The sequence below is a fragment of the Neovison vison genome, chromosome 5, assembly GCF_020171115.1.
Source record: "Neovison vison isolate M4711 chromosome 5, ASM_NN_V1, whole genome shotgun sequence".
In the NCBI taxonomy this organism is placed as follows: domain Eukaryota; kingdom Metazoa; phylum Chordata; class Mammalia; order Carnivora; family Mustelidae; genus Neogale; species Neogale vison.
The window spans coordinates 3610870-3729012 of record NC_058095.1 but is presented as its reverse complement, the minus strand read 5'-3'; the positions used below and the strand labels follow the sequence as shown (position 1 = coordinate 3729012).

General features: G+C 59.4%; 9 protein-coding genes and 1 long non-coding RNA gene across 15 annotated transcripts; 6 read left to right on the top strand and 4 right to left on the bottom strand.

The window, feature by feature from the left end:
- Positions 1-5723: 5723 nt before the first annotated feature.
- On the bottom strand, positions 5724-19506 carry TMC6 (transmembrane channel like 6). Of its 3 annotated transcripts, none has more exons than XM_044247335.1 (21): positions 19358-19506; positions 17698-17836; positions 17399-17538; positions 17158-17253; positions 16689-16847; positions 15491-15596; positions 15253-15349; positions 14792-15052; positions 14273-14460; positions 13247-13391; positions 12258-12413; positions 11685-11836; positions 11504-11585; positions 11214-11311; positions 10392-10487; positions 10051-10126; positions 9235-9368; positions 8954-9130; positions 8766-8844; positions 6558-6625; positions 5724-5993 (listed from the first exon to the last, which is right to left on the bottom strand). In XM_044247335.1, exons 2-21 carry the CDS (start codon positions 17751-17753, stop codon positions 5939-5941), a joined length of 2421 nt encoding a protein of 806 aa, XP_044103270.1. In that variant the 5' UTR covers positions 17754-17836; positions 19358-19506; the 3' UTR covers positions 5724-5938. The 3 variants fall into 3 exon arrangements, with proteins under 3 accessions (XP_044103270.1, XP_044103271.1, XP_044103272.1); XM_044247336.1 differs by lacking the exon at positions 19358-19506 and adding an exon at positions 18722-18892; XM_044247337.1 differs by lacking the exon at positions 9235-9368 and having other exon boundaries at positions 5927-5993.
- Positions 19507-19991: 485 nt separating this feature from the next.
- TMC8 (transmembrane channel like 8) lies at positions 19992-30049 on the top strand. Its single transcript, XM_044250331.1, has 16 exons — positions 19992-20194; positions 22070-22319; positions 22529-22677; positions 23042-23191; positions 23470-23552; positions 24053-24189; positions 24448-24595; positions 24957-25127; positions 25433-25572; positions 26905-27028; positions 27296-27393; positions 27562-27745; positions 27907-28037; positions 28129-28287; positions 28694-28772; positions 29246-30049. Exons 2-16 carry the CDS (start codon positions 22159-22161, stop codon positions 29501-29503), a joined length of 2172 nt encoding a protein of 723 aa, XP_044106266.1. The 5' UTR covers positions 19992-20194; positions 22070-22158; the 3' UTR covers positions 29504-30049.
- On the top strand, positions 30040-42708 carry C5H17orf99 (chromosome 5 C17orf99 homolog). The gene is made up of 7 exons (XM_044250201.1): positions 30040-30174; positions 32260-32305; positions 33394-33426; positions 38862-39161; positions 40642-40911; positions 41055-41151; positions 42123-42708. Exons 1-7 carry the CDS (start codon positions 30040-30042, stop codon positions 42127-42129), a joined length of 888 nt encoding a protein of 295 aa, XP_044106136.1. The 3' UTR covers positions 42130-42708.
- Positions 42709-43305: 597 nt separating this feature from the next.
- On the top strand, positions 43306-47228 carry SYNGR2 (synaptogyrin 2). Its single transcript, XM_044247334.1, has 4 exons — positions 43306-43432; positions 45252-45489; positions 45907-46046; positions 46136-47228. The coding sequence occupies exons 1-4, from the start codon at positions 43334-43336 to the stop codon at positions 46331-46333; spliced, it is 675 nt and encodes a 224-aa protein (XP_044103269.1). The 5' UTR covers positions 43306-43333; the 3' UTR covers positions 46334-47228.
- Positions 47229-49150: 1922 nt separating this feature from the next.
- On the bottom strand, positions 49151-59358 carry TK1 (thymidine kinase 1). 2 transcript variants are annotated; one of them, XM_044247333.1, is made up of 7 exons: positions 59217-59358; positions 59058-59089; positions 57896-58006; positions 55337-55430; positions 49872-49961; positions 49508-49627; positions 49151-49411 (listed from the first exon to the last, which is right to left on the bottom strand). In XM_044247333.1, the coding sequence occupies exons 1-7, from the start codon at positions 59280-59282 to the stop codon at positions 49205-49207; spliced, it is 720 nt and encodes a 239-aa protein (XP_044103268.1). In that variant the 5' UTR covers positions 59283-59358; the 3' UTR covers positions 49151-49204. The 2 variants fall into 2 exon arrangements, with proteins under 2 accessions (XP_044103268.1, XP_044103267.1); XM_044247332.1 differs by having other exon boundaries at positions 49151-49627.
- A 217-nt stretch (positions 59359-59575) lies between these two features.
- On the top strand, positions 59576-74678 carry AFMID (arylformamidase). 3 transcript variants are annotated; one of them, XM_044247328.1, is made up of 11 exons: positions 59576-59637; positions 61661-61751; positions 68606-68713; positions 68802-68850; positions 69913-69998; positions 70097-70169; positions 70357-70454; positions 70745-70823; positions 70932-71073; positions 71281-71385; positions 74317-74678. In XM_044247328.1, the coding sequence occupies exons 1-11, from the start codon at positions 59578-59580 to the stop codon at positions 74347-74349; spliced, it is 924 nt and encodes a 307-aa protein (XP_044103263.1). In that variant the 5' UTR covers positions 59576-59577; the 3' UTR covers positions 74350-74678. The 3 variants fall into 3 exon arrangements, with proteins under 3 accessions (XP_044103263.1, XP_044103262.1, XP_044103264.1); XM_044247327.1 differs by having other exon boundaries at positions 70097-70217; XM_044247329.1 differs by lacking the exon at positions 70932-71073 and having other exon boundaries at positions 70097-70217; positions 70745-70755.
- Positions 74679-78979: 4301 nt separating this feature from the next.
- On the bottom strand, positions 78980-79679 carry LOC122907520. The gene is made up of 2 exons (XR_006384719.1): positions 79606-79679; positions 78980-79299 (listed from the first exon to the last, which is right to left on the bottom strand). It is a non-coding gene; the product is annotated as an uncharacterized LOC122907520 (long non-coding RNA).
- Positions 79680-79842: 163 nt separating this feature from the next.
- BIRC5 (baculoviral IAP repeat containing 5) lies at positions 79843-87956 on the top strand. The gene is made up of 4 exons (XM_044247326.1): positions 79843-80023; positions 80551-80660; positions 82080-82197; positions 87442-87956. Exons 1-4 carry the CDS (start codon positions 79913-79915, stop codon positions 87529-87531), a joined length of 429 nt encoding a protein of 142 aa, XP_044103261.1. The 5' UTR covers positions 79843-79912; the 3' UTR covers positions 87532-87956.
- Positions 87957-93848: 5892 nt separating this feature from the next.
- Positions 93849-99963, top strand: TMEM235 (transmembrane protein 235). The gene is given in 7 exon segments (XM_044250199.1): positions 93849-94029; positions 95504-95584; positions 95777-95914; positions 97620-97837; positions 97840-97876; positions 98218-98298; positions 99908-99963. Coding segments are annotated over 7 exon segments (792 nt in total).
- On the bottom strand, positions 99681-105377 carry LOC122905935 (probable low-specificity L-threonine aldolase 1). Its single transcript, XM_044247325.1, has 7 exons — positions 105104-105377; positions 103523-103606; positions 102719-102807; positions 102106-102291; positions 101331-101468; positions 100914-101106; positions 99681-100392 (listed from the first exon to the last, which is right to left on the bottom strand). Exons 1-7 carry the CDS (start codon positions 105303-105305, stop codon positions 100109-100111), a joined length of 1176 nt encoding a protein of 391 aa, XP_044103260.1. The 5' UTR covers positions 105306-105377; the 3' UTR covers positions 99681-100108.
- Between the last annotated feature and the right edge of the window lie 12766 nt (positions 105378-118143).

The window sequence follows — 118143 nt, the reverse complement described above, 5'->3', positions numbered from 1 at the left end:
TCATGCCATTTTTTTTATCCCAAAAAATATTTTTTAAAAGTTAAAAAAAAAAAAAGACATATCAAACATGCAAATACTTGAATCCAGCAGGCCAATAAGGAAATGTGAACACTTGCCGCGTCGAATTCTACACTTCCAGGCTGACGTCAGTGCGCAGAAACAGGCTCTAGGAAACATTTCTGAGTTCACAGCCTATGTGCGTGTGCGTGTGTGTGGAAATAGAAGCGTGTGTGTGTGTGTGTGTGTGTGTGTGCGCGCGCGTGGGCGCACTTTGTGTTTGTGTGTTCCGTGTGTGAGGGATTTAACTGTGGGTTTTCCCTTTGATTCAGTATATGCTTTTTTTTTTGGCGCATTGGTCAAACGTTTGTTACTATTATTAGCTTCTAACTTTGCACTGAGTGTCCCTGCCCTTCCTTTTGCTAATCCTATACATGAAAGAGAATTCATAGGACAGGGCCGGTGACAATTCACGTGTAAATGTTTACTCAAGGACTCTGTTATTGCGTTTAAAAATTACAGTGTATATCTCTGGAGAAATAATCTGTATACCTACCTTTAGCAGCTTTTTATTGTGGACTAATGCAAGAGAATTACCAGAGTATTGCACCGTGTTTCCATGTGGACTAGAAAGTGAGAGAGAAGACAGCTGTTGCAGAACTGTGGCCATAGACCCTCGCGGAGACCCGACGGCTCCGCGGGAGGAGCGGAGACAAGCACTTGGACGTGGGTGGTGACCGCTTTCGGAGGAGCCGTGCTCAGGGCTCCCACCTGTTTACAGACCTTTTTTTCTCCTTCAGACTTTAAAATAAAAAAATTTTAAAAAGGAATTTAAAAAAAAAAAGAAAAAAAAAAAGAAAAAAAAGAGACTTCCGTGGTAAAGAAACCTATTTTCAGAATGCAGATACGCTACTTCAGAGCTCTGGGATTGAACAGTGTCGTCGCTTCCCTCCGGCCATCGTTGTGGACTGTCGATTGTCCCCCTTCGTCGAGGTGACGAGACGTTGTGGTCACTGTCTTGCACATGCGGACGCGCTCTCAGGAAGGCCAGGGTTCCCGAGGGGCAGCTCCACACCATTTCATGTATTTTGTAACCCAACTCCTAGCACTGAAGATGTTATTAAAAAACAAACAAAAAAAAAATAAAGAAAAAAAAAGAAAAAAGGAAAAAAAAAAACACAAAGAAGAAAAATACCTAATCTCTAATGTGTAGCAGTTACATATTTACCAAATAACGGACTCAAAAGAAATAGATGTTTGAAGAGTGCTTTATATATTAAAAATTGCTTTATGTTTTAAAAATGATCAATGTTTTGATTGTTTTGCAAGAAAGACAGACAATGGAGTAACATACCCTCAAGTATGTTTAAAAATATATGAACATTGTGCTCCCTGCCTGCTTGATCAGGAAACTTGTGCATTACATTTTTTTTAATTAGCTTTTTAATGGTTTTATCAAAACAAAACAAAACAAAAAAAAGAACAAAAAACAAAAAAAAAAAACAAAAAACCCACAAAAAACAAAAAAAGAAGGTCCTGCAAAATTGCAGATCAACAAAAGCTGGTTTTATAGAGGATCATGAACTATGCACAAACTGGGTTCAAGACTTGTTTTCTCAAGCTGAGTCGTGTGTTAGCGAAACAAACCTTCCTCAGAGTACTAGCATCTCATTGCCATTACATGCGCTCTATATATTCGATGTACATACCCTCACGTGTGTATATCAAATATATGTGCGTGCGTGCGTGTGTGCGTGTGTGCGTGTGTGCACCAGACGGCGCTCCTGCCGCCGCTTCGCATCGAGCTGTAGAAGAACTGAGAACTTTAAATTGGGGATGGAAGTAAAGACTCTGTTTGTTTGTTTTTGGGTTTTGTTGGCTTTTTTTTTTTTTTTGACCTTTTTCTTTTGAGTTAAAAGATGTCTGTAACTCTGAGATTAAAAAACAAGTTTGTGGCTTTTAATGTTTTTTCCTCATAGAATGTGATCGTTGAAGAACACGCACCGAAAGTTGCTTTCCGAAGTACAACGCTTTGTTGAATCTTAATAAATTGCAATTTTTTTCTTGGCTGTTCAAAGAAATGTGTTTTTTTATTTTTCACAGACAGACAGCATCGATTTGCACTTTGTACATGCTGGGGAGAGCGCTGTTGTGCCGTCCGTAACACATTCCCTGCCTCTGTTCATGATATCCTTAGAGAGTTTCCCTTAGGTAATCAGATGAGCTCTGAATTTCTGTTGTTTGGTTTATAATTTTACCATGTGTTTTGCGGCTTTGCAGTTCGCACTGAACCCTCACTGCTGATCACCCAGAGGCCGCAGCAGAGAGGCTGAGCTCGCCGCCACCGCCGCCACCTGAACCAGCCGCGTCGGAGATGTAGCCGGGGCCCGTGGGCCGAGTGTCCCGGCTGAGGACCGTGCCTTCGTCACCGGTGACCCAGTTTAGGCCTCGGAAATATGTGGACCAAAGAGAGTAATGAAGGTCTTTTGTGTTTCCTGGACATTTTATTTATGTATCCTTGTAAAGTAGCCTCAGCCTGTGAGAGGTGACATTCACAAAGCATTTTGCACAGGCAGAGCGGACGGACCTCAGGCCGCCGCAGGAGGCTGTGGCTTTGTCCCTGTGGCATCCCCAGGGGCAGCTGGAGAGCCAGCCCACTCCAGACACCAGGACCTTCAGTCATTTGGGCAAGCGTCGGTGCTTCTGATCACTGGGGTTGTAAAGACGGTCCCTGGGAGGCGAGCCGTGTCCTCTGACCCCTGCTCAGAGACCAGCAGAATGAGTGCCTGGGACAAGGGGTGAGCGCTCGGCTCTGCCCGACCTCTTCGGAAAGTCACGAAGGACAGCACTGAAGGGGCGCCGGTCGGGAGACGTGAAGAGGAGGGACGGGAGTCAGAGCCGGCAAAGCACAGCGAGCATTCCTCCGAGCAGGGCCCGGGGCGTCGGAGTTCCTGGGGGAGCGCCTGCTCTCCCAGGTCACGGCCCCAGGAACATCCAACGGCTGCGCTGGGCTTCCTGCAGGCGGTGGCGCGGCCCCGGGCCCAGGAGGCCGGATTGGATTTTGACAGCCTGGGGGAAGCAGGGGACGGTGGCTGATGCAAGGTAAACTGAGATCCGGAGTGACTGCTCGTGAGACCGGGCTGGGGAGCAGGGGTCCCGGTACCCCTGGTAGCAGAGAAGGCTCCGTGTCTAGAATCAAGGAAACAAGTGTGGAGCCGCACTTCTTACGAAATTGTTCTGACCACACCGTGGGGGAGTGGCAGAGACCAAAAGGGTGCAGTGGGTCATAGCAGGAATTCAGAAGAGAGCAAGGTCTGAATGGCAAGGAGGCCAAACACCGGTTCTAGTGACAAAGATGAGAGCTGAGTGCTGAGCACCTGCTTGCTGACCGGAACGAAAACAGAGACGGGCATTTCAAGAAGATTCTTCCCAGGGACAGCACATCAAGGATGGACCAGGGAAAACCTACACCCAAGTCCCGATGGAGTCGCCCTTAATCTGCCAGCCCCGTGCACCGCACCTCAGTGTGAGACTGTGCCTCGGCTGTGAAAGACAGAAGCACGTTTCCAGAAGCCCCTAAGTGGGCTTAGTAGACCCTGATCAGATGCTGCCTACAGCACAGAGCGGTGGTCCTCAACCCAGCCGTGTGTTAGAATGATCTGGACTTTTTCTTTTTTAAGATCTATTTGTTTGACAGAGACAGCAAAAGCAGGAACACAAGCCAGGGGAGTGGGAAAGGGAAAGCAGGCCTCCCGTCGAGCAGGGAGCCCGAAATGGGGCTCCATCCCAGGACCTTGATACCATGCCCTGAGCCAAAGGCAGCCCCTCAAGGACTGAGCCACCCAGGAGCCCCTGGACATTTTTTTAAAATCCCAGTGCCAGGAACACCTTCCAAACCAGGGCAAGCTGCAGCCGAGGGGGTGCGCCCCGGGCTGGTTCCAGTGAGCAGCCGGGCCAAGAAGCAGCGGCGTGGATGGATCTCGTCATCGGCCCGAAACAGCTACGGGGCTCGCGCCCACTGGGATAGCAATTCCTAAAAGTTGAGTTGGCAATTACGGCTCATTTTTTTTTCCCAGATTTATTTCAGAGTGTGTGCAACGGGGAGGTGAAGAGGGAGGGAGGGGAGCGGACACTCGCCAAGCGTGGAGCCTAACGAGGGGCTCGATCTCATGACCCTGAGATGTAAGTAACCTGAGTTGAAATCGAGTCGGGCACTCAACCGACTGAGCCACCCAGGTGCCCCTCTTTTTATTTGAAAGCAAAACGGGGCCAAGGATGGTGCTAATTAAGCTCTCTAGAGGACCTATGTCTTGCACTCCTGGAGCCACAGGAGGTGACAAGCTGGGCTGGGCAAGGTCACAGCTGGGCAAGGTCAGGAAATACGCCCAAGACCCACGGCTAACGGGTCAGATGCAGGCCCGCTCCCCCAGGGGCTCCACCGCAGGAGGAAACCGGCAAGACGCGCTAACCAGAGGACCCCGGCCACACGGGTATCAGAAACAGCGGGCCGGGGGACAGACGGACACAAGGAGACCCGGCACACGCGGTGGCGGGTGGGCCAGGCAGCCTCGGGCAGAACTTCTTCAGAAAACCTAGGTTTTGCTCTTAAGGCCTCGCAACTGCTTGGATGCAGCCCACCCCCATCACTGGGGATAATCTTCAAGTCAACAGCTGTCCGTGTTCAGCGCACACCCCGAGTCCCTCGGCAGCAGCACGTGCGACTGCCCGAGTGAGGGACGGAGGTGCAGAGCGCTAGTCCTGTAGGAACCTGGGCAACCCTTCCACTTGTCCCAGGCAGGCGACACGGACGGCAGTGCCAGCTCAACCCAGAAGTGGCCAGGTTGCGCCCGCCACCCCCCCCGCCCCATGGGACAGTGTATCTGTGACCAGAGGGAGGCGCCAGGAAGGGTGGCATAGCCCAGAGAGCCCTCGGCCAGCCCCACGCCTTCTGAGACCTCCGCCCAGCTGCACCCCGCGGCGCTCATGCCCGAGGCACAGGGAAGACGGTCCGGGACTAGCATGAGCTCTTCGCAGAGATCTCAAAGCTCCAGGTCGGGGCGCGGCCATGACCAGCCCAGGAAGCCTGAGCTGCCGGGGGCACCAAGGGCGCCATCGCCCACCTACAGAAGTCTAGGTGATGCCCGGTGAGCCTCTAGGCCACATCAGCAGATGGCACCTGTCCCTGCCCGTCTGCCAAACAGAAACACCCCCACGAGACCATCTCAGAGGTGGTTTGGGGGAGCGTGGGCCCAGCTGGGGACACTGCCAGTGCCGGGGGCATCTCCACTGTGGGTTTGACCTTGGCCCTCCCCACTGCCTCACCCAGGCCTGACCTTTCCTCTTCTGGACCCCCCCCCAAGCCTCTCCTTAAATGTGCCCTGCACGTGCCCTTGCCTGGTGACCACCGAGCATCAGCACTGACGGCTTCATTGCCCTGGACACCGCCCTCCCGGCTCGCTGGCACAGGTGCAAGCCCCCAGGGCACAGGCTGGTCAGGGGCAACCTTCAAGCCGTGCAGGTCCACCCTGCCATCCGGGGCTTAGCCAGAAGAGGGCACCCTGTGCTCCACGCCAGGCGGCCCCCAACCCACACCTGCGGAGAAGCATTCAGTCAGAAAGAGGAACTGGGGGGGGGGGGTTTCCCACGCCCTCCACCCAAGACTGTGCACCATATGAAGGCACATGGCACAGCAGGCCCGCCTATGAGCACAGAATCCCAGGGGCAGCTCATTTTGCAAAACATGTTTTATCAGAATAAATAGTCCCCGCAGGACACCGTCCACGGGTGCCCCCCCACCACTTGCCCACCCTCCAGTGCCGGCCTCAGTGCGCTGCAGAGTCCCCGGTCGGCGTCCGCACCTACAGGGCCAGGGGAATGGAGGGCGGCCCAGGCCCAGGCCGCACCTGTGAGCAGACGCGGAGCCTCCAGGCCTGTCGCCGTCCTACCAGGCGTCGGGACCGTCCACCAGCCTCTCTGCCTCCTGGCTTCTACCAACCCTGCCAGAAGGGGGAGTCAGCGAGGAGGCCCAGGGACCTGGTGGGAGGCTGAGGGGTCCCTCCGGCCGGGCCGAAGCCAGACACCCGGCAGCCCCCCTCGGGAGCTGCCTTCAGGTGTCCCGAGCGTAGACGCATCTGGACAGCCTCAATGGGCCAAACAGACCTCCCCTGTGTCTGCAGGTGAGGCGGGGTGGGGCGGGGGAGTCAAACGGCTCAGTCTGTGGGTCCCTGCTGCCCAGGGATGAGCCCCAGCACCTCGGACGGCCCCCCTGGCCCGGCACATGCACCCCCTGGGGACGAAGAGGGCCAGCTCCTGGGCACTCCGACTTAGGAAGTAAAGGGCCCCGGCGCCCAGCTCTGCCTGCCCCATGCACATTTCTTTCTTCTCTAATTTCCTTTTCTCGCCAGACTTCACCAGGCTGGAGCAGGAGAGCCAGGAAGGAGGGTGGCCAGGGAGCCCCCGTGCCCCTTCTCACCTCACCCCCAGCTCTGCACGATGCCTGGCCATGGGCCCCTCCCCCCAACACTCACGCACCGAGTGCCCGACCCCTCCAAGGCCCTCACCTGCTCCTCTCCTTCCTCTCGTAGACGGAGTGAAGCCTGTTGATCAAGAAGACTTTGTCTTCCCCCTCCTAGAAAGGCCAGAACACAAAGGGTGAGTGGACAGTCGTCCCTCTGTTTGTCTGTCCAGAACAGACTATTCCACATGACAAGCACAAAATGTCTAAAGGGGGAAAGGGCACCAAACGACAGAAAAACCAAGAGCCAGGCAATGGGCATACGTATAGATAGATCTAAGCTTCCTAGTGGCCAAGGCGAAAAAAGACATGTGATAAGGGACACAGGGAAGGCCACAGAGTCCGCCTGACTTCATTTAAAACTGGCATCGCCACTTACTGACTCTGTGTTGGACAAATTACCTCCTGTCTGACCTCAGAGTCACCATCTGTAAACGGGAGATAAGGGTGACTGCGGCGTGGGGCTCTGTGAGCTTCTACTGTTCTAATGACCACCAAACTGGTGGCTTAGGAAAACACAAATATGTCTTTCGGTTCTGGAGGTCAGCAGTCCAAAACGGCTCTCACTGCACCAAGGATCAAGGTGTCAGCCAAACTGGGGACTCTCGGGAAGCAACCTTCCTTACTTTTCCAGCTTCTGGAATCTGCCCGTAGCCCTTGGCTCTCTGCCCCTTCCATCCGAGTCAGTGGGTACGGAGGGCCATGTCCGCCCTACCCAGGCCCGGCAAGAGCCACTCCAGGGGCCTAGCCGAGCCCAGACCTGCAGCTCCCACGCCCTGCCCTGGTCTGCAGCAGGGGCCTGCCCGGGGAATGGTCTTCCTGCTCCCAGGTTGCTAGCAGGGAGAGCTGGGACCCTCCTCCCCGCGCAGCTGTGCACCCACCGGCCCCACCGCCACCCCAGACCCCGCAGGCACCCTGACGCGCCGCATGGTAGGGCAGCAGCCGGCTGGCAAAAACCCAGACCTCAGCCAGAATGCCTGGCCTCAAGCCCTGCTCCCTGGGGGTAAAAGGGAAGCAGACCGGGGCTCCTAGTGTGTTCCATGAGTCCCCCGAGAAGTGGGAGCTGTCCTTAAGGGACCTTCCTACTTGGGATCCGGGCCCTGCACTGATGAGCTAGCAGCCGGGGCCCCTGCCTACTGCCCCCAAGCCTTGTCCTGCCCTGGCTGAGCCCCCAGCACATGCCGGAGGAGGTGCAGCCCCGGCCCCAGGTGAACGCCAGGCCACAGGCACTGCCGGCCCCACAGTGGCCCAAGCATCCAGCAGGCAGTGAAAATCTCCCGAAGGAGGGGTGCCTGGGTGGCTCAGTGGGTTAAAGCCTCTGCCTTTGGCTCAGGTCATGATCTCAGGGTCCTGGGATCGAGCCCCACGGCGAGCTCTCTGCTCAGCGGGGAGCCTGCTTCCTCCTGTCTCTCTGCCTGTCTCTCTGCCTACTTGTGATCTCTGTCTGTCAAATAAATAAATAAAATCTTAAAAAAAAAACAAAGTCTCCCGAAGGGGAACCCCATGGCAAGGCCCGGGGTGAGGTCAGAACACCCCCTGCATCTCCGTGGAGACCCAGGGTCACTGGCAGGTCCAGCTGAGCGGACCCCAGCAGGACCCAGTCCCTCGGGCTGGGCTGGAGCAGCTCAGGGCTGGCAGGTTCCCCGGGGCAGACCGAGCGGTGGGGGTCCCAGCACCCTGGGCTCCGAGCCCCACCCTGCCTCTCACGCTTTGGTGATAAACTACAATGGGCTTAAGAAAACTGATTTAGGGGGCGCATGGGTGGCTCAGCCGGTAAAGCGTCTGCCTCCAGCTCCGGTCGTGATCCCAGGGTCCCAGGATGGAGTCCCTGCTCAGCGGGGAGCCTGCTTCTCCCTCTGCCTCCGGCCTGCGCTCTGGCTCCCACTCTCCATCTCCAGTAAATTTTAAAAAATTTAAAAAGATCTAAATCCAGGCCCACTTTCATCCTTACTCCAATTGTTTGGAAAATGTGGGTCCCCCAAAAAGTCCAAAAGCAATTTCCAATACCTCAAAGACCCCCCCCCCAGAGACCCCGCGGGGCCACGGGCCCTAAAATGCCGTCTTTCCCCACCGGAGCCGCAATCCCACCGGGCTGGAGCCCTGCCCCGGGGGTGTCGGGGCGGCCGCCGCCACGCTCCCCAGCTCTGCTCAGTACCAGCCTCACGCGGGAACGTGTCATGTGGCCCACAAAGCCCCTGGGTGGCCGGGTGGGGGTGGCGGCCCCCAGAGCATGGCAGGGGCAGGGGACACTCACGTTGCTGATCTGCTCCTTGAGGAGGCAGATGACCCTCCGCTGTCCCTTCACCACCTGGATGTTGAGGTAGATCACGGCCCTGCGGGATCAGAGCCAAGCGGTCCGGGCTGAGGGGGTGGGGGGAGAGGGACGGGTGGGGGGAGGGTCGGGCTGCGGCCCCCACCCGGCAGGTCCCCGCCCGCACTCACAGCAGCAGGGCTGACACCAGGTAGACGGGGAAGGTGTTCTCCACCAGGTACCGGTGCACCCAGGGCAGCCAGGAGACCCGGGGGCCTGCCGCCTCCAGGCGGCGCACCCACACCTTGCCCGCCTCGTACATGGTGTCCAGGGTCCGGAAGGGGCCGCAGGTGCTGGAAGGCTTCACCCTGCGGGGAGAGGGCGAAGGCGACCGCCCCGTCACCCCACCCCGCAGGCCCGGGTCCCGGGTCGGGACGCCGCCGCCCGCTGCCCGAGGCCGAGCACCACTCACTGCCACACGGCGTAGCAGAGGAAGACGGCGGCTCCCAGGAAGGAGGGGAAGCAGAGCAGCGAGACGAAGACGGTGCTCATGTGGGAGGCCAGCCAGGGTCTGCGGGGCGCCTGGCAGTTGGCCAGCAGGCTGGTCTGGGGACAAAGGCTGAGATTCGCCACTGCCGGCTGGGGTCTGGGGTGGGGGGCGCTTACCAGGGGGAGGGGGAAGGGCGGTGCTTCTGGGAGGGGCCCTCCCGCCCCAGGGGGCAGACAGTCCCAGGACTGTCTCCCCAGCCCATAAACCGCCAGGCTGGTTTACGGAGGGGAGACTGAGGCACATGAGGGCTGGTCTGTCCACCATCCCTCATATACGGAAGCCCCGATAGGGACGGCCTCCTCCGGTGGCTGGCGGTCTCCGCTGGGCCAGGCCCCGTACCCAGTACCTTATGAATGCCATCCCCAGGAGGCCCCGCGGACATGGTCCCGCTGCAGAAACCAGGAGACCGGGCCGGAGGGAGAAGCTGGCTCTCCACGGAGGACACCCCAGCCCGAGGACGGAGGAGCGGGCTCCCTCCCATCGGCCCGGCTGCCTGGCCCCGCCCCAGCTGGCCCCCTCGAGCACTCGGCAATGACCACGGACCCCGGCAGGATGCTGCCCAGTCCGGGAAAGGCAGCGATGGCGGGGAGGGCAGTTGGCCATTCCCTGGGGCCGGGGGAGGAGGGGAGGGGTCCAGAGCCCCAGGGCTCTGTGTCCCCCAGCCCCGTGGCCCAGCCTGGTGACGGCACAGTCTCCCGAGGTGCCACCGGCCTCCCGGGTCCCAGGGGACACCCTTACCTTCTTGACATAGAAGATGAGCAGCAGTTTGATGATCTGGATGGCGGGGAGGAGAGGACAGAAGAGAACCCCCAGCCTGGGGAGGCAGAGGGGGACGGGCTGCAGTCCAGAGGCCAGGGTCAGGACCCCCATGCTGCACCCCAGAGCGACAATGGCCGGGCTCAGGGTCACAACGAGACTGCCCCAAGGCCAGGCTGGGCACAGCCCTGCACCCTGAGATGCGAGGGGTCCGGGCCCAGGTCACCGCAGAACCCCCAAGCCAGGGCCTTGCTGCAGGCCTAGAAGGGAAGGGGCTCAGCCGTCCCGGGGGCCGGGCGATGCCGCAAGCCGGAGACACTCACCAGGTCAGGGTCTGCCCGTAAATCAGCTCCAGGACATTCCCCGCAATGTCGAACTCTGGCTTCTCCCTCCTCTTCAGCTTCTTCTCAGAGATGAGCCTGGGGCAGAGGAGTCCCCGAGGGTCAGGTGGGAGGGCCAATCCCAGAGGCCGATCCCCAGCGGGCAGGCACCGGGGCTGGGGACCCGCCCCTCAGGCGCCTGGCGGATGTCAGGGGACACGGCCGGCTGAGGGCCTCCACCTGAGGGGCTCCAGGCTCCGGCTGATTTCCTCTCCATCTTTTTTCTTTTTTTTAAACCAATCTCTACACCCAATGTGGGGCTCGAACTCAGGACCCTGAGATCAGAGTTGCATGCGCCACGCTCGGAGCCGCCACACACGGAGCCAGGCGCCCCCGTCTTGGTCTTTTTCCTGCTCTCAGGTATGAACACGCACAAGAGGCCTCAGTTTTACCGACGGTTCAACTTCCCATTTTAAAATTATCAAACTCCTCTATTCCCAGAAAAAAACACAAACAAGAAAATAAAAGCAGCAGCTGCCCCGCACCCGGCAGCGTTCTGAAAACGCCCTCCACGTCCCTCCCTCCATCCCTTCTGGGTGTGAGACGGAGACCAGACACCGCACAGAAAACCCTCCTCCCTCCCCCCGAAAACACGTCCCGCCCCGTCTGCGGCTTTGCCCGGCTTGAGGACCGCACACAGGACAGGCTTGGCGGGAGCGGACAGACGCGCCCAGCGGGGACCTCCAGGCGCTCCCTGCCTGCCTCGCAGCCCTCCCGGGGGTGTGGGGAGCCCAGGGGCCTCGGCGGCACGTGCAGGGGCCTCACCTCCACACCAGCTCCCCGAACAGCGTGTCCAGCAGCACGAAGATGAAGTCCAGCACCGTGAGCCGGTAGAGCTCCTGGCCCACGAAGTTCTCCCAGCACTGGAACAGACCGGCCTCAGCCCCTGGGGACGCCGCAGCCCCAGCCCCCGCCCACCCCGGCGGCCCACCCAGGGGCCCTGCCCCGCGCCCAGACCGGGCCAGACACACGACCCAGCCTGCCGGGGAGGGCCCTGCACCCCCATCCCTAGCAGCAGAGCAGCCCCTGCGTCGAGCCCCCGGGGCCTCCCTCACCTGGTCCTGCAGGGTGCCCACCCTGCGGCCCAGCCAGTGGTAGCAAAGAATGCCCAGGATGGCCATCTTAAAGATGAGGTTCCTGCAGAGGACAAGGAGGCGGGGAGCGCTGAGAGAGGGGGACCCGGGGAACAGAGGCCCTGCCCCGGGCCACCTCCCCCCGCCCCAGCCAGCCACATACCTGCAGATGGCCAGGTACACCTCCAGGACCGGGGAGTCCTGCCGCTCCAGGGCCGCCAGGCAGCGGAACAGGTAGGGGGCCCCCAGGTTCAGAAGGCAGACCACCACGGGCAGGGCCAGCAGTGCCCCCTCCTGATCAGCGGACACTGGGCTCTGCAGCAGGAGGGGCGGCAGTGGTCACGGCAGGTGCCGCGGTTGGCAGGTGCAGCAGCCAGGAGGGCCCCGCCCCCCCAGGTGGAAGGAGGGGGTCAAACTGCCTCACAGCACCCCACCCCCACTCCCCTGCCAGCAAGAGACTCCCCACCCCCAGGCTTCAGGTTCAAACCACACAGGAAGGGGGTGGGGACACAGGTGTCAGAAGAGAACCCGAAACAGCAGGGGGAGGGAGAGATGGGTGAAGGCGGAGAGCGAGCTACCCCGGGGGAAAAGCTGCCCCCCCCGGGGGGGGGGGGGCAGGTGTGAGTGGGGGTGGGGGCAGGGGGCGGTTTGCAGTCACCAAGAACCATCCGAATTCAGCAGGGGTCTGACCCTGCGGTCAGGGCCCCGGGGCCGTCCGTTCTCTCTCTGCCCGCACCTTGATCATGAGCTCCGAGAAGGCGTAGACGGCCATGGTGCAGCCCACCGTGGTCCCCAGGCAGAGCAGCCACACCAGCCCCAGCACGGCCACCTGCCGCAGCCGCCCGCACGCGCTCCGGGGGCCCTGCCGCCGCTGCCGCTCCGCCAGCAGCTCCTGCGGGCGGCCGAGCCCGTCACGGACCCCGCGCACACACGCAGACGCACACGGGGCCCTGCGGGGCGGACACCGGGGGTCCCGCCTCTCCCACCCCCAGTGCTGCCGCCCGTCCCTCCTGGCTGCGTGGGGCCCCATGTCCAGGCACGAAGAGAACACAGGGCAGGGTCTCCAGGCCATGTCCTGCCCCCCAGCCCCGCCAGGCCCCAGCTGCTCCCACCCTGGGCTCCAGCTGTATCCTGAGGCCCCGCCCCAACCTCCACCTGCCCCCCTCCTCCCTCCCTCCCTGCCTTTGGGGGTAGGCAGCAGCCCCCCACCCACCCCCACCCCACACCCACCCCCAGCTGAGCAGGAACCCAAGGCGCGAAGCCAGGGTGTGTGCTGGTGGGAGCCCCGGGGATCCTGGCCGAGGGCCCCAAGAGCACCCGAAGCCCCTTGCCCTGGAGCCTCGGTCCCGCAGGTTCTCCAGCCCGGGGCTAAGGGCGACCTGAGGACTGAGGCCCCAGGATGGAGGACAGGCCAACAGCAAACACGCACCCTGGGCCTGCACGCACACCGACCCGCGCTGCGAGCTCAGTCCTACTCACGGCCTCCCGCACGCTCGAGGGCCCTCACACGGACCCCAGCCAGCGGGCGAGAGGCAGCCCCACATGAGACAGTCACACGGGAGAAGACTCCGGGGCGATTCCCAGGGCTACTTGGTGTCCCTGGCACCGGGGTGACTGGCCAAGACCCCACCCTCGTGCCCCACCCACAGCTCTCGCCACGTGGGCCAAGTCCACGGGAGCCGAGCGGGTGGGGACAGCAGCCTCGGGCCCCCCCGAGCGCCTCACCTTCAGATGGGTTCGGATGTTGTCGCACTGGAGGCGGGAGGCCCGTCTCTGAGTCACCTTGTGGTCCCAGGAGCAGAAAACGGTGACAGCATGAACCCCTGAGGCGCTGCCCACCCGGTAGCTCTCCCCGAAAGAGCGGGACATGCTGGGAGGGACAGAGCCAGGAGAGAGGTGACGAGGGGCACGGAGGCCGCAGAGGGGCAGTCAGGATGCTCCCCGCAGCCAGAACCCACCACGCACGCTAAGGAGCCCTCCGGGCGCGAGAGGGGCCCTCCACCGGCCCCCACCCCTCCTCCAGCCCCGCGCTCCGGGCCTCCTGCTGCGGGATGCCGGTCACCCCCCATCGACCGGTCTAACTCGCTGCCACCAGCCACACGTGGCTGCACTGGGACCCGCCAACGGGGCTGGCCGCCTCCTACACAGACATGGCGGCAGAATACGCCCACTTACCCCAGGCCTTTTGCACGGCCTATCCCAACAGTCAAAACACCCTCCTGCACTTCTCCCCCCGCCCGACCGTATTCAACCCCCCTGTCTGACACGAGCACCTCCTCCCAAGCCAGCCTGGCTCCTCCAACGCCCCAGAACAGGCCGGCAAGCGCCTAGAGGGCACTGCGTCTTCCCAGCCTCCTCTCTGGTCTGTCTTCTCCCCTAGACACCACGTTTCTCAAGGACAGGCCCACACTCACTCACCCTCCTGCCCTGAGCGGAGCACAGCCGAGGTCCGGAGGCGGGAAGGGGAGGAGCGGGTGGAAAGAAGGAAGGGGAGACGGAAGGATGGACAGAACTAATGAAGGAGGGATGGACGGATGGAAGGCAGGATGGACGGACGGATGGACGGATGGATAGATGGACGGATGGAAGGAAGGGTAGATGGAGGAAGGACGGAAGGAGGGATGGAAGGATGACAGGGCAGACGGACGGACAGACGGGTGAGGGGATGGACAGAAGGAGGGATCCATAATGAATGAACGAGGAGACAAGCAGTCGTCCTCAGAGCCCAGGTCACACGGGGGACGCTGTTACCTGTACACCAGCGTGATGCAGGTGATGAAGAAGGCCACCCCCACGGTGAAGAGGTAGGCCAAGGGCATGTTGTAGGGCAGGCTTTCGGCCTCGTGGCCACACGGACCCCCCGGCGGGAACGCGCACGGCCGGTTGAGCGAGCTGTTACTGTAGTAGCCGTAGTACAGGACAGTGTGGTTGAAGCTGCCCTGCGGGGAGGAGGCCCCATGGAGTCACAGACCCTCCCCCTGCCCACCCCTGACCCAGCCTCAGGCAGAAGAAGGGCGCCCACAGGGGCAGGGCGAGGAGAGGGCAGGGCAGGGGCAGGGAGGAGAGCCCAGGGGTCGACAAAGGGCCACAGCCATCCTGGGGCTCCCCGGCCCCGGGGGAAGTCAGGGCAGGACGGAGGAGGCCACGGCCCCCTCCCCCGGGAGTCCCGGCACTGGCAGGGATGCGGGTTCCCTGGAGGAAGCTGTGCCAAAGGGGGTTCGAAGGCGGGGCCCCTGCCCACAGACGCCCCCCACCCGAGCGAGCCCTCACCCCGCCCGTGAGCAGCTCCAGGCCCGTGAAGCTGGGGGCAGAGCCCGGGGAGGCGGGCGGCGGGAAGGCGGCCTGCACGCCCACCAGGAAGGCGAGCAGCGGCGGCAGCAGGAGCGCGTTGAAGGCCAGCAGGGTCTTGAGGAAGAGGAAGTAGGAGATCACGCTGGAGCCGAACCGGCCTCCGATCCGCTTCAGGGCGTAGCGCCAGGGCGTCAGGGCCTGCAGGCCGGAGAGCAGCGCCAGCCCCAAGCCGTGCAGGGCCTGCGGGCACAGAGGCGGGAAGGGAAGAGGGGCCGCCCTGAGCCCCCGGGCGAGGGGAGGCCAGACTCAGAGGTGCAGGGGCCGCGGAGGGGAGGGCGGGTCTGAAGGCTGGGATACCCCACACACGGGACGGCCACAGAAGGGGGGCCCCCTACCCCTACCCGGCCGCCCAGGGCCCGCCGCGGACTGCAGACTCTTACCAGGACGCAGGCATCTCGGAGCGGGCCGCAGCAGGGGAGAAGCCCGCGCCGGCCAGGCCGGCCCCGCCGCTTCCCCCTCGGGGTCCGGCTCTCCTCTCTGGGGGCACATGCGGCATCAGGGCGGGGCCAGGGATGGACCTGACGCCCCCCAGGGGGTACCCGCCGCCCAGCCCTCCCCCCCCCCCCCCCCCGCCATGGCAGTGGGTCTGGAGACGGCCCGAGGCCGACAGGCACTGACCGCAGGCAGCGTTTCTCGGCCAGGCCCAAGGGCATCCCCCGGAGCATGTGGTCCCGCTGGGCCACCGTCAGGCCCTGCAGCTCCTTCACCAGCAGGAGCCGCTTCTCTGCAGGAGGATGGGGCTGTCAGGGCCCACCGCATCCCTCCTTCCCTCCCTCCCGTGCCCGTGCCCCTGGATAAGGCTATCTGCCCCTGCTGGCCCGCCCCAACGCAGACCTCTGCCTGGCCCCCAGCCCCAGACGACTGCTCTCGGCTGCATCACTCAAGCCAGACCCTGCCGTGCCCGCCTGTCTTCCCCACCTATGAGCCCGGTGCCCCTCCTCCTGGACCCTAACTCTCCTCCTGGGTCCCCACAAGCCTCCTGCTCTGACTCCCCCCACCTGAGCCTCACCCCCACCCTCCTGCTCAGCAGGGATGAGGTCCCAACCCCATCCTCTAGCACCTCCCCCGTCACCAGCTCCTGTGAGGTGATGGGGGTCGGGGTCCGTAGACCCACCGCCCCCCTCTCTTTCCCACCTTTGCCACCACCCTGGGAGGGGACACCACCTCACCTCAAAGTGACAGACAAGCAGACACCTGGCCAGGCCTGCAAAGCGCAAGTTGCCCAGAGCCCGTTCCTCCCCGCCCAGTCCATCACCTACCACAGGGCCTTGAGTAAACTGGGGAGGACACAGACAGGACCCCAGAACAGTGCCTGAGCTCCGGGCCCCTGAACGCCACAGGCTACCTGGTTGAGGCCTGACCTGTGACACTGGCCCTGTTATGACCACGGTCCCTTGCCCTCTAGCACCGCCACACCTGCCTCCCACCTCAGGGCCTTTGCACATGCCCCTCTGCTCTAGCATCACTTCCTCCAGGAAGCCTCCCTGGATCCCTGTCCGGCCACGTCCCTCCTCAGTCCCCTCATCTGGGCTTGGATCTGCTCTTCCCTTTTGCTGGCTCCCGTCTGTTCTACTGGGCGGAAACAGGGCACCAGAGAGCGGGACCTGGTCTGCTCACCACCATCCCAGCCCAAAGCCGAGAGCAGCGTGTGCAAACAAGTGCTCAGCATGGGCATGTGGGGTCTGGACACTTAAGGGCACCACGTGACATGAGTCAAATCCTTCACAGTCCAGGCGGCCCCCACGGCTCGGCTTCTCTGCCCGGGCCCCCCCGCCCCCCGCCCCTCCCCGTCCCCCAGCCTAGCCCACTCTCTCACCCTCCTCCTCGAGGGCCGCAGGGTCGAGCTCCAGGTCGTAGAGGCGGAGGCTGGGCCGGGCCGAGCGCCCCACACCCCTGAGCTCAGGCCGGCTGACCCGGCGTCGCAGCTGGACCGTGCGGTTGTAGTACTGGGAGATGATAGCACCGCGGCTGCGGCCTGTGGGCAGGTGGAGGGGAGGGTCGGGGGGGCAGCGCCGGCCTCGCCCCCCTGCCCCTGACCCCTGCTAGGGCCCGTGAAGTCTGTTTACTAGAGACCTCGGGCACCACTGTGTTCCCAAGAGCCTATTTTTATCCCTGGGACTCTGGAGTCGCTTCTGGAACCCAGCGAGGCCGCACGGGGCTGTGCTGGGGCTGCGCTGGGCCTCCGGGCAGTGGACGGCAGCTGCGGGGCGGAGGACTCAGCTCCACGCAACACAGATCCCGCTGAAAGCCCGGCCGCCCGGGCCCGGGGAGAGGGGCCCACTCACCAATGGTGCGGCTGGGCATGCTGGCCAAGATGCGGAGCGTGGCTGTGCTGGGAGCCCCGGCATCCTCCGGCCCCGGTGGGATCCGGCGGCCGCTGCCTGCAAACCACAAAGACTGGTCGGGAGGTCCTGGAGACGCGGCGGCCGGCGGTCTCCCCAGCCCAGGCCCGCGGCTGGGAGAGGCTGGGAAGGCTCAGAGCCCCGCCCGCAGGGCCTGTGCACCGGCCAGGCGGGGTGGGCTCACCTGTGGTCTGGGGGGCTCCGGCCCCCAGCTCCCGCTCCTGCAGCTCCAGCCCCTCCTCAGCCACCCAGCGGCTCTGCTCCTGGATGAGCTGGTGGAAGGAGTCGTGCACGTCGCTCTCATCATAGGGGCTGGGCTCCTGGCTGCCGAGGTGGGAGGCGGGCCGGGCGTCAGGCCTCGGCTGACCCAGCCCTGCCCCAGCAGCCACCCCCTCCACAGGCCCCGCTCCTGGTGGCCTCTCCCGGGGTGCGGGGGGTACCTCTGCCCTCCAGCCCGCCACCCCCCAGCCCCAGCGCATTTACCCGTGGTCCTCTGGGGTCTCGGGAACATGGAGGACAAAGTCCAGTGGCTGGGCCATGTCTAGGACCCACGCCCAGCCTGTCTGCCGCCCTAGGGCAGCTCAGAGCCTGGGCACAGCCTGCAAGGCCTCCCGCTGCCCATCTGAGGAGACAGGGAGTGGTGCACCGAGGTTGGCTTCCAGTGCCTGGTGCCGAACCACCCACTCCCTGGGGACCGTGGGGGGTGCCCACAGCCTAGGCTGCCGGAGCCGCTGCCTGACCATCCCCCACAGCCAAACACGTGGTCAGGTTAGTGACCCCCAATAAACCACATGCCAGATGGACCCAGGGGGAGTCCCTTCCACTGCCTGAGGGACAACGGAAGGAAGGGGGGGTTCTGAGCAGTCCCCATCGGTTTCCTCTATGGCGCCAGTCCCTGAGAAGGGGGAAGGGAGTGGGTGCCTGTGGACACAGCCCTCCTTTCCTCAGGCTCCACCCCAGGTGTCCACCGCCCTCTTTGGGGGGAATAAGGTCATGGCAGCTCCCAGGCCTTCCCAGGCCCGCCCTGAAACCCCAGAGCACTTCCTCTCACAGGAAGCCCCTCCCACGGCCAGCCCTCCCCACCTCCCACCAGCTCCAGGGGCCTCCTCCAGCCGGATTCCCACCCATCGCTACCCACCCTCACCCCCCCAAAACAGGGACCACTGCCCTCCACACTGGGCTGGGCCGGGCCACTGCAAGGTCACCAGTTCTCAGGAGACCGACTCCCCGACATTCCATCACCCTGGGGCCAGCGGGGCAGCTGGCTGCGGGGGAAGGGAGGCTGGGCATTAAACAGGACGCCTTTGTCCAGCCTTTGTCCTGGCAGAGGGCTCTGTCATCGCCGGGGACAACTGGAACCAGGGTGTCCTTGTCTGGGCGCTTCACCCTGTGGGAGCAAGCAGCCCGGGGCCCAGCCCTGCGCTGCCCAGCCCTAGGCCCTCCTCCCCCACCTCCCCTTCCTCCGCGGGAAACTCACAAAAGTTGGGCTTGGCTCAAGGGGGCTCACCTGGGCTCACCCAGGCACTGCCTAGGACTTCTGCCCCGCTGACGCCCAGCGGCCGGCACCGTACCCCAGGCCCCCAGGCCGGGCAGGTCGGGCCGCGTTTCCGGGGTACAGCATTCCTGAGCCCTGAGCCAGGTGGGGAGGGGCAGGGTGGGGCGCGTCTCCGGGAACCCCGACCCGGCCGGCTGCGAGTCCGCAGGGAGCAGCAGCCGCCGGGGAGAGCCGCAGCCCAGCCGCGGGACGCAGGGGCGACCCCAAGTCCGGGCGCCCCTCGACCCCTCTCCCCGCCAGCCTCCCGCTCCCCCGCCCCCGGCCGCGCGACCCGGCCCGGCTCCGGGGCATCGCCGCTGCCCTCCCGGCTGGGGGGCCGGCTGGGGCGGGTCCGGGGGCTACCTGGGCGGCGCGCCCGTCCCGAGAGCGGGAGGCGTCAGGCCACCCGCGCGGGAACTCTCCGGGGGCCCCAAGGAGTGGGGAACGGGTGCGGCGGCCGCCGCAGGGGAAGTGGCTGGGCCGGGAGGACCCGGGCGCCGCCCCCAAGCCCGGGGCCCCGCGGCCTCGCCCGGACCGGCACCCCGATCCCCGCCGCTCACCCGGGGGGCGCGGGGAAGGACGGGCCCTGCGCGCTCGCGAGCCGCTCACCTGTCCCCGGAACCGCGGTCCCGGCTGCACCACCTGGGGGCGGGGCCGCGGGGTCAGGGCGGAGGGAGTGACCGGGAAGGGGGGCCCGGGTGCGACCTGGGACCCTCTCGGGACCCGCGGGGCCGAGGGAGCTGCGCCGCCCAGCCCCGGCCCACGTGGTTGCTGGCCTTCGGCGTCACGTGACCCGGCGCGCCCCCGCGCCCTCGCGCGACCTTGCCCTCCCCCCCGCCCCCCCCCCGCCCCCCCCCTTGCCCCCGGCCGACTGCCGACCCGGCTCCGCCTCACACCGAGGTCTGAGCAGGGTGCGGGCGGCCGAGCGTCCGGGTCTGAGTCCACAGTGTCAGCGGGACTCAGTTTCCCCAGGTTTCAAGTGGGGACAACACTTCTCCAGCCGCCCTTTTCCCAGGGCAGTGATCAAAGCAGCCCGCCGCTGGGGAGCCCCGGTGATCGGCGCCTTGCGACACCGGATTGGGTAACCCTTTCCTCCACACCACCCCCTGCTGACCAACGACTGTCCCCAGCCGGCTGCCGCACCAGGCCTTTCACCCCCCTCTGGTCGGGGCGTGGTTTCTGCCGCTACTTGGACCAGAGTTGGGGCGCACTTCCTGGGTGCTAGGTCGGGAGGAGGGGGCAAGCCCCAGGGAAGCCTGACACTGTGACTGCCCCCTCTGCTGTTTTCTTCGTGATTCCCATAAGCCGGGGGCTGGACACCCACTCCCTGCCTCACAGATGAGCCAACAGGCAGCGACCACGTTCATCAGCCCCCAGGGGTGTCCAGTGCCAGGGAGCTCCACGTCCACCTGCACGGAGAACCCTGACTTTGAGAAAGCCCGGCAGGTCAGAGGGGAGGCTCCCAGGGACTGGAGAGAGAATGGGCGGGATTTAGGCAGTGGGTGGGGTCGGGGGAACTTTTGGGGGGGGAGCCTTGAGAGGCAGGCAGGGTGGAAGGTAAAAGGAAGGAGGGGGCCCTCCTGTGGGGGAGAACAGGTGGGCAAAGCAGGATTCCCAAAGGACAGGATATAATGCAAGTGGTAAAGGGGTCCCCAGACCTGAAGTTGGACAAAGTTGGAGGGGCCGGCGTTGGGGCTCAGACGGTTACTTTGGGCTGGATCTTGGTACAAGGCACTGCCGTATGAAGACGGGGTGGGCTGAACCCTTGCCTCTCCTCCCACTGCCCCTCTCTGTGCACACCCATGCTCCAGCCACATGGTACTTGCGTGACCCCGGCCCAACTTGCAGGTCACCTCCCATGGGAAGCCTTCCTGGATTGAACCCTGTTGGAGCACTTGCCATTTCCTGTTGACATGTTCTTTTTGCTTGTCTGTTCACCCTGCCCCCACTCTCTGAACCCACTGTGCACCGGGCACCAGCACCCAGCTTGGAGCCTGTCATAGAGGAGGGGCTTAAAACAAGGGGATCCAGGCAGGGATGCAGAGAAGCCATCAGAGCTGAGCTGGATGAGCCAGGCCCTGAAGGAGGTGGAGAGGGAGCAAGGAGGAAAGGCAAGACCGCAGGGTCCCAGGGGACCTCCAGGAGAGAGAAATGGCCAAGATGGCTTGCCTAGCTGGAACGAGTGGCACCAATTCCTGAGCCCTTACAAGAGGCCAGGCTCTAAGTGATAAGTGGCAGTGCCCAAGGCGAGATGTTGAGGATTAACGCCAAGGGCTTCTGAAGCAGCCCCAAGTGATGGGGTCCACCCATTCTGTCACTATCAGCTCGCTCTCACGAGGACAACCTGCCACCGGTAGATAAGTGCCCCTCCCCCCACCTCTGGCTTTGGCTCCCCAGGCACAAAGGGACCGGTAGGTGGGGGGAGCACGCTGGAGTGGCAGGGAGGGACAGTGTGACACCACCCCACCCCCTTGTCAACCCTGACCCAACAGGCCTGGAGGCTGCCCCTCCATGCCCCGCCCTTCTACCCACCCCTCCTGCCTGCCCCCGCATGACACAGGAAGTGTCGGCCCCAGAGAAAGCAAAGGAAACTGTGGGGGGGGTGCGAGAAGTGGAGGGGGGAGGAGATGGCGGGAGAGCTGGGGTTCCTGTCATGTGACCCCTCCCCCGGTTCCCTCTCAGTCCTACCTAGCGTGGAGGGAGCCAGTGCAACGAGGGGGCTCCTCCGGGGCCTTGGTCCCTTGTCCCCAGGTGAGCTGGTGCAGAGTGGCGGGAGGAGACAGAGCTTGAGGGGCTGAAGTCCAGAGAGAATCAGGTGCTGGGACTGCTGAGGGGTGGGATCCCCTTCCGGAGTCTGGGGCTGTAGCCACGACTCCTCATCTGAGGCCCCTGTGGGGCGGGCAGACCCAATCCTGGGGGCTGGACCCCAGGCAGCAGACGTAAGGGAGAGGGTCCCAGTACATCCAAACCCCGCAGGATACTGGATTCTAGGAACTTTCAGAGTTTAGGACAGGGGCCTGTTCCCACTGGGAGAATTACTATGGCGAGAAGAGCCAGAATTATCTTGACCCCAAAGGCCTGTGGCCACAGGTGGCAGGTGTGACCTGGCTGCAGTAGGCCTCGGGCCCCATCACATTTCTCTGTGGCCACAGCTGGCTTTGTGTTTGTCTGGGACAATCCCATCGCCCCATTACCTTTGGATCTTTCTCCCCACTGACAAACAGGAAAACTGAGGCCTCCGGCAGGGGGTTGCTTTGAGATGTGCCTGGGGACCCAGCCCAGAGCTGCTCCAACTGAGTTCCTTTCTTCATCTCTGCCAAGAGCTTGAAGCTCACTCAGCAGGCGGCCCACGTCCCTTCTAAGAGGGGGGATTGCAGCCCGGCGCCTCCAACCTCAACCCCACTGCAGAGATGCTGAGGCAGTGGTCAGTGCAGTCCGGCCAGGCCCTCATGGAGCCCGAACCTGAGCCAGGGGTGGAGGAGCTGTGGGAGCAGGAGATGGAGCGGCTGTGGTCCTCCCAGGCTCAGGTGCGGGAGCTGCCCTACGCCATGGTGGACAAGCGCTTCATTCGGTGGGTGCCTCCCCACCCACCCCGCTTGGGCAGGACCCGCTGGAGGCCAGATGGTGGGGGTGGGCGGGGCACCACCCAGAGGATGCACCGGTGGGATGGGGTGGAAGTCACCAGCCGTGAGAAGACGCCTCTGGCCCCCGGCATTGCTCTGCCTGGCCCGGTGGGCACAGCGGGTGACTCAAGGACGCCCCACCACCACCCCAACCCAGGCAGCTGCGGGAGCCCAAGGGGGTGAAGACCTCTTGCTGGCGGCGATGTCAGCGCAGGTGGCGGACTGTCCGGCGGCGCCTAGGGGAGGCAGCGCAGCGGCTGGCCCGGGGCTTTGGGCTCTGGGAAGGGGCTCTCTACGAGATCGGGGGTAGGACCCGCACCCCCACCCCCACTTCCCCCCTCCCACCTCCCTTCTCTGGAGGCTCAGGGTCGGGTTTAGAAACCCAAGGCCACCGTCCCGCTTGCCATTGTCCCTTCCGCCCTCACTGAACAACCCCCCCACGGCGGAACAGGGCCCCCCATCCTTTCACACCCCTCCCGCCCCCCCACCGAGGCGCAGAACTAGGCGGGTGACAGCACCCCCAGGTGGCTGTCGGAGGTACTGCTGGCCACTGATCCGCGGTCCGGCAGGGCCTCTGGTCACCCGCACCCTGCCGGCTTGGTCAGCCCTCGGGTTCCCAGCGGGCGCCTGGCCTGGTGCGGTTCCGAAGGCCCCGCTGCCCTCCTCACAGGCCTCTTTGGCACCGGAATCCAGTCCTACTTCACCTTCCTGCGCTTCCTGCTGCTGCTCAACCTTCTGATCCTGCTGCTCACTGCCAGCTTCGTCCTGCTGCCCCTGGTCTGGCTCCGCCCCCTTGACGCGGGCCCCTCCTTTAACTTCAGTGAGTGCCCAGCCGCCCCCCCCCCCGACAATGAGGTCCTGGAGGCCCTCCTGCATCCTGGGGACCCTGAGGGGCTGGTCCAGGGCTCAGAGGGCTGGGACAGCATCGTCCTGCTAGAGGCCAGCTCCGGGACTCTCCCCGACCGTACCTTGTGCAGCACCCTCCTCGGGTCCTGCTCAGGCCTCCCCAGGATGGGGGTTGCAATGGAGGAGATGGGGGCAGAGCCTCACCTTTGCCTTGGGGACACTTCCCTACTGCTCCCCTCTCCCTCACGACAGCCCTGGAGTGCCCTGGTGGCCTCCAGCCCCAGACTGGTGTTCCCAGATTCCACAATCGACTTTGGAACGTTTTAACTGGCAGGGTAAGTGAGCTCCATCTCGGCGATGCATCAGGAGGGCTGGGGGACCCGGAGAACCGGCCCCAGGGGACCGCCGTCTAAGAGGACCCCCATCCCTTCAAAGACATTGGTTTCAAGGGGGACAGCTTTACATACACAGGCCGGCGGGGACAGTGATGGGGTCAGAGAGAGGCTGAGGCCAGTATGCACAGCCCAGGGCCATGGTCCTCGGTACCCAGCTGGGGTGGGCCGTGTGAAGGACGGAAGGGAAGAGCGTCCGGGCCTGTGGAATAAGCATCACCCCACCCTCGTCCCTGGGTGCCCCGGAGAGGTCACCGAGCAGACCCCGTGTTCCAGTCCTCTCTCTTCCTCGAAGCTGTGTGACCTCGCTCTGGGGCTGTGACGTGGCGGGGATGCTCTCCCTCCCTCCCTGCGGAGGAGTCTGTGACAGTTAGAGAGCCCAGACCCGGGAAGCACTTAGCACACAGCCCGCATGACCTGGTTGTCACCGTCCGCACCCCCAGGCCTTTGCGGACAGCTATCTCTTCTACGGCACCTACCGGGCGGGGCCGGAGAGCAGCTCGGCCTACAGCATCCGCCTCGCCTACCTCCTGAGCCCGCTGGCCTGCCTGCTGCTCTGCTTCTGTGGGATTCTGCAGCGGTGAGAGCAGAACCCCTGCCTGCTTCTGGCTCTTTCCCTGATCACCCCTCCCTTGGCTTGGCAGGAGGGCACCGGCCTCGTTCGGGCAGGCTCATCGGTGGTTTCACGGCCCCGATTGTGTCCCCAGGGGCAGAGCTCAGGGACACCGGCCCCATATCCCCGCCCCTGACCCCAGGCTGCACCCGGGGCTGTCCAGGACTTCCCACCCCAGATACCTGGGTCCCTCCCCCATGGGCCCTCGCCTCCTGCTCCCTCCAGGATGGTGAAGGGGCTGCCCCAGAGGCTGTTCCTCGGCCAAGACTACAAGTCGCCTGTCAGTGTCAAAGTGTTCTCCTCCTGGGACTTCTGTACCCGGGGACAGGAAGCGGCCACCATCAAGAAGCATGAGATCAGCAACGAGTTCAAGGTGTGTGCAAGGGTCTGGTGTGGGGACGTGGGTGTGTGCACGAGGGCATGAGCGTGTGTGACTTTGCGCGTGAGTGGGTGTGTTTTGGGAGTGTGCACACACGTGCGTGTTCCAGCCGGAGGCGGGGCTGTGCCAGTGTTTGGGCGTGAGCCCACCCACCCCGTGCAAGGGGCTGTGGTCTACAAAACACCGGCCTCCGCCCCTCACCTGCACCTGCCCCAGGGTCACACCAGCCTCGCCTGGATCCTGGCAGCCCGTCTCCCCACGAACACCGACCTGGACCTGACCGCCTCCCCACTCCACGCAGTGCCCTGCTGTCCCGGGAGAGACCCGACCATCTGTGTCCCCACCCCCGTGACAGGTGGAGCTGGAGGAAAGGCGTCGGTTCCTGCTGGTGCAACAGGAGACCCGGGCCCAGAAGGCCTGCCACCTGCTCACCCACCTGCGGGTCAATGTCCTCATCGGGCTCCTGGTGGTTGGGGCCATCAGTGCCATCTTCTGGGCCACCAAGTACTCACAGGACAACAAAGAGGTGCCAGGCCATGGACGTGCGTTCGTTTAACCCTGGCCAGAACTTTGGGGGGGGACAGGGTGGACCCACCTGGCAGATGAGCAAGCTGAGACTCAGAGAGGTAGTCACAGGGCACCTAAGGTCCAGATGGGCCAGACTGCCTGCACCCGTGGTACCCCCAGCCGCCATGCTGTCGCTGGGAACAGTCCATGGGCTTCCTGGTGCCAGGCCTGCACCAGGGGACATTTGAGGGGGCTGTAGGGCATGGGGGTGCTGCTGGGGACCCTCCGGTCCCTGGGCACCCCCTTACCTGCTTTCCCCTGCAGGAGTCCCTGTTTGTGGTGCTTCAGTACCTGCCCCCTGGGGTCATCGCCCTGGTCAACTTTCTGGGACCCCTGCTCTTCGTCTCCCTCATCCAGCTGGAGAACTACCCGCCCAACACAGAGGTCAACCTCGCCCTCGTCTGGTGAGTGCCACCCTTGGGGGTGATGGGTGGGGCGGCGGTGTGGAGGGTCAGGTATGGAGTACGCTGTGTCCTGCTGTCCACCTGGGTTATCGCCTGAAGCTGGGGTACCCGAGCAAGCGAGGGCTTGCAGGAACTTCCAGAAAACACCATCTCGGGAGCCTCCATCTAAGGTTTTCCGGTGCCTTCCATCCAGAGCCAGCCAGCAGCCTGCACCACACACCAGCCATTCAGAGAGGCCAGTGACAGAACAGCTAGAGGGGGTCGGGAGCCAGCTCCGCACACAGGGAAATCGGGAACGTGGGATGTCACCCCGTGACAGCCTTCACATGACCTGTGATGTGGGGACCATCCTCCGCCCCATTTGACAGATGAGGAAACTGAGGCTCATGGGGTCAAGTGCCTCAGTCGAAGGCAAGCCCACCATGCCTGCTGGGTGCATGTTTGGTACAAGCCCTCCTCCAGCCCCGTGCTCTGCCCTGTCTCCCCGCTCAGGACCAGGATCCTGCCTTGGACTGGAAGCCCCTCTCGGAGCCTCCCCTCCCTCCGCGAACCCCAGTTCTGCTTTTCTGTCTGCCACGCACCCCCCTCCACTTGGCTCTGTCTGCTTTGCCTTCTGCTTCCCGGGAGCAGAAGCTGTCCAAGCCCATTCAGCTTTCCTGCAAGGTGGACTGTGGTTTGAAGCTTTATCTTTGGAGTAGATGGTAGCACATGCGCGTGGTTAAAATGTTCAAAATGCTCCAAAGGATGAAAGAGGAAAAAACCAGCCCCCACCTTCCCTGCTTCCCAGGCTCCCTCAACAGAAGACCCACTGTTCCCGGGCAGACTGCGGTCGCCTGTCGGCTCTGAAAGTCCAGCCCTAGATATAAAGGGCATGTGATGGTTGGGGGGCTAGCCATCCCCCCGGGGTGGCCCGGTGTGGCAGTGTCCGGGGGCGTGAGGCTCCAGTGCGAAGCGTGAGACAGGACGAGTGGGCTAGCGCGTTAACAGGCACGGAGGAAACCTCGCCTCTGCTCGAAGGATGCAAAAGGCTCATACAGCAAAACTCCTGACTGAGTGTGGATGGGGGAGGGTAGCAGGACTCCGCAGTGTTTCCCAAAGTGATTTCAAAACAGAGCCCTTCTCTCGTGAATCATCTGGAGACCAGGATTCTGGCGAACACCCTCTGGGAAAGATGGCCACGGACGGAGCAGGTGGAAAGGCGGCTGGGCTCTGGATGTAGAGGGAGCTGGACCCGCTGGACCCTGATCCCAAATAGAGACGGGCCACACGCGGACCCTGGGTGGAATGCGTCCGAGCACCTGAGCCCCGACCCCAACCCCGTCCCGCCCCCAGGTGCGTGGTGCTGAAGCTGGCCAGCCTGGGAATGTTCTCCTTCTCTCTGGGCCAGACTGTGCTGTGCCTCGGCAGAAACAAGACCAGCTGTGCGTCCTACGGCTACAACGCCTGTGATTACCAGGTGGCTGGCGGCTCCATCCAAGCCTGTCCCTCCCGTCCCTCTCCAGGGTCCCCTTTGTGCGTGGGCAGCACACCTCCAAGGGGGCACCGTTCACAGCACACCGCGCGCTCGCTGTGGGGTTTCCCTGCTCGGATCTCACCCCGGAGGCCCGGGTTCTAACTCAGTAACCATGTCAGACTCTGGCCCGGCTCCGCCACCACAGGGGCCCCCCTGGGGTGGGGGAGGGGCGGCTGGGGACCAGGGGTGACAGGTCCCTCTCTGCTCCAGTGCTGGGAGAACGCGGTCGGGGAAGAGTTGTACAAGCTGAGTATCTTCAACTTCCTCCTCATGGTGGCCTTTGCCTTCTTCGTCAGCCTGCCGAGGAGGTGAGGCCTGGGGACACCCACGGTGGGGGGGACGGGGCTTGTCTGGGGGTGGCCGCTGGCCGTAGCCATGGGTGAGCGATTCTTCCCATGGGTCTTCACGTAAGCCAGTGGGGCGTGGCCGGTCCCTGGTCGTGACTGATGTGGTGCCGGGACGCTCCCCGCCCCCAGGATGCTGGTGGAGCGGTTCTCGGGCCGGTTCTGGACCTGGCTGGACCGGGAAGAATTCCTGGTGCCCAAGAATGTCCTGGACATCGTGGCTGGGCAGACGATCACCTGGATGGGCCTCTTTTACTGCCCCCTGCTGCCCCTGCTCAACAGCGTCTTCATCTTCCTCACCTTCTACATCAAGAAGGTGAGCGACACCGGCTGGGGAGGGGGCGTGGAGCCCCTGTCAGCAGGGCGGGGCTCGGGTCCCGCTTCGGCCCGCCCCCTCGGGGTCCCTTCCCCGGGGCCTCGGGCTCCTTGGCATCTGCGACTGACTAAGGACCCCCATTTGCCGTTGCTTGCCCTCAGTACACCCTCATGAGGAACTCCAGGGCCTCTCCAAGGCGGTTCCGCGCCTCCAGCTCCACCTTCTTCTTCCAGCTGGTGCTCCTCCTGGGCCTGCTCCTGGCCGTCGTGCCCCTGGGCTATGTGGTCAGCAGGTGAGAGCGGCAGAGGCGCCTGCGGCTGCTGGGCGGGGAGCTCCTGCCCGGGGGCCCTGCAGCCAGCCCTGCCCTGGCTCTCTCTCCCCAGCATCCACTCCTCCTGGGACTGTGGCCTCTTCGCCAACTACTCGGCCCCCTGGCAGGTGGTCCCACAGCTGGTGGCCCTCCGGCTGCCGCCCCCCGCCCAGCGCGCCCTCCACTACCTCGGCTCCCACGCCTTCAGCTTCCCCTGCCTCATCCTACTCAGGTGCCTCTCAGGGCAGCAGGGGCCGAGGGAGGGCACACCTGGGAGGAGGCCCTTCCTTCGATGGGCACCCCCGGGCAGTCTCACGGGACCTCACGGGAGCCAGGCAAGGACGGGCAGGGAGGCAGGGTCCCAGGGGCGGAGCGTGGGCCCAGAGGCAGGTAGGCCTGGACAGCACCTTGGGATGTCACCTGTAAAGCAAGTGCCCATGTGATGGGGGAAACACAGTGCCCCCTGCAGGCGCGCTGAAAACCTGCCCGGAGCCTAGAGGGGCTGCCTGCGGGAGGAAGGAGGGGACAGACACAGGGGTCTGCGGGGAGAAGAGCGGGGAGGTGTTTTTGAGAGACTGAGGTGGGGAGAGAGAAAGGTGGGGAGGGGCCACTGACCTTGGATCTCCGTCTGTCCAAAGCCTTGTCCTGACCGTCTGCGTCTCCCAGTCCCAGGCCAACGCCAGGGCCATCCAGGGGCTCCGCAAGCAGCTGGTGTGGGTGAGTGTCCGCTGGGCTGGGGAGGGGCCAGACTTGGCCCGGGAGTGTGGCCTCGGGCTGGCAGCCCCCTGGCAGGAACACGGTTGATAGTCGACAGCATGCTACAGCAGTAGCATCACCCGGCGTCAGCTAACTGCACAGCTGACCTTTAACTCGGGCTCTAGGTGGCGGGCTGGGACAGAACCCTGGTGGGGGCGTGGTCTCGGACCGGACGGGGGCGGGACCCTGGCGGGGCGGGGCCTCCTTGGGGAGGGGCGTGGTCTCTGGCTTGGCTGGGGCGGGACCTGAGGGCAGCCTGGAGGCGGAACCGTGGCGGGGCGTGGTCTCGGTGTGGAGGCGGGGCCCGTGGGGCGGGGTTTGCAGGCGGCCTGGCCGGGGACCCGGGGCCGCGGCCCGGCGGGCTGCTTGTTCCCGGATGGCTCCTCGGAGGAGGCGCCGCTCGTAACCGGCCCCTCGCTCCCCTCTCCGCACAGCAAGTCCAGGAGAAGTGGCACCTGGTGGAGGACCTGTCGCGACTGCTGCCCGAGACGGGCTCTGGCGGCTCTGTGGGGCCCGAATCCCCTCCCTCCCGAGCTTCCCGCCCGCGGTCTTTCTGCCCTGGATTCCCGTGTCCCGGCTCTCCGGGCCCCAGGGCCCCTAGGCCAGGACCTTGCCTCGAGGATCCAGCCAGGCCAGGCGGTGGCCCTGTCACCGCCCCTAGATTCCGCTTCCCCAGCGCCTCGGAGCTGTAGCACCCACCCTTTCCTCCTCCCCGAGACTCCCCAGGGCCTGACCTACCTCCCTGCAGCCAGACTGTCCCTGGCCCCAGGCTCCTGCCCCCTGGTGACTGATGCTTTCAGCGGGCCCTCCAGCAGGACTCGGGAGAGTCCAGGAGCAGCAGAAAGAGAATATGGGAAATTGTATTTATATTTTTACCTCAGTCCTGTAAAGTTTCAATTTTTATTGAATGTTTTATAATGTACTTAATATATTACATAGTCATACAGCAGAGTAACCCCTGAATGCAACTTACAGATACACATTTATGGGGGTGCTCACAAGTGCCCCCACTGTGGGGAGCACCACCGCAACTTGTCCGGGAAGGGTAAGGCCAGGCCACGGTCGAGCAGACCTGCACTGTGGATCTGCTGTGTTCTGAGTGCACATGGGCCCCCACAGCCTCCTGGGGCTCCTTCTCCACCTGTGAGACCCCTGAGCCCCACAAGCAGTGCTTGCATCAACCAGCAGCAGAGCGGACTCCGGAACTCAGCTCCAGCATGTCCACGGCATGCCAGGAACGCCCCTGACCCTGACCCTGACCCCGGGGGCTTCCCTGAGTCTGCAGAACGGAGGCTCCTGGGCCAGCCTCTCCCTGGCAGGATTCCTCACCATCTATTCTAACCCAGGACCCCACATCAACAAAGTGGGCCTCCTCAGACACCCAGAAGCCCCTGCCTCTGCCGTGGTTCGCAGCCTTAGAGCACTGGCCCTGTGCCGAGGCTGCCGAGCCAGGCATCAGGACTCCCGGAAGCTGCCAGGTGACTCACCGCGGCGGCCGGGGCCGAGAACGCTGGCCTGAAGAGCTGTTGGGAGGGAGGCGCAAGAGAAGCCCCATGACATGCTCTCCAAGCCTCTGTTTCCACAAGGGGCCTGGCGCCTGGCGGGATTCCCAGCCTGGGCACTCTGGCCTCATACCCTCAGGCCCGGGCCTTCACATGGGCCTTGGCCGGCCGGGCCTCTCCCACGGCTGTTCTCTCTCCCTCACCCGGTGTCACATGACCCTGTCTGCCTGTCAGCAACTGCCGCGCCTCGTTCCAGGGAAGCACACAGTGCGGTGGGCTCAGCTGGCCAAGGGCCACCGGCCTGTCCCGGGTGAAGGTGTCCCTAAGCCCTTCAGCACGTGGCTTAGGGCCAGTGCGTGGCCCCCGCCTGCCGCAGTAGCAGGAGCTGGGAGCTTGGCAGAAATGCAGATTCTCAGGGCACCGTCTCCCCGCCCCCGCCTCGACCTCCTGACACAGAAACTGTAGGGGTGAGGCCCAGCGCAACAGAGCTTCACGGAGAACCAGCCAGGGGACAACACCAGGAGAGGACAAGCTTGAGGAAACCAAACTCCGGGCCTGTTTGCTCTGCTGAAACATGAGGTGGACACCACCCTCTTCTGAGCGGCTGCGGGGATTAAATGAGCAATTACATGTTCAGTGTCCGGACATGTGCCTTGAGTCATGAGGCTTTATTATGGCCTGACTCCGTACAATCCAGGTGACCAGGACCCTCGTGAGTCCTCTCCTACGTGCCGCCTGTGGAGGGAAGGAGCAGAATAGCCCAGAGGACCAGCCCCCTCTGCAAACATTCCAGGCTGACGCACAGGTGGTCACTGGGGCAGGGCGACACCCGGTCCCATCCAAACCTGCGAGAGGTGTCTCGAGCCCGCCCACCGCGCTCTCCTCTGCCCTGCTCCCCAAATACACCGATGGAAGGAGGAGGCTCCTCAGCGGCCACCGGAGCTCAAACCCCATCCATCCCCTGGGCACAACATGGAGGGAAAAACACAAGTTTTGGGAGACGAACCGGGAGCAGCCTAGACGATCCCTCTGTCTTACAGCCCCAGTTCTTCCGGTTCCTGTCCGACCACTGCAGCAGAGCAAGGACAGACTTGGCGGAAGGGAAAGAACGGAGAGAATTTGGAGAGAATGCTCTCGCTCCCCACATGCATGGAGGTGGCCCTAGGGCGCACCCCCAAGCTGTGAACCCGGACTCTGGATGGCAAGTGACAGATGCTGATTCTTGCTTCCTGGGCAGACAGGGGACCAGCACGGCGACTGATAAATCTAATCCCCAGCGGAACTCCGGGACGTCAGCCCCCAGGCTCCGGCTACCCCCCCACCCTGCTCCCCATCATCCCTGCCGCTGCCCCCATGTGAGTAGGTCAAGTGCTCCCAGAACTCTCGGGCCTCCTTGCCTTTCCCCAAGGAGGGCCAAGGGTACCCGAGGGCAAGGCTGTTCCTGCCTTCCTTGGGTCACTGTTCCTGCCTTCCTTGGGTCACTGCTGGGCCGTGCAGGGGGCGGGCATGTGGTCCACCCAGGGAGTTCCGCAGGAGAGAACAGCCCCTACTGGAAGCAAACAGATCCCCAGGGGTGGGATCTTACCCAAGGAAGGCAGCCCAGATGGGCGTTTCCCAAACAAACTAAATCAACTGGTCTAGCAGCCCCAGGCTTGGCTTGGGAGGAGCCCAGCTTGCCTGGGGCAGGCAGGAGCCAGGGGTCAGCTGCGGGGCTGGCTGGGTCCTGGCCCACACCTCACATGCTCCCTCCATTCTCTCTGAGCTCCAAGCTGCCCTGAGCCCCCAGCCCCGAGGGGGCGCGCCCTGGTCCAGCCTTAGTGTTCCCAGAGGTTCCCTGGCTCACCCCACCCTTCCTTCTACCTGGATCCAGTGAGCTCTGTTGCAGACTGCCGAAAAGGCCACGCCACCACACGTGATGTGGTCTGGCCTCCTTCCGGTCTCGCTAGCACTGGGTCCAGATCCTGCGGAATGACCGCCGTCCATGGGCAGGAGGTAAAACCCCTCCCCGCTCTGATCTGGCCCACTGCAACACACTCCTGCCGGGGGGACCAGGGGCCCATCCGGTCTGAGCTTTAATTTGGGGGCTGAGCCCAGTGTCAGCCGCCCAGCAGGTGCCCACCAGGAACCAGCGTGAGATGGGCGGAGGCGGCCTCTCCTGCCTGTCTCTCTAACGGACCCAGCCCCCCAGGTCTCCTGTGTGTGTCAGACTCTCCCGGGGGAGTTTGGGAAGGACCTTCGTGATAACGGCCCATCCTGATAATCCAGAATAAAGACCTCATCTCAGATCAGATTAGCAACCTTACTACCCCCTCTCCACGTAACCTACATATTCCAAGGCTTAGGGGTACACATCTTCCCCCCAAACAAGCCAGGCTTCTACAGTTCAGCCAGGATGGCCGAGTGTTAGCCCCCGGTTTGGCTTTGAGGCCCAGGGGCCTCCCAATCCCCCCAGAGAGTGTGGGGGCCTAGCTGTTCTGGGCCCAGCCCTGGCTGCTGAGGCGTTGGGGGGCTGTGGCCTCTGGGTTATCTGCCTGCTGCAGGCACCCACCCCAGGAGCGTCCGGGGGCCCCAGAGTGGAGGTGGCCCTGCTGACGGAGCTCTTGCCAGCCTGAGCAGGGCCCTTACCCCGGCATGCGGCTCCTTCTGCTGCTGTGCTGGGCCGTGCTGGGTGAGCTCATGGGGACACCGTCGGGGGCAGGAGGGACCACTGCCAGGGCCTTGGGGAGGCAGGCTGAGGGTGCAGGGGTGCCAGGGAGCACAGGAGAGGGACCCGGAGGCACGGATGCTTCCAGGAGCCTGAGGACAGCAAGGGAAAGCTGTGGCCTTGAGTCTCAGACCAGCCCCTCACTGCACAGTGTGGCCCGGTAGCCGGGTCCCTGAGCTGGACGGACTGTTTACTCAGCCAGCAAACAGCTGATGATTCTGAGTGTTGCGCCCTCGAAAGAGCTTCTGGGAGCGAAGGCACTTGTGGAGTCCTGGGCCTCCCTTCCAGCCTTGGCAGGAGGCTTTCTGGGTGGTGTCGGGTCTCCCCTCCACCCCGGGCTCCCTGCTTACTACCTTCGCACCCTCCCTTTTTCCAGTCACCAGCAGCTTCTCCGTGGAGCCAGAGGTAGGTGAGTAGCCCAGCACGCTTGAGGGACACGCTGGGTGCCGTGGTGGGTGCCGTGGTGGGTGTCGTGGCTAGCGGAGATTGCGAACGGTGAGCGGGTGTCTGGTGGTGATCAGATGGAGAGTTCTAGAACTTGGCCTCAACCCCTGCAGGGCCCTGGAGAGCATGGAGAGGAGCAGGGTGAACAGGCCAGTGGGGGACCTCCACGGCACTTGCGGCAAGGAAAGAGCTGGCTTCCGGTTGGGCTACGGAGCAGGGAGGGAAGGGGAGCAGAGGGCGTGTCCCTGGGCAGGTGCACCCCAGTCCTTCTACTACAGGTCCGCTCTGGAACGGATCGGGTAGGTGGGTGTGATCCCAGTGAGGGCTGGGGCGTCCAGGGCGCGGCCCTCAGGCTGAGGAAGTCCAGGCGCCCTCCCCAACCCCCCAGTCTGGCAAAGGAAGTCTGACTGACTCTCCCAGGCAGCCGGAGGGCAAGGGACCCCTTCTCCACCAGGGGGTGATACAGAGCCAAGGGGAGGGGACTCTCCTGGTCCCGCCCCGGTGCCGGCCTCCCCCACCTTCCTTTTCCAGCTCTGCCCCCACCCACCCTATTTCTAGTCCTGTGACCCTTAAGGTCAGGGTGGTGGGTCACCTCCTCCTCTCACCAGGCTGGGGGTGGTGTTCCTGCCCAACTTGTCTCCACCATCACCTCGCTCGGGTCACGGGGTCGCAGAGCTGGCATCTGTCTCTCTTCCCCTGAAGGGTGGGTCTCACTTGAATGCGGCACAAGCAGAATTATCATTTCCTCATTTGCTTTAAAAACAAACACGTCAGTTCTGGTGTTTCTGCTAAAAAGAGAGCGGTTGAGGCGGCAGACGTTTGCGTCCCCGTTTTGGGAAGTACCTGGCCAGGGCGGGTGGGCCCCCCTCGGCCCCTGACTTCTGCTCAGACTCTTGCCCAACAAGCCTTGCTAACTCCACGCCGGAGAGGCCCGCTGGGATATCATTCATTCATTCGGCAGAGACCGTAGGAGCCCCTGCTTGGTGCCAGGCACTGTTCTAGACCCCAAGGTGGGTCCACAAGGTGCACAAAAAAACAAAGATCCCCCCCCACCCCTTCCTGCAGCTTACATTCCAGCGGGAGCAGGGCGGGGTGCAGAGGACAGAAGGTAGTGACTAGAAGCACCTTCTACTGTGTGCTGGAACCCAGTAAATCCTGGAGAGAAGCAAGCAGGGGCGATGGGGAGGGAGCACGGGGCTGGGGACGGGGGTGGAATCCCAGGGAGCCATCAGGCGGTTCCCGGGATCCAGAGGAGAGATTTGGGGAAGGCCAGAGCCCCCGGATAAGTGATCAAGATGTACTCTGGAGGTCAGGCCAGCAGCGCGTGGGGAGAGGACGGGATGGGATGCGAAAGACGGAACCGGAGAAGGTGATCCCAAAGATTTTTGCCCGAGCAGCTCGAAGGACTGACCAAATAAAGTGCAGCCAGACCTTAAAACATTACTCAGCTAAACACCCGCGGGAGCAAGCCGTGGGGCAAAGAGATGGGAAGTTAAGGAACGGAAGAGCCAGGATGGTCTCCGGAAGGTGATCTCTGTCGGGTGTGAAATCCCCGCGGACTGCGGCTGGTGTGGTATTGGGAGTGGTGGGGGTTTCTAGGCAACTAACCCAGGGGAGCAGGGCAGAAAACGTGCGAAGACATGGGGTTCCAGGCCGGTGTTTGGGAAGGAGAGCAGGAGAATAGTCCAGACATGCCAGGAGAATGTCCGCCCCTGTCCTCCGGGTCAGTGCTGGGGAGGCTGTGGGGACCCCACCCCCCAGAACAACCACGGGGTAGGCCCTGCCCTGGGAGGGGAGGGGAGGCTGGTTCCCGTGGGCGTCGGTGAGGTGTCGGGGTCCCAGCGGGGTCTACATTCCAGAGGGCTCCGTGGGAGGCCAGGATCGGGAAGGTAGGGGTGAAGGGGGACGGACAGAGCCTCCTAAGTTGGGGGGGAACAGGCAGGGAGGGTGGCCTGGGGGCCTGGGGCTGCCGTGAACGCAGGACAGTGTCCTCAGTCAGAGGGGGGATCTCTGGATGAAGCAGGGATTCAAGCTCGATCGGACTCCCGAGAGCGGGCCGAGGGACCTTGACGGACGGGCCTCCGGGCCTCCGTGCATCCTAAAACCTGGGCGGAGTTCCTCAGCGACGTCCTAGAACCCCTCGGAGGGGAGGCTGTTGTCACTTCCTGGGCTGCCCTAAAGAATTACCGCACACCGGGTGCTTGAAAGCAACAGCTAGTCGCTCTCCCCTAGCTCTGGAGGCTCAAGGACCGAGGCAGTGGTGCGGCAGGGAGGGGCTGACCCAGGCCTCCTCTCTCCTGTCTTCTGGTGGCTCCTGGCAGTCCTAGGTGCTCGTGGCTGGGGACAGACAGCGTCCCTCCAGCCTCTGCCTGCCTCTTCCCATGGCCTCTCCCTGTGCGCGGGTCTCTGTCTCTGTCTCTCCTCTCTCTAGCGCCACTTTCATCCACTGTGGGTCCCTGGACAGCATCTGGAAAGACCTTGTTTCCCAATAAGGCCCATTCATGGGACCTGGGGGATGCGGCTTGACCACATCTTTCTTGGAAGACCCAATTCAACCCTCAGCACGTGGGCTGCTTGTTCAAAATCAAATCCCTAGACACCCACACCCGCCCACCTTAGGTCTAATACATCGGATCTCTAGGGTTGGGACTCAAATCTCCAACCTCTGGTTATCACAGACGCAAGTCTGGAGAGAGGCGGGGGCGACCCTGAAGGGCCTCTGGGCCGGGGAGGTGGCAGCCCTGTGGTCCCCCCATTCACCCAAGGGGCTTCCTTCTCCCCTTAGCAGCAGAAGGTGGCTCTGCGTGGCCACCCACCCACCCAGCCCGGCTCGGCTCGGTTTCAGGTGTGAGTGTGGGCCTGTCTCTTCATCGCACGGAGTGTCCTGTCCCACTCTCCATTCCCATGATGAATTTTTAATTGAATGCCGGACCTCTCCCTCTTGCTGCGTTAAATGCATAAACGAAACGGTCAATAGACAAAGGCCACACGAGTCTTGTTAGAGCAGAAAGTGAATGCCCCGTTGCCTAGCACAGCCAAAAGTGACTCTGGTCTGTGAGTTTATGTAAATCAAGTTTCTATTACTGGCCCTCGAAATGGAAACCAAGGTGGCCCAGCCTTTTCTTTCAACTTGTATTAGTTGTTTCCCTCCACGAAGAGAGCGAAGAAAGTGTCTTCGCAATGAACCCCCGAGCCCCCGTTTCCCCCTGTAGAGGGAGATTCGGGCCCCAAGAGCATCTGGGCAGCCAGGAGCTGGCCCTTTGGCCCCGGGGTGTGCCCACAACTGTTGGTGTCTGTGCAGCATGGGCAGGCCTAGCAATCTGTTCTGGAAGGTTCCTGAGGGTTGTCAGGCCCGTGGTTTCTCAACCTCGACTCTCCTGACACTGAAACTGGACAATTCCATTACGGGGGCCGTCGTGGGCCTTGTTGGAGGTTTTAGTGACCTTCCTGGCCTCCCCCTACTAGATGCCAGGAGCGCCCCCGCCCCCCACCATTCATGGCAACCAAAAATGTCTCCAGGCACAAAGGTCCCCTAGAAGGCAAACCAAAACTGACCCGAGCCGAGAACCACTGGTCTAGAAAGAAATAACGCTTCGTGGTCAGAAACTTTAGGATTCCAGGAAAGGTCTCTGAAGCAAGCACATTCTAGCGGGTTCCGGTTCTCTGCTCAGTGAGTAGTTATCTGATGGCAGCGTGGTTCCCAGAGCCGGGGTGCCTGCCCAGCAGGGCAAGGGTGATGCACGAGGCTCGTGATATTTCGGTTTTGTCAACCCTTTCCTACACACACACACACACACACACACACACACACACACCCGCCCCCAAGGCTGCCCTACACACTCTCCTCCAGCAGGCGCAGAATGCTGCAGGCAACGTGGCCTCCCTCCTGCGCCCGCACTGACAGGCAGCTTTGTTCCCTCCTGACCTCTGCCTGGAAGAATTCAGTATGGGCAGCAAGAGGGCCAGTGGGAAGCGCTTAGAAATGTTTTCTGTATCAGATCAGCTCCAGCATCTGCCTGCAAAACAGGGCACTTACTCCCAAGCAGAGAGGCGGTCGTGATGGGGGAACGCAGGTTGCCGCTGGAAAGCAGGTCTGGCCCCCATGTCCCCATGTCCCCAGGAGCTCCGGCATCCGGTCCTACGCCGCCCCCCCTCCCCCCAGTGCTGCCAGCATCGTCTCCTTCAGGGGCCTCCCTGCTCTCTGGAAATCCTGCTTTCCCAAGTGGCCTTTCTCTCTGGCTCAGCTCGCACCTAGGATCTGAGTCTACTCTCTACCCCCTCCTTCTGACTGTCCCTTTAAACCACATTTTGACACCTCTGGGCACAGGGGCCTGGCCAGCTCCCCTGGATCCCAGGTTCCCTGCTGGGTCTGAAAGGAGCAGGAGGCCTCTGACACCGGAGGGCATTCAGCGCACCCCAACCCGAGAGTAACCGCCTTCTCCTGGGAGGGGGCCGTTCAGTCCACAAGCAATAGATTCCTGGTCTCCTGCTTGGGCAGGAAGGACTCTGGTGCCCGTGCTCTGCCACTTACAGTCGACCAGCCTGTAGCATCTAGAAGTTCAATTCAGTGTCGGCTATCCAGACCCGTGTCCCAGACTTCTCCATGCTTCATACTCCTACTTCCTAATTTCATTTTTGTAGGAAATTCATTTTTGTAGGGCAAAAAGTCTAAACCCCAGAGGTAGACCTTTATCCAGGAGGGCTTTCTTTCCTTCGCTCCTTCTTTCCGTCCTTCCTTCCCTCCTTCATTCCTTCTTTCCTTCCTTTTTAAAATTGGGGTGAAATTCACATCACACAAAATTAACCATTTTAAAGTGCCGATTCATTAACGTTTAGTGCACTCACCATGTTGTGCAAACGTCGCCCCATCTAGTTCGAAAACATTTCCATCACCCCGAAAGGAAAGCCCCGACCCAGGAGCAGTCACGCCCCATCTGCCCCTCCCACAACCCCTGCCAACAGGGCACTCGGCTTCTGTCTCGGGATTTTCCTATTCTGGACATTTCCAATGAACGGAATCAAAGATAGGTTACCTATTGGGTAGGTGATGTTTCTAAGGCTCGTCCGGGCCGCAGTATGGGTGAGAACCTCGCTCCTTTTCGCGGGTGAGGACTGGACTATGGTATGGCCAGACCCCGTCTCCCTTACCCATTCATCCGTGGACAGACGCTGGCTTCGTCCGCCTTCTGGCTGTCGTAAATAGTGCTGCCGTGAGCCCGTGTGGACACGTAGCCATTCAAGTCCCCGTTTTCAATCCTTCGGATAGTTATCTAGAAGTGGGATTTGCTAGGTCACATGATAACTTTTTAACTTTTTGAGGAACTGCAAAACCAGCATTTTCTTAAGGTGTTTGATCAATGTTGGTTTCCTTCTTCCACCTGGGACCCTTTCACCTGCCAGAAGTCACCCATGAGACCTTCATTGCCTACAAAGTCCTGGAGGTTTTCCCCAGAGGCCGCAGGGTGGTCATAACGTGCCACTCACCCCAGGCACCCCCGCCCGTCACCTACTCCCTCTGGGCGGGCCAGGGCACTGAGGTCGCCAAGAAGGTGGTGAAGACCGGAGACCCGGCCTCCTTCAGTATCAACATCACGCTCAAGTCCAGGCCAGACCTGCTGTCGTACTCCTGCCAGGCGGCCTCCCCCGAGGGCACGCACTCGGCCAGCACCAAGCTGCAGATGTACTGGGAGCTGTGGACCAGTGAGTGCACCTGGGGGGCTGGCGGTGGGGCAGGGTCTGGGCTAGAAGGCAGGAGGTGGGGACAGGACAGGTTGCTCACCTCCAAGGCCACTCTGGGTCCCTTAGACCTGCGTCCAGAACAGTGCAGCTCCTGGCTGGGCCCCAGGGCACCATCTCCCAGCAGGGGCCCTTGGGGAGGGCTGAAGTGACCAGGGCCGGGGCCCCATCGGTTGAGCTCTGGCCTCATGCTGATAAAGTAGGCACCTTCGTGTTTTATCTAGTTCAATCCTCACAGCAACTGGCGAGTGGGGTTTGTGGTTCCTGGCCTATGTAAAGCCCTTGGTGATTAGGAATGTCACCCCAGGCCAGTGGCAAAGGCTGGTTTCAAACCCCCACTCTGTTCAGCTCTAAAATCTGTATTCGTCCCATTTCTTCCCCTGATCTTTTTTTTTTTTTTTTTTAAAGATTTTATTTATTTATTTGAGAGACAGAAATCACAAGTAGACGGAGAGGCAGGCAGAGAGAGAGAGAGGGAAGCAGGCTCCCTGCTGAGCAGAGAGCCCAATGCGGGACTCGATCCCAGGACCCTGAGATCATGACCTGAGCCGAAGGCAGCGGCTTAACCCACTGAGCCACCCAGGCGCCCCACTGAGCCACCCAGGCGCCCCTCTTCCCCTGATCTTAATCCAGGTGTCCCTCCTGGTGGGAGGCACAGGCTGTAGTTGGTGGGGAGGAGGGGACTGGAGGGGACTGGAGGCCAGTGGTGTCCCCCGGGGGCTCCCTGACCCCACTCCTGAAAGGAGCCAGCATGGTGTAAGAGGGCCCAGGGCCTGGAGGCTTATGGTCAGGATTCAAGTCTCCACACTTAGCAGGCGGTGGGTCTTGGGCAAGTCAGTCAACTTCTGTCGGGCCTGGTTGCTTCATCTGGAAAACAAAAATAGTAATAGTTCCTAGCCCAGGAGGGCAGGAGGGATTCAGCAGAAGCTTCTAGTAGGTGGTCAGTATGCCACAAGGGGTGGTGGTTGTTACTCATCTGTAAGTCTGTTTATAGCATTAGGCTGAAGGCCCCGGGGGTTTCTAGAATCTAGACTCTTAGAAGTGACAGTTCTTGCTCCGAAGGAACTATTCTAGTAAAAGAGCCAAAACTGAAAGAATATAAATAGGGCTGCCAGATAAATTTTGCACAGGACAGAGTTAGTCATACTAAAAAATTTTTCATTATTCACCTGAAATTCAAATTTAACTAGGCATCCTGTATGTATTTTTAGTCGGTAAGCCCAACAACCCAGAATATGCCAAACGAAATTGTGTAGTACACACTGCAAGTAGGGTAGAAGCTCAGACACAGGACGGAGGGAGTAATCCGGAAGGCTGCCTGGAGGAGGGAGCAATAACAGTTAGGCCTCCAAGCTCAGGAAGCATTCCATAACAAGGGAATTTGCTGGGGAGAGGGTGTGAAAGTCACCCAGCCACGCCTATGCTAACGTCTTCTGCCTTCCAGAGCCTGTGTCCCAGCTGCAAGCTAACTTCACCTTGCTGGACAGAGGGTCGGGCCCCAGGGTAGAGATTTCCTGCCACGTGTCCTCGGGCAGCCCACCCATCACCTACAGCCTGGTCGGGAAGGATGGGACCATCCACATGCAGCAGAGGCCGAACTACGGTCAGCCGGCCAAGTTCACCTTCACCCTTACCAACAAGTCCACCAGGCTCCAGTGCCAGGCTGAAAATGACATCAGTGTCCAGTTCAGCCCCTTCAAGCTGGTGCCCCCAGGTGAGAGAGCCCCTTTGTTCCCAGACGGGCCGCTGGCACTTCCTGGTAGGGCCACAGGGTGGAAGAGCTCCGCCTTGTCATGGCCAAGAGCAAGAAAGGGCCCTGGGAAGGGATGCTAGCTCCGCTGTCTGCCTCCCTCACAGGACAGCTGCCCCAGGAAGCCATCGTGGTGCTAGGGAGCAGCCTCATCTCCATTGCAGCTGTCACCTGTTGGTTGCTGGCCCAGGCCTGGTGGACCAGGTAGGAACTGGATGCAGGATGTGAGGGTCTGTGAGGACAGCTGGTGGCCTGTATGGGCTACCACCCGGAGTCCTGCTGAAGGCAGTGGGTGGGTGGGTTTGTAGGGCAGGGCCGCCGCCAGAGCAAACAAAGAGCCATGTGGCTCCTGTGTGTCTTGGAAAAGTTCATGGTGCCAAGTGCCTGCTGAGGTCTTGCACATCCCTGGTTTTGTGTGACCCTGACCAACACCCCCAGCAGCCCTCGAATGGAGCCAGCTGGCCTCTGGGTGGGGCGTTCACCTGTGTTCCTGATGGGTCTGAGGAGGGACAACAGGAGTGTGTCGATGATGCCCTCCGGGGACCAGGGCGGATCACGGGCTGCTGCTCTCCTTGGCAACTACATAGGCGGGTGACAGAGGCTTCCGGGCTGGTGACAAGAGGCAGGTCCAGACCTCCTGGGGTCCCCTCTCCAAGGCTCTCACTTCACTGACTTGTAAAGTGACCAGGGTCTTTGTGTCATCTGTCCCCCCTCCAGCTGTCACCTGTGCCCCATGAACTTCTCACCTCCTGGGCCTCTAAGACACTGCCATCTCCTGGTTGCCTTCCTCCCTCCCTCGCCAGGCTTCTCAGAGGCCATTGTCTGTCCTTGGTACTCCCCTTGCTCACCTCTGGGTCCTTCTTTCCCGACTCTGTCCCTTCCAGAGGCCAGATTCGTGGGAGAGCCTTGCCACCTCTCTGAGCCTCTGCGTTCCCTTCTATAAAATGGGATATAGAGACTGGGCTCTCACCGGCCATGTGACCAGGGGCCAGTGCTTGTCCTCTTGGTGATTCAGTTCCCTGCCCCTTCATTTAATGGGGTGACTAACCCTTACACCCCTTCTGCTGCCCAGGGCGCTGATGCACTTGACACCATAAAACTCACAGAGGCCTTGCGAGGGGGTGGCTGAGAGGTGTGTTTGCCTAACCTGGAATCTTAACTCCTCTGCCATCAAGGTTGTGACCAGAAGAGGCAAGCTTGACAGAGTCCCCTCCGGAGGGCCCTGGTCTTCGTCCACGATGGAAGGACCCACCACTTGAATGAAGAAAAAGCCCGCCCGCCCTGGTTCTGATGACACCCACACGGTGTTAGGCTGAGGATTTTCGGATGGAGTGGGCTGTGATGCAAGGGGAGGGTCCATAGGAAGTGGGGGAGCTCTGTGTAGTCCCCGTCCTCACCCCTAAGCTGCTTGTCACCAGCATAGTCACTTGGCGTACATTGGGAAAAGTCCCGGCTGCACCAGCCGACCTCCCCCATAGTTGTTCCCCTCCTCCCTGGAGTGGCAGCCCACTCCTGGTGACCTAGCTGTCTGGCCCCGCCTCCTCACCTGGGAGGACTCTGAGCCCTTCCCCCCCACCCCAGCACCCCTGCATTAATCCTCGCCTGCAACTGGCAAAAAGTGTCTGGAGTTCCTCCCTGCCATTCGGCTTGTGACCCCTCAGGAAACACAGCCTCACCCCACCCCCACTCAGCCTTCTTGGTTCCGGTGCTCTAAGCCATTGGGGGGTGGGGGTGGGGGAGGAGAACTGGATTAAACCCTGAGCTCCGCCTGTCACCCTGGAAACTTCGTTTCTGTCCGCACACTTGGGCATGGAAGTCTGAAGCCATACATATTTGGGGTCTGGTCCAGCCGGGGAAGATTTAGGGGGAGAAGGGGTCGACTCAACGCCACCCCAGGCTTAGCTCCACAGAGAAGCAAAGAGTGACAGGCCGGTCGGGGAGCGCGTGCAGGCTGTGGCCTGGGGTTTTGGACGCAATGGGGAGAGAAGACCGGGTGCTTACGAGCCTGGGTCCTGGGCAGGTGAGGCCCGGACAGGCACCCGGTGAGCTTCCCGAGAAGAAGGCGGGACGGCAAGGGCAAAGTGTAGGTGGGGCAGACGGGCGGGCCCTCCGTGCCTCCCTCTCTTCCCTAGCACGCTGGGGCCCCTTTCTGGGAGCTGGGGCACCGGCCCCCGGCCACAAGGTGGGCTAGACGGCCGTCCGCCTCCGGAACGCAGGCCCCGCCCGCTCTACTCGCCCCTGGCGGCGAGCCGCACTTTGCCCTCGGTCCCTGGGGCCGCGCTGGCCACGCCCCGGGGGCGGGGCCGGGGCGGGGAGGTGGCTGGGTCCTTGGCGGTCCGCGGCGGCGGCGGCGGCGGTGGGGCGACGGCGGTGGGGCGACGGCGACATGGAGAGCGGGGCCTACGGCGCGGCCAAGGCCGGCGGCTCCTTCGACCTGCGGCGCTTCCTGACGCAGCCGCAGGTGGTGACGCGCGTCGTGTGCCTGGTGAGCCGCGCGCGGGGCCGGGGGACCGGACTGAGCCGCGGAGCCCGGGCGGGGGAGGGGGTGGCCGCGAGCCTGCGAGCGCGACAGGTGGCGGCGGCCGAGGCCGGGAGGGTGCGGGGGGCGCGCGTGGGGCCGGCGAGAGGGCCCGGGCCCCGTCGGCTCCCACCCACCGGCCCCAGCTTCCCCCGCCTTTCCCCGGTGCCCGCTGCCCCCCACCGGCCGGGTCCCGTCGCGGGGTGGCCGGGAGGCACCGCGGGGAGCAGGCCTGTCGCCCTGCTGGCGGTGGGAGGAGCTTGGGGCCGCTCCAGGACAGGTGGCCGGCGTGCTGGGACTCCGTGCTGGGGGAATTCTCCGGGAAGGAGCTTTCCCAAGCCACGTCGGGTACGGGGGCAGTGCCGCTCCCTGAAACAGCATTCCCCCTTCCACTGTGGAGCAGGCCGCGGGTCGGCTTCCCCACCCAAGATCAGGTGACCCCAGGATGTACCCTTCCCTGTGAGGTAGGGGAGGCCTTCAGGACGGGGGCGCAGTGGGGTGGGGTAGGGTAGAGGGGTGGGGGAGGTCACAGGCTCTTGGACAAGCAGCGCTCAAAGTTGGACAAGTTGTTAGAGTGGGCACGAAGTGCCCTCGTCATGCCTTCCTGGGACTGGAGCCTAAGGAGGGGCCTTAGTGGCACCCATGCCCCCTCCCTGCCCGATTGCGGGGTCTGCCCCAAGGGGCAGATGCCCCGTGTGTCGGGATGGCTGTGCCAGGAGTGGGGCCTGGCACGCTGCTCCCAGCATCCCGGAGTTCCGGCTTCATCTCCAGCTGGGGGCGGGGCTTGTGACTGGTGGCCCCAGAGCCTACTGACAGGGCCTTGTTCGGGCAGGGCAGGGCGGGGAAGAGGACTGGGCCCCTCCCACTGAGAGCCAGGTGTGCAGACAGCCCTGCATCCTTGCATCTGCTGGCATGGGGTGGTGGCCTTGAAGTTTAGGGAGGAGATGAGGTGACATGAGGCTATTCCCAAGAGCCTAGAGCCGCTCCCAGGTCCTCCTTAGGACTGGGGTTCCAAGTGTAGAACCATGTCCACAAGGCTTGCTAGTCAGACTAGCCTGGGGTGCCCTGTGCAGCCCGGACTCACTTACGGACAGGAAGCAGGTTGGGGTTCCCTCAAAGGGGAGAGACGGGATACCACAGAGGCCAGCCATCCTTGCAGGAAGACGGTTCGCTCAACGGGGGAGGCCAGGCTAGAGCAGGAAAGAGTTGGAGGGGGCACCAAGAAGTGGGAGTCTGGCATGGGCTTCTGCTCAGAGCATGCTGGTGGGCCTTTCCTGAGACCATGGGGCTGGGGGGGTGGTGTTCTCCATCACCCAGGTGTTCAGGCAGGAGATGATCTAGACAGGGCGCTAGGCAGGTGACTCAGGCAGAAGATGCTCTGGGGGTGGGGCTCCAAGCCTGGGTTTCTGTGACTTTGTGGCCTGTCTCCTGCTGAACCACGGTGACCCCTCCTGGCAGTCAGCCCGGGCCGGGCAGTCCCCTCTCAGGAGATCCCCGTCTCTTCCCCACCAGGACCCAGTCCAGGAATCCCCAGCCCTGCCCCCGCTGATGGCGGCTGTGCTGGTATCTGCTGGTGCCCTGGGAGAAGGGAGTAGGGAGAAGCGGGGATCGTGCACCGGGAGGCGACTTGCTTACTGGCTCCCGAGCCAAGTTCGGAAGGGGCTGCAGCGCCAAACCCCTGCCTAGAGGAGAAAAGCGGCAGTGAGAGAGCCCAGGGTCCCCATCATGCGTGCCCCGCTCTGGGTGGTCTGGCGACCACTCAGCTCACCCCCACCTGTCTGCTCAGGTCTTTGCCTTGATCGTGTTCTCGTGCATTTTCGGCGAGGGATACAGCAACACGCACCAGTCCAGACAGCAGTACTGCATTTTCAACCACAACCAGGACGCGTGCGGCTACGGCAGCGCCATCGGGGTGCTGGCCTTCCTGGCCTCGGCCTTCTTCTTGGTGGTGGATGCCTATTTCCCCCAGATCAGCAACGCCACCGACCGCAAATACCTGGTCATCGGCGACCTGCTCTTCTCAGGTACCTGCTAGTGGCGCCCCCACTCTATTTGGGGAGGTGAATGGGAGCAGCCAGTGTTCCCCAAAGCCCTGGAGCTCTGGGACTGCAGGGCCTCGGCAAACAACCTGGCATGGGGGGCCAGAGCAGCCCCGGGTCCCCGCCCCCCTCGAGGACACGGGCCTTTGCACAGGGATTTCTGTCGGTCGGCCGAAGCCCACCAGCGTCGAGCGACGGTCACAGGGCTCTGGAGCCAGGCTCCCCAGTCCCCACCCTGGCTTCTGCATCAGCGGCCTTTACACGCCTGGAAGCTTCTGGGAGATCCTTGCCCAGGGCCTCCTCTGTACCCCTCCCCCCGCCACAGGGGGCCCCTCCTGGGTCGCTGAACAGCCCCCCGCCCCCTCCACGTTGCTGACCCTGCTCTCCCGGCCTTCTTCCCAGCTCTCTGGACCTTCCTGTGGTTCGTTGGCTTCTGCTTCCTTACCAACCAGTGGGCAGCCACCAAGAAGGAAGATGTGCTGGTGGGGGCCGACTCGGCCCGGGCGGCCATCACCTTCAGCTTCTTCTCCATCTTCTCCTGGGTAGGTGGGCCAGGGTGGATGAGGGCGGCAGTGCCTTAGGAGAAGGGTGGTGGAAGGCTGAGGAACCCGAAACTCGGGGCTCCCTGCAGGGTGCGCTAGCTTCCCTGGCCTACCAGCGTTACAAGGCCGGAGTGGACGACTTCATCCAGAACTACGTAGACCCCACTCCGGACCCCAGCACGGCCTACGCCTCCTACCCTGGAGCGCCTGTAGACAACTACCAACAGCCGCCCTTCACCCAGAACGCGGAGACCACTGAGGGCTACCAGCCGCCCCCCGTGTACTGAGCTGCAGCCGGGGATGGTAAGGGAGGCAGGAAAGGTGCTCGGGGGAGGGGGCCTGCCCCCTGGCCTGGACTCCTCCCAGGAGCCTTGCCTCCTGGAGCTGTGGCCCCCTCTCCCGTCCGGTGTGCCCATGGGAGCCGCCGCACAGCCTGGAGAGCCCCTGCTTTCCCCCTCCCCGGCTGCTGGTGCAGAGCCCCAGCCCCAAGTGCCTCTGCCCCAGGGGCTTCACCCACCACTCCTCGAGGGCATTTTCTAGAAAAGGGTTTTTAGCCAGATGTGTTTTGTTACTGCTTTTCATGACCCCCAGCCACCTGAAAGAGCTGGACGGGCCGACACACCGTTTTGACAAGTGCCTTAGCTTCTCCCCAGCCCAGGCAGGCTCAGGTCCAGGCCAGGGTGGCCATAGTGACTTGGGGTTCTGTGCCAAAGAGGAGGCTGAGAGCCTTCCCCCCGCTCTGCTGCTGGTGCGGGGCCGGGGCCCCTTTTCCAGCTCACTCAGGTTTGTTTCCCACCTCCTGGCACTGTCGTGCCCGCAGCCCCCTGCCTGCTCTGGGAGCCGGCAGCCCCGGGCTCACTGCTGTTGTGTCTGCTTGCTCCTGGATCGGGGTCGCTTCCCTGTGCCTGTGCCTCTGGGCGGATCCTGGTCTGCTCACTGCAGGGGCACCCGGTAGCACTCCCTTCTCCTTATTCCCACCCCCTAGCAACAGGGAGGGGCTTTGCCTGATCAGAAACACCCAGCTTTATGTAAATATCCTGCCACTGTTAGGTGTGGGGTGCACCCACGCCCCCCCCACTCCAGGCTGTTCTGAATGTATTAAGGAGCCTGGGGCTAAGACAACAGATCCTTGGTTTTAGTAGACGGATTCCAAGACAGAATAAATGTTTTTCTCATTCATAATCACCATTGTCATTTGTTGGACCTCAGCCTAGGGGTCCAAGAGAAGTTCCACTCTGGGGTGCACCCCGGGAGTGGGGTGCTTTATGAACTTGCATTTTGAATAGCCACAGCCCTCTGCCCCACGGGTATGCCTAGTGCACGCCTGCGCACACTCTCCTTGTCTGGGGTCTCATGCCTTACACTGCCCTCCGCAGCATCTTAAAATAGCAACTGTGCTCAGCCTGTAAACAAGACACTTTCTCTGGACTGCCTTGCCAAGGCCCTGCTGTGCCCTTGCTGGAGTTGGGGTTGGGGGGGGCACCTGGGAGCTGCCCCACTGAATGTCCCTTCCCTGGTAACTCTTTCCTTCCCAACCCCTCCTCCTAGCAGAGTGAGGAGCCCCAGGCCTCCACTTCCTGCAGCCAGGGGTTAGCACCTCCAGAGCCCATCCAGGGCCGGCCTGCCCCGGGGGAGAGAGCCCATCTCTGGCAGGAGAGGTCAGGGTCCCTGAAGCACCTCATTCCCCTTTTGGAGCAGTGACAGCGGGGACTGTCAAAAGTGGACCTCTTAGTTTGGAAATCCTGAGTAGCAACTAATGTGATTCTGTGAACGCCTGTCACCCAGAGCCAGTCATTAGCAAGCTGGAGTAGAATGAAGGGGAGAGGCAAGCCAGGGCGAGGAGGCTACCCCAGAACCCTGATCCCATCTGCACTGGAGTTGGGAGAGGGGCTCAGCCACCCCAGCGGACTCTTGCTTCCATGCAAGGCGCTGACAGCCCATTTTACAAGGTGCAGCTGAGCTAGTCTTCTGGGCTCCTGAGCTATCAAATGTCTGTTTCACAAATAAAACCTGACCCCACAGCCCCAGCTGGCAGCCCTGACCATAGCCTTGTCTTTCCATCCTGGGCCCCAGGCCCCTCCGGCTAGCCATTTTGTCCTGAAACCCATCCAGACAGAAGAGCAAATGTTCCTCCCAGAATGTGCTTCGTGGTCGCTTCTCAGTTAAAATGGTGTGGCGAAGAGACTAGAAGTGCTAGAAAAGGATCTGGAAGGAAATCCCCCCCCCCCCCGGGCCCTGTGTCACCTCAGAGCTGTCTACAGTGAGACCCAAGGCATCCCAGGTTGTAAAAGACAAATGTGCTTCTGGGGCCCGTGGGTGGCTCCGCTAGTTAAGTGTCTGACTTCTGCTCAGGTCATGATGTCCGTGTCCTGGGACTGGGCTCCTGCTCAGCGGGGAACCTGCTCATCCCTCTCCCTTCCACCCTCCTCCCATTTGTGCTCTCTCTCAAAAATAAAATCTTAAAAAAAAAACCCACAAAAAACAGACACATGTGCTTTCACCAACCAGTAAATTTTAATATTAATTATTAATTCACAGGCTACAACAACAGAATCCTAGATCCTAACCCTAGCCACCTCTGCCCCTAACACCTCCACATCCAGCTTTTTAAAAGAGAATCCCCTGGGACCTGAGACCCATCGGGCTAAGGTCTCCCATGCGAGAGAAGCTGTAATTCCGGAGAAAATGATCACGGGGGTGCAGGCAGCAGGAGGACCCAAGTCCAGCCACCCTTGGGGGCCGAGAGTCCCAAGCAGAGACAGAAACCTCTGCGTGGGCCGAAGCTGGGTCTGCGCGGGAGGTACCGGCGCACGGACTTCCCAGTGAGAACAGAAACTCAACGGCGAAAGCCACAAGGGGGAAGAAGCCAGGGGCGCCCACGTCGCCACAGTGTGTGGTTCCGCCCCTCCCCCCGCGGGAGGAACCAGGGACAGGGGAACCGGGACGCGCAGACGCGCAGACCACGGGCCCGAGATCCGCACCGCGAGCGGCAGAAAGTCCCGTCTTCGCCCCACCCACTTCCCCCTCGGGGCGGGCCTCGCGGCTGCCAGCAGGGGGCGCGGGGGCGGGGCGGGGCGGGCGGCCGGCAGGGGGCGGGGCGGGCGGCCGGCAGGGGGCGGGGCGGGCGGCCGGCAGGGGGCGGCGCGGGCCCGCGAGCCTCAGTTGGCCGGGCTGCACTGCAGGACCTGGTGCGGCGCGAAGAGCTTCCGGGCTCCCGCCGCCTCCGCGGGCCTTGCGGGCACCGGCACCGGGCAGTTCTCCTTGTTCTCCTTGCCGTCCGGCGCGGCGGGCAGACCCGCGGCCTTCTTGAAGTAGCAGAGGCGGCACACGGAGTGGTATTTGTCCGCTCCTCCGATCACCTCCACCTGGCCGCGGGACGCAGAGGGCGCGGACTGAGGCGGAGCCCGGCGCCTGCCGGCCTCTCCCCACCCCGCGCCCCCGGGCAGGCAGGTGGGCGCTACCTCTTTCTCCGAGCCTAGCCGCTTGGTGTACGCCGCCTCCCGGAAGCACTCCATGCACACCGCCGTCAGCTTCACCACGCTCTCCGCCAGGGGCACCAGGTTCAGGATGGTCCCAAAGGCCTATGGTCCCAGCGAAGGACAGCAGGTGAGCACATCCACCTGGCCAGGTGCGCTGTACCTTGAAACCCTTGGATGGCCCCGGGGCAAGCCGGGAGCTGGGTCTTGCTCACCTGCGTGCTCCCGCTAGGACGCTGGGACGAGGCAGGCTCAACGTGCTGCCAAGTGGCAAGCCCCGGTCACCGAGGCTGGCGGGTCTGCCCCTGTTCCTGCCCAACCCCTCCAAGGCCGGGATCAGATGCCTCACCTTCCTCTGGAAGGTCCCGTCCAGTGCGGCCACGATCACGGTCTTCCCCGCGTTAGCCATAGTCTCGCTGAACTCCACGATGTCTGGGAACTGGAAGGTGGGGGCGGGGAACGTCAGGCACTCAAACAGTGATGTGCCCTCTGAGGCCTCTAGGCGGGTCAGGACTCTGCCAGCGCCTTACAGAGCAGGAGGACACAGCAGGCCCTGTGGTCACTGTCAATCAGCGGTCCTGCTAAGCGGCCCAGGGCTGCTTCTGCAGGTCCTTTGTGCGTTTTCCCTGCTCAATCATTCTGCCTCCAGCGGGCCGTGTTTGTCTGTCTGGATTGTTCTCTGGTTGTGTGAACAGGCACATTCCTGTCTTGGGGCAGCGGGTCTCTCCCCAAGCCGTTTAGGCCGGGCTTGGCCCATTTATCGAGGTGTGAGGTTACCGGGACCTGGACGGTTAGCAAGACAAGGTCCGCGAAGGTGACTGTAGGAAAACCCAGAGCAATTCGAGTAGGACTCAGCTGAAGCCAAATCCCGTTTGTTACCCTCCGTAGGGCTGGCCAGGCCCAAGCTACAGAGGCATCCCCCGCCCCACCCACGGGGACTCTGGCATGCTTGCCCACGCTTTGCGGGTCGCAGAAATGCAGCTCCCAGTCTGCAAGGGGCTCTCGGCCAGTAAACACCCCCTTCTCTAAGTTGTCACAGAGAGAACAGTTTCTAGACGTTACCAAATAATCCCTGGGTGGGGGCAGGTGCAAAACGACCCAGAGATGAGCCTCCCTGTGCCTCACCCGCCACACAGGCATAACATCAGGACACTCGTCCTTCCACAGCCAGGTCTGGGGTCCTGGGAGGGCCTCAGCCCCCCTCCCGCCCACGCCAGCATTCAAAGAGCTCACATCGTCCCCTGCTCACATGCCACCTCCCTGGGAAGGGGTCCCCAGCAGGGGTTCCCGAGGTCTCCAAGGTAAGGACAGGGCGGAGCACATGGCCAGCACTCTGTAGAATACCCACCAGGAAGCTTGCTGAGGCCGTTGATTTCTATTGCTGTTCGTTTTTAAGTTATGTTATAGGTTGACCTGTGTTCCCTCCCACCCCCCAAATTCACGTTGAAACCCTAACTTCCAGTCCCGCAGAACATGACCTCATCTGGAGGTAGGGTCTTTGCAAATACCACCCCACTAAAATGAGGTAAGCAGGGTGAGCCCCAATTTCATATGACAGCTGTCCTTACAGGAAGGGGCCCTTTGGATGGCGACACGGAGGGAGGCCGGCCATCCGCAAGCCAAGGGGAGGGGCCTGGAAGCCCTCACAAGGAAGGGAGCCTGCCCACACCCTGATTTCAGGCTTCCAGCCTCAAGAATTGGGAGAGAATCAGTTCCTGCTGCGTGAGCTGCCCCATCTATGCTACTTGACACAGCAGCCCTCGGCAAATAACGCAGCTTAAGCTTAAAACAGACCTTTAGGGGGCGCCTGGGGGCGTGGTCGGTTAAGCCTCTGGCTCTTGGTTTCGGCTTAAGTCATGATCTCTCAGTCAGGAAATCGAGAGCCCACCCCCCACTCTCTCTCCCAAATAAATAAAAAATCTTTAAGAGAAAATAAAATAAATAGGGGCTCCTGGGTGGCTCAGTGGGTTAAGCCTCTGCCTTCGGCTCAGGTCATGGTCTCAGGGTCCTGGGATCGAGCCCCGCATCGGGCTCTCTGCTCAGCAGGGAGTCTGCTTCTCCCTCTGCGGCTCCCCCTGCTTGTGTGCTCTTTCTCTCTCTCTCAAATAAATAAATAAAATCTTAAAACAGAATAGAACTTCAGGGCCCCCAGCTGGCTCAGTCCGAAGAGCGTGCGACTCTTGATCTCAGGGTCGTGAGTTTGAGCCCCACACTGAGTATAAAGATTATTTAAATAAATTAAAACTTTTAAAAAAAATAAATAAACAAAAATAAACTAGAACTTCCAAGCAGTTAGCAAATTTCGAGTTGTCTTGGTGGACACAAAAAGTTATAGCAGGGGCATCCAGGAGGGAAAGTACCAGCAGAGGGTTCTCGCTGGTGGAGAGCTGGCCCACCGGCGTCCAGCTGCCCGTTCCATACCTCGGGGCAACCAGCGGCGAGCCGCTTTCTAAAGGAGCTTCGATGCAGGGGAAAGAACCCAGAGCCCAGCTTAGGAAGCCTTGGAGGGGATTTGCACCTGCGTCATCAAGGAGAAAGAAAGGGTAGCGGGTAAACATGGGAACAGGACTACGAGGGTCTTGGAAACAAAAGAGAAACGCAGTGGAGTAGGGTGTGCGGGTGTGTGTGCCCTGGTGTGTATGTGCGTGCACATGTGGGCACGCTCCAGCACCCGCCCTTCACGCCTCTCTCCTGGGGATTTCTGCAAAGGCCCGGTGGTCCCACTGCCCTCTGCACCTGCCATCCTCTCTCCCGCCCGGAGCCACCGGCCTCGCTCCTACGGAAGACACAAGCCACTGGCCAGCTGCTCGCTCCCTGACTCTCTCGCAGGCCCCTTTCTGACCACCCCACCTTAGCTCTGTCCCCCTGATGTGCCTTTCCCCCCAGTTGTCTCCACCTGACCTATGACGTCATTCTCTCCCTGGGCTAGAGTGTAAGCACAGGGGTGGAGACGCTGACTGGATCCCCAACACCGAGAACACGGCTGGCGTGGGGCACAGGCCCGGAAAGTACTGATGGATGGATGGATGGATGGATGGATGGGTGGATGGGACGGGACTGGCCCTTTGACCAGCAATTCCACCTCACAGATCAACCCCGGTACGCCAGACAGAAGATGTCCGTCGCAGCCTTGAAATGGCATGTGCCAGGGGGCTTGCGTAAGAAAGGGACGCTGCGTTTGTAAACCTGTGGAAGGACCGGTACATCCTCCGAGCGGGGACGTTTGCTGTCACGGGTAAACAGCCACACAGCGTGATAGGAACCCCCTCTTTAAAAATGTACACCTACAGGGACGCCTGGGTGGCTCAGTTGGTTAAGCCGCTGCCTTTGGCTCAGGCCATGATCCCAGGGTCTTGGGATCGATTCCCGCATTGGGCTCCTTGCTCTGCAGGGAGCCTGCTTCTCTCTCCGCCTCTGCCTGCCGCTCTGCCTACTCGCGTGTGCGCTCTCTCTCTGTCTCTGACAAATAAATAAATAAATAAATAAATAAAATATTTTTAAAAAAGAAAAACGTACGCCTACAGAGCAGATAAAGAAGACGTAGTATATATACACAATGGAATACCATGCAGCCATCCAAAAACCCTTGAAATCTTGCCATTTGCAACAATGTGGATGGAGCTAGAGGATCGGATGCTAAGCAAAAGAGTCAATCAGAGAAAGAGAATTATCAGATGATCTCACGGATACGAGGAATTTGAGAAGCAAGACAGAGGACCATCGGGGAAGGGAGGGAAAAATGAAACAAGATGAAACCAGAGAAGGAGACAAACCTTAAGAGACAAACCTTCATCTCAGGAAACAAAGTGAGGGTTGCTGGAGGGGAGGGGTGTGGGAGGGATGGAGTGCCTGGGTGATGGACCCTGGGGAGGGTATGTGCTGTGAAGTGTGTAAGGCTGACGAGTCACACACCTGGATCCCTGAAGCAAATAATACATTCTATGTTAATAAAAAAAAAAGTACGCCTATAAAGATTAGACAGATATAGAATCAACATGTAATGGGTTTTTGGATTGTTTTTCTGGGTCGGGAAAAGAGAAGGGCAGCCCCAGCAGCCCCCACAGCCGGGCCCCAGTGTCACATAATTAGGTTTAGGATGCTGGACAGGATCACCCCGCTTCCTGAGGGCACTGGATCAAAGGCTAAGCCAACCTCCTGAAATCCTCCCCAGAATGAGCGCCGTAAGCAAAGCCCTCCCGAGACGCCCCTGGGTCCCGCGATGTGGGTTCTCCCTGCAGCAATGACGAACCGCCCCCCTCCCCCGCCACATACACAAGAATTTCAGGGCATAGAGGTGGAGGAAAATACAGTAAAAGGGATCCATGTGCCCAAGCCAGTGTACGCGCTTCAAGCAAGGAAAAGACTGAGCCAGAAAAGCCTTTAACACAAGATCTTCCAAAAGGCAAGGGAAGGAACGGCAGCAGTTAAAACAAACGGTACATCCGTAAACAGAAACAAGGAAATGTGACGGAGAGCGGGAGTTACGCGAAAAGAACTACCTGAAAATCCCAGATGGAAATTAGTCTTTGAAACCACACACGCTCTGGGAGATGTTCCCAGAACACCTACCGGACAGTGAGATGTGGAGCGGTAGTGGCTGCCTTCTCCCCGCCAGGCCAGAAGGCACCGGCGCTCCAGTGTAAAAGACGCAGCAGTCACCAAACTAAACGCGACGCGGCCCAGGACACCCGTCACCCAGTCACCCGCTCAGGAAAGCTACCCTTTGCCACCCTGCTTATCCTACAGAACCAAACAAAGACGTTTTCCAACCAAGACTCAGAAAGCTTCCCGCTCAAATGTCCTGGGCTGGAAGAGCTGCTGTAGGGTGCACTTCCAAAGCAGAGAAACAAATCCGTGACCAACAAGCCAGAAGCAGCAGGGAGGCAAACAGAGCACTGCTTACCTACCAGCGCTGAGAAACTGGCTTGAACTGATAACCCCAAGGTCCAGAATCATAGGCTCTACAGACTGAGCAGGCCAGGCACCCTAAGAAAACGGATTTTTTTGTTGTTGTTCATCACTGTAAATATATGTATATATATTTTTTCTTAGGGGGGTGGTGAGTGAGAAGGGAATCGTAGGCAGCTCCGTGCCCAGCGCAGCCCGACATAGGGCTCAATCTCATGACTCTGGGGTCATGACCTGAGCCAAAATCAAGAGTCAGAGGCTCAACCGATGAAGCCACCTAGATGCGCCCCCCCCCGGCTTTGTTTTATTTTTTATTTTTTAAAGATTTTATTTATTTATTTGACAGAAAGAGACACAGCGAGAGAGGGAACACAAGCAGGGGGAGTAGGAGCGGGAGAAGCAGGCTTCCTGCTGAGCAGGGAGCCTGATGTGGGACTCGATCCCAAGACCCTGGGTTCATGACCTGAGCTGAAGGCAGATGCTTAATGGCCAAGCGACCCTTTTATATATATAGATATAGATTTTTTTAAATAGGATTTTTTTTAAAGATTTTTTTATTTATTTACTTGACAGACAGAGATCACAAGTAGGCAGAGAAGCAGGCAGAGAGAGAGGAGGAAGCAGGCTCCCCGCTGAGCAGAGAGCGGGATCCCAGGACCCTGAGATCATGACCCGAGCCGAAGGCAGAGGCTTCAACCCACTGAGCCACCCAGGCGCCCCTAGATTTTTTTTTTAAAGAAGGTAAAATAAATCCCTTAAAACTTGAAAAGCGGTGTGGAGAATCCAAGGGCATTCAGACACGAGCTGAAGCAAGTTAACATTGCTTACTAGAAGACAGAACCAACAAAGCAGGAAGTGGGACAGACTGGGAGTTCCTAGGCAGAATGCCAGGCCAGGCCAACTTACAAACTGCCCTTCGTCGATGCCTATGACAGCCACCCCTAGGGCCTCCTGAGCCACATCCCGGAGCAGGTTGGCTGGCAGTGCCTCCATGGTGTTCCTGGGGAGAGAAAGCCAGCAGGTGAGCAAGGCCAGAGAGAGGAAACCTGAATGCTAGGACTGCGCCCAGCTCCCGGGACCACCCTACCCGCAAAGCAGCTGCACTGTTGGGCTGGGGCTTGAAGTTAGTGCCTGTGGGAAGCCTCTGGGGAGGATAAAGTCCCGTGCTCAGAAAACCAGTCATTCAACCCAAGCTGTTTCCTTTGAGGCACCAGACTAGAAGTTAACAATGCACATTGCAACGCTTAACGGAGACTCAAGGCTCCACTTCTGTTCAGTGTGGGCCGGGCAGGTGAAATGCTTTAATTTCTTTTAAAAATGGGAAAAAGAATACCTAAATACAACTCAGGCTGCTTTCTAGCTGTCTTTCTGTCAATGTGGTCCTAAAATTTAATCTTTTGCTTCTTTCTTTCTATGGACTAAGGAGCCCACTCAAGGCTAAAGTGCTCTGGAAGGTGCAGTGGGGTACTGGGCGGAGGCTGGGCACCAGACTCAGCCCTGTGTGTCCCTGCAGAGATAAGCCCAGAACCCCAGCCAGCACTGCTGGAGAAGAATTCAATCCATTTGGCTCTTCTGGCAGGTCGGAGGACTTTTCCACCATCACAGAGCTATTAACTGGCAGAGCCAAGATTCAAATCCAAGGTCACACTGTTGTCCTGTGGGCCCAATGGGGAGAACCAGATCTAGAAATGTTTGAAAGCCAAAGGCCATGTGTGGGAAGGTTCCAACCCAACCTGTCCCCACACTGAGAACCATTTTTTTTTTCTTTTTAAAGATTTTATTTATTTATTTATTTGACAGACAGAGATCACAAGTAGGCAGAGAGGCAGATGGAGAGAGAGAGAGGAGGAAGCAGCCTTCCTACTGAGCAGAGATCCCGATGCAGGATTCGATCCCAGGACCCTAGGGTCATGACCTGAGCCAAGGGAAGATGCGTAACCAACTGAGCCACGCAGGCACCCCCCTTTCAAGATTTTGTTTATTTATTTGAGAGAGGGAGCACATGAGCGTCGGGGGTGTGTGTGTGGGGGGGGTGCGGGGAGGAGGCAAGAGGCAGAGGGAGAAGCGGACTCCTTGCTCTCCAGGACCCTGGGACCATGACCTGAGCTGAAGGCCGCTGATACTCTCTGAAGGCCCCGCAGCCCGTAGCTGTATTTAGAAAAATAAACAAAAATACTTTATAGCAAGATAAGTTATTATCTTGCTATAATTCTACTCCAAGATCTGGGACTAGCAGGAGATAGTATTTCAAATTCCCCCTTCCCTCCCCAAATAGAAAAAAACCAGAGGGTGGGCAAGGGCAGCATGTCTGGAGCCCTGTCCCTCCTGCACCAACGGCTCGGTCCCAGCCGTGGCCATCCCAGCCTCTGCAGCCCAAGTCAGAGAGCATCTGTGCCACACCAGGCAGAGCTCCAAGGGGCCCCTATCTTCCTGAGTTCTCCCGGGACACTGCTGCCTCCTCTGCTCCCACCGTCCTCCCTGGACGGGCCCTCGCGCGGTGCAGCCGCAGAATGGCATGTTTTAGAGCGGAAGCAAACTGGACGGCACAAATGACCAGCATCGGACAGTACGGCCAGAAGCACGTGGCACCCAAAGCCTCCCGCTTAGCTCCGAGTCCCAGGCACTGTGCACCCCACTCCCTGCCTGGCTTCACAAACCCCACAACTGCCACCCCAACGCTACACACATGGGGCCATTCTGAGGTTCCCAGGCTGCAAGCTCTGTCCGTGGCACAGCATGGCTTTGCCACGGGGTGGAGGTTGGTTTCAGTGGGACAAGCCCCGAGTACAGAGATCACGTCTCAGGCTCAGATATCTTAGGCCTCCATCCGTAGCCAAGGAACAGGCAAGAGCCAATGTAAATTTCCCTTTCCCTCCCGTCGTCCTCCGCATGGCAAACAGAAACGTCCTCGGGGCGCAGGCAGATAAACATAAAAGCAGATGCATGAAGACCACGCAACAACCGAGAGTGAGCCAGGCTGTAAGGACGGCAAAGTCAAATAAAAAACAACATGCAGGCTCAAAGAAATCAGCTTACCATAGCACAGCCGTCAGCACAGCACTGTTGACAATTGCGGCAGGATAGAGACTGGCCGTGGGGCTGTCCTGTGTGCCGTGGGATGTTCCGTTTGGAAGCATCCCGTGCCCCTCCCCCACTGCAGTCGTGAAGACTGGAACTGTCTCCAGACACTGCCAAATGGACTCCCCAGGACGGGGGCGCAAAGGCTCTGCTGGTTAAGAACACTGGGCTAGAACTCCGCGCAAGGCCAAGTCCACGATCCCTGGCCAAGCGACTTTGAAAGTTTGCGGAGTTGCAGTGTTTCGATGCCAGGCGTCAGCATTACTAAGCATTCCTGCTAAAAGAGAGCTCCTCCGGTGTGTTCTAGGCCCTTGGGAATTTTCACCAGGCTTCCGGGGGTGGGGGGTGGGCGGTCGTGTGACAGGACAGACGCAGGCAGGGACTCACCGGTCGTGCGTGGAGAAGCTGCTGCTGTACCGCGTGTCCTTGGCGTACTTGATCACCAAGCACTTGTACTGGGCAACCTGGAAGCGGCGGACCCTTCGCATCAGCTCCGTACTGCAAGAGTGGGGGCCCTCCGTGAGCCCCACGGTGTTGACAGTGGGCAAGGAAGACCCCCTGAGCACATGCGGGGCGCCCCACCACCTTCTAGGGGTCTGCAGCCCGAGACCCACCAATGGAGAAAAAGAGGACAGAGGGGCCGTGCTCTGGGCATCCACAGTTTAGGCCTGGGAGCCATACCGGTGAGAGCAGTCAGGGAGCCGGGAAAAATGGAATAAGAGAGGCGTGCTGAGGTGGTAAGTGTTCTCCTTGGGGAGGGTGGCAAGGAATGACCCCTAGATGGTCCGGGGAGGGGATGGGGGGTGAGGGTCTCAGGGACCTGGTGGAGCAGGCAGAGGCAAAAGCCCCACCTGGAGGAGAGGGGCCAGACTGCCTTCCAAAACAGTCTCATCCCGGAGGCCTTCATCTCGTCGGAACTGATTTCATAAAATTTTTTTGCGCAATAAGAAAATCACTTTGCCTCTCCCAGAGCCTAGAGCTTTCACTGGAGTGACCCCACCCCCACCCTGGGGCAGAAGGCATTTCTCAGGGGGCTGGCTAGTCCTGCCTAGGTCAGGTGATGGTGCCGTCACATCTGGGGAGCAAAGGTACCCTGGTCTGCCTCCTTACTGTGTAAACTAAGGAAACAGCCACATCGGAAGGTGGGGGAGGGGGGGGTTGCCCATACTGCAGGGCGCATAGGACCTGGCCCATGGTAGACGCGATTTTAAAAGAATTAAAACATTTAATCACAAAAAGCATTGAAAGACTTGGCTGACCCTTTCCGAGAGGGCTTCGGTGCGAGGCTAAACCGTCCGCAGCTGCAGCCAGAGGCAGGAGGGAGCGGGGGTGGAACGACTCTTACGGAAGGGAGGGACGCCTTGCCCAGGACAGGATCCGGGGGAACAGCAGCGTCCCGGGCGGGCACGCGCCGTCCGGCGGCGGGGGCTGTGCTGGGGGCGCTGTCTGAGAGCGGCGGCGGGCCCTGGAGGGGCGCCGGGGGAAGACAGCCCCGGGGAGGGGAGGGATGGGGGAGGAGGCGGTCCCCACGAGGCCGCGACTTACTTACCTTTTTCCTGAGAACATGGGTCCTAGAATCACCTAGGAGGGAAGACGAGGTTCACTTCGGGGCCCGCCATGCACGGACGGCGGCCACCGCCACGGCCACAACCCCCACCCGGACCCCGCTCCCGCTCCCGCGTGCAGGGATCCCGTCCCGGCGCGGCACCTGAATCTGCCCCCGGGTCTTGCTGGGGGAGCCGGGAAGCACGGTGGGCAGGTTGATGCAGCTCATGGCGCCCCAGAAACCCTGCAGCTCGGGGTCCCTCCGGTGCCACCGCCCAGCAGCCAGGCGCGGGTTCCCGCGCGCTCCGTTTTTATTCCCCGCGCACTGGCCAATCGGGAGCCGGCGCCGGCGCTCCGGAGCCAATCAGCGCGCGGCCGCGGCCCGGCGGGAGATTCGACCGCAGCCCGCCCCTCGTGGGCGGCCCCGGGGCCCCTGTGGGCTCGCGTCACCGGGAGGGCGGGCCCGGGCCCCGCCGCCGCTTATAAATAACCGGGGTGGCCTTCTGGCCCGCGGCGGTAGGACGATGGAGGTCCCTGGCCGCGCAACCCGAGCCGAGGCTCCCTGGAAGCAGCTCTCTGCAGAGGTAAGCGGGCTGCCGGGCGGGGAGGTTAGATGCGCTTGCAGCAGCGGAGCTCAGGCGGGCGTAGACCCTGCGCTCTCCAGGGCAAGGGGGGCACCGGCGTGCCTGCTCCGAAGGCTTCAGCGCCCTGACCGGGGGTGCTTCTGGCCACGGGCAGGCTTCGGCGATCCTGGTTTCAAGGGCAAAGAAAACCGAAGCTGTGCTCGCATCCATAGAGAGGGCTACCGTTCCCGACCTGACCCGAGGGTCCCCCATGCGGATGGTCCCCCATGCAGATGGAGGACGGAGAGGATGCAGAAAGGCTGCGGTTTCCTGACCGTGACCCTTGGGCTAGAAACCACCCAGGCAGAACACACGCTCTGATTGTCACTCAACTGTAGTTTCCTAACAAGTTTCCCAGAATTTCAGGCACTGTTCTGGGTTTTTTTCGTTTTTTTTTTTTTGTTGTTGTTGTTGTTCGTTTGTTCGTTTGTTTGTTTTCTTGGTTCCTGATACACCTGAGAATCTGATAAATTATGCTTACTACCCCCAAGAAATGCTCTGTCTCTCTGTCACACACACACACACACACACACACACACCCCTGCACTACCAGGGAACTCTCAAAAACCCACTGCATTATTGTTACCATACATAACAGGTGTGACGACGATTGCACTCAGTGTGTGTCAGGGACGACAAGGTGCCCTGCAGACACAGATTGTACAGATGTAAAGAATGCTGGCCAAGACTCTTGTTCAGCGGGAGGAGGCAGTAACCCACACTTGAAGGGTTAGTTCTACTTAATTTACATGTCTTAAGTCCTTTAACCTCAGGCTGAGACCCAGAGAGGGTGAGTTGTCCAGAGGAAAACAGCCTCTAAGTGTTGTTGGAGCGTGGATGGCACTCAGCCCATCTGACTCCAGAGCTCAAGACCCTTCCACGAAGCCACCCTGTCTGCAAATTCCCCAGCAAATTCCCCATCTTAGTCTCCACTCTTTCTCCTGGTCTTCGAGCTGCTCATCCAAAATCTGGTTCCTCGTTGCTCTCTGCATTACATCTGAACATCTTAGCCTAACATCCGAGACCTCTCCCCCAGCCCCAGCTTCCCTGCCGCACCTCTGTGTCTCAACAGTCTGGCCCAACAGCATTTCCAAACTGACCTTTGGTTTCTTTGCTGTGACTCCTGCAATCAGAATCCTGCCCCCTCAGAATTCTGGTCAGGGGCTCCTGGGTGGCTCAGTCAGTTGAGTGTCCAACTCTTGGTTTCAGCTCAGGTCATGATCTCAAGGTTGTGGGTTCAAGCCCCGTGTCCAGCTCCACACTGACTGGGCGATCTATGCAGGATTTTCTTCCCCTCCCTTTGCCCCTCCCCCTGCTTGTGTGCTCTCTCTCTCTCTCTCTCTAAAAATAATGAATTAACTCTTTAAAAAAAAGGATCAGGGGCGCCTCGGTAGCTCAGTGGGTTAAATCTCTGCCTGCAGCTCAAGGCGTGATCTCAGGGGGCTGGGATCAAGTCCCACATCGGGCTGTCTGCTCAGCAGGGAGCCTGCTTCCTCCTCTCTCTGCCTACTTGTGATATGTCTCGGTCAAAGAAATAAATAAAATCTTAAAAAAAAAAAAAAAAAGGAGATCATGCCTGCTCAGAGAAGATCAACTTTCTCTGCAGTGGCCCCGGCCCCAGCTCCCTAGCCTCCAGCAGCAGGAATGGTGCCTACAGTGGCATTAACCAGGACAGATTTATGGGACCTCATCTCCCCTTTAAGGCTGTCCACTAGTTAAAGCATGACTGTGGCTCTAGGCCACGAGTCTGAGAGCACCCACGACATTGTGTCTGAAGTACCTAATTAATTGATGTTGGGGGGAGAGTGAGGAGTAGGTGACCAGGCTGGAGATGGGAGGGGCTTGAAGGAAACGGAGAGCATCAGCCTGAGATATGGGGGAGGCGGCTTCTCAAGGAGGAGAGAAGCATCCAGACCGTTAGGAGGGATGGGGGCACAGTGTGGGGAACAAAGGTCTTATGCAGCCGTCTGTCTGTGTTCCGCAGGAGTTGGAGAATCAGTACTGCCCCAGCAGATGGGTCATCCGACGGGGAGCAGAGGAAACCCTGAAGATGTACTCACACCTAGGAGACAAGGGTACTGGGGGCCGTCTCCATGGCTGCCGTGGGTGGACTTTGGCAGGTGGCAATGGTTCAGATTGCAGGGAGCAGGGGGAGGCTCTCAGGGCAATTCCCAAAGTCCAGGCGCTGGGCAAACCTTGTCCACTCAGGGCCACTCAGGAGCCCTCACTGCAGGATAGCTGGAACCAGGAAATGCCCCTCCATGCCATGATCCAACTCTACTCCGTGCTCAGCCAGCCGTGCCCAGGCACATCAGGGGACGGGCCACAGTGGCATGGAGAGGCAGAGTGAAAAACCAAAAGGTCTCCCCCTTGGCCCAAACATTTGGTGTTGATGCTATTTGTAAGCAAAGAAGACTTTGGTTTCTTTCAAGAAGTCAGGGCTTGGGACCCTGTAAGCGAGTGGAGGAATCCAGAGATGAATCTTGGTTTCCCCAGACTGAGCAGAGCACTTGGATTTGGTGGTTCCATAAACTGAGATAATCCTTCTGGAAGAACAGGCTTGTGGAGGTTCATTCCAGCACTGACCGTTATTCTCCCTGTCCCAACGGACGTGGAGTGGAGTTGTATCCTGGCCTCTTCAGAGCCCTCTGCAGGGCCCAGCTCTGTGCCAAACACGTGACCATTTGGTCAATAAGCCAGAGTGTGTGGTGAAACCTACATGAGCTTGTAGAAAAGCCATTTTTTTAAAAAGATTTTATTCATTTAGGTCACCTGGAGTTCTAGGATCAAGTCCCACATCGGGCTCCCTGATCAGCAGGAGTCTGCTTCTCCCTCTGCCCTTCCCCTTGCTTGTGCTCTCTCTCGCTCGCTCTCAAATAAGTGAATAAAATCTTTTAAAAAAGAGATTTTATTCACTTATTTGAGAGGGAGAGAGGGCACGAGCAGGGGGAGGGGCAGAGGGAGAAGCAGACTCTCCACGGAGCAGGGAGCCCGGCCCAGGCCTCGATCCCAGGACCCTGCGATCATGACCCAAGCCGAAAACAGATGCCCGGATGACTGAACCACCCTGAAAACCTATTTGTCTATCATAATTGTCTTGAGGGAAAGGAGAACTGTCCCCCTTGAGAAAGTGAGTTCCGCATGAGGGCTAAGATCTGAGGAGATTGTGCTGTCCGCTGCCCTCAGAGACTCCCATCCGTGATTGCTGTCCACACCGTGGACAGCTTTAAGCTCACATTCCACTCACCTTCCTGTTTTCAGTGCTGTAGTGGGCCTGGAGGAGCTGCAGGTGCCACTGACCCATTCCAGGGGTGCAGAACATGAGCCCAAGAACAGGGGGGCATGAGGGCCCGGGGAATGAACAAAGGTCATGCCCGTGCAGGGCTGGAGCCTGTCTCTATTTAAAATGTTGACATTTTGTTGGCCATGGACATTAGCGTCACTTGATATTTAAAATATGTATGTACGTTTTACTGCATCTAAATAGTATTTCTCTTTGGGGTGCCTGGATGGCTCAGTCGGTTGAGTGTCCAATTCTTTTTATATATATATATTTTTTTTAAGATTTTATTTATTTATTTGACAGAGATCATAGGTAGGCAGAGAGGCAGGCAGAGAGAGAGAGGAAGGGAAGCAGGCTCCCTGCTGAGCAGAGAGCCTGATGCAGGGCTCCATCCCAGGACCCTGGGATCATGACCCGAGCTGAAGGCAGAGGCTTTAACCCACTGAGCCACCCAGGCACCCCGAGTGTCCAATTCTTTATCTCAGCTCAGGTCTTGATCTCAGAGTCCTGGGTTCAGGGCCTACCCTGGGTTCCATGCAGGGCCTACTAAAAAGTAGGGCTCCCCCTACTTTAAAAAAAAACTCTTCTTTAAAGTAAGTATTATTTATCTTTATATTGATCAGCTTGATCTGCACTAACAAAAGGCCATCGAATGGGTGGCTTAAACAGTAGGAATCTATTTCTCACATTCTGGATCAAGGTGCTGGCTAGTTTGGTTCTCTGGTGAGAGCCCTTTTCCCGACTTGCCGACAGCTGTCTTGTCCATAAGTCCTCACTTGGCAGAGAGAGCAGGAGAGAGAAAGGAAGAGCCCTCGTCTTTCTTCCTCTTCGTTTAAGGCTGCTAATCCCATGACAGGGGCCCCACCCTCATGACCCCATCCAAAGCAAATACCTCCCGGACGCTTCCAATACCATCACGTTAGGGAGCAAACTTCAACATAGGAATGTTGGGGGACACAAACCTGCAGCCCAAAACAATCTTCATTACTGAGTTCCTTACTGAGTTTTTCGTGCCACCCCCCGACTCCAATGTTGTCCCCAAAGCAAGGGCCTCCCTCACCTCACCCCGCTTGACGAGCTCATGCGGCTCGTGAGGGGGTCCCCTGGCCCCGGGGAGAAAGGAGCAGGCTGACCTGGTGGGGCTGGTCAGGCAGCGTCAGGAGGGAGCACTGCCTGGCCTCTCCTGGAGGATCCCCCCAGACCCCGTCAGTGCTGCCTGTGGCCTCGAGGATTGCCCCACAGTCACACTCACAGGACACGGCAAAGGGACACCAAGTGCTAATAGTGGAAAATTGCTGCCAAGCCAGAAAGCCTCTCCACAAAGGACAGAGAGAAAAAAGAAGACATGTTATTATTGAACAAGGGGTAGCCAAACTGTGACGTGCCCCAAAGGAGCTGCTAGAGACCCCAGAAAGAAACGCCACCCTTTTATACAGGCCAACAATATGCCCCATCGCAGACCAGATACACCTGCTCTCAAGATAGAGGATAACTGTGCTCAAGCCAGAGAGCCTGACAGAGCCCCCTGGTTCTTCCACAATGCACCCAGTACCTAGGGTGGCCCAGGCTTGCAAACTGCCATTCTCCAGAGGAAAAAGAAAATTCCCCATCTCTTCAAGGCAAGAGGTAGTCTTGAAACTTGGGAGCCAGACACCTGCTCCTGCCCTCTCATGGAATCTGGGGGTAGGGGTGCTGGCTTCTGGTCTGGGACAGAAACATTCCTAGCTTGTTTAACTGGCAAGAGAGTTTGTCAGCTTTTAAAAATATCTACATACACCTCAAAGGGGTAGAGAAAGGATTTACAAGGAGTTTCCCAAAATAAACCCTGGAAGAAAAGGGAGGGAGGAAGCTCTCTTTTCCTTTTCTGCACCAGGGAGACTAAAAATAATTTTTCCCCCTTACTTTTGGTTTATATTCACCCTTACAGTCACTGACCTAGTAATTTGCAGTAGGGGAGTGTTCTGCTCCAATGCGTAGTTGACCTTTCTCCTCTTTAAAGACTGGCCTCGCTGAGGCTGGACACGCAGGACTGCTGAGTGAGCATGGGCAGAGAGAAGGGGACCGGGAGGGGCCGGTTTTCAGAACTATTTCCTCTGTCAGTAAGTTTAAATTTGTTTTACCGCAACTCTTAGGACTGATACATTGTACACTAAATGAAGGATGGATGCATGCGTGGAAGGGTGGATGCATGCATGGAAGGGTGGATGCATGGGCGGATGAGCAAACAAGCAGGCAGGCGGGCAGGTAGAGGTCTGTGCTGAACCGCTGTTTGGGCGCCTTGCCTCTCAGATGGTCCTGCAGCCTCCAGTCCCCCAAGCCACGCCCTTATCCAAGAGAACCAATCGCCAGTGAGGTGGGTGGAGCCTCGTGGTTGACAGCCTCTGGTGGGGTCCGCACCTCCGAGGGCTCTTACTACCTTCGCAGGGGCTTTTTCCTCTCCACCAGAAAAGCCAGAGGAAGAATCAAAGGCACAAAAGATACAAGCGCCAGTTTTGTTTGACTGTGCTATCCAGTACACATGACATAAAACACACCACTTAACCCATTTTTTTTTAAAGATTTATTTATTTGACAGAGATCATAAGTAGGCAGAGAGGCGGGGGGGGGGGCGGTGCGGGGGAGCAGGCTCCCTGCTGAGCAGAGAGCCAGACGCGGGGCTCTATTGCAGGACCCCAGGATCATGACCTGAGTCGAAGGCAGATGCTTAACCAACTGAGCCACCCAGGCGCCCTTAAACACTTTAGATTAGAATCACAAATGCAATATATTTGAGTCACTGAAAGTCTCTAATAGATGCATTCCGTTAAGTGTGTCCTATATAGTGGTCTGTTCCCAGTGTGGCGCATGGACACACTAGGAGGCTGGTCTGTTCTGGTCATTAGACCATTTTAAAAAATTTTTATTTATTTGACACAGAGAGATCACAAGTAGGCAGAGCATCAGGCAGAGAAAACGGGGGAAGCAGGCTCCCCACTGAGCAGAGAGCCGGATGCGGGGCTCAATCCCAGAACCCTGAGATCATGACCTGAGCCGAAGGCAGAGGCTTAACCCACTGAACCCCTGGTCATTAGACCCTTGCAGGAGTCACACCTCAGGCCCTCTGAGCGGTTGGTCACTTGAAGCATTAGGAGTTGGGAAGTCTCCATCCACTCATCCACAGGAAAGGGAGTGGGGACCCACAGCACATAGCACAGCACATCTCTCTCCTAAGAAAACTTCCCTTCTCTTGTCCCCTCACTCCAAGGATGGCAGGGGGCTGGTGTGTGTGGTCAGTAGACATGGTCAGTGATGGCAAACTGGTTTTGCCTGTCCTGCAAAGGCAGCCTGGTCTCTGGTTTTGGTATGGGGAAACGGGGCGTCTACCCTGCTCAAAGCCAAGACCAGTTGTTGGTCTTGGCCTTAAGCAGTTCAGCCAAAATGCCAACCGCCCATTTTAACAGTTTATGTGCACTTGCCCAAACACACTTTATACAAACTATCTCTACACAGTGAGTTAGCCCCTTCTGGAGCTCCAGGGTCATCCATCCCAGAGGAGCATTATTTTCCTTTTGGGCCCAGCACCACGGCCACCAAGGCTGGGGACCTGGGCATCTCTGGGGACGTGGATCCCAAGTTCATATCTCTCCCCACCAATTTCAGTATCAGGAAGATCACCATAATCTCTGTTCTATTTACACAACCTGTTCTGTTCTTTGCATCATGAAATACTTATCCATTTCCTTTTCGATTAATGTGTTTGGGGTCCTACTTATGTAATCTTTGATATCCCAAAATCATGAAGATCTCTTATTCTCTTTTCCAAGAGCTCTGTTGTCCTCTCTTTCATGTTTAGATAGTCCATCAGGAACTAATCTGGCATGGTGTGAGGTAGGGATCAAGAAACTTTTTTTTTTCCATTTGGATATTTGGTTAACCCAGCACTGCTTGTTGAAATATTTGTTTATTACACAATTTTCTTTTTTAAGATTTTTTTTCTCTTTATTCATTTGAATCCGAGAGAGACAGAGAGAGCATAGACAGGGGAGAGGGAGAAGCAGACTTCCCACTGAGCAGCGAGCCCAATGTGGCGCTCGATCCTAGGACCCTAGGATCATGATCCGAGCCAAAGGCAGACGGTCAACCATCTGAGTCACCCAGACGCTCCTATCACACAATTTTCTTTTAATTTTTTTACTACCTATCAAGTCCTGGGTATACAGATGCAGGCAAAGCAAAGCCCTTGTCTTCAGGGTGAAGGCAACAGACAGACAGGAAAAACAGTGAAAAGTATATCAAGAGTGGTGAATGCCAGACTCTATAACAAAGCCGAGAAGGAGGATAACCATAATGTCTCCGAGCAGCTTTCTATTATCATAGGTCACTGAGGCTATCTGGTATTTTGCTATTATAAATACCATTACTGTGGGCATCTTTAAAACAAATCTTTGGGAATATATCTGATCATTTCCTTAAAAAACTGTGTGGATAGGGACTTAGGAATCAAGGAATACAATCTTCTTGGGCTTTGATACCTATTTCCAAACCATCTTTCCGAAGATCTTACCAATTTACACTCTCCAATGCCCAGTGTTGGAGGGAGCCAAGCTGCCCACATTTCACTGATTTTGGGGGAGAGCACTTGGGGGAGGGCATGAATATACAGATTCCCCTCTCACCCCACCCCTTCACCTCTGGTATTTATTTCCCTAACAATGTCCCTTCTCCTTTCTTCCACCCAAATCCTTGCCAATTTCCACATCATTCTCACCTCCCCCCTCCTGGCACCCAATTACATATCCATATTGTTTTATTATCTATTTATTTGAAGTGAGATTAAATACTTTATTTCTATGAGAGAAAAAGAGAGAGCACTTGAGCGGGGAGTAGCAAAAGGGCAGGGAGAGGGAGAGAGAATCTGAACCAGACTCCACACTGAGCGCAGACGGCCCGACGCGGGGCTCGATCCTGCAACTGTGAGATCGTGACCTGAGGCGAGATCAAGAGTTGGACGCTTCACCAGCTGAGCCCCCCAGGCACCCCTATTTGAAGTGAGTTTATATCTTGCTTCCCTAGAAGATTGTTTTTCTTTTTTTTTTTTTTTAAAGATTTTATTTATTTATTTGACAGAACGAGATCACAAGCAGGCAGAGAGATAGGAGGAAGCAGGCTCCCTGCTGAGCAGAGAGCCCGATGTGGGCCTCGATCCCAGGACCCTGAGATCATGACCTGAGCCGAAGGCAGCGGCTTAACCCACTGAGCCACCCAGGTGCCCCTAGAAGATTGTTTTTCAAAAGACTTGGACAACTCGACACTTCCTGGAGCATGAAGCAAAGCGTCATGGCCGCAAAAACCCCGTAATGAAGCAGTGGCCAGAGTGCGCCCTGCAGAGCCATGGCGCCCTTCCAGACAGACCTTGGTAGACCTTATCAGTCCCACTTGGGTGGGCCAGTCTGCTGTCGTTGCAACTGACCACACACACGCACATGATGCTTGGGAACCCAGCTCAGATGACCTTGAGGACTTGGGGAAGCATCGTTGGAGGCAAAGAGTGACAGCTAGTACTGACCGGTGCACCCCAAGGGGCTTTCAGCAGAAAAGAGTCTGCCTTAAATGATAGAGAAATGACACAGATTGTGCTGACGGCGACTTGTCCGTTTCTCGAGACAGCCACCAAGAATGCCCGGGCCACCAGGAAGAGCCTGCTGCATGTCCCCTACGGGGATGGCGAAGGGGAGAAACTGGACATCTACTTTCCTGGAGAAGTGGCTGCTGAAGGTAGGCCATCGGGAGGGCTGTCCCTGGGCAGATCTTGGCTGGCCTGGCCGCCTGGGCTCAGCCCCCACACCCTTGTCTGTCTTTACAGGCTTGCCTTTCTGTCTGTTCCTTCACGGAGGCTACTGGCAGAGTGGAAGGTGAGTCGGGGTCTGGATGAGCAGGATCTGGCGATTCTTCTTGCCCTGGTGTAGAAGTTCCTTTGGCTGCTACAACAGATGACTGCAAACTTGGTGGCTTATCACTGAAACACATTCTCTTCCTGTTCCAGCGGCCAGAAGTCTGAGATCGGGGTGCGTGCAGCACCCTGCTCTGTTCTGAGGCTCCAGGGAGAAACTGCTCCCGCCTCTTCCAGCTTCTGGGGGATTCTTGGGTTTCGTTGGCTGTGGTCGCCTCATTTCCGTCTCTGCCTCCATTCTCACTGGGCTTCCTCGGTGTCTGTGCGTCTGTGTCTTAGCTCTCTCCCAAACTTTCTCTCTTATAACATCACCCATTGTAGGATTGAGGTCCATCCTAAATCATGGATGACCTCCCCTTGGGGTCCCTAATGACAGCTCTGTACATTGTGTGGCCGTATTCCCAGGTGCTGAGGTTAGGACGTGGACCTGTCTTTTGAGGGAACATGACTTAACCCACTGTACCCAGGGAGAAGTACGTTCAAGCTACTCGCAGTCAAAGAAACTGCAGTGACTAACCCTCCTGGCCTGTGTGGGACTGAGGGGTTTCCCAGACATGAGGCGTTCGGCGGGAGAGCCCCCGAGGAACCCAGGTCATCTCATCACCATAAGATAAGCAGAGGCAAACTTGAGATCTTCAAGGACACTGTTGTTCCCTAGGATCTCACTAAGGAGTTTCCTGCTACAGGATCTACGACCCTTCAAGCATAGGCATCTTTGCAGCTGAATTTATGGCTTTACCCATTGTCCCACAAAGCTCTCTACACATCTGATCTTCATTTCTCAAAGACAGCACCTACGAGAAAGTAGATGTCCCCATTTTACAGATGAGGAAAGCAGACTTAGAGGTTAAGTAAAGCCCCAGGGTTTCAGGGCTAGCATGTGATAAGGTAAGGACCGCGCCTACCTTCTTCCTTATACTGCACAGGACCAGAGAGGGCTGGAGCCCTGGGTGGACACGACCAGGAAGGAGCCTGGTTGGTGGCCGAGGTTCCTCCATTATCACATGTCTGTCTCTTTCCTCAGTAAGGACATGTCAGCCTTCATGGTCGAGCCACTGACGGCACGGGGAGTGGCCGTGGTAGTCGTGGCTTATGACATTGCCCCCAAAGGTAATGAGGATGGTCCTACGGGTTTGAAGGCTGCTGGGCTTTGGAGGGGAGGGAGCCACCCGCCATGGACCCTGACCCCACTCCTGCTCTGTGTGCAGGAACCCTGGACCAGATGATAGACCAGGTGACTCGGAGCGTCGCATTTGTGCAGAGGAAATATCCGTGCAATGAGTGGGTGTCCCTGCAGATCTTCCTTTTGTCAGACAATGCAGGAGGACGGTGGGTTCGGTGCCTTGGGAGCAGCCCAGCTGCCTCCTCCGGGCTGTGGAGCAGAAGGCAAATCGGGAGCCTCTGGTACCGGTCTGATGCACTCAGGAAACTGAAGGCAGATTTGGCTCTCTTCTCTGACCCGCCCCAGGGGACTTTACCTTTGTGGACACTCAGCAGGGGCCCACCTGGCTGCCATGATGCTCCTGGCCAACTGGACAAAGCACGGAGTCACACCCAACCTCAAAGGTTTTCACGGGACTGCAGTCTGGCTGGGCAGCCTTCGCCCTCCTCGGGTGGTCCACACCGGCTGCCCCAAATCCCAGCAGCCACAGAGGGCTTGACCTGCGGGCTCTGAGCCCTGTGAGACAAGCCTGCTTTGCTTCTCTCCCCCTACCGTGGTCTTGCCCCTTTGGTCCTGGAGGCTGGGCTGGCCCCCTAATGCTCCCCCCTACCCTCCGGGTCTGCTGGAGGCCTGGCTTGGTGGAGCCTCGGCCCCACCTGCAGCCGGACCCTCTGACTCTTCTTCCCCTTCACAGGTCTTTTCCTGGTAAGTGGGATCTATGACCTGGAGCCCCTCGTGCACACCACTCAGAACGCCCCTCTCCTCCTGACCCCGTGAGTCATTTGCCCCCTCCTCCCTGAGCTGAGGGGGACCTCCCAGGAGGGCCAGGGGTGAACTGCAGCCTCCTCTCTGCCCTGACCCACGCCTACCCCCTGCATCAGGGCGGACGCTCGGAGGAACAGCCCCCAGCTGCTCCTGGAGGCGGCCCTGACTCGGCCCTCGGGTCCAGCCTGCCGCATGCTGGTGACTGTGGGCCAACACGACTCCCCTGAATTCCACCGACAGTCTAGGGAGTTTTTTCAGGTACCCCCAGCTCCCCGCCTCTGGCCAGAGGTTGAGGGTCCTGTCCTTCTATTACCTTCCTCTTTGTTTCACCCCAAGGGACCTCAAGACCGTGAGCCATTTATCCAACAAATACTTAGCGAGCACCTGGCACATGCCAGGCGCGGGGTGACGCTCCCCCACCCTCCCCCGCCTGCCGCCTCTTACTTGACTCCTTCCTTCACCCAGACGCTGCGCCGGGGAGGGTGGGATGCCTCGTTTGAAGAAATCCATGACGTGGATCACTTTGAAATCATCTGGAGCCTAACCCAGCAGGACTTCGTGCTCACCCAGGTGGGGCACAGCCTTTCACCTGGGGAGTGTGGTTCCCATGGGGGGGGGGGGTGGCGCACAGGGGATCTTTGGCCTCCAGGGGGCTGGGGTCCTGATGGTAGGACCTGAGAACCCCACTGGCCTCCTCTACTTCGCCTCCTTCTGAAAGAGCCCCAGGGGATCTGCAGAGTCTGCTCCTGGGCACGCAGGCGGGAGCTGCCTGGGGCTTGGTGTGGACGGGGCGGGGCATCGCTCTGGTACAAGGAAAGTATTCGCCTGTGTGTAAGCAAACGGCAAAGCCGGCTCCAGGTAGGAGCGGATGGAGGGGTCATAAACGTTCATTACAATTTTCACATGCAGAATCCTGTTTATTTGTTTTAAAGATTTGCATTTATTTACTTATTTGACAGAGGGAAAGAGACAGCGAGAGAGGGAACACAAGCAGGGGGAGTGGGAGAGGGAGAAGCAGGCTTCCCGCTCAGCAGGGAGCCCGATGGGGGGACTCGATCCCAGGACCCTGGGATCCTGACCTGAGCCAAAGGCAGATGCTTAACCACTGTCCAGGGGCGCCTGGCTGCCTCGGCTGGTGGAGCGCAGGACTCTTGATCTCAGCGTCGTCCAGTTGGAGCTCCACGTTGGGTGTAAAGATGGCTTAAAAACAAAATCTTTGGGGGCGCCTGGGTGGCTCAGTGGGTTAAGCCGCTGCCTTGGGCTCAGGTCATGATCTCAGGGTCCTCAGGGAGCCTGCTTCCTCCTCTCTCTCTGCCTGCCTCTCTGCCTGCTTGTGATCTCTGTCTGTCAAATAAATAAATAAAATCTTTAAAATAAATAAATAAATAAAATCTTAAAAAAATAATAAAATAAAATAAAATCTTTGGAAAAAAAAATCAAATATTACAATTTTAATGTGGGGAATTCTTCTAAAAGCCAAAGAGAAAACCGGGGAAAATACTTGCCACAGATCTGGCAGATAAAAAATTACCACTTCTGTTCCCCACACCCCCCAGCCTGGGAAAGTGGGCGTGTCATTTGCGTCGTTTATTAATCAGCTGCCGCCTCAATAAGGCTTCTTTTCTTTATTAAGATTTTATTTACTGGGGCGCCTGGGTGGCTCAGTGGGTTAAAGCCTCTGCCTTCGGCTCAGGTCATGATCCCAGGGTCCTGGGATCGAGCCCCATATCAGGCTCTCTGCTTGGCAGGGAGCCTGCTTCCTCCCCCCTCTCTCTCCGCCTACCTCTCTGCCTACTTGTGATCTCTGTCTGTCGAATAAATAAATAAAATCTTTAAAAAAAAAAAAGATTTTATTTACTTATTTGACAGAGAGAGACACAGTGAGAGAGAGAACACAAGCAGGGGGACTGGGAGAGGGAGAAGCAGGCTTCCTGCCAGGCAGGGAGCCTGATGTGGGGCTCGATTCCAGGATCGAGCCGAAAGCAGATGCTTTCCCCAGGTGACCCAGAACAGGGGATAATTTAAGAAAAAATGTACATGGCTAATAAACATGGGGGAAAATTAAATTATGCTAGTGATCATAGAAATGTCACTTAAAAGTCCAGTCCTTGAAGCACCTGGGTGGCTCAGTGGGTTAAAGCCTCTGCCTTCGGCTCAGGTCATGATCCCGGGGTCCTGGGATCGAGTCCCACATCGGGCTCTCTGCTCAGCAGGGAGCCTGCTTCCCCCCCCTCTCTCTCTCTGCCCGCCTCTCTGCCTGCTTGTGATCTCTCTCTGTGTGACATAAATAAACAAAATCTAAAATTTAAAAAAAAAAAAAAGCCCAGTCCTTTCCCACCTGTCATGGAAAATATTCTAATGATAATTATGTCCAGCCCTGCGGGAGAGGTTGGGAAGGGGCTGCTCTCCAGTTCTGCCCTTGGGAGCACAGTCTGGTGACAGGAATCCAAACCCATAGGCCCAGGAATTCTGTTGCTTGGAATTTCTCTTCAGGATAATCAAGAAATACAAAAAGGTAGTCTTCCCAGCTTTATGAATATTCAAAGCTTAGAAACAGCTCACACGTCCCAGTGAGTTTGAATTATGACATAATTCGGTAACAGAAGGAAGTATGTGAAAATAAGTTAGGATACATCAAATTGTTTCAGATGTGAGAGCCAAAGCACAAGAAAGGAGTGAGCCAACATATTCCCCGTTTCATAATACATAGGCAGCTAGACCCCGGGAGGCATGGGCACGCTTGTGAAAAAAAAACAAGTACCAGTGGTGTGACAGGTGCATTTAAAAAATTCATTTCTGCGTTGGCTAACACGAACATGCATTACTTATTATTATTTTTTTTAATGGGGAAAGAACAAACACTCATAAGTGACATCTCTTGAAAAACCTAAGAAATACATATTTCAGGTTTTGGAGGCCGTCCAGTCTCTGACACAGCTACCCAATGCTGCCACGGCAGTACATATAGAAGCTGCCACGACCATTCATAAATGCTGAACATGGTGGCTGTGTGCCAATAAAACTTTATTCGTACGGACATTTGACTCTTACATAATTTTTACATGTCAGGAAATAATATTATGTTTTGATCTTTTTTCAACCGTTTAAAAATGGAAAGCCAGAGACGCCCAGCTGGCTCAGTCCGTGGAACGGGCGGCTCTGGATCTCAGGGCCGTGAGTTCCAGCCCCACGCTGAGGGTAGAAATTACTTCGAATTTGGCGCTGGAGACTTTTAATTAATCAACTTTAATTAATTAACTAAAAACCTGATTAGTTAATTTCATAAAAATGTAAAGCCATTCTTAGCTCGTGGGTCCAGAAAGCACACCTCGAGCAAGGTAAGTCTACAATGGCTGGGGGGTTATTTAGGACACTTCAGAGGACAGATGGGACTGAGCTGTGCTCAGGAATGCAGTCTGTTTCTTTCATCGGATTCTGGAGAGAGAGCCTCACAAGAGCCTCTCTGAACCTGGGGGTCTTGGTCTTGTCTTCCTGCTGCAGATGATTTTAAGCACAATCCTTCCGGAGCTCTAACACCGCTGGAATGTGACCCCTTGTCACCGATGATGAAGGTCCTCCACAGACCCCACACGCTTCCCCTTCCTGCCAGCACCCCCCTCCCTGTGCCCAGCAGCACCTCCGTTTGCTCCCAACACCACTGCAAATCTCCCTCCCCGCTGGCCTGGATGGAGGGGTTCCAGGGAAGGTCCAGCCCAGTCAACACTATGATCCCCAAGCCAGCTGGGCCCCTGCCTGCCAAGATGGTGTGACAAACATGACAATGCCCGGCAATCAGTAGACTTAGCTCCAGCTGAAAGTCTGCTGACCTTTTTGTAAGAGCTCAAAAAACAGTCTGTTCTGTCTTTTATGGCATTCTTTTGACCCATCTGTCCTGTCTTGAGGCTTTCCCTAAGCTCCAGGGACATAGCCCGGGGGCTGGCCCCTTCGGTGAGGGGACAAGGACATCCACAGCCAGGTCAAGATTCCTCTGCGCCCCACCCAGGGGTGTGCGCAGTTCCCAAGCAGCCAGCTGTGTCCACCCACCACCCTCCCCTCCCCAGCAACCCTCCCCCACCCTAAAGAGCTAGGACCCCCTGTGTGATGGGGTGTCACAAAAACGGAGACTAGCCTAGATAGTCATTAGTCAGGGATAAGTACATCCAAACCCCCAGCAGCCGAACACGATGTAGCCATAAGAAAGAGACATGTTTACCGGGTGGGAAATCCCCCCAAAATATTGTTACATGACAAAACCAAGACGCTTGTTTAATTACAACTTAGTACCATCTCAAGGACTTTAAACAATACACCCCCACAAAAAGACGTTTTTCTCTGTGTGCTCACGTGTGTGATGCAGAGGACAGACCCTGGAGGACCCACACTAAACCCTCTGCTCCCCTCCAGGGAGGGAGGTGTTTTCGCTATATTTGTATTCTCTGACGCTGGAGCTGAGAAGGTAATGAATATTTAAACGTAGTATGTAATCAGAAGTGCTGAAATACTCAAAAAGCTTTCAGGACGCAGGCAAGTGAGAACGACATTATAGACGGTAACTGGAATCTATCCCAGACCTGCAAAGGACATGACTCACAGACTGTAGGACTCCGTCTGACATCTGCAGCCAGTTCTGAGACTGAGACCTCTCCCAGCTGCTGGAGGGGCCCCCCATGGCACACCTAGGTTAGGAACTGCCCCCTTAGGTTACACCCTGACAAGATAAAATGTCTTAAAATAAGCAAAAGACAGAACAGAAAGGAGTTCACCCCCTTGTGATCCTATTTTCATTAAAAAAAAAAAAAAGTTTATATAAATGGGGCGCCTGGGTGGCTCAGTGGGTTAAGCATCTACCTTCAGCTCAGGTCATGATCCGAGGGTCCTGGGATCGAGCCCCACCTTGGGCTCTCTGCTCAGCGGGGAACCTGCTTCTCCCACTCCCCCTGCCTGTGATTTGTCTGTCAAATAAATAAATATAATCTTTAAAAATAAATAAATAAACGTTGTAATTTAATATACAATTTACATTAAATATGCTGTGGACTGGACAACTATTTTTACGGCTTTCTAAAAATAGCTTCCTGGTTTCTTTTTTTGGTAACTATACGAAACATACGGTGCTCTGTTTCAGTCGTACACTGTAATGGCTCAGGCTTCGTCTCGAGCAGTGTGCTCGTAATCCCCTTTATCTATTTCGCCCATTCCCTCCCACCCCCCACCTACCTTCTAGCAACCACTGGTTTGTGCTTTGGACGTAAGAGTGTGGCTTTTTCATTTGTCTCTTTCCCCCCTCATTTGCTCTGTTTCTTCAACTCCCCACATGAGTGGAATCTTATGCTTTTGTCGTTCTCTGTTGGACTTATTTTACTTAGCCTGATACCCTCTCGGTTGTCACAATAGCAAGATCTCCTCCCTTCTGTGACTGAGTGATATGTCGCTGTATGCGTGTACCACACCTTCTCTACCCATTCATCCGTGGGCACTTGGGCTGAGTCCGTGTCTTGCTGTTACAAACCACGCCCAGTAAACCTCAGGGTGGACGCATCTTTTCGAACGGGAGTTTCATTTTCTCTGGGTAAATATGCAGCAGTGGAATTGCCAGATCGTACGTGTTTCTATTTTAATTTTTTGAGGACACAACATACTGTTTCCCACCGTGGCTGCGCCGGTCTGCCTTCCCACAGGCAGCGCCCGACGGCTCCTGTTTCTCCGCACCCTCCCCAACGCTGCTTACATTTTGTGCTTTTTTATTGTAGCCATTCTGACAGGTGTGAGGCGAGATCTTGGCGTGGCTTTGATTTGCATTTCCCCAGCAATGAGATATTGAGCACTTTTTCATGTGTCTGTTGTTCTTTGGAAAAATGTCTATTTGGGTCCACTGCCCGGATAGTTCATTGTTTCATTGAACTTGTTTCATTGAACATTGTTTGATTGAACATTGTTTCATTGAATAGTTCAGAGTTTCATTGAACTCTTGGGGGGTGTTTTGGTGTTGAGTTGTATAAGCTCATTATAAAGATAACGTTAAATTATAAAGATAATGTTAAATTCCCTGATTTTGACAATTCTGCTGTGGTTATATGAAAGATGAAGTAGGTAGGGGTAAAGAGGCAAAATGCCTTCACCTTACTCTCAAATTGCTCAGATAAAAAATATGCATATATACACATACTATATATATATATATATATATATTCTATTTTCTCTCTATATGTACATGCATCACGTAAACAGAAAATCTGGATAGAGTACATATCAGTATTCCTTGTACCGTTCTTGTAAGCTTTCTATAATTTAAAACGATACAGTAAAGGGGCACCATGCAACTATTGATCTCAGGATTGTAAATTCAAGCCCCTCCTTGGGTGTAGCGATTACTTAAAATAAAATCTTTAGTAGTAATCATAATAATAATACAATGATACAATAAAAAGTTTCCAGGGGCACCTGGCTGGCTCAGACAGTAGAGTGTGGTAGAGCATGGGATTCTTTTATTTTATTTTTTTAAGATTTTTTTTTTAATTTTAAGATTTTTTAAGAATTTATTTGACAGAGATTGACACAGCAAGAGAGGGAACACAAGCAGGGGGAGTGGGAGAGGGAGAAGCAGGCTTCCCAGAGAGCAGGGAGCCCGATGTGGGGCTTGATCCCAGGACCCTGGGATCATGACCTGAGCCGAAGGTAGACACCCAACAAGGGAGCCACCCAGGCGCCCCTAAGCATGGGATTCTTAATCTCAAGGTTGTGAGTTCAAGCCTCACGATGGCCGTGGATCCTACTTAACTAAAAAAGAAGTTGTTTCCAAAACGTTGTGACATTGAAAGAATGGAAGCCAGCAGCCTGTGTGGGGTTGGAGCGTTGAGAAGTCCTCTTATTTCTGGCCCACGGATGTGAGAGGTGCCACTCAGCCACCCCTGCAGCTCGGGAAGTGACTTCAGAACACCCTGTTCCTGACACAGATGGAGGACACACAGTTTTCCCTGTAGGCTGCGGGATTTGCCGTTGCTGGGACACCACTTTGAGGAGGGAAGGGGGGCGTTTGCCCTGAGGTCAGCCTCACCATCCTCTCTGTCCTGCCCTTTCTCTCCCACGATTGTCATTGCTGCCTCCCCCCACGCCCCCCACCCCAGGTCTGTGAGGTCAGTGACGCCCTCAGGGTCTTAGAATTCTGTCTTTCTCTGGCTCTTAGTCCTTCAAGCTCTCCTGAAGCTTTTGTGTGGCCTTGAAGCCCTCTAGAATTCTCCTTTCTGACTCTGTGGAGCAGGTGGGGGGCGACGTCTGCCATCTGTGGCTGCCGAGCACCCGGGAGCTGCTCCAGGCTGTCTTCCTGGCGTTGGTTTCACTCCCTGCCCTTTCCGGACTTCTACCAGCGACTCTGGGTCTCCATTTATTCATCTGTTAAAAAAATCCAGCTGGAGCGGGAACAGGCAGACAGACCCACGGGCAGAACTGAGACTGCGAGAGACCCCAGAGATGGGTCCCAGCACACAGCGGGGTTTACTAAGTGATAAAAGTGGTGTTTCAGGGGCACCTGGGTGGCTCAGTGGGTTAAGCCTCTGTCTTCGGCTCAGATCATGATCTCCGGGTCCTGGGAGACAGCCCTGCATTGGGCTCCCTGCTCAGCGAGGAGTCTGCTTCTCTCTCTTCCTCCACCTACTGCTCCCCCCGGCTTGTGCTCTCTCTGTGTGTCAAATAAATAAATAAAATCTTAAAAAAAAAAAAAAAAAGTGTTGTCTCAAATCTGCCTTCGTTCAAAGCTGCTACCAAACAGTGTAGAGTCAACTGGCCAGATCTTGGCAAACAGGGGCACTTGGGTGGCTCAGTGGATTAAGCCTCTGCTCAGGTCTTCGTATCAGGGTCCTGGGATTGAGCCCTGCATCAGGCTCTCTGCTTCAGGAGGAGCTTGCTTCCCCCTCTCTCTCTGCCTGCCGCTCTGCCTACTTGTGATCTCTGTCTCTCTGTCAAATAAACAAATAAAATCTTAGAAAGAAAGAAAGAAGAAAAAATACACCACAAAGTCCAAAAAACAACAAATCAGGTCAAGGTCGAGGAGGACAAGAGGAATGAGGTTAAGTGCCTTTTGTATAAAAACTCACCAGGCAATAGGAAAAATGTCAATAACCAAACAGTTAAGTGGGTAAAGACAGGAATGGGCCATTCACAAGCAAGACTTGATCCGTCTTTTAATCTGAGAGATACAAGTTAAAACAAGCACATACCTTTCTGCATTCTTGTAAGTGCAAAGATCAAAAAGTCCGCTGCGGCTCAGTGGGGTGAGAAGACAAGAAGTCTGGGGGGTGGGGTTACCTCAGGTTAACCAGGGAGACCTTGACCGGGATGTTTAGCAGGCACAGACCCATTACAGGCTGCCTCCCTCTCACCTCTGGGTGGGTCTCTGTCCCTGTGTCCTCTCCGCTGCTCCCCGAGATTGCTCAGTTTTCTCGTCCTTGCCGCTGGGAAGTCACTGCGCGCGAAGCGGCTCACCCAGCCCTCGAGGACCGCAGCCGGTGGAAATGCGCAAAACTTGTTAGTTTTAGGGCCAGCACGGACACCAGCCTCGGGGGGGTTCTGGCTACTATATATAGATGTTAAAAATGGGACCCTAGAGAGTAGGAACTTGGCACAAATAATGCAGAAGAATCAAAATGGCAGAAGCTGTTATGGGTAAAATTTGATACAGCCGAAAGCTGATCTATGAATTAAATATCTGTTACAAAATCTTATGGAAAAGGGGAGTGTTTAATGAGCACAGGCTTAACGTAAGTGTGCTCGACGGCGGCCACTCCTTGAACTCACCCCGGGGACGTCAGAGCAGCCTCAACGCCTCTTCCCACCAGTCTTCGTAAGCCGTCGGGGAAACGCTAAGTGTGGGACCAGGGCCCGGCGGGGCGGGGGAGCGAGGGGGCGCGCTCGGTGCGCCGCGAATAGCGGAGCCGCGCGGCGGGGGGACTACAACTCCCAGCACACCCCGCGCCGCCCAGCCTTGCCTTCCCAGAATGCCGCGGGCGGAGCGTGGTGAGTCAGCGCGTTCCCGACCTGCCCCGCGCCGGCCGCCAACCGCCGGATTTGAATCGAGTCGGCGCTCGGCGCCTGCGGCGGCGGGATGGGCGCTTCGTCGTTGCCCCCCGCCTGGCAGCTCTACCTCAAGGACCACCGCGTCTCTACGTTCAAGAACTGGCCGTTCCTGGAGGGCTGCGCCTGCACCCCGGAGCGGGTGAGACCCCCTGGCCTCCCTGGGCCCCAGGCCCGCTCCTCCCCAGAGCCCTGACGCGGCCCCGGGGTGACCCGGTCCGGCTGTGGGCTCCCGGCCCCGTGAAGCCCCTCCCTCGGTGGGCTCCCGGGCCCCCCTCTCCCTGTGGGCTTCCAGACCCCGGGACGACCCCTCCAGCTGTGGGCTCCCGGGCCCGGGGTGACCCCCTCCAGCTGTGGGGGCCCGGCCGGGGCGACCTCCCGCTACGGGCTCCTGGACCCCCAGACGACCCCTCCCTCCGTGGTCTCCCAGGCCCCCCTCTCCCTGTGGGCTTCCAGACCCCGGGACGACCCCTCCAGCTGTGGGCTCCCGGGCCCGGGGTGACCCCCTCCAGCTGTGGGGTACCGGCCGGGGCAACCTCCGGCCATGGGCTCCTGGACCCCCAGACGACCCCGCCCCCTGTGGGCTCCCGGCCGGGGCGACCCCTCCCGCTGCGGGCTCCGGGATCCTAGAGCTCCTAGCGGGGCCTGAGCCTGCGCTCTCCCCTGCAGATGGCCGAGGCCGGCTTCATCCACTGTCCCACTGAGAACGAGCCCGACTTGGCCCAGTGCTTCTTCTGCTTCAAGGAGCTGGAAGGCTGGGAGCCGGATGATGACCCTATGTAAGTCCCCCAGGCCCGCCTCGCTGGGCTTCCAGGGCGCCCCGCTGCCGGCTGGGCCTGAGAAAACCATGCAAATGTCCGAGACACTGGGTGAGGGAGCGGCTGCGGCTTTTGCAGCTCGTGTTGTGCCCCTGTGACGGCCAAGGGACGAATTTCTGTGCCGGTGCCCAGCGGCACTTAGGCCTTTTCCGACCCGACTTGGCCCCACGTCCTCCAGAGCGGAGGCTGAAGGAAGGCGCGTTCTTGGAGGACTGTCCTTGACGCCTGTCGGGTCTGGCCCGTGCGGGAGCGGAGCCTGCGGGTTGCACGGGTGTCAGGTGCTTTCCCAGCTGGAGTCTTCAGGTCTGAAGTGCCCCGGAGCTGCCACTCACGCCAGAGAAGACACTCCCAAGGGGTACCCTGGTGGCGTTTGGGGGTTTGTTCTTTAAGGCATCTAGAGCCGTTTCTTTTAATTCCGTGTGTGTGTTGGCACGGACCCTGATGGCTGTCCTGTATGTGACCCCACCTCCTTCTCTCGTTGTTGCCCCCGTTCACACCCCGTTGCGGCCACAGCGTTAGTATTTCCTGTAGAGAATCCCCCACGCCGTCTCTTCTTGGCCAGAAGAGAGTTGCTTCTCCTGATGTGCTTGCTCTTATGACCCATTCTCTCTCTCTCTTTTTTTTTTTTAATATTTTATGTATTCCCTTGACAGGGAGAGAGCAGAAGCAGGGGCAGCGGCAGGCAGAGGGAGAGGGAGAAGCAGGCTCCCCACTGGGCAGGGAGCCCGATGCGGGGCCCAATCCCGGGATGCTCAGCCGAGTAAGCCACCAAGTGCCCTGGTGACCCATTCTTGACTGGGCTGGCACGGTGCGCATGCTGGGATCGCCAAGGGAGTACCCCTTGTGATCCTGGGAGTGAATTTCTCAGTGCCGGAGCACGTTCAGACGTCCTTCCTGTCGGCTGTCCTCTGGGGCTTGGTGTGGCTGTGTGTTCCTTCCGGTGCTGTTCCGCTCACACCGCTGTCCTCTACGCAGGGGTAATTCCCAGGGCAAACAGTGAGGCCGGGGAGTTCCCCGGAGAAGCCTGGCCCGCGAGCAGATCCTGTAACAATTCCAGGGAAATGGGGGAGATTACTTCACACAGTTCCTTCCTCGAGGGTTTTAGAGGGATTTGAGGAGTGCTGCCCCTGCCCTTATGTACCACTTTTCCTGCTAATTGCTGCAGGACTCCAGAAGAATCCCCTCAGCCCTAAGCGCAGTGGGAGATGCCCCGAGAGAGGGCAGGCCGGGCGTGGGAGTGTGCCCTGGGACCCAGCCATGGTCCTGCGAACTTGAGCGAGCAGAGGGAGGCACGTCTGGGAGCCGGGAGCTGGGTGTTGCTGACACACTCGCTCTTCTCCGTTTCCCTGACTTTTCTCTGGTCCCGTATTGATTTTTTAGAGAGGAGCACAAGAAGCATTCATCTGGTTGTGCTTTCCTTTCTGTCAAGAAGCAGTTCGAAGAATTAACCCTCAGTGAATTTTTGAAACTGGACAAAGAGAGAGCCAAGAACAAAATCGTACGTATTATCTAGAGCAACACCCAAGGGCCAACCCCGCTGAGCACTGAGTTCTGCGCCCTCGCCCCGGAGCGGCTTTGTTTTCCTCGGAAAGCAGTGTTAAGCCCCTCGGAGCCATCTGTCCTGGAATGTGGTCTTGGGGTTGTTCCCTCCTGGAAGATGTGTTTAGTGCGAGGTCCTCTGGTGGTGGGCGGTGGTGGTCAGGCTGGCGTCCGGCCTTCAGCGACAGTCTGTGTGGGAGGCCATTTACACGTTGTGTGTTCGGGTGTGGGCATGCTGGGACAGAGGGTTTGGGGGCACGTAGTAGCATGTCGGGGAAGGGGCATCATGGGTATTGGGAAGAAGAGGCTCCAGTCCAACTGGACCTTGGGATCAGGCATCCTGGGTTATCGGGGGAGAGAAGGGGTGAGGCCGAGGGTGCACAGCGGGTTGGGTACCAGGCAGCCAGGGTGGTAGAGAAAGTTGGCTCCCAGTTAAACCTGAATTTCAGGTATAGTTCGTGTTTGGTATGGATGTATCCTAAAAAAGCTACTTGTTTTTGTAAAGTTTATGAAGTTTCAATTTACTGGGCATCCCCTATTGTTATTTGCTAAGTCTGACAATGTTACAGAGAATAAATGTTTGGGTGTTTGCTATCCTTGTAGCAAAGCACTGGGCTGCGAGTGGACATCCTGGTTCTGTCCCTGCCACTCACGGACTCCATGAGTTCAGGCCAGTCTTGGTTGCATGTGGAAGACAGATCCGCATGATTTCTGAGACCCTTTTCTGGTTGAAAATTTATGTTCCTTTTTAGAGATGATTATGAAATAGTTCTGTCTAATATAGGATAAATGCTGAATACCAAATTTTTTGTTAGGAAAGTGGAAGAACTTGGCAGTCAGTGTAGCATGTTGCGGAAGAGTGTTTGCACAGTGGTGACCTTGGGAACTGCAGGGCTGGAAGCGGGAAGTGGACCAGGGAGAGCCTTCTAGGTCAGGGGTCAGCACACCCTCCGCAAGGTGCCACAGATAATCAATATTTTAGCCTTCATGGGCTGCAGGTTTCTGTTAGATATTCTTTTTCTTTCTTTCTTTCTTTCTTTTTTTTTTTAAGATTTTATTTATATATAGAGAGAGCATGAGCAGAGGGAAGGGGCAGAGGGAGAAGCAGGCTCCCCACTGAGCAGGGAACCCCATGTGGGACTCGATTCCAGGATCCTGGGATCATGACCTGAGCCGAAGGCAGACACTCAAACAACTGAGCCGCCCAGGCGCCCTCTAGTAGATATTATTCTGTTGTTCTTGTTTTCACAACTGTTTAAAAATGTGAAAACCATTTGTAGCCCAATGACTGAGAAATAGGCTGTGTCCCATGGGCCACAGTTTGCCAAGCCCATTCTAGATGAGAGACCAGCCTGTTTACTTAGGGGACAGTGGTGAGAAAGCTGTGCCCCAGCAAACAGAAGGGGGATCGATGCGTAGCCCAGGGAGAGGCTGAAGCCAGACTGTGGGGCGCTGAAAAAGACAAAGGTTGTTCGGTGTTGCAACAAAGAGAGAAGGTTGTTGTGACAGCACAGCTCCAAGACAGTGAGTGACCCACTGCTTCTAGGCCCCATGGTCTGGTGGGCAGAGCCAGGTGGCTGTGGGGAGAGGTGACTCACGGGAGCAGGAAGCCCACCAGGTCGCCACCATCTGTGGGAACAGCAGTGGGGCCGCACCAGACCAGGGTAAACAGGCAAGTGAGAAAAGTGGGGGATGGGAAGAAAATGTTTTGCTTTCATTGTGCAACTGTTTCTGTTCTCCCCAAGTCAGAATACAGGAAGCTTAATTTTTTTTTTAAGATTCTTATTTATTTGAGAGAGCGTGCAGTCGAGCACCAGCAGGGGGAGGGGCAGAGGGAGACGCCAACTCCCCGCTGAGCAGGACCCTGGGATCACGACCTGAGCCCAAGGCAGACACAAACTCCTGAGCCACCCAGGCGCCCCAGAACACAAGATACTTCAAAAGGATGCCTTTGTTGCTGTTGCTTTGTTTAATCACAAAACAATGCAAGCTTTCAGGAGGGAGACTCAAAAGCTCCATGCTATGCTAAGGGCGACCACCACTAACTGTTTACTGTGTTTCCTTCAGATAATTTTTAAATTTCTGCATTTTAAAAAAGACTAAAAAGCGTATGCTGCTCACTTTCCATAATCAGTTTACACAACTTACACAACAGGGAGTTTGTGAGCCTGGGGCCCTCACTGTCCTGTTGTGATGTTGCGGAGCTGTGCTCGCCAGTCCTGTGGCTGTCACTGGGCATGGCTTTGATGACAAAGACTCTGTAGAGGGCAGGTTTCCGTGCTCCGGTCACAGTGTCCTACCTGCCCAGTGGAGGGACGTGGCCCCTTGCTGCAATGCTGCAGGGCACAGATAACAGAATAGTTTTGTTGTTGCAAAGGGTCCTGTGGGACACGCTGTTCTAGAAGATCTGCTGCGAATAATTATCACTAATGTAAAACTCAGGTCCCTTCGTGTCCCCGTGCACTTGCCCATGTGAACGGATGGTCATGTCTGGGGTCAGAGCCAAGTGCAGGGAACCGGCATAACCAGAGGTCTGTCTGCTTTGCCCTGGAGCCCCCAGGTGGGCAGTCGAGGGCACGTCACTCCTGAGTGTGGGCTGGCACACAGACGTCGTCTGTTCTGTGAGGGTCAGTACGGTTGGGGGGCTGGCGTGTTCAACCGGAAAGTCAGCTCTGTGGTCGCAGCATGTGGTTTAAGGTAGTCGTTTATTGGACAGTTGAGATAAATGTGTCGGGTGAGCAGATCCTGGAGACCAGGCACAGATGTTTGCTGTGATGCCGCGGGCGTCTGAGGCCCCAGACTCCCACGGGAGATGCCGCTGCTCGTCCATGTGACAGGATCGCTGAGGGAGCGGCCCGCATGGGGCCTGACTCGGGAAGGCGTGCTGCCCCACTGGACGGCCTCTAGGCTGGGAGCGTGCTCCCTGCTCAGGACATTCCTGCTGCTGCATCGCCACCTCTACCTTTTGAGGAAAAGGAAGCAAATTAGAACCAGTTAGAAAATAAACCAGTTCAGGGGCGCCTGGGGGGCTCGGTCCTTAAGCCTCTGCCTTTGGCTCAGGTCATGATCCCAGGGTCCTGGGATCGAGCCCCACATCAGGCTCCTGCTCAGTGGGAAGCCTGCTTCTCCTTCTCCCCCTCCCCCTGCTTCTGTTCTCTCTCTCTCTGTGTGTCTCTCTCTGTCAAAAAAATAAATAAAATATTTTTTAAAAAGAAAAGAAAAGAAACTAGTTCAGGGAATGACCTTAATGGGAGCAAGCAGACCTGCGTCTGTGGACGCTAGTGATGAGGGAGAAAGAAACCCAAGAGGAAGGAGGAGATGCCAAAGCTCCAGATGGTAAACTTCTGCTCGGTGAACACTATGTTTTTAATAGCGAGTTTCTGGGGTTTTTTTGAAGATTTATTTATTTATTTTAAGGAGAGAGTGGGAGGGGCAGAGGAAGAGGGAGAATCCCGAGCAGATGCCTCACGGAGTGTGGAGCCCGATGTGGGGCTCAGTCTTGCGACCCTGAGATCATGTTCTGAGCGGAAATGAAGAGTCAGACGCTTGACCGACTGAGCCACCCGGGCGGTGCCCCATGAGTTTCTGATTTTTCCTTCAATCCACCTTTATTAAGAAAATAGAGGGGCACCTGGGTGGCCCAGTTGGTTGAGTGTCTCGCTCTTGATTTTGACTCAGGTCATGATCTCAGGGTTGTAGGATCAAGCCCCGAGTTGGGCTCTGTGGTCAGCGGGGAGTCTGTGGGGGATTCTCTTCCCTCTCCCTCTGTCCCTCCCCCTGGTCACACACACGCATGTGCACTTTTTTTTTTTTAAGATTTTATTTATTTATTTGACAGAGAGAGATCACAAGTAGGCAGAGAGGCAGGCGGGGAGAGAGAGAGGAGGAAGCAGGCTCCCTGCCGAGCCGAGAACCCGATGTGGGGCTCGATCCCAGGACCCTGAGATCATGACCTGAGCCGAAGGCAGCGGCTTAACCCACTGAGCCACCCAGGCACCCACGCATGTGCACTTTATCTCGCTTTCGAAAATAAATACATCTTTTAAAAAAAGCATTTAAAATGGAGGTATTGACGTCCGTGTTGTGGTGGTTAAGTTACAGCCGTGTACATCAGGGCTTGATTAATCTAAGCTTTATTGAAAGAGAAGAAAAAAATAAAATAAAATAATATATTTTAAAAGGCCATCGTCAGGGCCCCTGCCTGGCTCAGTTGATGGGCCATGCAACCTTTAATCTCATGGTTGTGAGTTTAAGTGCCATGGTGGGCGCACAGATTAAAACACAAAAAGACCACGGTCATCTTTCCATATCCATAGAGACGAGGCACTCGGGTTGCAGGGTTGTCCGTTACAGGGCACACCACTAATTGTCCGATGCTGTTCTCTTTTTCGTGTCAATTTCTTATTTTATTAATTTTTCTTTTAATTAATAATTTTAAGTAAGCCTTGTACATGGCAGCAAAATTAAGATACACAAAAATACTTAATGAAAAGTGATTTTTTAAAGTTAGCCTCTAATTAGAAAACAAACTTAATAAAGGTCTGTTAGCTTTTTAACGTGTCAGAGAAATCCAGGAGAACACACATGAGGGTTGGCAGAGAGGTTCCTGGATCTGCTGATGGGATCCGGCATTTGTCCCGGCCGGAGCACTGAGCGGAATGGACAGGTCAGAAGGCAGCGTCGGCTGCGGGAAGCAGAAGACTCTTCTGTTTCAGGAGAGAAAGCCGAGGCTCGGCAGTGTCTGCGTGGACAAGAGGGGGCTCTGGGCCTGAGCTGGGGGAGCTTCTGAAGCAGTGCAGGCGGCAGTTAAGATTAGGAATGTGCCAGAGCCTAGCTGGGCCACCTGCACACCTCTGGGGCCATGTGGTCCTCGTCATGGTAGAGCGCGGGCGGGGTGACCCCTGCCTCACGGGACGCCGAGCGAGAAAGCAGTCGCGTGTGTGAAGCCGGTGAAATGGTGCTCAGGGCACAAAGCTTGCGGAGTGTTTTCTTTTATGATTATTAGGAAGTAGCTGAGGTGGGGGGCTCGTGAGTCGGGATATTCAGCCCCAAATAGCGGGGCGGGGGTTCTCCGCCCTAACCCAGCGCCTGATTTGTTAGGGGCTCAGTCAATGTCGCCTTGTTCTTTCCGCGTTGGTCTCCTCTACAGGGTGTGATGGGGAAGCTCTCGGCTCGGTTTCATGCGCCTCTTCTTTATTTCCAGGCAAAGGAAAGCAACAGTAAGCAGAAAGAATTCGAAGAGACGGCAAAGAGAGTGCGCTGTGCCATCGAGCAGCTGGCCACCGCCGAGTGACCCCGCCGCCGGGCGAGCTACTCCCCGCGTGGGGCGCGCGCCCTGCCGGGGCCCTGCCCAGCGCCCTGGGAAACGGGAACACCCACGAACTGAAACGAGAATACTTAAGCTGGACTTTTGCTTCTTTCTTGAAAGCAGTGCCGGGGCTGCTTCTCCTCGGGCAGCTGGTGCCGCTGAGTCCAGGAACCGATTCTCTCATTTCTCTTGGGTAGTTTTTGTGCCGTCGGTTCCTGGGCTCCTGGGGGTGAGGGGGTGAGCAGCGTGTTCTCACCGCGGAGCCCTCCCGCGGCGCAGCGGCGCTTCAGGGTGGCAGCCGGCTGCGCAGCCTGAGCTCTGATGCCTGAACTTAATCATGGGTCTGTTGCGGCTGCACAAATAGAGAATTAAGGATGCCATTTTAGATTTTATTCGTCTGATAATCTGAACTTACGGTGCGCATTTCTTGTGTTCCCGCTACTCTCCTTTATCTCACTTGGGTACGTCCAGGGTGTGCCGTCCTCTCCCCGCCAGCTCTGGTACAGTGGCCTCCCTGCCTTCCTGAGCAGATCAGACAAAACGCCATCCCTGCCGGGGCTCTGAGGTGCTGAGCGTGGGCTTCCTCGCCTGTCTCGTCATTTTGGAATTTTCACAGGGGAGCTAGGAATCCAATCCCAGGCTGCCTTGGGCCCCCAGGTGTGCCAGAGCCCTTCCGGCGCGGAGCCCCCGTGGCGGGGTGGGGTGGAGGAGGCCCGATGTCTTGACAGCAAAGCCAGCCTCCGGCTTGGAGGTCAGCCGACGGTGCGTCCCTCCAGTGTCACCACGGGCCCGTGGCAGGGTTGTCACGTCTCTCTAACACAACGAAAAGGTCCTTCATGCCAGTGCCTTTTCCGAGGCCTGGCTCCTTGCTCTGAATGAGCTGGGACGCGGTGGGGCAGGCAGGCCTGGGCCAGGAGACCCGCGGAAGGGATTCCTGGTCTCGTGCTCCCGGCGCTCTGCAGGTGGCTATTTCCCTCTCTCCACGCGGGTTAGGTGGCCGGTGAGGCACCTGTGCTTCTCCTGTGAACCCCCATCTAGGAGGACAGAGGGATCCATTAATCTAAAAAGTGCACTGGAAATGTCTTTTTTTTTTTAAAGATTTTATTTATCCATTTGACAGAGAGAGATCACAAGTAGGCAGAGAGGCAGGCAGAGAGAGAGAGGAGGAAGCAGGCTCCCTGCCGAGCAGAGAGCCCGATGCGGGACTCGATCCCAGGACTCTGGGATCATGACCTGAGCCGAAGGCAGCGGCTTAACCCACTGAGCCACCCAGGCGCCCCTGGAAATGTCTTTTAGAGGAAATTTTTGTAGATAACTTAGATATTTTGTTCGTAGTCTACAAGATCATGGATTTCTGTGACGTCACTTAGAGCAGTGGCGCTGACCTCGGCGGCTTGGTGCCCCTGAGCTGCGGTTTGCTGGTCTGTAACGCGGGGTCCCGAAGTCTGCACCACTGCAGCTGGCCTTCTGTGCGGGTGCGGGATGCGTGAGCGAGGGGGCCTGACACAGCGTCCCAGCTTCTCGGGCTCCGCAAAGTCGCTCTCTTGTTGTGTTGGAATTACTACTTCGCAGAACAGCTCAGAGTACGAGAGCGAGCGCGAAGCCATTCTCGGTCCTCGGGGCGACCCGTGGGAGCCTCAGGTGGCTCTGGAGACGGGGCAGCCGGAAGCAGGCCGCAGAAGCCGTCACGCGCGAAACTGCTGCCGCATTAGACGCCCTCGTCTGCCGGCCCGGCTCGCGGCTCCCGCCCCGACAGCAATGCAGAGGCCCGAATCCTTTTGAAATCACTTGACCCCGAGCCGTGGGGACTTGGTGGGCTGCTGCGGGTGACCTGTCAGCCCCGGGTGCCCCGCGCATCTGCCTTCTCCCTGTGCTCGTCCCTCCCCGAGGCCGGCTCACACGCGGCTGAAGCCTGGTGTTCCGGGACAGACTGTATCCGTCCCTCCACGAACTGGAGCTGCAGGGTGGGTTGTGAACGGTTCTACTGGAGGTCATCTTGTTGTTTCGGAAAAATAAAAACCATTTCATTTGAAACACAGCTGCAGACCCCTACTGGGTTTTTAAAATCCTGTCCGGTCTGTGTGGTGGTTCCTGGCCCACCCCCTGCTGCTTCCCACCCACAGGCTTGCGGGGCCTCGGGGCTGGGATGAGCCCCGACAGACAAGAAGCCGGCCCTGGCCTACAAGGCCCGCCCGTATGTGTCACCTGTGCCCGTACCCCTGTGAACTGGCCATGCAAAATGCGTTTCAGACTCCGCTCTTTCTGCCGCATCTGTCAGAGAGGGAGGAGCTCGGAGGATGTTTACTGCAGTGGTTTCTGTTGGAGGGGAAAAAGCTCTAGCCTTTGTATTCATCTGAGCTGCTTAATTTTGATGTCTGTGCCCATGCGTCATGGGTCCTTCACTGTAACAGTGGCCATTTACCGGTGGCTCCGTAGAGAGACTGACCCTTTGCTCAGCGGGCGGTGATGGGGTTCTCGGCTTCGGCAGGCCGGGCTGTGGAGCAGGACCCAGCGGGAGTGGTCCGTCTGACACGTTCCCCTCCTACAGAGGTGTTGTCTAGAGGCCGTGTTTATCCCCGGGCCTTCGTGACTGTCCTCTTGAAGCACGAAATAGACCTCCGTTAATCAAGCCAGAAGCCTTTGCCAAGGCCGAAAGCCTCAGGATTTTTTTCATATATGTGTCCCCTTTTGCATTCCCCAGGTCTGTGAGAGTCTGGAAGGGCCGTGACAGATCCTTAAGGGCGGGCACGTGCAGAGCGCGGTGTACGGGTTAGAGCCCCATGAGCCAGCCTCGGGATCCGAATCCTCCGCTGTCCCCGGCACTGACGAGTGCCAGCCTGACCCAAAGTGACCCGCCAAGCGTGGAGCCTTCACACAGCGCCAGCAGGTTGGTACCCCCTTGGGGTGCTGACCACTCTGCAGGTTGCACTTAGAAAGAAAGAAGTCACAATTTGCCAGTGAAGTCTTAGGTGTTCTTACCTGCATTTTGTCATGCAGAAATAGAGCCTGGCAAAGAGGTGGAGAAGCTTGTCCAAGATCGTACGACAAAGGTCAAGGACGGGACCCAGGCCCGCTGGCCCCGGAGATGGGCCCTCCCTGATGAATGACGCGCCCCGGCCTTGCGGGTGTGGCCGGGGTCGGCTGCCTGACTCCAGAGCCGGGCCTGGCTCGAAGCCAACCCCATGCCGTTTTTCAGACTGCTTTGTCAGGCGTTCACTCTGCGGAACGGAATCCGTCCCCTCAAGGGTTCCATTGATCTTCCTAACGCAACATTTTTTAAAATTTCGAACTGAGATTCATGGGCACTTGGAAAGACGGTCCAAAGGGGCCCCAACACCCCTTCACCCAGCTTGCTCTGCTGCGACGACGTGAACCGTCTGTGCTTGCTTTTGACATGGAAGGTCTGAGCGGAGAAGAGGGTTCCGTTGTGCAGGCACCTTGCTCTGAACCAGCGTGGCCGTCACAAAGGGTTTCTCGTCTGGGGTGGGGTTGGGGGGGGAGGGGACGGGGGCGATCTCGTTCTTAAAGCAAAGCAACTGCACGGTTGGTTCCCCCGCGGGGCTCAGCCTACAGCATTCGGGCCAGTTTTCAGCTGACCGGCCACACCCAGGCCTTAGCTTCTCTGTGGTTATGTTCCCCTTGACCCCCAAGGCGGGGACGTCTGTCCACTCGTTCACTCCGATGCTTGAGCGCTGACGGGAGCCACGTGCTGCGCCCGGGACCCGAGTGCCGGTCGGGGAGGACTCCGCCTCCCACGGCGAGCGCGGGCTCCAGGCCACGGCCAGCCAATAGCCGTGTGACGGGCGGACTGGGAAGACAACGCTGCCTTGAGCAGAGCACGGAAGGCCCGAGCTGTCTGTCGGGACCGGGAGGAGGCGGCCGACGACCGAAGCAGGGAAAGCTGTGTCCGGCGCGGGAACAGAAGCGTGTGCTCCGGGGACTCCGGTGCGTGTCGCGATGTGCGGCCCTCCCGTTTGCCCGGTAGAAAGCTGTGTCGGGGGCCCGTGGGCAGACGCTGGCGAGTCCGACGTGACCCTGAGGCGCCCTTCATAGATCCTATTGCTTCCTGGGATGAGACTGACCCCGTGTGTGGCCGCCTCCCCGCCTGCGCCGTGGCCCGCGGAGCCTGGCCGCCAGCCGCACCAGCGTGGAAGACTGTGTCCGATCTACGACCTCCGCCCCTTGAGAGCCCTGTAGCATGGTTGGTTTTGGCCAGAACAGCGTCTCGATGAGTCTCCCGAGGAGGACTGGCTCCACAGGGCACCCCGATTGCACGGCACTGGCCGTGGGTAAATGAGGAGGTCTCCTCCTTCTGCTGGAGGAGTTTGCTGAGTGCAGCGGGCCAAGTGGGGCCTGAGCCGCGATGCCGAGCGGCTCCGTGATTTCTCCGGCAGTTTTAGCTGCTTCCTCAGCCCGGGGCTGGAGGCAATGCCCTGTGGCATCGGCCTGGAATGGGAGGCTCATTGGGCCCAGCACCATCGCTGGGGTCAGGGTCCTTACCACCCCCGAAGAGCTAGTTGAATGCAAGTTTTTAAAAAAGAGGCTCGGGGGAAGCCCTGTTTCTTTGTCACTTAAAATCGGAATTTCTTCCATCCAAAGGTCCCTCCCGCCCCTGATATTGGTGGTGGTGGTCTGACGCGATTTCCGAAGAGGCCCTAGCATCCTGGAGACGGGCTTGGTGCTTACCAAGTGGCCAACCGACAGCTCCAACCACACGTTATGAGCTGGTCATAGGAGGCCGACCAGTGGAAAGGGGTCATTCCAAAGGGGCACTTTTTCAGAACCAGGCTAGGGTATGATCTGGGTACATCTTAGGGACATAGACTGGTGGAATTCATCCGAGTAGCCCCGTGAGGACCAGTGCCTGCTGCCTAGGGGGACAAGGTAGTCAGTGGCTCCCAACTGCACACTGGGTTTCGAGCATGGAACTTTAAAGCAGGGAGATAGGGTGTAGACTGCTAACACGGCCATCTACACCGCATCGTGAGCACGAGACGGGTCTATTCCTGTGTGCAGCTATGTGGCTCGGTGCGGACAGTGGCCTCCAGCAGTGTGGTCCCCAGCCCTGCCAGCAGAACCCTCTTTTTTTTTTTTTTAAAGATTTTATTTATTTGACAGATGGAGATCACAAGTAGGCAGAGAGAGAGAGAGAGGAGGAAGCAGGCTCCCCACTGAGTAGAGAGCCCAACGCGGGGCTCTATCCCAGGACCCTGAGATCATGACCTAAGCCGAAGGCAGAGACCCCAACCCACTGAGTCACCCAGGTGCCCGCCAGCAGAACCCTCTTTATGGCGGTGCCAAGGAGACCCAGAAAGCTCGGGCTGACAGGCAGGGGTTGCTGGGAAAAAGCATATGGAGCTGCCACCCAAGGGGGGGCTCCTCCCGACCTCCTAGTCCTTCGATCATCCCTTCAACGCAGAAAACAAGGCTGTGACCCACTGAAGGCAGTGTGGGTCCTTGTCACGTTGTGGCTGAATGCTGGGGTCACTATTCACCTTCCCCCTGTCCTCCAGCAGCGGCCCTGCCCTGCCTCCTCGCTCCCCTCCCTCCCTCACCTCTCTCCCCTCCTGCTTTTGTAGAAGGCTGCCTGGAAGCAAGACTTCTCCTCCCATAGCCCCCTTGCCAGCCTGCCTAGGCCCTGTGCCCATCCAGTCTGCCTCACTGGATCCCTCTGTTTAGTCCTGGAGACTGACTAAGACCAGGAGCAGCCAGGGGTCAAGTGCTGCCTCCCACCATTCAGGCTCCAGCTTCCTGGCCAGCGAGGTCAGCTGCCTGCTGAGCCCCCCTCCTGAGATGACACAGGCCCCACCCTTCCTCCTCCTCAGCCCAGCCATTTGGCAGCTGAAAAACTGGAGGTTTGGAGAGAGAAAGACATTTGACAAGGGACCCACTCCAGCGACCAGCTCCTCGGGGACGCTGGGGTTGAACCCAGGTCTGGGGCAGGTCCGCCTGCAGCTCTGAGACTTCCATCCCTGCACCGGAGATCTGCAATCGCGTCGCTGAGAGGTGGGACCGCTCTTCCTGCAAACCTGAGAGGGGGGGAGTGTGAGGCCGGCGCGCAGGCAGAAAAGGGGGCGCCGCGTCCAGAAAACCCTCGGAGTGGCAGCACCAGCTTTCAGCACCAGCTTTCCGCCCCAGCTCCCCGCATCCCCCCAACCGTGCCCCTTACTCCCTGGCGCCCCCTCCCCGGCCCAGCTCACCAAATCCCAGCCCCCGCTTCCCTCCCCTTCTCCCCGCTCCCCCACTCTCTCAACCCGAGGTCCTCTCTGCTCCCCAAATCCCCGGCCCCACTCCCGGACTGCATGGCCTGGCTGGGCGCGCTGCTCCTGGCCGCCGCCCTGGGCGCGCTGCTCAGCTTCGCACTGCTGGCGGCCGCCGTGGCCAGCGACTACTGGTACGTCCTGGAGGTGGCGGACGCCGGCAACAGCACCGGGCGGGCCGCGCGGCTGTCCTCGCACTCGGGGCTCTGGCGCGTCTGTGAAGGTACAGTGGTGGCAGGACGGGGCGCAGAGGGCGCGGGCAGGGCAGCGCCCCTCCTGCCGCCCACTCCCCATCCCGGACTCTGTTTTCTCCCAAAACTGGGCGGTGACAGTAGGGCTCAGAAATGAAAGGGTGGGGCACCGGGCGGTTGGGGGGAGAAGGGCATTTTGGGGCCCCCAGAGCCTGGGGAGCAGGAGCCCTGGGCATTTCTTTGCTCTCCCTGGTGGGGGCGGGGGTGTCTTGTGTTAGGAGCTGCCGGCACATTGCTTGGTAGATGAGAAGGAACCCCCGGCTCTCAGTGGGCTCTGCCATTGGCTGCTGCCTGTCCCTCCAAGGCTTTGTCCGATGGGGAGAAGATGCTTCTTCTCAGGATGCAAGTCGGTGGGGGGTGGTTGGGAGAGTGAGGGAGGAAAGCAGGGGCAGGACCCTGCACCCAGGGCACAGGCTCCTGTTCTTCCTCAAGCAGGGGTGCGGGCGCTGAGGTGGGAGAGGTGCGGGGCACTGGGGACCTCCGGGAAGGGCACGGTTCCACATCCAAGTGACCACGAGTTGTTTCTCAATTGCTGTCCCCAGAGGTTCAGCCTAGCACAGCCAGGGCCCCCAGAGTAAGACCCCTGTTCCTCTCTATTCCCCCACCCCCTCCCCACCACCTGATGGCTTGACAAGAGCCCTTGGGCACCAAACAGGAGTGCCTTGTACCTTTCACACCTGCGGAGAGGGGAGGCCTTTCCCTCCTCAAGCCTATGTGACGGGGTGACCAGCAGGCTGGGGGTCCTCCCCTGCACAGGACCAGCCCTGGGGGGCAGCAGTGTCTGTGAGAGCGTGTGAATGTGTGTGTGTGCATACGCGTGAGCATAGGTCTGTGTGAGTGCCAGCGCGTGTGCGTGTGTCAGTGTGCGTGTGTGCACGTGAGTGTACGTGTGGGAGGCTCTGCGCGTGCGCGTGCGTGACGACACCTTCCTTGGTGGCGGCCGGGGAGGAAAGACGAGCTGTTGGTGCATCCGCAGAACACACTGTGCTGATTGCTCCAAAGCCCCCTTGATGTGTGCACGTGTGTGTGCAAATGTGGGTGGGTAGGCATGCGTGTGTGCAAGAGTAGGAGTCCACGTTACACGCACCTTTTCCTGTCCAGGCAAAGCCACACGTGAGCCTGCTCAGGGCCCCAAGCCTAAGGGAGGGCTGAGGGCAGCGTCTCTGGGATGTCTGAGTTTCAGACCGACATCTATGTAGGTATATTTGTCCGTTACAGAAACAAAGCAGGTCTTAAATCCTCCAGACCCACTTGGAGTCACAAACTCGGGTGCAGAAGAGAATCTGATGGGGCTCCGTGGCCACTGGCCAGCCTGCCGGGTTCAGGCAGGGCTGAGAGTGTGATGTCCAGTGTGCCCGCAAGACCACCCGTCTCAGAGGGACCCAGGGTGGTTGGGGACCCCACAGGGGTCCGGCCCCCCAAGCTTCTGTCATTTCTGCTTTTTAGGGCAAAACAGCTGCATCCCCCTGATCGATCCCTTTACCAGTGGGAACCTGGATGTCCCCACCTCAGTGCAGCACCTCATCTGTGAGTCCCCGGCCTGAGTCCCCACCCCCCACCCCCGGTCTGTCCTTCATCTCCTGGCAAAACTGTCCCACAAAGGTGGACCTCCAGGCAGACGGGGCTCTGCAGCGCTCACTTGGATGGGCCGGCGGGGGTGGGGGGCAGTGGGGGCCGGTCCAGGTCGCTGCCGGGACGCTGAGCCCCCTCTCCCGGCAGCCCTGCACCGAGCTGTCATGGTGACCCTGCCCCTGAGCCTCGTCCTCATCGTGTGTGGCTGGATCTGTGGCCTCTTGGGCTCCCTGACACGGAGCGTGGTCCTCCTCTTCTTCACCGGCTGCTACTTATTGTTAGGAGGTGAGTGTGGGCGCCCTGGGGGCCACACGTCCTGGGAGTGGGAGTGCCTCCTTCCTGCCACCCTGTCTCCTGCTCCCATCTGGCCTGTGCTGAGCCTGGGCCCAGCCTGGGGACTGAGCCGCAGCAGGCAAATCATGTTGGGTGTACGGGGCCTTTCTAGAGACACAGGCAGGGGTTCTGGCTGTGGGCCTCGAGCCAGGGAGGGAGGAAGCCCAGGGCTGAGCTCCCCAAGGCGATCCCTGGACCTGGTCTCCTAGACCTGCACGGGGGCGGGGGGGTACCTGTTCTCCTCTCCTTCCGGACTGGCCTAGTGGGAGCAGCTGGAGTGGTCAGACCCCGGCAGTGACACAGGTGAAGAGGGGCCTCGCGGTCCTTGGCAGTGACCCGGGTCCAGGCCCAGAATGTGACTGGTAACAGTTCCTCAGCCGACATTCCCCTAGACTCTTCTGGGCGCTGGCCAGGCGCACCCCCGGGGCTGCAGCCGTGGCCTCCCTGTGGTCCCAGTTTCCAGCTCAGAGGTCCAAGTTTTCACCAAGGTCACCAGTGCTTTTTGGTGCCATCTGCGCCTGCCCGCCAGCTGGTGCCCCCTGCTGCCCAAGCCTGGCTGTCGCTGATGCTGCCCTGGGGCTCCTTGGGGTCAGCCATCAGAGGCCTGTGCTGTCGGGGTGAGGCCTGAGCCAGGTCTGGCATCCGGGCCAGCTCTACGGTCAAGGCCATGGCATTTGAAGCTCAGACTGTGGGGCCTAGGGCTTCCTCTGGGGCAGGCCTGCCTCCTTGCCAGGGGATGCTGGCCCTGTGGGAGACCTTGGTCAAGTGGGAGCAGGCAGGCTTGCCTGGTGCCAAGAGCCTGGGGGACCAACAGCCCGGGTGTGCGCTTCAGAGGATGACAGCAGCAGTCAGCTGCGACCGGCCCCCAGAGACCGGCTGTGTGGGTCTAAATCCAGTGAAGAGGACCTTGGGAAGCCACGGAGAGGAGTAACGGGGTGGGATCGTATCCAGGAAGCCTTGGCATGATGCTCTCAGAACCATGGCCCAGACAAGTGGGTGGACGGAGGGCCCGGGGGCAGCTGCTGCGGGGCGCTCCTCTTCCGAAGGACCCGGTTCGAAGAACACCCCACCTGCTCTGCTCGCTCAGGGTCCAGGCTGGCTGCTGTCCTCGCGGGGGATGCTCCTTGGAAACGGGTCCGTTGACATCACTGTCAGCGCTGGGGGGAGATGGGGCTGATGGGAGCAGGCGGGGCAGGGGGCAGGCAGGAGCCAGCAGGTGCTGGAGGCTCAGGCTGGGGCCGGGGGCGGGGGGGTGGGGGGAGTAACCCAATGAAGTGGGGGGAACGGTAAGGAGAGGGGAGCTGGTCCGAGCTCCAGACCCCCCCGACTGCCAGTAGAGGTCACTGGCTCCGTGTGCGTGTGTGTGCGTGTGTGTGTGTGTGTGTGTGTGAGGGACACTGGGGGACATGGGAGGGTGCTGTGTATGCAGAGGCAGTAGACTGGGGACTGTTGCCGAGGGTATATGTGGTGCCTTTCATGGGGGGTGGGTTGTGGGGTGAGGCCCGGGGCTTTGGGGACTGCATCAGAGCCTCTGTTCCCCTCAAAGGCCAGCAGGGAGGGGCTCCTGGTCTCCAGGACCGCCTCGGCCAGGTCCTGGTGAGGCAGTGGCACTCAGTGGGTAGATACAGCGAGTGGTCCCCCTGCCCCCCTCCCCCAGGTGCCCTGACCCTGGTAGGGGTCAGCGTCTACATCAGCTACTCCCACCTGGCCTTTGCCGAGACCGCCCGCCAGTACGGCCCCCGGCACATGCAGGACATCCGCATCAGCTTCGGCTGGTCTCTAGCCCTGGCCTGGGGCTCCTGCGCCTCCGAGGCGCTCAGCGGCTTCCTCCTGCTCGCAGCAGCCCGTGCCCTCAGCCTCAGCCGGCAGCCGGGGGACCCCCACTCTGTGGTCATCTGAGTCCCAGAGGGGCAAGTGGCAGGGGCGAGGGACAGAGTTTCCCTTTGCATCTGCAGGCCTGGCTGGAGTTCTTGTTGGGAGGGGCACCTGCGGGGTGGGGGGCTGGGAGCAGAGCCAAGGAGCCAGGTTCCTGTTGCCTGGCAAAGCCGGATGTTTTGGGGGCCCCCTGCCCAGTTTATGCCCTTTAGGGACTAACTGGTGTGACTCCCTCTTGGGAATGAGAAAAGGGAGTCCCAGAAAGAGTCAGCAAGTGACCCAAAGGAACGGGGTCGGGGTGGGGGTGCTGCAGGTTCCCGGTGCTCAGCAGGTCCCCTTCCCACTCGAGGACATGGCCTGCCCTCCCCCTCCCCCATCAGCCCTGGTGTGCCATGCTGTCCTCTTTCCTGGGGCCCCGGGGCAGGTGCAGGAGCTGCCCGCTGTGCTGGGGAGGAGGGAGTGTGAGTCTGTCAGACACCCACTGAGTTGGGCGCTGAGCCCCGTGTCACCTGCGCATCTGCGTGTCCTCCAGTTGCCCTTCACGTTAGCTACCACTGACCCATTTTACAGAGGGGGGCTCCGAGGTCCAGACCATCCCGGAGCACGCGGCAGGGCCAGATGCCCCTCCAGGCTGGTGGGCCTCCCAGGCCTCTGTTCAGTCCCCTGGCTCGAGGGCGGGTGTTGGCGGGGAGGATCCTGGGGGGGGCGGGGAGCCGGGAGTCCCCGGGGATTTGCAAGGGCAGCTGAGTGGGCTGGACACACCCTGCCCCCTCCCTGTTCTCAGGCCTCTGTCCTTGTCCTGGGGCGGCTGCTGCTTTTGCTGGACCCCATCCTCCCATCTGCAGTCCCCGGGGGAATGTCTGTGACTGCGGGGGGGGGGGGGGGGGGGTCTAGGGGAGAGGGGCAGGTGCGATAGTCCTAGTAGGGGTGGGGGTGGGGCTTCTTAGCCAGGATGGGCGGGGGCTGCCCCTGAGAGGCAGAGGCCAGGGCTGCAAAACAGAGGTGGGTGGGGGTCTGCTCGCAGACCCGGGTGCAGGTCCGCTGTGACTGGACTCCTGGGTCACCGTGAGGCTCGCTCCTCCTGGCAGAGAAGTCGAGGTGGCAGAGGAGAAGGGGCCCCAGGGGGGCTGTGGAGCACCCGAAGCCCCACACAGCCCCTTCTGGGGTTCATGAGTCTGGAATGTGTGCAGGGGGGCTAGAGGGCAGCCCTTCTGGCCTCGGTCCCCTCCCCCAGCCTCCCTTTATTGCTCCAAAGGTTACAGGAAGCTCCTTGGGGCCCTGGGGGCTGGTACCACTTGGGGGATCCCCCTGAGGGCTTCCCTTCGCACCTACGTTTTAGCGTTTACCATTCTGTGTTGCAACATTGTGCCATTTTGTCCTTAAATAAATCAGTTTATGCTCTGTGCAGATAAGCCTTGTTTTTCCGTCTTAACGTTTTTTCGGAATTGATCAAACAGAACTATAAACTGTGCGGGCAGCTGTGTGTGTGTGTCCCCGTCCAGCCAGAGACGTCTTCTGCAGGCACAACAGGCCCCTTCTCTGAGGGTCGGCACAGGTGGAAGAGGACCCCGCGCCCCGACCCCGCACCCCCGTGTTGGATGGGACGGCTTGGGGGGCAGGTCCTCTCCACTTGTGAGGCTCTAACCGCACTTGTGCGGTTCGCTGGGGAGCAGGGAGCACAAGGGTTTGGTGGGGGGCCTCCTTGTCTGCCTTTGGACCTACACGACCCCAGGAACTGCTAAAAACGAGATCCAACCCCAAATCATCTACAATAAAGACATACTCTTTTGTAAGCAAAAAAAAAAAAAATTTTTTTTAAAGGAACAAGTCTATAGGTGACAAGATAAATCCCAGCCCCCGACACGGGGCAGCTAGGGCTCCCGGGCATCCTGCCCCGCTGTCTCTTTCTAATCTCCGGTCACCCTTCCCCGTGTGTCCCCGAGCAGGAGCTCAGGACAGTTTCCTCTTCTGTGCGCTGTGAGCAGAGCCCCTGCCCGGGCTGCTTCCTGGGCTCCGGCAAGGGGCTCAGCTGGGCCCCCACCGGTCCGCCCCCGTGGTGCCCTGTCCCAGATGCAGGAGGCACTGTGGGCTTGCTGAAGGAGCGCGGGTGGAAGGCTTCCCCTTGAGTGTGGGGAGTCAAGGGGTCCGAGCAGGCGGGTCACAGGGTCACGGGGTGTCGTTTCACTGCCCCCTCCTGCCACCTGCTCCCTCCGGACACCTGCACTCCCCACCTGGGTCCCAGCCGGGGCACAGGGTCCGGCCACCCCGTCCTCAGGACCCCAGCTGCCTCAGCACAAACCCCCACTTCTTCAGCGCCAGCTCGGTGTCCTGTGCGGAGACGTCGCGGTGCCACACGGCGCGCACCGACCGCTCGGTCCAGGGGAACAGCAGCACGCGCACCGCGCGGCCGGTCTGAGCCACCTCGTCCGCGCTCACGGCCTGCAGACGCCGGCAGAGCTCCTCGGGACGCAGCCCGTCCACCTTCACCATCACCATGTTCGTCTCCACGGCGGAGAGCTCCACGGAGCAGATGGGTGACGCCAGCTCCTGGAGCCCTGGGCCCGGGGCCTCTGGTGAGTGGAGCCTGACCCCAGGACCTCAGCCCTGAGGTCCGGCCCTGTCATCCCAGCAAGGGCACAGGGCAGCCCAGCCGCCTCAGAGAAAAGAGGGACCCTTGGAGCCACACAGACTTGGCTCTGCTGCTTTCCAGCTGTGTGACCTGGGGCAAATCAGTTAACCTCTGGGCCTCAGTATCCCCATCTGTAAAGTGGCGACATCATGGGATTGTTTCGAGGACTCAAGTGATAAAGATTAAGACCTGGGTTGGAGGCTTCCCTCGCCAGATCTTGCAGGAAATAGAAATTCCTGACCTCCGTTGAGGGCTTCTTGGTCCAGACCCTCCGCCGGTGCGGTCTGGTAAAGCATTCTACTGTCCCGGGCCCACGCCTCATGGCTCAGTGGCTGCCCTACACGTTCTAGAGTCAGAAGGAAGTACACCCGCTGGGGATTTGGGCCCAGACACTCTTCTGAGAGCAAAAGGAAGGGAGGGTGGGGGTAGGGGCCGTGGTCCACGTACCTTTGGCGAATCTCTGGGCGTTCTGGTGGTCCCTCTGCAGCACCTCCTCAAAGTCCGCCAGTCCTACTAGGGCGGCAGCAGCCAGCACCCCGGCCTGGCGCATCCCTCCGCCCAGCGCTTTCCGGAGGTGCCAGGCTTCTTCAATGAAGTCCTTGGGCCCCCCAACCAAGGCCCCGACCGGTGCCCCCAGGCCCTGGGAGGAAGAAAGGAGAGAGTCCTGCCTGCAAGCACCCCAGGTGTGCATCTCTGTCCTTGTGGCCAGGGCAGAGGCGTGGGAAGGGGACGGGGCCCCATCTGGGGAGGGGCTAAGGGGGCCCAGGGCCAGCCGCTGCCAGCTTCGGAGCTCGGAACCCAGCTGACTCCTACTGCGGACACCCCCGCTGTCCTGTGTTTGGGAGGCAGCCTGAGCTTCCCCACCTTGGAGAAACAGAGAGACACGGAGTCACAGTGCTCCACGATGCGGGCGGGGGGCACGTGCAGAGCCACCGCGGCGTTCATCAGCCGGGCCCCATCCAGGTGGACGCGGACCCCATGGCTCCGGGCCAGGAGCTGCACCTGGGGGCAAAGAGCAGGCAACGGTCAGAGGGGCTGAGCTTGGGGCCCGAGTGGAGGGAGGACCAGTCTCCGGGAGCCTGGAGGAGTCCAGACGGATCAGGGCTGGGCCGGTGTCCAGCGTGGCCCCCTCGGACCGGAGCAGGAGCTCAGTTGCCTGAGCCTGGGCGTCGTCCTCTGTGAAAGGGGGTTGATAATAAGCGGTGGGCTCCCGTGGCCGAATGCAGAGGCCGCAAGAGCCATACATGCGGCACCCTGTTTGAGCCGTCCCGTGCCTCCGTGGAGGAGACGCCCACTCCCGTGGGCAGGGAGAGGGTCTGGAGGGTCATTAGCGGCAAGTTCTCACACCCGGGAGCGGCGCGGCTCAGCCCTCATACCATGTACAAGCAGGTGCTTGTGGGACTCGCTCCATGGGGAGAAGGGGGGTGTCTCTGTCCTCGGGGCTAACCGGGGGGCGTACTGTCCTCCGTAGCTGCGGGCGAGGGGCACATGCGTCCCTCCCACAGCAGTCCCAGCTGCCCTGGGCACCCATAGCCTGTGTGAGGAGACACCCTCCAGGAGGGGGCTCCGGGCACAGGTGGGGGGGGGCTGGCTGGCTGGGGGCGGGTGGGGGCTGGGCGAGTGGTGGGGTTGGGCCCACCTGGCGCAGGTAGTCAATGGGGAGGACGCGGCCCCCGGAGCTGCTGTGGGTGTTCTCCAGGCAAATGAGCTCACAGACCGGGTGGTAGGGGCTCCCCAGGCCCCTTGTGACCATCCTCTCCAGCTCAGCCAGGTCCAGGGTGCCGCGGGGCAGGTCTGGGAGGGGGTGGGAGTGCACCCCCGCGATCTGCAGGTATTGGGGAAAGAGGGAGGGAAGATCAGGTCCAGGGGCGCCGCGTCGCCTCCCACCTCTGTCCCGCGGCTCCTCCCCAGCTCGGGGCCATCGAGCCTGCCGCTCTGCTGCGGACGTGGGCTCGGACACCCCAGCAAGAAGGGGAGGAACCAAGGGCTATGTTCTCCCGAGCCCGAGCGCCGCGTGCTCCGGGTGCCCACAAGGGGGCAGCAGAGCGCCGAGAACGGCCCGTATCCGATCGGGCGGGGGCGGGGGGGGGGTGCTGGGCCGCGGCTGCCCCCACGTGGTCAGTCTGGGAATGGCTCCCTTTCCAGCCACCCTGGCCATCTCTTCCCTCCGCAGGTCCCAACGTGGTCCCTAGGAAACTAGCTCCCGACAGAAATGCTGAGCTGGCCTCAGGTGAGGGGCGCCGGGTCCTTACCTGAGCCACCCCGCCCTGCTCGAAGACGTGGAGGTGGCACTCCTGCCCGAGGAGGAGCTGGGAACCCCTGCGCTGGCAGTGACACATCACTGATAGATGGGGGAGGGCAGCGTTGGCTGGGAGTCCCGTGGGGCCCGCCTGCTCCCGCCCAGCTCCTGGCTGAGCCCGGAGGCTAGCTCCCAAGTGCCTATGCCAATTAGGAAACGGCACCCCTTCAAGACATCTTACTGCTATGGGCCAGAGAACCATCCCAGGAACTACGAAAGTCCAGGATAACTGTCCAGTGAGATGTTGTGCCCTGTGCCCTGCAGCCCACCCACAGAGCACGTCCTGCCCAGGAAGCTGGTCACCCTGCTGCTCCTGGGGGTCAAGCAGCTCGGGGCACGGGCATCAGTTGGGCCCAGCAGCAAACAGAGGCCCATGCCCACTAGGAAGCCAGAGAGTTTAATAAAGGGGCGATTTACAAAGGTGTAGCAGTGTGGAGGGAAGCCACAAGGGACAGAGCAAGACCCCCAGGTCATAAGGGTCGAGAGGGAGGTGTGGTCACCAGAACCTGGAGACGGGGAAGCGTGGAGAGGGCTCCCAGGAGACCACCTGGGGAGGGAGCTGGGGGAGGAGCATGGACACGCGGAGCTCCCTCCTCTCCTCTCCCTCATCTCCTGCTGGGGACTCTCCGCTGAGCCCAGCAGAAATCCAGACGGCTCAGCACCCCACTGATGTGCGAGCTTTGCCCCTTGCACCAAGGAGAGAACTGCAGAGGGAGGACCTGGAGGGCAAACGGGAGTCACCCCCCACCACGCTCACCAGAGATGAGGTTGGCCATGGTGTTGGTGGGCACAAACAAGGTCTGGTCCACCCCCAGCAGCTTGGCGGCCTTTTCCTGCAGCTCTGAGGAGGGAAGGGACGGGAGGCATAGGGAGACCCCGTCAGCAATGGCACTCTTTATGCATTACTCATAACCGGGAGCTCGTGTCCTGCTGTGGTGAGTGGCCAAGCCAGACAGAAGCCCTGGTCTGTGGGCTGCAGACTGTGGTCTTGGTGACCACATATCTAGGTAGAGAGGCCTCTCAGTCAACACCCTGCCCCCAGCCGCCCCCTGGGCCTTGGTCTCCCCCACATTGAAACTTTGTGGTTTGAACCCCCCTGTCCCATCCAGACCTCACACCTGTCTCACTTCCTTTCCCATCAGCCCCTTGCAGGTGGGGCACTGCGGTTTCTCTGCTGACTTCCTCTCCCAGAACAGAAGGACGGGAGCTCTCAGAAGGGGAGACTCGGTGGGGGGCGGCGGGGGGGGGACTTCAGGCTCCTGCTTTAAAGGCTGCTCTGGCTCCCCTCTGCCTGTGGTGTCAACTCTGAAGTCTTTAGCACGACATTCAGGCCCAGTGGGATTTGCCCTCTGTCTTTACCTCCAGTTACTGGTGGCTCCCAGTACCCCACACTCCAGCCACAGTCCCTATCTGTATCCTCAATACCCAATGAGCCAGCTCCCTTCCCTGCCTGAGGGCGCCACTCGCTCTGTAAGAGGCTACTTTGCGAAGTCCCCCTTCCCTGTGAGTTCCACGCCTCTCCTCCCCACCGGTTCCCAAGGCACTCTCTGTGGACAGATGCCAGCCCCGACACTTCCCCCACCCCATGGGGTCTGTGTGTCTGGCTGCCTTCTAAGCAGTGGGCTCAGCATTTTCGAAGTTCCAGGCAGTAGGTGTCTGCAGAACGCATGATCACCGATCACCACCTGACCCTACACACAGCCCCTTGGGGCTCAAACAGCAACCTGTGGCTTGCCCCTGGCAGGGCAGAGGATAAACACCCTCGCATAGCAGTGGTCCACTACGGCGGCCACCCCCAAAACTGTGTGTGAAAATGCTCCCTAGGTTATCGGAGTCCAAATCCTCTTTTCTAGACCGGTTTCCTGTGTGTCTTCACGTGGAAAGGCGGTGGGTGCAGGACCGTAGCTACAGGTTTGAGAGAAAAGACCTGGGTTCGAAGACTGCCTTGCCATTCGCTGGGTAGGAGACCTTGGGTGCCACACTCGCTCGGCACCCCAGAGCCGCGCTCTGCAGGAGGAGACCACACCCATCCTACGCGCAGCTCCACACCTTCCTGCGCACACCGGTCCCCCGGAAGGCCCGGGAGGCCCGGGAGGCCCATGAGCCTGCAGACTCTGGCTCGGCGGGTGTGAGTGTGGGGCCCGAGAATCCGCATTTCCAGCAGACTGTCGGGTGATGGGCCGGACTGAGCAGCAAGGCCTCAGGGCATGACGCCCAGCCTGCGCCGCCCCTGCGCGCCCCGGGCCCCTTCTCCGGGCCCCTTCTCCCGCCAGCACCACGGACAGCGCTCTGGGGTCGCCGCGACGCCCCCAGGCCGCGGCCCACACACCGGGCTCACCGCGGACGGTGGGGTCCTCGCCGTAGTCGTCGTCCCCCACGACCGCCTCGGCCATGGCGCGCCTCATGGCCGGCCCGGGTCTGGTCACCGTGTCGCTGCGCAGGTCCACCACGTGCGCCGGGACCTCCGTCCCGCTCCCAGACCCCCGCATCCAGAGGGCCCCGGGTCGCCCGGCAGCGGCCCGGGCCAGTCCGCGGAGCATGGCGGGGGCAGCTCCCGACCTCCACCCGGACCCTTCCCAGCGAGGGCGACCGGGAGCGAAGGGGTTGGCGCGGCGGGGCTTCACGGTCTTCGACCGCAGCGGCTGACCTGGGCCCGCGGGTGTGCCCGGGGCGTGCTGGGAGTTGTAGTTCGGACTTCGTCCAGGCGGCGCCGTGCGAGCTCGGGCAGGCGGGCCCCGAGGCATGCTGGGAGTTGTAGTTTGCGCTTCCTGGCGGAGGGCACCGCGCGAGGGGAGCATGTGGGAGAGGGAGGGTATTGCTTACCCAAGAAGAAACCGAGGCCGACGAGCGTTCCAGAGCGCACGCTCGTGTGACTCCTGCCGTGTGCCAGGCGCTGTCTCGGACACCCTACAAACGTTAGTGCAGTTACGCCTCCTGGCAGGTCTAGGAGGCAAGTCCCAGGAGCGTCCCCGTTTCACAGATGGGAAAACTGAGCCGCGCAGAAGCTAACGCCTGCGGTCGCTTGGCAAGGAAGCGGCCGGGCCGGCTGGCTCCCTTGTTACATAACTCCATGTGTTACATCGCCCCTGAAAAGAGCATCCCGTCATTGACTTTGTTTCAATACAGATTTGTTGAGTACCTTCTAGGTGCCGGGCAGAGGGATGCCGAGGTGGTGCAACCGGTCTGGGCGTCGGACTTCATGGGGTACGAGGGAGGCAGCATTAGAGGAGTGCAAGAGAGCCCCCTCGTGCATACTCCTGCCCTTGAGAGGGGGCTGCCTCCCGCTGAGGTGCACAGCCGGGTTGAGGAGTGAAGGGCACAGAACTCAAGTCCTCACTCACTAGGCTTTGGATGAGGCTTTTCTCCTCTTGGTGCCTCAGTCTCCTTGTTTTGAGGATTCCATGACTCACTGTCCTCAGTGCTGACCCTGGTCCCTGGCTGTGCGTGAGCGCTCCATATGAGCGTTCTTCTGCAGCTGCTAGGACCCTCCTTACTGGTCCCAGCCCAGAGCCCTGGGGCTTGGTGTTGCTGCCACCGGGAGGACGGGGACTCAGCCCAGACTGGACCTTCTGCCGGGGGACCTTCCCTCACACAGGGAGGACAAGTCTCTCTCTGAGCGCCCAGCCTCACTCGGCTGCTCCCCTCCCTGGAGTAAGGCCACAGATGTCGCTGCCCCCTCCCCCGCCATGGGAGGATGTTGGTCCCACAGGGGCCCAAGTTCCCCAGAAGAGGTGCCCACAGCCCTGGCCAGGGCGGCCCTCATCGAAAAGGGCACTCCCGTCTTCATCAGAGGTCTGCCATGTGCCTGCTCCCAGTTGGGTCTACGGATAAAGGCAGACAAGAGCAGACTATTGTCGGAGCCTAGGTCCCCTGGGTGGGGACAGGACACTGCCCAAGAGAGGAGCACTGGGAAGGGGGTGGATGTCAGCCCTGGGAGACACTGCCAGGGGCCTGGTTGAGGCATCAGTGTATGCTTCCTGAAAGAGGCAGGAATTGGGCTGAGCTGTGAAGACAGAGCAGGTCACTAATCAGATGAAGGAGGAACATAAGGCAAAAACTCCAGGTAGGAGGGAGGTGGGGCACTGGAGATCTCGGGAGAAGGCCAGCCAGGCGGAGGAGACAGCAGGGTGGAGACGGAGCTCTCAGGGTTAGGGCATCTTCGCTGGAGCTCTCCACCTCTCCCCCCATGCCTAGCGCGGGCCTCTTGAAAGGGCATAAATCACAAGATCCCTGTAGGATCTGCGGCCCCAAGGCCCCCATCTAAAGCAAGGGCTCATTGTGCCTTCCCCCACCCCAGGGCCCCTCTGACCCTGACCCGCAATCTGTACTGAATTCCGGGCCCTTGGAAAACAAGCCCCTTATCTCTGAGTCTGGCTCCAGCCCTTCTGCTGGGAAGAGGGGGTGGGGAGCAGAGGCCTCTGTGGACAGGAAGGGAGGGGTTGGGGCAGCCGTGATGGCCCTCAGAAGAGCAAGGAGTAAGGGGGCCGACGGATGGGATCCCCAGGCACGTCCCAGTCCTGGCCTTCTGTTTGCAGGCGCTTCCCAGTTTGCCAAGCCTACTCACCCACAGCCTCCCTGTCCATCCTCATAGCATGGAGGAGGGGGACTGGGCAGGGGGCTTAAGGCCAGCCCACCATCCAGAAGGCCACCAAAGTAACAAAGGTGGTCATCAATCCAGCCTTTCTCCTCCCATCACAGCTGTCTCCCCAGAGAGCTGGCCTCTTCCTGAGGGAAGCTGGGGCCTCCCAGAGGTTCCTTCTACCTACCAGCTGCTGCCACCTCCTCCCCAGTCCTAGGGCCCCTGGGCCAGCCCTGCCTCACCCTCGTGAGGAAGGGAGGAGGTGGAGGGAGCAGGTAGGGTGGGGGCCCTCCCCTGAGCAAGAAGACGTGTTTCTGTTTTCTTTTGTTCTTTTTAAGATTTTTATTTATTTATTTGAGAGCGAGAGAGTGAGAGAGAACACCGGCAGGGGGTGGGGAGGGCAGAGGGAGAGGGAGAAGCAGGCTCCCCGCCGAGCAGGGAGCCTGATGCGGGGCTCGATCCCAGGACCCCAGATCATGACCCGAGCTGAAGGCAGATGCGTCACCAGCTGAGCACCCAGTTTTTGAGGCCTTGTTGGGGGGTGAAGCGGAGACCCTCTGCCCACAGCTTGGTCTGGGGGGGTTGCGTCGGCTCTTGTGTGTCTGTGTGTATCAGTGTGCACACACGTACCTATGCACGCGTGTCCATGAGCACACATGTGTAAGCACTGCTGTAGTACGTGCAGTGCACCCCCCGTGTGTGTACACATGTGTGCATAAGTGCGGGGGGAGTCTGTACATGTGTGTAAGCGTGGGGCGGATGTGGGGTGCCCGTGTGTGCGTGTGTATGCATGTGTATACGTCTGTGTGCTTGTGCGTGAGTGTGTCCCTGGCTGCGTCTGATCTCTGGGTCATCTTGTTGGTGAGCTGGGAACAGCTCACAGCTCCAAGGCCAGGGCTGAGAAGCCAGAAGGCCCTAGGGCAGCCCCCTCCCCACGACTCCAGGTCACTGAGCGGACCCCAGCAGTCGTGTCCGAGGAGAGCCCAGCCCCTAAGCAGTGGCCCTTGCTGGAGGTTGAAGGTGGTGGGATTGTCTCCCGGCCCCACGCAGACCAGCCCTACCCTGCCACAGCCCTGCGCTAGGCCACCTCCGGGTCAGCCCCGCCCCCTCCCTCCCCAGCGGGCTCTTTGTCACAGTCCCCTCCCTCTCACCGCATGGCAACACTTGGGTTCCCCGAATGCCCTGGCCTCTGTCTCACCCCTGGGCCTTTGCACCTGTGTTCCTTCTGCCCCGGAAACCCCCCCAACCATCCTCACACGTCCTTGCTTGTCACCTTCTTGGTCTTTGGGTCTCTGCTGAGCGGTTCTTTCCCCCAGGAAGCCCCCCTAAGCCCTGCCCCAGCAGGGGAGGGAGGTGGCCCGCCTTCTGGGGTGTCCATGTCATCTCCTCTCCTTGCCCCCCGGGGTTATGGGCCAGGGCCAGGATGCTCTTAGCTTTTGGAGTGTCCTGTCTGCCCAGCCTGGAGCTGGCCCACGGTCACTCCAGCTGAGCAACCGACAAAGGGAGACACATGGGTCAACTTCCTCCAACCCCGGTCCCCGGGGCCGCGTGGACACCGCCAGCGCAGACACTGTCGTGGGGGGCCAGGAGCCGTGTCAGCAGCTCTGACCAGGGAGGGCCCTGGGGTCCTGTGCCAGAGGGGGCCAGGAAGGGGTGAGGAACAGACCCTGCTCCTGCCTTGGTCTCTCCACGAAGGACACTCCCTGGGGGGTCCCTAAGAGAGCCCCTCCCCTGGCCTTCTTGAGACACCTACTTGCCACTCTCTGGCACAGTGGGAGGACCCTGGGCAGGCTTGCAGGGTTTAGCAAGACGTGAGTTCTGGGGTGGCTGCTTTCACGGCACCCCCAGGCTCGCTGGCACCCCTCCAGGTGCAGGCTCTGGGGTGTGGGCACACACTCACACACGCACGAGCCGAAGTGAGCGTGCGTATTCCTGTAACCCTGGGCTGCTGGCAGGAAGTGAGTGGCGGGGAGGCTGCTGCTGGGAACCAGGGGCTGGCCCCACTGAGATAAAGGGAGGCAGCAGATTGGAACTGGAGATAGCGGCCTTGGGTCCTGGTAAACAGGTTGGGGGAAATGTCCTCCCTATCCCAGCCTCTTGGCCCTGAGCCCGCAGGATCCATAGGGCCCTGGCCTGCGTCCAGGCCCAGCTGCCTGGGAGTCAAGGGAGAACTGTTTGCACCATAATCTCCGCAGACTGGGGGAGGGGGCGGCGAAGGAGAGCGTGCTGGGCCCCACGTCAAGGCCACCTGTGCTGTTAGAGAGGGAAGGGGACAGGAGGAGGACGGCTCCAAGCCCCTGCAGAGGGAGAGGTCTACAGCACGACAGAGGGCCACCTTCAAAGCCATCTCGGGAAATCGAAATGGCAGGAGACCCAGAGAGAATGGGGGCAGCGAGAGGAGGGGGTCGCACCCCACCGCCCAGCAGAAAGTCCCTGCAGCAGCCCGCAGTGGGCTGGACATTTTGGCTGCTGGGAGACCCTGCACCGTCCAAGCCGAGGGAAACACACACAACCTTCACCGGCACCCCACCAGGGCTGGGGCTGGGGGCTCTGCCCGGCCAATGCGAAGCGCCCCGCACAGTGGGCCCTCAGATCCGCTGGTGCTTTCAGAAACATGAGGAGATGCTCACAGCAGAATGCAGAAAAGTGCGTGATGTGTATTTGCCCCGTTTCACAAATAAATACGTGCAGAGAATGAACTTCTATGGCGTTGCTCCTCAGATCGAGAAATCGAACGTGGCCAGGGTTCCGGAATTTTCCTCGTCATTCACAAGCGCTCCCTCTGCCAGCAGCAACTGCTGGGACCATGTGACCACTGACTTTTGGGACCATCACCTGCTCTTCTCCGAGGATGGGTCCCTCAGTAACATCCTAAGGGGAGCGTGTAGCCCTGTGGGGAGCTGGGCTTCGGGCTCCCGCGTGGTTGGCGCTCTGCACCGGGCGCCCGGACCTCGGTGTATCTCTCCGTCCCACCTGCTCCGGGGGCCAGGTGCTTTTCAGGTTTGCTTTGCCAACAGCGCCGCTGTGAGCGTCGGCATTGGCGGGTCCCGCGTCGGCAGGCGAGCCCCCCGCCGGTCCGCGGCTCTCCCGAGCCCCTCTCCCCAAGTGGCTGCAGGGCTTTCCGTCCCCACGTGCCCGTCGCCGGCCGTTCCTGCCATCCCTGGGCAGGACCGCACCTCATGACTTCGGCCGTGCGGTGCCCGCGCGCTGGTACATTTTTACTTTTATCAGCTCGTTCTGATGAGCGACGGAGTTGAACGCCTTTTCTGACGTTTTAGCCCACCGCTGTCCTCCTCCGTGCGGAGCCGAAGCCTCTTCCTGGCGACCCGCCCGTCATCTCTGGGTGCTGGGTACCAACAACCCGTCCGCGGCTCGGCCGAAAAACGTTTCCCTCCTCTGTGGCCTGTCTTCGCGCTTGTGTGAAGTGCGTGATGGATTACAAATTCCTCCTCTTATGTACTTAAATTTTTCGCCCCCTCCCTTTATAATGAGTGTCTTGCTTAAGAACTCTCCAAGGGCACGGCGATACTCTCCCAATTGTTCTAGAATTTGGAATTTCTGCCTTTCCCCTTGTGTTTACATTCGTGGACCGATTATTTCCCGCCACCGCTCGGAGGGCAGGAACCGCGCAGCTCCAAGACAAGTCCAGTCACCCCTGACGCGGAGGTCGCCTTCCCTGCACTATGCGGTCCTCCCTTTGCTGTTAGGGGCGGTTGGCCGTGTACCCAGTGACCATTGTGCCCTGGGCCAGGCTGGAGGGGTTGGCTGCCCTGGTGTTGATCAGGCCTGCCTGTTGGTCAGGCGCGCCAGGGATGCTGGAAAGCCGCCTCCGTGCTTTCCAGAATGAAAAGTGGCCTTTGGTGGGCCTTTTGGCCCCATGAACCTCAGAGAGGTGAACACCACCCCCTGGCACTTCTCTCTGGCAAGCTGGAGGCCCTGCCTCCACCCCGCACAGCGCTCCATCCCTAAGGCCCAGAGTGGGGGTGGGAGGTCTCTGATGCCCCCCCTCCGCCCCAGACTGTGCAAGGCTTGAGACTAGAGGTGCCCAGTCAGGATCCGACCCCTTCCACAGAGGCCCCCACAGCGTGGGCTCCAGGGGGGGCAGGCCCATGGGGCGCTCCAGGTCCTAAGGGAACAGAAGAGCCCAGTGTGAAGGCCTGGCAGCTGGAATCCTAGGAAATCCTCTGGGACAGTAGCCCCAGGGCTCCCTCTGCTCTGCTGGGAAGCCGCCAGCCTTCCAGGAATCAGCTCAGGCGTGGGGGCAGGGAGGCCTGGAGGGGGGAGCCAAGCAAGCCCAGGGCTGGGTCCCCCATTACAAGGGCCCCCTGGGGATGCATGGCCACAGAGCAGGAGGCCTGGGGATGGGGCCCAAGCGACCCTCTGAAGAGCATTGGAGATTCCTAACATCTCAGGACCTGCCGTGGGACCCTCTGGACACCCCCCAGCCCTGCTTTCTAGATGCCACCTGCAGCCCTGGTTGCAAGCCGAGCACACCTGGCACCTGCTCCTCCCACCCCCACCCCTCCCCGGGGCCCCGGGGCCCCGGAGCTGCCCTGCCCAGCTGGGCTCCGACAGCTAGAGGCCAGCGTTCGGGGTCTGGTTATTTACTGCCCAGCTTCCTCCTTCTTCCAGTAATCTGTCCTCCGACTCCAGGCTGCTTCTGATCAGGCAGCAGACCTCTGATCTCTGAATCTGCCTCGCTTACCGGCATCGGCCTCTGGCTTCCTGTTACGCGGCCCGGGCTGAGGCTCGAGGTCAGCTTTGTGCAGGCTGGGCCCTCGCCTGTGCCCAGGGCCCTCTGTCCTGGCCCCTGGGCCCAGCGGGCGGGGAGGACGGAGGGCTCAGATGCCGGACGTGGGCACGGTGGTCCGTCTAGAGTCCGTCCAGTTCCACAGACGCTGATCCTGTGCTAGATGCGAGGGGCCCACCGTCACCTGAGGCTGAGCGCCTGGGGCTCGGGGGCTCGCACGGGGGTGGGGGGGCCAGAGCTCCCAGCATCACCCCCCAGCTTGGCAGGGTACCCTTCCCCAGGCCCTCCCCCACCATCTCCTCTTCCTGTGGCCAGAGGGATAGAACCTGTGTGGGAAGGAAGAGCAGGGAAGGTTCTAGTGAGTGGACATGGACAGAGCTCATATGGACAAAAGGAGTCAGGCTTTGGGCTCTGCTGTCCTAGAGACGCCCTTGGCCCTTGGCCTTAGGAGGCAAGTATGGGAAAGGGCTTCTGTTGCAGATTTCCAGGCTTGCCTACCTTGTCCACCTGTGCGGATGTCCCTAGAGGAGTCACGGGTCATAAGGGACAAGGGTGACCATGGCTGCCTTACCTCTGGCAGGGTCTGAATCCAGGGACAGTCAGACGTCCAGTGCCCTGGGGGCAGAGCCTACCTACCTTGTTTATGGACAACATCCCTGTGTTCGGCACCCGCTGTGCACTCTAGATACAGACCCTTGGGTTTGAACCCCGGTTATCAGTCACTGAAGAGCACCCTCCTATTCCCTAACCGCAGGACATCTGTCTGCTTAGGGTCCCCGGTCTTTCCATTATCTTGCTCCCAGTAGGCCTGTGTCTGTCCCCTGTGCCCCCTTCCCTGCTGGCAGCCCTGCAGAGGGGGGACTAGATCACCCTTGCTGGGGACACCCTGAGCACCCCAGGTTTGCCAGCTGCTGACAGAATGGCTGGGGTCAGGAGAAGCATGATCTCCATGGTGGCAGAGGGGTTTTTGTGGGGGAGGGGTCTTTGGGAAGAAGGAAGTTTGGACCTGAAGCTGGGGAATGGATCAAAGTGGGGGAGGCACTAGGGACCCCATCACAGCATGGGGATTCCCAAGAGCCTCCCCATGGCTCTGGTCTCCAGAGTGGACTATACAACCCCCACCCCGGGGTAGGGAGGAGAATTTTATGCTTAGATTTAAAATTGATCCTTTTAAAATATCAACCTTCTGTGAATATTGTATACCGCAAATAACACATTCATATAGTCATGGAAACTTATAATCTGTGAATAACAACACAATATACTGTTATGGCTCAAGTGTTTTGTAGTAGAGAGCACGTGATCCAAACAGTAGGAAGGCTTGAAAGTCATTGTCTCTTAGGTCTTAGAGATCCTAATCCTGGGCAGCTGTGCACCGTGTCCAAAGTCCAAGACAGAGAAGGAGCCTCTGCTCGGGGCCCTGGAGGGCTGGCATGGGAGTCACGGCGTGGGGTTCAGGAGAGCAGGACTGGTCCGGGCACTTGGCTGGCGTGGCTGGTAGAGCACATGACTCTCGATCCAGGGGTCACGAGTTCATGAGCCCCACATTGGGCAAAGAGATTACTTAAAAGATAAAAAACATGCCGAGGCCTGGAGGTGCCGGGGGCACAGATGCTGGGCGCAGAGACAAGCCTGGGCTCACCCTGGCCCCTGCGTGTCAGAGAGGGGCAGCCACGGCTGGGCCCTTTGACCAGGAACCCCAGAATCCCTTAGGACATTAGGACAACACACAGAGCCGCACCTGCAACACCCTCCCCGGACCCCCCCACCCCCGTCTCTTCTGCATCCCTGGGTGGAGCTTCCTCCCTGGAGAGCGTCGTTTCACAAACAAATATTGGTCATGCGCCTGCAGGGCCCGGGTCAAGGGCAGGACGTGGCTTGTGCCCTCACGTGTTCCTGGTCAGGTGGGCGGTTGATTGCAACATGAGAGCCATCCCCAGCGTAAGGGGCCTTCCCAGAGTCCTGGGTGAGCAGAGGCTAGTGCTCCCTTCTGGGACGTGCTGCCACTGAGGAAGGAAGACCCCGGGAAGCTCCGCGGTCCTCAATCCATCCACCTCTTAGGTGTGCTGACCTGTGCTGGGTGCTTGGGGGAGGGGGGATGCTTCACCTCCTGGTAACGGAGGACCAAGGATAAATGGTCAGGAGCTCTGCACAGTGGGAACCATGACCTCTATTTTACAGGTGAGGAAACGGAGGTCTGGGAGGTAGAGTAACTTGCCCGTAAGCAGTGCAGTTAGGACTGGAGCCCGGGGCTGTGAGTACCACCGGCGTGTGTACAGCCGGCAGGGGGCAGTGCTGGGAGAACCTGGAGGCACTGTTAACCCTTCTTGCCTTCTCTACTAGGAGGAATCCCATGTCTTCCAGACTCCAGGCACCTTGTTTCCTCCTCCAGGAAGTCTTCCAGGATGGCCCCTCGACCCTCCACCCCGATACACACCCTTGGCTTGCTCTTTCCTCTGCACCTTGGCTTACCTTAGAGCAGCCCTTGTTGTTAGTCACTTGCCAGTGTCCCTGAGCTGTGGGCTAGTGGAGGGCAAGACCTGTGTCTTTCATTCTCAGGATCCCCAGCGGGGATCCAGGTGGGGGCCTGGAACATCCTGGGCTTGAAGGAAATACGTGAAATATGTGGATGAGAAAACAGTAGCAAGGGGAGAGGGGCTTCCTTTGGAAGGTGGGAGATGAAGCTGGAGGGAACGTGATTTCCATGAGTCGGGGGGAGTGGGGCAGGGACCAGGGGACACCTCCAGCAAAGGCCTGCAGAGAGCTGTGCGCGTGGAGTCCTGCCTGAGCAGGTGGGTGGCCTAGAGGGACAGGGTGGGAGGGAGGGGATCAGACAGTGCTGTCAGCGGGGAGCGCCGGCGGGTCCTGGAGCAGAGGCACCGCGGGACACGCCTGCCTTTAGCCTGGGACAATCCTGGGCTGATCCTCCGGCCTGGGCAGAAGACGACAAGCAGAGGAGGTCAGCCGCACCCTGCCAGTCCCTCCGGAAGTCCTTCCAGTCTGACCTGAGGCCCTCAAGCTGCACCTGGAAAGGGTGTCCGCCAGCAGCTGGTGAGGGATGAGTGCCTTGTGCCCCTGCCAGAGCTCCGGAGGGACACTCGCTGGAACCTGACAGCAGTGAGCTCACTGACTCATTCATTCATTTCTTCAGTAAATGTTTATGGGGCACCAGCTGGGTGCCTAGACCCCGCCTGGCCTACGAGTTGGGGGAACCCTACCTAGAGGCCTGGCCTCTGGAGATGCATGGGTGCCTCCCCACCCCCAAGTCCTGGGCTCAGAGCTCCTTTGCCACCATCTCCCCACCCACTCTGGGCCCTGCAGAGCAGCTCCCCCGGGGGCTGGGGGCGGGGCTCGCTGGAGGAGGAGCCCCCAGCTGACCCACCCCAGAGGAGCCCGCGGGGTGGGGACAGCCTCAGTGGGGTGGAGGTGGGCCTCCGCAGCCCCGCCCGGGCCCCACACAGGCAGCTGTTCCCGGAATGGGGGTTTTAAACTTTTTTTTTTGTTGGCGAATATGCATGTGGTCTTAATTATTTATACGCAGCACTTATCTCCCCCAAATGTTTTATCGGGATTCGGCAGATCCGAGAGCGCGAGATGGAAGCCCCGGCGGCGCGGGGGCGGGGAGGGGGCTGTAGGGGAGCAGCGGAAGCGGGGGTGGGAGTGGGGGCGGGGGCGGGTCGCCGATCTGGGTGTCCCCTAAGTCAGCCGCGGCCCGCGGCCGAGGCTGGGGTGAGGGCGAAATGGACCTCACCCACGGTCGGTTTAACTCTTTCGGGCACGGACGGGCGGGGGCAACCGTAGCGAGCGGCCGGCCTGCGGGAGGCGGCGCCCGGGGTGGGTCTGGGCTCCGGCGTGCGCGGACCCGCCAGCAGGGGACGCTCGCAGAGGCCAGTTCGCCCCGTCGCGGCCCCGGTGGTCCGCAACGCGGGGAGCCCCGCCTCTCGGCAAATCCCGGGAGACCTTAGCAGGGTCCCAGCTCGTTTCTTGTGGGGCTGGGAAGAGGGGAGAGCGGGCGTGACCTCGGAACCCCGCGCCTCCTAACGTCCCGGGCCTCAGTGCTCACCGGCCCCCGGAGACGGGCGCGGTCTTGCCCTGCCCATTCCGCAGCTGGGGAAAGCGGGTCGCGGAGCCGCACGTCTAAGGGCCTCCCGCCGAGCTGGGGCTGGTGCCCACGTGGACTCGGGCGGGTGGTCCTTCCTTCAGCTGCGGGAGGGGGGAAGGGGCCCCCCTCCCTCGCTCCCCAGGGCCCCCCAGCTGCAGATGCCCTCCGTATGCCCCCTTCCTGGCCGTTTGGGCAGCGCCACTGGAGATTCCTGGAAGCGCCTCCCGGGCACACCCCCTCCCTGTCGCACCCGCCCACCCAGGCCTGCAGGATTTGCAGGGGGCTCAGAGGCCAAACTCCGCCACCCCCTCCGGGCCCAGAGGAACCTGAGCCTGGAGGGCCTGGGAGCTCCAGACCCTCCCTCCCGCAGTGCCCAGCGCTCCCGGGCCCGAGATCCTGCCGGCACCCAGGGGGACCCAACGGGCTGCGGGGAAGGGCAGGGCAAAGCATCGGGTGGGCCGGGAGGGCAGGCCTAGGGCTCCCAGAAACCCACGGAGGCGGGAGTGGGCAGGGGGCATCGGGATCCGGATTCGCGGGTGCACCCTGAAGACTACTGTGCCTGGGGGCTGCCCCAACCTCCCGAAGCTGCCTTGGGCTTGCGGAAGCCCCTCACCCAGAGTGCTGCGCGTATTCGGGCTGGGAGTGGAGAGGATTTCCTTGAACTCCCCAGTTAGGACCAGTGGGGGCTGAGCTCTTCTTGGACCCTCTGCAATTCTAGACGCCCGCCCTCCGTGGGGCAAGTGGGGCAGAGTTGGGGAGGGGGAGCCTCATGGCATACCCTGAATTTCAGCTCTGGCCACGGGTCAGCCTCTCCCAAGGCTAAGCTTTTTCAAGAGGGAGGTTCCCAGAGCTCCCCGGCGGCCGCATGGTAATGGGTCTATCGATTAACAGCTCGGTGTGGGGGGGGGCGCTTCAATGGGGGGCGGGGCAGGTGAGTTAGGGACCCGGCCCCGGGGAGAGGTTGCGGGAGGGAGGCCGGGAAGTCGGTAATTCCAGGCTGGGGAGGGTCTTCTGCCTCCCCAGGAGGGCGAGGATCTGCGCAGAGGCAGCCCTGGGGCCCTGGGTGCGAAGTGCCAGCTGGGCCCCCTGGGCCCCTGAAAGAATTGGTTCCCACCAGCCGACCTGTTCCCATAGCCAGAAGTTGCCATGGTGACCCCCTCCCACCTTCAGCTACAGCTTTTCCAGTAAAACCACTGCAGAAATCCATACTTCCCGACAGGCACGCCCCCGGCCCCCCACCCCCCACTCTGCGCGGTCTGGGAGCTCCCTGGAGTTAACCCTCAGTTTGCCGGGTGTTGCTGTTTGGGGGCGTCAGGGGAGAGAGAGCCCACGATGGGGGGCTTGGGGGGGTGAGGAGAGGGTGGACGGGGGATAGGCCGGTCACCCTATCCCTCAGGGCCCTTGCAAGGGACTTGAACAACTCCAGAAAGCTGGAGGGGAGAAGGGAAGCTCGCTGGGGACTGAAGGCCCCGCCTTGGAGGAGTCTCCCCCCCGCACCAGGACTGCTCTGCCTGGGACCCAAGGGCCCTCCCTGGGCTCCAGTTTTCCAACAACGACTTCTGTGGGCGCCGTTGGTGTGGGGGTATGGCATCCACAGGCCTGGCCTGCCCCAGCTGGCTGGATTTGCTCTCCTCTCCTCCCAACACAGCGCTTTCCTAGAGGCCCAGGGGCCTCCGCTCCATAGGGTGGGGACCCTGCAGTCCCTCAGGGAAGGCTGGATGCCCCCAGCCTGGCTTTTTGCCCGCAAGTCTGTTGGACAGAAGTCACCCGCAGCTCAGGGTCTCTGCTTCCCCGCCCCCCCCCCCGCCTCCGGAAGTGAGGCTAAGGATGAGGGGGAAGAGGGGGTCCACCCTGTTGCTCCCTGGGGACAAGGCCTGTGGTCTCTGCTGGGGGCAGGGTCCCTGGGGACCGCTGGGCTGCATAGCCCTGGGGTCCGGCTCTGTGGCT

Bases quoted from the DNA above. Each gene is read 5' to 3' on its own strand.
- LOC122905935 (XM_044247325.1), bottom strand. From the start codon at position 105,305: ATGCTCCGCGGACTGGCCCGGGCCGCTGCCGGGCGACCCGGGGCCCTC. The intron at 103,607-105,103 runs GTGAGCCCGGTG...TTCCCTCCTCAG, and splicing joins CGAGGACCCCACCGTCCGCG to AGCTGCAGGAAAAGGCCGCC. The intron at 101,469-102,105 runs GTGGGCCCAACC...CTTTGCCCCCAG, and splicing joins CCATTGACTACCTGCGCCAG to GTGCAGCTCCTGGCCCGGAG.
- C5H17orf99 (XM_044250201.1), top strand. From the start codon at position 30,040: ATGCCAGGAACGCCCCTGACCCTGACCCTGACCCCGGGGGCTTCCCTG. The intron at 33,427-38,861 runs GTGAGTAGCCCA...TTCACCTGCCAG, and splicing joins CTCCGTGGAGCCAGAGGTAG to AAGTCACCCATGAGACCTTC. The intron at 39,162-40,641 runs GTGAGTGCACCT...TCTGCCTTCCAG, and splicing joins GTACTGGGAGCTGTGGACCA to AGCCTGTGTCCCAGCTGCAA.
- TMC6 (XM_044247335.1), bottom strand. From the start codon at position 17,753: ATGGCCCAGCCACTGGACTTTGTCCTCCATGTTCCCGAGACCCCAGAG. The intron at 16,848-17,157 runs GTGAGTGGGCCC...ACCTGCCCACAG, and splicing joins CATGCCCAGCCGCACCATTG to GCCGCAGCCGCGGTGCTATC. The intron at 15,350-15,490 runs GTCAGTGCCTGT...ATGTGCCCCCAG, and splicing joins GCCGAGAAACGCTGCCTGCG to AGAGGAGAGCCGGACCCCGA.
- SYNGR2 (XM_044247334.1), top strand. From the start codon at position 43,334: ATGGAGAGCGGGGCCTACGGCGCGGCCAAGGCCGGCGGCTCCTTCGAC. The intron at 43,433-45,251 runs GTGAGCCGCGCG...CTGTCTGCTCAG, and splicing joins TGACGCGCGTCGTGTGCCTG to GTCTTTGCCTTGATCGTGTT. The intron at 45,490-45,906 runs GTACCTGCTAGT...CCTTCTTCCCAG, and splicing joins CGGCGACCTGCTCTTCTCAG to CTCTCTGGACCTTCCTGTGG.
- BIRC5 (XM_044247326.1), top strand. From the start codon at position 79,913: ATGGGCGCTTCGTCGTTGCCCCCCGCCTGGCAGCTCTACCTCAAGGAC. The intron at 80,024-80,550 runs GTGAGACCCCCT...TCTCCCCTGCAG, and splicing joins GCGCCTGCACCCCGGAGCGG to ATGGCCGAGGCCGGCTTCAT. The intron at 80,661-82,079 runs GTAAGTCCCCCA...TTGATTTTTTAG, and splicing joins GAGCCGGATGATGACCCTAT to AGAGGAGCACAAGAAGCATT.
- TK1 (XM_044247332.1), bottom strand. From the start codon at position 59,282: ATGAGCTGCATCAACCTGCCCACCGTGCTTCCCGGCTCCCCCAGCAAG. The intron at 58,007-59,057 runs GTAAGTAAGTCG...CCACTCTTGCAG, and splicing joins CCCATGTTCTCAGGAAAAAG to TACGGAGCTGATGCGAAGGG. The intron at 55,431-57,895 runs GTGAGTCCCTGC...TTCTCTCCCCAG, and splicing joins AGCTTCTCCACGCACGACCG to GAACACCATGGAGGCACTGC.
- TMC8 (XM_044250331.1), top strand. From the start codon at position 22,159: ATGCTGAGGCAGTGGTCAGTGCAGTCCGGCCAGGCCCTCATGGAGCCC. The intron at 22,678-23,041 runs GTAGGACCCGCA...CCCTCCTCACAG, and splicing joins GGCTCTCTACGAGATCGGGG to GCCTCTTTGGCACCGGAATC. The intron at 23,192-23,469 runs GTGAGTGCCCAG...CCCTCACGACAG, and splicing joins GGGCCCCTCCTTTAACTTCA to CCCTGGAGTGCCCTGGTGGC.
- AFMID (XM_044247327.1), top strand. From the start codon at position 59,578: ATGGAGGTCCCTGGCCGCGCAACCCGAGCCGAGGCTCCCTGGAAGCAG. The intron at 59,638-61,660 runs GTAAGCGGGCTG...TGTGTTCCGCAG, and splicing joins GGAAGCAGCTCTCTGCAGAG to GAGTTGGAGAATCAGTACTG. The intron at 68,714-68,801 runs GTAGGCCATCGG...CTGTCTTTACAG, and splicing joins TGGAGAAGTGGCTGCTGAAG to GCTTGCCTTTCTGTCTGTTC.